Genomic DNA, 105,028 nt, shown 5'->3' with positions numbered 1-105,028 from the left:
CTGAGCCTACTAAGCGGTTCCCTATATTCTCTCATTGAGGTGTTCAACTATCTAAAGGATTGAGGGGTAGAATGGATCGTTAGATATTTCCGCACTGCCAAGTCTGGCGGATTATAGTGTTTCCGTAACAATATAACTTACCACAAATAGTATATTCCCAATTCTTAAAAGGAAGAAGTCCAATTCAAGCACTTGTTACACTTCTTCCAGATAAAGGCCCCTGGATAATGCAATATGACACTGAAAGCGGCCGGATAACTGCAGTATTTTAGCACACAAGGTCTGCCTGGAGCGCTTGCAATTGAATCCCTATATTTTACATACGGATTGCACGTATAAAACAAATCCGTTTAGAAGGCCGCTTCTTGACATTGTTGGTATGGCTTCAACAGGGCAGACTTTTATGTTGCCTTAGGTTTTACGTGCGATGAAAAAAAGAAGAGATATATTCTTTTATTTTATCCTGTTAACAGTCCTGCTATCGAGTTCTGCTTCCACTTCCTTCTGTGATTATGACAGATAAAGAAAAGGCCCTTATCAGTGTCAAGGGCTGAACCCATAGAACCTATAAGATAGTTATGTACAAGAAGGAATCGTTGAAGGGAAGTAAGGAAGAGGAAAATGAGCAGTAAACAAACAAGGTGGAAGGTCACGCGACATGGATCGAGGGCTGATGGGCCAAAGGTGCCAACAGGGCCAACAGGGACAGTAGGGACAATAGGGGCAATAGGGACAATAGGGACATTGGCCCGAGAGGTCAAATGGGCCCCAGCCCTTTACAATCAGCTCCTATTCTTTGTATCTGGCATATGAAAAAAGAGCATTATTGCAAAAGCCAAGCTCTAATCCCACGGATTATTGTGAAAATGGATCCGAAGGAGAGAAGCGAAGAAATTGGCATAATTACCAGAGATATTGAGGATAATTGGATGGAGGTTATCAACGCAGGGACTGTGGAAGGAAAGGATGAAAAATGGGAACTATTAAAAAAAAAAAAAAATACAGTATACAAATTTCCAGAGCTAATACAATATTTGGAGTAGGCTTCAGCTTATTATTGCAAAGCGTTGTTTAAGCTGCTATACTAATTGCTACTTCCATGGTGGGACTACAGTTACATCCCGGAATGAAGGCGCTCATGTTGGTATTAAAAGCGACCTGGATAGTGCTTTTGGAGATCTTTTAACTGCGGCACAATCTATGGGACGTACAGCTACATTTCGGGATGCAGAGATTACGCAGCAGGTTAATTAGGATAAGGTAAAATGGCCTACGTCACTAAATGGATTATTATATAGGGACTTGAGTTGCACAATTTCCCACTATGCAGTCCTAAAAGCTCACCAAGTTTACAAGAAATATCTCCCGCCAGGGCCTAGAAAGTTGCCAATTAATTCTTGCACTGGAGTTGTCAACAAAACACTGGGAATCCCATGTATTCACACAATACAGTGGTATTTAAGAACTCCAGGCCGCTTCAGATGGAGCACTTTCACTGTCAATTGTGGATTACAGGCCGTCAAATTGAACAATTGGACAAGCGTCTTTTAGTGCTAGAACCGTCGATTGTCCGGCCTCGCGGTGGTCAAAAACGGGAACGCCCAGGGCGAGAGCTATCATATTGGGGGCGAGTTGACCGCGCTGTCCGTATAGCTCAGTATGGCCAAACTATTCGAGAGGGGGAGGCAGCAAAGGCAGCGGTGGCTAAGCAGGCAGGTGGTGAAACAGTGGAGGGACGGGTAATAACTCAGTTGCTTGAAGCATCGAACGAGGTATCACTTTAGACATCAAATAAGGTATTAAACGAAGCATTAAGGCAACACCTCAAGCAATGTCTCAGGGACAGGCTCAAGGGTTTGGGTGTCCACGGAGCAGTTTGGAGGGTGTTGACTAATAACGGGGAGTCCAAGCTGCAATTCGGGTGTCCAAAACATGCCCCATGTTGGTTTCGGAATAGGTAGTCTTAATAAGGTTGGCATTTCCTTGATCTAGCCGCGACTCACTACAGGATTAATTCTGCTATAATATATATCCCATTAAACTAACATAATAAGGATGCGAATGAGTCCTTGGGGAGTTTCTATGCTTCTTATATGCTAAAGTGAAGATTACAGGAGATGAATATTTAAATGGGGATAAAGCATTTACTATTCTCTTCCCTCCAGGGAAGAAGGGAGAGAGAAAAGGACAGAAAAATGGATAATCTTTAACATCAAAAAGGCTTCTGTGTTTCTTCCAATAATTTTTTATACATTGACTTATAAAACTGCCCTGCCTGCCGACAAATTTTTTTGTACCGAGTATTGGACTTATTAAAGTCCAATGCCTAATTGTGGAGCCAGACGTGTCGTACTAATCAAGTGTTGGGTTTTATAATTTTTGAATGTGTACTACAAAATCATACTGTATATGCCCGGTTCCTACTCCTCGCACCTCAATGCATTGGGTCTGAAGGTCACACAGCGCTTCCTAGGGGACTTTTAAAATGCTAAGTTACTAATTTAAGACGAAAGCTTAGATAAACCAGCTAGCCCACCAAAAAAAAAAAAAAAACTAGCGAAAAAACGAACCTATGGATACGTGCCTTACGGTTATACCGGTACCACTAGCGTGTGGGCTAAAGGAGATTCGGTATGGACACATCAGTCACATATGTATCATGCCTAATCTTGCAAAACACTTGGATCAAATTCTTTTCGTATATTAGAGTTTAAATATCCAGAGGATTGTAGCCTAGACGAGAACGTGGACCTCTTAGTACCCTGGATTGGTTGTTCACATTAGGTGAGCTATTCACTGGTAAAACACTATTTGATTTTCGGTACCCTATAAAGAGCCTTGTAATGATGTACATATCCTTAGCAGCTCGATAGATCAGGGATTGCTCACAACAGCCAAGGGTAAAACAGCTAGGTATTCTACATCGCCATTCCTTGAAAAATGTGTATTCAGTACTGAGTCAAGTTATATTAAAAGCAATCACCTTCAGGGCCCCCGAAGAAGTAGCAATGGAAGTGGCGATAGCATGAACCGTATTTCATTATTCAAGACTCCTGTTAACTTTGAACACGAGTGTATTCTCCAACGTAGTGATGAAAACAAGCAGTTCCTTGATTTACTCCAGCAGATCTTTCAGTTCAATCCTACGCAGCGTATCACCGCTAGAGAGGCGCTCAAATACTTTGAAAAGCGTAACCCAAACTTCCAAATGACCACTCCTCTATCAATGGTGAAGGCGCAAGGGTTGATCTGGAAGATGAGGACGGCGAACGCCGCTCTATTGTGCTGCCTACAACGGTCACCAAGAGGCAGGGCGGCAGCTTTTGAGGATTACGGCGAAGTCAACCATAGAGACAAAAATGGCCAAACCCCACGATTCGCACTATTTTAAGAAGCATGGAGCCCAAGCTAATAGATGAAGGAAGCTCCTACTAGACAATTCCGCTGATATCTCTTTAAAAAATGTCGGTCACATACCGCTCTTTGCCGTCATTCATTCGCCAGGGAAACCAAGAAGTTACAGAATTGCTGCTGAAACATCACGCTAACACTAACGACAATGACAGATATAAAAAAAATACTCGAACTTTGTAGCAATTGAAACGGGCGAGCTACACGTAGTGCTAAAACACGGGGCAACGGTAAGTACTGGGGACGAATATGACCAACGCCGCTTCTTGTGGCAGTGAGAAAAGGGCATCAGGCTATAACAGAACTATTAAAGCATGGAGCAGACGTATATTGCCAGGATATTAACGGTCTCACCCATTGTCTGCTGCGGAGGTTGCAGGCCAGTCAGTCAAAGTTGACCTGATCCAACAGGAGATATTCAACAAGCAAAGCTCAAAATCAACATTGACAACAGAGCCAGGGCCGAAGAAGGGCGAATTCGAGGAGGAGTGGCGCTCGCTACAGTAATTGTGAGACCCATAGACATTGATGGCCATTTATTAGGTAGAAGGTGCAAATGATCATTTACTGCTAGAGATGTATGTATATCTGTCGCACCGCCTACCCCCCCACTTTTGTTTGTTTATATAAGATTGAAATCTGTGTATCGCATTTACTATGGATAATAAACAGGAACACTCACTTACCGGTTACATTAACTAGATATGTACCTATTATCCAAGGAAGTGGACTACTCCTATAGGATGCGCGGTTAGTACAGTACGTAAATGAGGTCACATTTATCACAAGCGAGTGCGGGATAAGAGAATGCTAGTAAATACTAATGTACAATAATAGGGAGTTGGAATTTCTCGCATAGCCTACGTTCAAGCTATGGAAATACGGTACGGTTGGATATTACAAAACAGTCCCTTGATACCTACTCTGCGCAGCTATTTGGGACAAAAACGGCGGTGATCTTATACGTTTGGAGTGAGATTTCGAAGTCAAAAAGGATGGTTACTGTATAATGCAAGCTCTTATCTTGCTCTATTGAATAAATTACTGCCATCGACGTGTCTGGGAACAGGGTCTTATTTTCGTGAACGGCAATGCTCGCATTCATTAAGTCAAAAAGCTTGCAAGACGCCGGTATAAAAGTAATGAAATGACCCTCATATGTATTCTCCGAATTTAAACCCGATGGATATATGTGATTTCCGCTCAAAGAAGACACGTCTCCGATGTGAATCACTACAAGGGAGCAAATTAAGAAATAGGAAAACATCTCACATACGGGAGCAGTGATTAGGACAGATAGTTGTGACCCGAAAATAATTTTGATTTGTGCTGTAGTAGCTACACGAGATTTCTCCATTGTTAACTCAACAGCAGAGGCACAGCCATCAAACCACTGGCTACTGTTCCTGCATTCATTAATACACATTTGTGGTGGGGACCAGATCCCAAATCAACAGAGCACTCATCCGACCATACAATCTTAGAACAATCACTGTCGGAATAGACTGTATACTTCATTTCCCAGTTGTATCGAATTGGAGCCATCCCAGGTGTTAATTTGCGCGCTTTTAAGCTCTCCGTTTGCCACTCCATGATGCGGTACAAAGGAGGCATTATCCGTAACAATTACAGATTTTGGCTCTGGCCATTTTCCACAATGCCGAAGCAGCTATCCAATATAGTCTTCAAAGCAGAGGTGTCTGTTGAATCTTGAAAAGCACCAGACAGAACAATCCCATCCTGAGCATAGGCAGGGAGGATCTGATACCGTAAGTCGCAATGAAATGTCACACCTAGATTCGTCTACGTAAACCAAATGATAGGAGGAAAAATCCGAAATAAATGAAAGTAAGCATCACGTAATTCTGCGTTTCGCTTTCTTGCTTTTACTTAGTGCCTTCTTCGACCAACCTGCATATTTCAGCGCACGACGAATACTGCATGCTAACAAGCACATCAAACTCGTCCCATAGAAAAATTGTCATCTTACCAAGATATAAACAAGGCCTTTCAAGCAGATGATCACAAAGTACTTTCCACGCGAGCTTATTGATCGCATAATCCGCTATCTTCCACCTCTAGCTGCGGCAAATGCTCAAGCAGCGTTTCGTGTCTCCCCTTGGGCAAGTGAAGAAGAGGTTCAAAGACTATGGTCTTTGATATTTGAGAAAGAGGACTGGCTTCACAAATTATCGGTTCTGGAATGTGAACCTGTCCTAATTGGCGCTCGCCTTAGAGACGTTGGCGGACATAGTGGAATTGCTCAAAATCATATGGTACTCCATTCGGGTTCTATGAACTATAAGGATACTGCACAACCAATCCGAAAACTCTTCCTTAATTGCTTAAAAAAGGGCTACACTCTTCGCCAAAGAAATGAGGACTATATCGAGATTAAAATCGGGTCTAACTTGACAGTGGATGTGTCCGAGCCATTGCGAGGATGCGAGTGGCTCGAAATTAAAAAAAGGCGCATCCGCCAGATATTCTCCTACAAAAACAAGAGCCTCCAATCACAGTACTGCTTCTACAATGACAACATGATCAAAGACTTAGAGCCAGAATCTATCATTCGGCAAGACAGAGTCACAGTAGCAACAAAACATGACTTTGTTCAAGGGGTGACTTTGTCCCTCTCATATGCAGAGGGGGAAATACAAATCCTTATCCTCGCAAATAAAGGTGATGCGCGGTGCCGCACGCGACGGCCCTTAAATGATTTATATTAAATGAAATTTATATGGATTTTACATACTTGTTGGTATGCCGATTTCGAGAAAGGCTGTCGCTGCTGTATACTGTATACATTGTTCTCTCTATGTACCGGATAGATATTGTGGGGGAGGGGAATGCTATGAGCAAGAACGGTCTGAGTGTGCAGTGCGAAGACCCATTGAAACGGCGTGGAGCGATATGTCATGCTTTGCTATTTCACGATATATAAATACGGTTGTTTCTTTAGACACTTTAGAGGCTCTGCCATAGCCATAGTCTACCTATAGAATTGGGGTGGGGAAAAAGAGTTATCTTCTCAATCAAGAAAATTGTCATCCTTTGTGCCTTCAAACTGTAAATTTAATAATGGAAATTAAGCGCCGGCCAACTGCGTATGCTGAGATGCAGAACGTGCCTCTTTACAACAACATTTAGCAGCCTTTCTTTCTCTTGGGTTCTATTGGCCAGATACGGTATCTTGTTTTTCCAGGTACATTTACCTCTCTTTGTCTACTAGTCGAGGCCATCATGTTTAACAGTTCTAGGCTGACCGTTGGGAAGGGAAATTCCCATGGGAAATCGGGATGGGATTCCCGTCCCATAAAAACGGGACGATTTTCTAAGATTTTATGGGAATGGGAATGGGAAGGGAATGCCAAGAGATTCCCACTGGGATTCCCCCTTCTTTCTGGATGGGAATTGGGGTAAGAAATGGGATCACACTTACTAATGGGAAGGGAATGGGAATTTGGGAAATTCCCTTGGGATTAGATGGGAACTTCCCATACTAAATCACGTGATCAATAATTACTGTATATACTGTATAGTTACTACTAAAAACTGCTACTTTAAAAATATACTAAACCTAATTAGGAAATGGGACGGGAAATGGGAAGAGTATTTTTATAATTTAGGGATGGGAATCCCTTCCCATTTTCTTGAGACGGGATTCGGGACCACCCCCAGGATCCTTACGGGAATATGGGACGGGACCAGACCTCCCACGGGATCCCGAATCCTTCCCAACGGCCAGCCTAAACAGTTCTAGCCGATACTTATAAATTCGGCAACTTGGTTTGTTAATACATTCATCAATGCGTATACAGCGCTGGCAGGTTAATAGTCTGTGAAGCGATCTCGACACGATTACTATAATTCAGGGGAACGGGGGGAAGAAGAACACTATAACAGCTACACATACGTAGCCTACTAAGGACCGTATTTGATAGTATGTACATTGCTTTAATTATGTCGACCAAAGTGGGCCAATATTACCCATTATTCAGCATCCGCTCGGTCCGACTTTATTCCTTTGTTTTTCACCTTTTTTTATCCAGCTTTCCCAGATAGTTTCAGATAGACAAGAGACCTTAGAGACCTCATTCTTCAATGCAGATCCATATTAAGCCACATCATGCAGCTCAACGCCTTGCCTACCCACAATGACTGGCTACATATTATATGGAGCGATGAATGTACTGTTGAAAAAGGTATTGGAAGAGAGATTTTGGACTTTCGTCGTCCGAGCGATCAACTTAAATACCATGATGTTCGGACTCATTCATGTGGCAAGGGAGTTAAACAGATGTTTTGGGCTGCTTTTGGAGAGAATAGAAGTACAGGTCTGTGCCTTTGGATGGAGATCCTGATGCGCCTCGTGGAGGACTAAGTGGAAGAGTTATTGAAGATCTCTATCGAGCCTTTTGACCAGAGATTGTTCGCCCAGGAGACACTTTTATGCATGATAATGCCCCAGTCCATACTGCGCGGGTTGTTCAAGAAGTGTCTGAGGACTTAATATTAAGGTTATGAGTTGGCCACCATACTCGCCTGATCCAATTGAGAATCTATGGGCGATAATGAGGCAAGAAATCTATAAGGTTTGTCCGGAGCTTATAAATGCTGCAGATACAGAAGGGTCTTTGAAGCTTTAAGAAACACTGCAAAGGAAGCATGGCATGTTATTAGCAATACTATTTTAGCGAAACTATGTGAAACAATGCCTAATCGTGTGAAGGCAGTTGTTATTGAGGCGGAAGGTGATACGAAATACTGAAAGGCTTCATTTGGAGCTTTCGACTGGTAGAATTGATTATTTAGGTAGGCGGAATAAAAAGGCAGTTTTGGGGGGTTCAAACATTTTTGTCCCACTGATACAGCGAGAGCTGTCGTCGTTGGTTCCTTGTGGGGCCTCTTCTTGATACGATTGGCTTTGTACAGACCAGAGAAAGCTTCTGATGTTAGTAATAAAACAATGGTCTTGGAATAATTACGAAAGAGGATTAGCGTATTGTTGGCAGTCTCAACTTTCAACACCTTTTTCCTGCAACTAAGGTCGGACCCCTAACTCTGAGACACCACTCGCCCACTTTGAGACACCTTGTCCGCACCCCGAATTCAACATTTCAAGCCATATTTCACCAATTATATTATATCTAACTGGAGTTCAACTACGTGATCGTCTAGGGGCTGTTTTGACATTACATCTGATGTTTTTTCCAGTTTAATTTCCCCATGCTTGCCTTGATATCTCTGTCTCTACTCCACCTCCGCTAACGCCTTCCGAATGGCCTGTATATTAGAAAACTTTGTATTTGGATCTGTAGATACCCTTTTTCTAATTTTATGACTAGGTAGTCGGTCAATTTTTGCCTTCTACTTGTAAATAGTAGTATCTTGATGTGCTTTCTCTGTCTGTAGTTGATCAATTGCCTTGCCAGCTTTATGATGAAGATCTTTTGTGAGCTCTTGCTTTTGCCTGAGGAATTTGATATTATATACACATGTTGGTCGCTTCCCGGGGGGGTATAGAGATGATGTGAATAAATTTTAGGTTGCTTGGGACTTGGTGTTTTAAGATTTGGTTGATCTGGTTGTTGTATCCAGAGCTGGGAGCATTGCAAGCCTTAAAAGGATTCCAAGGGTGTACGTCCGGTGGCTTTCCAACCACTTTTTTAATAAAGTAGTTGTAAATGAATCCATTCGGTGGCATTGCACAAATCTTTGCTTCTTGATTGGGAGTGCATCATCCAGATGGGATAGATTTTCAATCTCCTTCTGATAATGAGCCTTTATTGAAGTAAGTCCCCAAATCCAAAAGTTGAAGGTGAGAAGAATGAGGTAATAAAATAAAATAAACATTGTTTCAAATGGCAATTCGAAAGAAGACCGACATTTTCATGATTCCTATGGCCATCTAGATGCAGTAAACGCCACACGCCACCTTCTGGCTCAGTTTCTGGTAAAAGGAGGCCTGTAACCATTCCAAAGCAGTACTATCTGAAGTACATCCATTTTTTGAAGTTGTAATAAGCCAATCTGGGATATTGTTGCTGAAAAACCATGATGCTTGGGGGTCTTTTTTTCCTGCCTTTCCAAGAACCCGGGAGTTTGTACACACCATAAAGTATACCATGCTTGTCCATATTCCATATATTCTCTGTGTTGGACGTTGTATTTGCTTTGGATTGTAGAAAAAAGATTATAGATGGCCTGGATTCGTCACCTGCCACACAGACGAGCTAGAGGGGGGCGGGCGTGTGTGTGTGTATGTGTAATCATTTACCCTGACCCCTCGCCGAAGCGATATGCAGGATGCAACAACTATATCCATCCATGTACGTACATGTAGAGTGTTCCACTTCCTGATAACGAACTTAGAGCCTCGTCAAAGCCTGCCGTGGCCTAATTGCCGCTCCCATTGTTAGGCTGCCCTCGTGGTGCGCGACTTCGATACCGTTGAGACGCCTCAGCAAAGTCCAGCATGGCCTTGACCGTCCTGGCCCGCGAGACAGTGACTGGTTTACCTTTCTTACCCTCTTTTAAGCCTCCCAGCAGACCCGACACACCGTTAAACACGTCTCCAACCCCAACAAATTCCCTTCGCAATTCCATCAATCTTGGACAGTCCACCAGCACGTGGACAACTGTTTCTTGCGCGCCGCACACGCACTGATCGTCGTCACAGAAGCCACGAGTCTTACCGTAGGTGGATAACCAATGGTGGCCCGTGCGTAACTGCATCAGTAGGTACGCCCAGTTCCTGGGCAGGCTTCCATATAGCCTTCTGATGTAGGTAGCGGTAGGGTACTATCAATCTTTCGCAGGCTATCACCTTTGGTGGATGACTTCCATTCCTGCTCCCACTGAGCAAAGATGCTGCCTCGGATAAACGCTGCCTCTCTTGTGAGCAGCGGGCGAAAGGGATGGGCTTTGCCTGGGCATGCGGCTTCCTTAGCCAGCTGATCCGCTGCGTCGTTTCATGGGTTTTCACAATGTTCTGGCTCCCATTGAAGGCAGAGCGCGATTTTCCACTTGCATCTTGTCGGCTGCCTGGAGAACTGCGTGGATGATTCGTTGTCCGGATTTGTTTCTCACGCTTCGAATTGCCTGCAGGGTTGACCTGCTGTCACATAGGATCGTCGCTGTTGTTCGTCCATTCTCCACAGTTCTTGAGCGTTGGTGGGCAATCTTGAACACCGTGCTGACAGCGTGAAAGATGCGTATCAGCTCAACTACGTGGACCGACCACCTGTCCATCGGTCCCACCTGGACCTGTCGGGATTCGACTACCTCTAGGTTATCGTCGAGCGCTACGACGGCTGCGCCTAAGTGGCCCTGTCGACCAGAGGCATCCGAGTAGACGACAACGTCGGACCTAGGTTGTATAGTGTCAGTCCGTTCTCCTGCTGTTTCTCGGCTTGACCCTATCTCAATCTCCGTGAAGGGTTCGGCTCGCCATGGTGGTAGCGGTCGTGGTCGATCGTCTCCAGTTCGTTCAATCTTCCCAGGTTCATGGTACTTTAACGCTTCCGCCAGTGGGAACCGAGCGTACGACCCGACGTTGTTCCTACGTTTCTGGGCTCGTGATAGTGTACTCCAAATGGGGTGATCGCGAGGTAGACTGTGGAGTCTGGCGATACTGTTCTGGGCTCGGTGGCGGAGACGGAGGCGTGTGGGAAGGACGTGTGCTTCTACTCCAAGGTTATGGTGGCCACTGTCCTAAACGCCGACAAAATGCGAATCAGCGAGGTCCTTTGCACTGTGCTCAAGTGCCAAAGATGAATTTTGTCCCGTAGTGGGTCATGCCAGACTATCAATGCATAGTCCACCACCGGCGTGACACATGCCTGGTAGAGCTGTCGCATCTGTTCTGGACGTAGATGCCGTAGTCCACCTAGGGCGACGGCTACCTTGGTTGCGCGTTTGAGGGCCTGCTGGATGTGTTCCTTCCACCGTAGCCCCTGGTCGAAGACCACGCCCAGTAGCTTACCTGTAGGCGACTGCTTGACCGTCTTCCCGTTCATGACCACTTGACGTTGGAGCTGCTCGCCCCTTTTCCTGGTGAGATGGATGAGCTTGGTTTTTTGGGCTGCAAAGCAAGATCCCCCCGCCGTGCCCATGTTTCGATGCGGGGGATATTCTCGGACTGTATTTTGGCTAGATTCTCCTCGGCTGAGCAGCCTTCTCGCCAGCGGAAATGTCGTCAATGAAGGCTGATGCGCCGCCGAGGAAGGTGACGGGTTGGTCGACTAGGTCGGAGTTGAAGAATGCAAATAGAATGGGAGAGAGCGGTGATCCTTGTGCTAGTCCTGTATTCGCTAGCGGCGTTGTCTCTGTGCGAAAGTCATCAAACCCTAGACTCGTGTGGCGGTTGCTCATAAAGCTCGCGATTCACTTTCTTGCTACCCGGGGGATCCTTATAGCTCGCAGCGAGGCATCCAGGCTTATTTTGTTGACCCCGTTAAGGCTCCTTTCAAGTCAAATGAAATGAGGGTAACCACTTTATATTTATACCAAGCTCGATCGATCGCATGAGAGCACCATCAGAGCCTGTTCGGTGGTTCTTCCCGGCCGCCCACCGAACTGGGTGTTCGGAGCAGATTGTGCTCTTCTGCCGGATACGACAAGTCGTCTAGCCACAACTGCCTCGTGAAGCTTCCCTAGGCTCCGGGGACCGAGTAGTCCGGCTTCCCCGGGTTTCCGTAACACCACAATCTTCGCCCTCCGCCATTGTCTCGGATGATACCCTACAGATGCAATAAAAATCCCGGAAATAAAATTTATCAAATGCCTCTATAGCGGCTTCCACACGAGCATCGGGAGGTTATCCTCGCCCGGCGCGGTGGAACCCTTTGCGGCATTGAGCGATCGTTGAATCTCTAGCTTGGTGATAGGTTGCCATGGAAGTTCTAGAGGTGTCGAGGTTGGCAGACTGTTGTCGGATGTTCATTTCGGGGAAGAAAGCATTCAGGAACCACTTCCTCGCCGATCTTGTTCCAATCCGCTCGTGCTGAGTTTGGAGATTCCACTCCGAGTACGTGGCGCGGTGGTCCGATGCGTAGTTTTCGTGGTAGAGATGGCACTTGATGAGCAAGTCTGCTCGGCTCGTTACAGTCTGATCAATAGTGGAGTTTCTCCCAGGGTCGCTTGGAGACCAAAATGTCGCTGTTCCCTATGTAGGCCATTGGCTTGGAAGGTGATTAATTCACTTGCATCTTCGACAAGCTGCAGTTGGATGTGGTTGCCACCCCAGGTTGGATAGTGGCGGTTGAAATCTCCCGAAAGGACTACACTCGTGGACCGTCGATCGTCCCGCAGGGCGGCTGTGATCGTGTTCTGGATTGCTGTCAGCGCCGGTTCTGCCGACGCCTCGTCAGGCGTGTGCAATACATGGAATGTAAACAGAGAAGAGAAGGATTTGAGAGTCCGCTGTCGAGATCTTGATGGCGGTAATGTCTGGGTGATCGCACAGAATCTGCCGGTGTGAAGAAGTCGAGACTCCCCGATTAACATAGATCAGACTACGAAACCGCACTGTGTCCGCCTTAATAGCCGGTCGATATAGCCGTCAGGCACTATGGTTGACGTATGTTCGATAGGTGGTGATAGATAGTTCCTAGATTAGGACCACATCTAAATTCCAGCTTTATGATCATTGATGAGCGCCTCCATCCGTGGTCCCGATTTCATAATGTTCGACTGTAGTACCCGTAGGTTCGTCTCTAACAATGGGAAGGGTTGGACGGTCGCGGGGTTCAAGCACGGACGATCGCCGGTGGGGTGTTCACCACTACAGTCCAGGCATCGGGTTCTTACGCCCGGGGGACATCGCTGCCGCTCATGTTGGCCTGCACAATGTCCGCACCGCGGTGTTTCCTTGCACGGCCACGCCAGGTGTCCAAACCGTTGACACCGGAAGCACCTCTTTTTCTTGATCTCACGGCATTCCACGCTGCCGAAGTATCTCTGGCCGATAAGAAGGCCGTTGTTTAGGATGTATTCGGCCCCTTCCGCAGAATCGAACCAGATACCAAGCGATGCAAACTTTCCTAACATCCTGTCCTTCTTCTAGAGCCACGCCACCTCTTCCATCCGGAAACCCTTTCCAACTAGGTCATTTTCTTCCGTGATTTTCTCAATAGCTTGGGCGGTTGCGTTTTCCAAATCAAAGTCCACTGCCAGGGTGCGGTGTACGACCATGTCGAACCGTGGCTTTTATCGTGTCGTTCCCAAGTCCGTTCAACGACTGCGGCCCATGATCTGGTCGGGGTGGCCGGTGGTACGGCGTCGATTTGTGCCCGCAGAGCTGAGATTTCTTCGTGGAGCTTCTTATTCTGTTCTTGAAGAACATTCTGGTCATGTTTTGACCTCCTGTATCTCCGCATTGGTAGATTCGATGAGCACACACACCTCCATGGTGGTAACCCGGCCCGTGCCTTCCGAGGGCGTAAAACACTAGCCACTTCGCGTTCTTTGTTTGGGATGAGAGGTGTGATACCCGTCAGCCTGGGTTGAAAGTCCTCGGCCGTGAAGCTATTTGCGGTTTCTTGGGTGTTTGTGGGAAGGGGCTCGGGTAGCCCCGCGGGTGGGTCCGCCATCAAGGCTAGCCCCCGTTCGGTACACAACTCAGTTTTATCGCGATAATATCAACTACAACGTCCACGTTTGAGATCTCTTTGGTACAGAGAGGTCCCTGAGATACAGGGATTTTCCGCTTCTACCTGCCACAGAGGTATGTTGTTAACCGGCCATTAAGATACACGCCTCTGTATTGCATATAAATAGCACTTTTTATGACTTAACAACCAACAACAACACAGGGTTATAATCAAAATAGAAATATTCCTTGATATAGTTATGAATATTTCAAAATACTTACATATTCAATTTAATTAGAATTTTTAAGATTTTTTTTGACTTATAATACAAGATTATTTACAAGATTATTTTAAATTCCACTGTATTTAAATGTATTTTTTGAAATATAATGAACTGGAAATCCTACAAGGATCTAGGCTTACTAACTTACTATTTATGTATGTGCTAAAAGTAATCGGACACCGAAATCGCAAGGACACCGAGTTAGCAGCCGGTCACCGCCCCTATCCACTGAATCACAACATCTCAACATTTGAAGCCATTTTTTATTGATATCAACAAAATGAGTGCTATTTCAAAGAATGAAAGAATAAAAATGGCTGTGGGGGCTTGGAATAATGGTCAATTCTCGTCGAAATTGCCTGTGCCAAGGCATTTGACGTAAATCGACATACTTTCCATAATCGACTGCAAGGAATAACTCCCCGTGAGGAAGTTACTGCAAATGGACGAAAATTATCCAGTCTTGAAGAAAAAACAATAAAAAATGGTTTCTTGATATGGCTGAGCGTGGTCTGCCACTGGTGATCTCCCAAATTCGATATCTTGCTGGTCTTTTAATATCTGCACGTCAAAAGTGTTCGTCCTTATCTCAGACATCTATCTCAGAACTGGTCGGTAATAAATGGTTTAATCGATTTATTTCACGCCACAATTATATTAAGTCAAGATATAATCGTCGATATGACTACCAGCAGGCGAAGTGTGAAGATCCACAGGTTACTCAGGGCTGGTTTCAATTAGTTCAAAATACTATACAAAAATATGGTATTTTAGAACAAGATATCTACAACATGGATGAAACTGGCTTTCAAATGGGAATTACGTCAACTGCTAAAGTTGTCTGTGGCGCAGAAACACGCTAAATCAATCCACAGGTAATAGAGAATGGGTTACATCAATTGTACTGTAACTGTTGGAGGAAGTGGTTGGGTTTTGCCCCCTCAGATTATTTTTGCTGGAAAAAAACATCAATCTCAGTGGTATTCTGTTCTACCTAAAGATTATCGATTATGTCTTAGCGAGAATGGCTGGACTAATAGTAATCTGGGACTAGAATGGTTACAAGAACTCTTCGACAAGCATACAAGGTCCCGCACTGTTGGTCAATACCGATTGCTTATTTTAGATGGCCACGGGAGCGATGCAACTGCTGAATTTGATCGATACTGCATGAAAAATTTAATTATTCCACTTTATATGCCACCTCATTCATCTCACCTTCTTCAACCGCTTGATGTTAACTGTTTTGCGCCTTTAAATCGCTTTTATGGTCAAAAAGTGCAAGAAATGATGAATAGTGGTATAAAAACTATTGATAAGGTAGATTTTCTACATATCTATCTTTATCAGTTCACTTAAAAGCAATGTCATCAACAAACAAATACTAGCCTTATTCCGCTTAATTCTTCAACTGTGATATCAAAGTTAAAAATCAAGTTGAAAACACCAACTCCACCATCTTCTTCAGGCAGTAACCAGTCATTTTACTTGGGGAAAACACCTTATAATCTCCATCAGTTAAATCGACAAAAAGAACAACTTCTTGAGATTCAAAACCAAGGTTTTTTCCCATCGATTGCTGATAATTTGCTCGAAAAAGCTATAAAAGGCAATGGGATTTCTATGCAGCAAATGGCTTTATTAAAGGATGCACTTGATCAACGTCAGGCAGCTGATAATTACCAGGAAAATAAAAAAGAAGTGCGCAGACAGTTTATTCAGGATGGAGGCAGTCTAACTGCTAATATAGCATATCAAATAATCAGCGAGAAGGAGGCAGAGATTTAGGCCGAGGCTCAGGCACCCAGGCAGCGAAGGCCCCCACATGCAGTAATTGCAATATCCAGGGCCATAATCGATTAAAATGTCCTACTAGATAGTTCTACACTCATTTTTTAACATTACGTTTCATTTGTCTGGAGATAAGTAATTTCAAATAGTATCTAAATTAGGGGGGGAACGCCGAGCGGATGAGCGGCTGCTAACTCGGTGTCCTTGCGATTTCGGTGTCCGATTACGTTATTGAACTATTATATATAATAGATTTTAGGCCCTCTTGACTTGTTGTTAAAATATTAGGCTTATAAAAAGTGCTATTTTATATGCAATACAGAGGCGTGCAGCTTGGTGGCCGCACACGTTAACTAATTGTCGACAAGGAAAAACGAAAACGAAAAGAATAAACCAAAATAAAACTCTAGTTATACGTACCTATTAGTTCTAATATGCTGCGCAAGTCCAGTTCTCTTGATAAACTAATATGCCACCCGTTTACCGTGGCGAATTTTCCATCGACCTGCGACCTCGATGATTCTTTGGCTTAGTTGCCTACCCACGGAGTCCACGCAACTTGCAAGCCGAATCACTTCATCCTTCATTCCGTACAAGTTGAGGCTTTATTAGCTATAATATACCGGAATTTATCATTAAGCTAAGGGCGACAAACACTCATGCTATGGGGAGCATGGGCAGATTAGCCCTATACAATACATACCACGCTGGGGAGACTGTTTTCGAATCCTCCAGTACTGTATTAAACTGTATACAGCACCATAATTAGCTATTTCCCCGAATTGCATTTATCATACTCGCTCTTGTCCGGATCTGGGGGATGCTATCCCTCACATGTGAAAGGCACGAGATCCCACAGAAGGTTAGGATATTTGACTTTGTGAAGATGAAAAAAGCGATGGTCGTTCACAGACTTGGAGATAATTCGCAATGGGCCGATAGACGTCATGGTTACGGTTGGATCAGGATCCCAGTGTAGCCATAAAGAGGCCAGAACTCACAAATCATAAGGCAACCTCAACCCTCTTCTAGTGAATAAGAATATGAGTAATCTGGCACGGAGGCCTTGACAGGAAAACTACTTGATATAGTTTTATCAGTCCAATGGAGGTAATGTGATTCTTCTGCTACCCAGCTGGCTACAGTGTGGTTTGCGGACTCAACGTTTTTCTTTTTGTTTTTCTTTCTCTTTCTCTTTTTCTTTGTTCTTTCTATTCTTGCAAGCAACCCCACCCACTAGCCAGGGTGTTGAGGTGGATATGGATGGGGAGCAAAGAAAATGTTGTTGGGTGGCGGATCCATTATTTCATCCCCGGAAATTGTCCGCTGTGCTTAGCAACCACGTACTCCATATAGTGGGGCTTTTGATTGGTATGAGGCGGCTAGCGGACGGTACATAATGCTCCCGACTGTTCTCTCAGTAAGATAATCTGCCTTGATGCTACCATAGTCCCGGCAGTCTGGGTCAGGGGCGTACTAATACCCAACTAAGTAGGTGAGCTGCGCCCTGGTTCCACTCTATTTCCTTCTGGGGAAAGTTAAACTAATAGCGCGGCCGATGTGAACCAGCAGATAGCCCGTCTGGTTCCCTAAAAAGGAAGAAGAAGCGGAAAATGCAAAATATTCTTTGCTATAAAATTCTCATTACTAGGTTGACTACGTCAGGGTATGGCAAATTAAACAGCTGCGATGGTGAGCGCCGAGAACTCCGTCGGACACGGAGTACATAAGCATTACCATCTCCATAAATCTAGGCAATAAGCTGAAAGTAACCTTTTGATAGATAGATGGAAGGCCAACAACTACCTGCTTACACAAAAACTGTTTACCAGTCGTTTCCCTCGTAGTTTAGAGGTTGCTAAACACCGCTCTAATGACCTTAACCAGTATGTCCTCAGCCTGGATAACTATCTAGGAGGCAGGGTGAAAGAGATTGTATCGGAGACACGTGTAGAGATGAGTCTGGGTGTAGAGGTCATACCCATGCAAAATTCCTGATATTCTCGTATAATATGGTAAGCGTCGGTTATTCTTTGGGCAAATTAATTATATCTAAGCCCCACCAACGTGAGTCAGGTAGTTGCGGAGAATTGGTATTGAACCTAGGCTATGACTAATCCAGTATGTAGAGCATCTTAGCATCAGGAGAACGGCTAAGTGGCATATATGGTTTTCATGTATAGACAGCACGTATCTTGCGAGATCATGGTTAAGGAATGCAGTGTATCAGCAAGCTTGTCATGCGTACAGGAGAAAATAGAAAACATTCTCATAGCGGTCGTAGACCCTGAACGGGTGCCCCCAGAACCCAATGCACTAGGCCTGTTTATTGTCCACTATATTATTAGAGAAAGGAGTCGGCGGAGGCGACTAAACTTTGGCTTCGAATTTTCATTGGCAATATGATGAGGGAACTACTGATCGGTATCATCGACCCGTCTTCCCCCCGTCCGGGAGAAAGACGCCAGCACCAAACTAATTTAGATGACTACGACTTGCAAAGCCACAGCACTGACGGAAGTCCTGCCACTCTTGCTGCTCATTGTTACATCAGTCTGTTGAACGGAATAAGCTCAATTTGGGAAAGGTAACGTAACTCTAAAGGGCTAGACTAGTCTCGGCACAAAGAGATCCTCGGCGGCGAGCGATAGGTGGTGTTGCAAACATATTCCTAATTCTCTCGTGTTTTCACACATGTGTTATGTGAGCAGCTGAGCTGTGTGGTGCAAGGTATATGTCACGCTGATTTCCAATATTTCGTGGATCGCAATCCACAATGTCCAACATTCTCAGATATATTTGTACTGGATGCAGATACAGATTGATTTAACGAAAAGTAAGCCCCTTCATAGTTTGGAATCTTTTTTTTTTTTTTTATTTCATCTCTGGCCGGGAATTCGCATTTAAGTCTAATGGACTAGTTCTCTAAACGTACTTATGTAGAGGGGCTTAGTGTGAATCGGTCATTTTCGCTACATGTCGGACGCCGTGGCTATGGAGCACCGTCAGCTGGTACGGCCATGGCCATCGACCGCGGAACCAATCCCCCTGCTCAAGACCTCTGGTATTCCTGCCAATTATGCGAAATCTCCGACCGCGCCTTTCGCGAACCCGCAATCTGGTAATAAGTATGCAGCGCAGACAAACTTCGCTTAAAGAGCGTTATAACCTTAAGTACTGTACATGTATGCTGACCTCTAAAATATTTAGATATCCACCCACATCAGACGTAAATCAGAAATAAAGCAAGCATCTTCCTGTGAGGGGGCGAGACATTGGAAAAACACTACCGCAACAGCTCAGAGGGTATTGACTGATGAAAGCCGAGGTACCAAAAGAAAGAGTATGCTCAAAGATCTACATAGCTATTCCATCACTGGTGTTGAGAGTAGGTGTATCCCCCCAGGCCAACATCGTAGTATGGGCCCCCAGCCCCGTTGTAAGTGCGTTGTGATCTATTAAGGAACATTTCACTGATCATTGCCCTATATGTAGGAGACTGTAGGCGTTCCTCTATATCTCTTCCTACCCAACGCTGTTGTATGTCATTGAGCCTTTGCCGGTTAATAAGCAGGAACCGCACTTACAATGACGATCAAGTCGACCATAGAGTTGGTATAAAACCCGAGCTGATACGAAACAGGTTCTGCTTCGGACACTAGATTCGTCATGTGTGGGAGATATGGTGCTGTTGGCGGAACTTCCCCGGGTATGTTTGGCTGGCCGACGAATGGTGGCTGCGGTTGTTCGTCCGACAAATATTGCTGAGTATAGGGATAGAAATGGTTGTAGGGGTAGGGGTAGTACATGTAAGGTTGGTACGAATGATTGTTCAAGGGTATTGGACGGAGAGGATCAGAACCAGCAGATCCTGCGAGACCCGATACATGGACTCCCCCGTCCTGGGTTCTGGCATCCTCTGGGACAGAATCGCGGTCCACAACCGGTCTCTGGTCGTTGTGCCCACTCGCTGGGGGGGACGATGCTTCCTCGGGCTCTCCAGGGCAGTCAGGGCTCTCGGGGGCTCGTTGTGTTGTGGGCTTATCCACTGCAGCCGAAACCTCTGCTTGTCCCTGGCCGGTTACTGCTGTCACTGCCCTCGGGTTGACGTACGCGTTATCCATTGGCAATGGCATTGAGAAGAGAGCTTCGCAGAAACAACTGGATCGACCATAATACCTTCATAGCGCTGAGCTATATATGCCTTTACCCCTCACCCCATCGGCCGGTTCTTGTTAAAAAGAGCACCTATTGACAGGGATTACAGGTACCGACTAGTACATAAATATATTTAGAAGAGGTTGGCGACGATGTTCCTGTTTTATGAAAGGGCCTTATATCTTCGACAGGGGGTTGACTCCATATAGAACCAGACTAACGTCTAGATAGCTTCGGAACTGGTAGATTGGGATAGGCTAGAATGGTCCAACGATGCACGGTTCGTATTAGGGATATTATAGCAGCCAAGGTGGAGGTATCTAGTGCTGCACCCACAGGGGAAAGGCCACTGGCACAAGGGGATGTAGCTCTTATCTAACTTCTGCGCCCTGCATTGAGACAAATAGAGCACTGATGGGCGGATATAGCGTCTCTTTTTCATGGAACTCGTTTAGTTCAGCTTACGTGGATAACAATGTTAGGGGAGCCCATCGAATCCCTAGCCAGCATTGCTGGGGCCTGCTCAAACGATCAACGTAGCAAGTGAAGGCCTGTAAAATGGTAATACATACCTAATCATTCTTGACTCTTCGGGGCAAGCGGAAGGAAACAGCCTAGTGAATTTGACGGGAGATTTAAGTTCAGACCGCCAAGGCTAAGGCGATAGCGTAGGCTATAGAAAAAGGCCGATTGATTTGCCAGTTAAGGCAACCTTTTTGGTAGATTTTGCTTCGTATGTGAATAGAAATGATCATGGTCATATATCAAAGTCGCGAAGCAGTCGACAGGATGCAGTGTAGAGTATAGTATAGCGCATGTTTCGCTCCTCATATCGGGATTAAATGACTTCCTTGGTTTAATAGCTAGTTATTATCTGTGATATATAATATAGACTAGCCGAAGCAGGAGCATCCGGCCACAGGAATATCTGCCAGAGATAATCGGCCCGGGCATATTCCATATACCCATCTTACGTGACAGATTTTCAATCAGGTGATTAATATCATATGCAGGTAGACCCCCCAATTCGCGAATAACAAGCGTTAGGACCCTGTGACCCACCTCGCAGTCGATCATCTCTTGCGCGGAGGCACTCATCATGAGTGTGTCCCACAGTGGCAAATCTGAAAGCTAGGCTTCAATTCTAGGCACGCCTCCAACCCCCTGGCTAAGGCGAACTCTCATGTACGGCGTATGTTCGAAAACTAGTGTTAGATAGCTCTAGCTAGAAGCATAAGATCCACTGCAGCCTTGGTCGATCGGAAGAAGTGGGCCTCCTTTTATGTAAATATTGTTAGGTCTCGCTTTTGATTTTCAAAAAATGCATTTCAAATCAGATTTTCATCCTAAATACTTCCAATTCGGAGATCTCCGGACTACCGGATGAGACCAAAAGTGTGAGAATTTTAAGCCGCGGCTATTTGAGCTCCCACTCATGTGCCGCTGTGATCATGTCAGCAGACATACATTTTACGTATCGGAGTTTACTATGGAGTACCGCGGAACAATTTGGCTAAGGGCAGACCTGAGTCGGAAACACTCATACGTACGCTGTAGGAATCAATGGAACCGCTGTCGGATACCTGGAGGCTTAGGGTGGTAGCGGAATGGCTCGATTCATGCCTCTAGAATTGCTCTCTAGAGGTTGCAATATCACGATGAATGTCGGAGCAAGGTTTCTCATGCGCTCCGTGCCTAGCTATCATTCCCCCTGATTCCGTGTGCTGACACGTAACTGAACCATGGTTCAGGCCGGGCCTTATTATAACCTGACAAGTTTCCCCTTCAAATTGTACTTTGTACAGCTCTACCAAAACCAAGCCCCCATTTTAGGACTTGCGAAGAGTTCGTGCCTGTATATTGGTGGGGCCATTTCATGGGGCCATTCAATTCTTAGTCACTTCTTCTCCAGCTTTGTCAAAATTCGTAAGTTGATGTGGAGCGCCTAGCATACCAGGCTTACTGTTTTGGTGTGGTTCGACATTGGAATTGTGGTCCGACTAATGACTAATCACTGGAATCTTGACAGCGTCTGCAAGGCATATTTCGAACCAAGGTCACCCTTAGTTAGTATCGCTTAATTTTAGTTACTGCTATGGCATATAATAGGCATATGCAACGTGCCAGCTCAGTATATTCAGTTGGTAATAATATGCCACCCCACCTGCACCAGCATCCAAAAGACATCCGCGTGAGGAGTCCGCGGAGATGAGAATAGGGCATATACTGAGCATATGGAAAGCCTAAACCAGAGAGTAAAAAAGCTTGAGCAGGAGAAAGAAGAAAGGGAGATAATTGAAAAGATTAAGGCACTTGAGCATGAGCTTACCCAGCAAAGGGAAGAGAAATATACTTTACGCTACATATGCCTATAATCTGCTACTTAGTACCTAATTTAAAGTCCAATTAATCCATTCTTCGTAGGAAAACTCTTCAACCATATTGACAGTCTATTATTAGCATGTAGTCTACGTAAACATTATCCAATCGTGGTTGGACTCTACAGCGGGTAACCTGCCCTTGCCCCTGCGACGACCCCTGGTGGCCAGAGTATTGTTATCATATGCCGAGCTAATACTAACATAGAACAATTACCTCTTTCAGGCTCAGGCTCAGGAGTGCCACTAGGGCCGCGCTGTAAGGTTAGTATGGATGGATGGATGGATGGATGGATGGATTTCATTTACCCTGACCTCTCGCCAAAGCGATATGCAGGCTACCTCAACTATATATATCCCTGAATGTATATGTAGAGTGCACTATTTCCTGAAAATGAACTTAGAGCCTCGTCAAGACCTGTCGTGGCCTAATTGCCGCTCCCGTTGTTAGGCTGCCCTCGTGGCGCGCGACTTCGGAACCGCTGTGACGTCTCTGCGAAGTCTAAGACGGCCTTGACCGTCCGGGCACGCGAGACGGTATCTGGTTTACCTTTCTTACCTTCTTTTGAGCCTCCCAGTAGACTCGACATGCAATCAAACGTGCCCCCAACGTCTCTTCTTAACTCCCTTCGCATTCCTTAATTTAGGGCAGTCTACCAGCACATGGGTGACCGTTTCTTGCGCGCCGCATGCGCACTGATCGTTGTCACGAAATCGATGAGCCTTGGCGTAGGTGGACAACCAACTGTGGCCCGTGCGTAGCTGCGTTAGCAGGTAAGTGCGGTTCCTTGGTAGGTTCCCATATAGTCTTCTAGTGTAGGTGGCTGGTAGTGTGTTGTCAATTCTTCGTAGATGACTACCCTTAGTGGCAAATGTCCATTCTTGCTACCACTGAGCGAGGATCTTGCTTCGGATAAACGCCTTCTTCCTTGTGAGAAGGGGTGCGTTTTGCCTGGGTGTGCAGCGTTTTTGGCTAGCTGATCTGCTGCATCGTTCCCCATATTATCACAGTGCCCCGCTAGCCATTGCAGACGAAGCACAATACCCCGGGCTTGAACCTCTGCCGCTGCATAGAGGATCGCGTGGATAATTCGTTGGCCTGATTTGTTTCCTGCGTTTTGGATTTCTTGTAAGGCGGATTTGCTGCCACAGAGAATCGTCGCTGTTGTTGTTCCACCGCCTGTCTTAGGGCGGCTAACCATGCACACACCACCACCCTTCCAGGTGTTGGTGCTCCTGGTCTCAACAGCCCTCCGGGTCTCAACGGTCTTATTTTACGGCGGACGGATATGGCCAAAATGATCAAAACTAAATTTCTGTTCGGTATTCGGCTAATACCGAATAGGGGACTATTCTTGAAAAGGTGCTTAAAATGATTGTTTTAGATGGTTTCTTGATTATATTGATCAACATATGATCATTCTTGTGATTATTATTATGGATTATTAGGTGGCTTCTTCTGCTAGGTGTAGGGGAGTTTGTTTTACCCCTCTTTTATGACCTTGTTTACGTCACTATTACCACCAACTTATTTGACACGAAGAGATCCCAGATCACCTGATTTCCAGCCTTAGCCCTGTTCAATCACGTGATCACACATCCTACACCTCCCTCCCAGCAACACCTCTACGGATAGCTCCTCAAGTTAGTTGTTTCGAATATGAGTCGCCCTATGTTCTGAATAGATCTTGTTTCATTCAATTTAGGTTTAGGACCGTGACACAGCCCATCACGTACGGAGCACTGACTGGCTCTGTCAGGCCATTTACAGTTGGCGCATGCTCCACCGAAGGCGCCTGGTACATGGCGACATTCAGGAAATGGGTATCCACCCTGTAAGGTGCGGCAACGCGTACAAGGCTCAGCCAATATCATTCCACGTGACTGAATAAGCAGGGCATTGATGTAGGAAGGCCGGTGTTGCTTTATTTGCCGTGCTATTATACTGCCGCGTATAAAAGCCACGGGTGCACCATTATATGCCAGCAACTGCCTTCCTTCACTAGTATGTACGAACGGTGCCAGCATCTGTCCTCCCACAGGGAGGATGGGATTCTGGCCAGGGGTGTAGCTGCCAGAAGCTGGGCAAAATGCCCATCCAGCTGCTCCTCCACAGGAGCTGGAGATGGATCTAGATCGATTACAGGAGGGAGAGAAGCGTGGAGACGGCGGAGACGGTTCAGATTGCTTGTGCGCAGAGAAAATGTTAGCATGTCCTCCATAAAGCTATGCAAACTTGACTGATCCTCCTGTACGCCATGGTGGTAGTGGTGGTGGTGGTTGAAGATGAAGAGGGAGAAAAAACAAGAGGAGGCAAAAACTGTTCACCAGTGAATAAATAAAAATATAGTATACGACTAAGCAACCTCTTCTACTTTACTTTATATATATAAAGACTAACCAATGAATAAATTAACTGGCTAACTAATCAAATCTCCAAATTAAAGACTGTACGGCAAAGGACCGTGCTCCCTTATACGATCCTTGTCCTCCTCATCTAAGTCACCATTATTCCTCCGCGTACGAATACCAGGACGCTCAGGTTGGGATGTTGCTGATCGCTTTTGCTGGGACAAAGACTGCTTGGAAGGTTGTACAGAGGAACGTCCAGTGGAAGAAGGTTGCAGAGAGGAATGCCGCGTGGAAGAAGACTCTAAGTCTGCTTGTACAGCAGGCAAAGGAGAAAATAAAGAAGGAGATGGTGACATCGCTGGTACAAAGAGATCTAGGTCATCTTCAAAAGGGTCCTCCAATTCCATTTCCACTGGTTCCGTTTTCACTATAGGCCTTGGCTCATCTTGCAAGTTAGGCTGCGTACGAAGAATCACAACATACACAGTATACTCTTGCTTAGAGTCTGGAACCAACCTGCAGTAATTGCCCAATGTCTGGCCCAATCTGCACTTTTGTCAAGTAGATTGCATGCTTATTTTGAAGCCCGGTGGCTAGGTGTAAGTCATCATTGGGATCGTAAAAATATCGGGAAGAAGAATGCATCCCAGGAAGTAAATCCTCTTTAATAAACTCCTGGATGTATCTTATCCATCGATTGGGCAGCCTAGCTTTAATTGTTCTTTAAAAGTTTCTTTCTAAGCCTAAACTTTAAGATAACTTACGTAGATGCTGCCGGCTCGTACGCTGTCTTGGTTCAGGAGGATTCTCAATCACTCCAGATAAAAGCTAACAGTGGCTTTAAAATCCTTTGGCTCCAGATGTTTTCGTGTCTGTACAATTGCAAGTTGTCGGGGATCCTTATCTCCTTGTATACGGCCATAGGATTTAAATCTTGGAGCAGCTTGGGCTGTGGAGAAAGATAGAGCAGAAGAGGTAAAAGGGGGAGAATCAGTAAGATCAATAGGCTTAACTGCACCACGAGTCCTGCAATACTCTCCAGTATGAGGCTGTGGTGCCTTTGAACAAAAGGGAGTTCAGGCTACTGCCATTGTACACTTCGTACGGAGGAATTGAAGAAAAGAATAAAGAAGAAGATAGAATTCTTAAGGAGAGAAGAATGTTCAATATCAGTATGTAGTAACCGTGGGAACAAATAATTGTAAACTGGACTAAAGCGACAGTATACTACCGGACGCCACCTTTAGGATGATGGCTCCTAATTAAAGCTCCTATAGGTGGATAGCCGAAGATGTGGTTGGTAATAAGACTGCATATGTAGATGCACTCTCTCCCGAAATAACAAATAAATCGTACAAAAAGGAGTCATACTCTCAGCTGGAGGAATTGGTGGTGGCTTTTCAGGGTCAAACCCCATCCCCAACATACGACACCACTGGAGAGTCTCAGAGGGAAGATATTCGTCAAGATCTAGCCATCTATTAGTATAGTTAATAAATAGTAGTATAAGAAATACGGCATACCAAACTCCTCAACATCTTGTTTTAGCTGCTTAAATGTCTCTGTACAAGGGCCTATTCCATACTTTTCTACACCATCAGGAGGATGGTAGTAATTCATATATGGCTTCCCATATACAACCCAATGCCGTGCAGGCTGTTTCCAAATTCTATGGATATTCCAGTTATGTCTAAAAGTCAAGACCTCCTGCCGAATCTTAGGCATGTAAACTGTGTACAAGGCAATAGAATCTGGTACAGATTCCTTGGAAAAGACAGCCTCATCTAAAAGCTGTTTGAAGAACTCCTACTTTAATTACTCTCTGTACGCAGACAAAATAAAGGTCAACTTACCCGCCATTTAAAGGGTTGTGCCTTGGTAAGCTGTCCCTACCGTGATTCAATTCGCTGATTCTCAGTACTCCGCCCATAAATATAGCAGTCCTCTAGAGGTAGATCAGGCTCGTATACCTGGCGGAGTTGATAATGGGCATCCCGAAAGATAACTGTTTCTCCTCCAAGGTCTGTACGGAGCTTCCGTGGCATAATTTGCCTCTCCTCAAGAGTATTAAGATACTGCTTGAGGACGCTAACTGCTATACGAGCTGAAATACTAATATATATCCAGATAATATATTGAGAGTAGGCATCTATTGCAGCATATATCTCAATCCCGTACGGCTCCAGCTTTAGATAGCCATCTGTAGACCATAGCCAATCTGGACCAGGAACAATATAAGCACCACGGCGGCATTGGAGGTCATTAGCACGGCGATCCAGGTCTTCAGGTGCAAGCGTACGGTATATAGCCCAAAGCCGGTTACTGAAAAAAAAGGAGTAATTAGTACAAATCTCCTGGATAAAGGCATTTAAACACACCGAGCAATAGTGTAACCCCTTGTACGAAGATGCTGAAGAAGTAACTCCCTTCCATAGCCCTTAATCATAGTCTGCCCTATTTCTTGATGGAATATTTGGATGAACTCATTCTCCTGGAGTTGCTGAGCTACAGGGTCATCTGTCCGGCGTACTAATCCAAGCTCGGTACGGATTCTCCTTAATGTTCTCTCACCGATATCGGTATCCTCAGACTTTAAGACTCTAAGAATCTCCTTATCACTTAGAGCCTGCTCATAAAAGAGCTGAAGAATTTGCTGAAAAAGCCCAGACTCTTGGTCTCTTGTCGTACGTGGTCGATATTTGGTAATCTGCCAGTCTTTGAGACGTCGCCGGACTGTACACTCAGAAACACTAGTTCCATGTTGTTCATAAAGAAAAGTAGTCTAAGTAGTCTTGACCATAGACTAAGGATTATACGGTAGTAAATTGTTGCGGTATAATATACAATGTGATGTGCGACATCTATATGTGAATTATGTATGTGACTATGTATGTGACTATGTATGTGATGAGGAAGAATTAGAATAGTAAGTGGTAAAGCAGGCGGTAGAGGGTCAAGAGAAATTTAGTTTTGATCATTTGGCCATAACTATCCGTCCGCCGTACTTATTTGAAGTATTTGGTCTATTTTACAGGATCCCCGACCGCATCGTGCCAAAAAGTGGATCATCAGGATTATCTGGAGGTGAAATTTCACCTAATCTTTTTTTACAAGCTCGTCCTTATTTTTAAGTTGTTGGTTGGCCAGTTTATCAGCTTGTCTCTTCTCTCAACGGGCCTGAGTATGTCTTTCTCGAGCTGTCCTATCCTTAATTTTGCGTTTTTTACGTGACAAGATTCTAACTCACCGGTAAACGAGAGCTGCTGATTTATTTTAGATATTTATATTGCTTTTTAAAGCTAATACCTGTTTGGAGCTCGTGTTAAAGAACAGTAATAAAGTTGTACACCCAGTTTTTACCTACCCGCGTTGACTCCGCGTCGGTCGGGTTTTGCTTTAAAATCTGGTTTGCACAGTCTATAATCATACTCGTGTTGGGTAAAATAAATATAAAATCAAGCCGCCGGATCCACTGAATAACTGCAAGCTTTTATGTCTTGCTAAGTCATTTAGCTGACTGATGGCGAGCCGAACGAGATTGACGGCTATTAAAGCGAGCCCGTAGACGACATATTGGCACGTCAAAATCACAGGCTAAACACGCGAAATTTGGCATTTTTGGCCTTTGATAGAATTGTAGGCCCCAGTAAGGTGCTTTTCGACTTCTTGATTTGACTCTGCTATGGTGGTGCTCTTGTAGAGTAGAAAAGTTAAGAACAAAGGACCGTTGAGCCAGGAGCACCAACACCCGGAAGGGTGGTGGTGCGTGCACGGTTATGGGCCAAGAGACAAAACTACACAGCTAAGGCTGCCCGTGGTCTAAGCCTTAACGAGTCCTTGCAACTGTGTACGGCGGCTTCACCAGGCCCGCTTGTTCAGGCCACTGCACTGGTTTTCGGTTCACTCAACTCTCGACGAGCGACCTCCAGATATTAAGGCCCCCGGCAAAACCTCTCACCCCAGGTGTTTCCAGGTTTGCTCCTTAAGCATGCATCATCGGCATCTCAGCTAGAACGACATCACATCCATCGCCCAGCCGCAGGTTCTCAGTGCGAGTGAGATAGTGAAGAATGGTAGAACCTCCCCACTAGAACGACACCACTTTGGCTGTTAAACTTCAGGTCCTCAGTGCGAGTGAGGTACAGTAGCTGATTCCGTCTGTTTGCATACCGACACGCGCTTCTGCCCTCTCGGGCCACATAGACGGTCCCGTCAAGTCCTTATGGCTAGTCGGTCACTGCCATTAGGTTGTGCCACGCCCCACAGGGAAATAATCCCCACTTCGCGTTACGAGCCGAGATCTCTCTCTGCCAGCCGACCGTGTCTTTCAGAGGCAGCCTGGCAGTAACCCCATCTACCCTGCGGAATACCCAGACCATCCTCCACTAACCAAACTTGTGTCCCCCAGTTTCGCAGACCTCTCGAGCACCCGTAGCTGTGCCTTAACGAGTTCGTCGAGGCTCGTCCTAATTGACGCCCCTGGCGGAATAGACTGTCAGCTACTGATCAAGGCTGCCCGTAGCAGAGCCTTAACGGGGACTTGTAACCAGAATAGCTCTGTCCTCCCCCAGACTCGTACTATCCACTGCTCAACGGTTGTATCCTCCCTCGCCGCTTAACGCCAATTCAAATTATGTTCTCAACTGTTGGGCGTCGCGCAATCTCAGAGAGTTTCAAGCTCAGAGGTGTCCTGTCCTGTTTAGGCGATACCACATCCACCGGAAAGCAAGCAGCTTCGGTCTCGAGTACGAGTCGAGTAAACAGTCGTCGGATGGTTGTCATAACCCCTTTCTGATTTTCGTGGGTTAGGCGGGCTCGGCAACCACGGGAAACTATGCGGTTCGACCCGCACCACCTGGATTCTTTTCGCTTCCCCTTGTACTATATTTCTCTTGCGACGACCAGATAGGGAAGTGAGCGTGATCTACTGCTAGTTAGCATGTGCCGGAAATATGGTAGATTAATACTTACGGGATCATCGGTGGAAGCCATCTCTGAATGCCGCACGGAAGGAAGCATTAGTTACAGCTGATGCATATGCAGACGCTGCTGCACTGAAGTAATTGCTCATAGGTATCTGCATACTTATTACCCACATCTGCATAGGCTCAGTATATGTAATGTATAAGATCAATATGTACTAAAACAAACCCAGGCTCGTGGAGGTACTTGACCCTTCTCCAGCCTTTCCCCAGAACCCAGCGCCTGAAGGCACTAGCTTAGGGTTAACATATGTTATGTATAATTCCATGTTATGATTACTCACTTCTGGCCGGCCCCCAGTTCGGAGTCGTTGATGTTGACGGTATTCGGGTTGGCAGATGTATAGTATTAGTATATATCTGAATAGGCTCCAAGGTGGGACTGTCGAAGATGACGACAATTGCAGCAGATATTGTTCCATATATACATGTTGGTAGGCAAGCAACGACAATATAATGGCCGTTCAATTCACCAAGCACATATGCGTTCGGATCAGTGGGCGGTTTAGGTAAGGGATTATGGATTCTATCCAGCATGACCCTCGCTGCCGCGGCAAGGCGCATATCCACGCAATTGCGTAGTCATCATTCGTTAAAGAGGTCATGGTGGGCCAAAACAAGCAACATGATAAAACAAGTCAAGTCCAGGTATCCCGATAATGACTTTTCAAACGTGAAAATAATTTTATTGTGGGCAGGAGAATGCAAAGCACTGATTATCAGGCTGGGGAAAGAGGGGTAACAGCTACGTGTTCCTGTAAGGCTGCGTACTCAACCCACAGTCGCCTAGCTACGGGCATACACGTTATAATTAATTGGAGTTAATAGGAATCCATACCGAGAGCATATCTATATATTTTTTGGACATACAACTTTATTCAGAACTTGATTTCTTATTCCAACAAAACTTTCTTGGGGAGAATGTCCCCCCACGATAGTAGAAGAACCCAGCCTAGAAATATAATGGCACGTAGAAGGGCCCTGGGGTGCCTGACGGCCTTGTCACTCTGTGATCTGCTGGTTTCCCATTCAGATCCATCGCTTCTTCCTCACCTCTCCATGTTCAATATTCTCGTTGAAGAACTACCTAGTTCGTGGGAATAGATTCATGTTATATAAAGATATCCTGTCCTAGATTGGACTGTGATAGAGTGCTGTAGACAATTGCAGCTTGGAAGATACAGTATACTTTCGGGACGCTTGTTATGGTTCGATGCTTGGCAAGTCGAAGAGATTAAGCTCATTGTTGGTGTCCGCAATCGAATTCAGCTTCTGAATTTCTTGCATTCTTCTTATTATCAGCCATCCTGCCGATGCCGATAGCATGTTGGTCTTACAATGAACAGAGCAACTCCTTGATCTCTAGCTTGAGCTGATTGTTTTCCTTCGTAAGTGCCTCAATTGTTTTAAGGTTAGAGCTTGGTTGCTCGGATGTCTCTGAGCTCTCTAGTTGTGTCACTCGTGTCTCCAAACGCGTCAGCCTGTCAAGGGCTCTACTACCAACCTGAACAGCCTGGTTGGACGTGGGGACCCCATTGCTTGGATGCCTACGTGTATCGGAGGTAGGATGATATAGTTGCGGTACCACTGGGTAGGGGGAGTATCGTGTAGACTCGTAATTGTATTTCATTAGGATGCGTAATTGCTAAAAAAAAATAAAATAAAATAAAGCTCAGGGAGACACAGATTTTATAAATATGGCATGCATTTAGCTCCTTTTATTTATTTTTTCTATTTTTGGCTCTCTTTGTTCTATATATATATCTCTATTTCTACTTTTAGAACTATGATACACTTGTTTGAACGAATGCCATAGTATGAGTTTACGATAATGTATTCCACGTAGAAGTTACTACAGTAGATAATGATGATGATGATGATTCATACCCCGACCCCTCGCCTAAGGCGATATGCAGGGTACCCCTATCACTACTCTATATGTGCATCTATTTACAGCAAACTATTACTTCCCGACGAACTTGGAGCCTCGTTAAGGCCTGTGTTGGCCGATGCCTGGTGTTCTGTTCTGCGGCCCTTGTGGCGCGCGACTTCAAAATCTCTGAGACGCCTCTGCAAAATCCAGCACCGCATTTAAGACGCTACTGCCTTGCGTGGCATCTTTTAACCTACCCTCCCTACCTTGCCCTGCTCCTCCCAGCATATCTGAAATATTATTAAATGCTCTTCCAATCTTTCCTCGTAGTTCTTGTCGCAGCCCGCTCAGCCGCGGGCAATCAATCAGTACATGGACCACAGTTTCCGGTGCACCACATTCACACTGTCATCTCGGAAGCCATGTCGCATACCATGCCTCGCAAGCCATGAGTGGCTTGTTCGGAGTTGCGTAAGCAAATAGGCTCGATTCCGGGGGAGCGAGCCATAGAGCCGGCGAGTATGGTTTGAGCTGTCTCGGATACGCGCTTTTTCGCGTGACAAGAGGCGTTGAAAAGGATGCCTTTTATCTGGACCAACTGCTTCCTTTGCCAGGTGGTCTGCTGCATCATCTCCGGGGTTGTCACAATGTCCTGGAACCCACTGGAGCCGTAGAGGGATTCCACGTGCTTTCAGCTCTTCAGCAGACTGATGCATAGCCTTGATGATTTGCTGGCCAGACTTGTTCTATGCGTTTGCTATCACCTGTAATGCAGACATGCTATCACTAAGATTGTTGCCGGTTCCCGATTGGCTTAGGGTGTGTTGGTCTTTTGAGCCAGTTGAAACCAAGCCGATTGCATAATATATTGCCATAAGCTCGGCGGCATATACCGACCAGACTCCATTGAGCCGATGCAAACTGTCGCATCCTATGATCTGGAGACTCTGTCTAGGGCTACTGCGGCCGCTCCTAGTTGGTTATGTTGCCCTGAAGCGTCCGAGAAAACAGCAATACTACTCGTCATTTGCTTAGCTAAGGCCTTGGCCTTGGCTTTCTCTCAGTCGTGCACGATATCGATTTCGATAAAGGCCGGGGTTCGCCAGGGTGCTAGCGGTCTCGGGTAGTGTATAGATTCCACCTCTAGCGCTTGAGGTTGTCCTGAAGGCTGAGAGCACCCGGATAAGAGCGGTTCTTTGGACTGTTCCCAGAAGCCGCAGGTGCATTTTGTCCCTGAGTGGTTTGTGCCAGACTGTAGATGCGTATCTACTACTGGTGTCACCATGCTTGGTAGACTTGTCGCATTTGTTCGGCCGGAGATGTCTTAGTCCTCCCAATGCTATATTAACCTTAGTTGCTCGTTTAACTGCCTGTTGTACATGGTCTTTCCATCGCATCTCCTTGTCAAAGATAACTCCCAGGAGCTTCGCTGTATCGGCGGGTTTGATAACCTTGCCATTTATAATAATCTGTCCTACACCATGTTCTTTCTTGTTCCGGGTTAGGTGGATCAGCTCTGTCATTTCCGCAGCAAAGGAGGAGCCCGTTCGCCGGGCCCATGCTTGAATCCGGGGGATATCTTCTTCCTGGATCTTCTTTAGGTTCGCCTCTGCCGATGGGCCGGCTCGCCACCGGAAGTAGTCGTCGATAGTTACTACATACTCGAACTGGCCCTCGCCTAGAAATACGTAAATAGGAATCTGTTTTTTTGCTTGCATTTACCGAAGGTCGCCTCAATGGGTATCTATATACAGGTCTTAGTGTATCTTGTGTATTTGGTCTGATTGTAACCGAAGCCAGCTTGATCCAATATCGACATTCCAGGTTTCTAAATAAGCTACAGTAATCTTATCTTTATTATTTATAATGACGTAGAAAACAGTGATGGAAATTAAACCAAATTAACTCTATTCAGTGCCTGCAACAAGAATACTAAAGCATGGAGAGGAAAGGAAGAGGAAAGGAAGAGGATCGTGGTGAGCAATGGAGTAGATACAGTATTCTTATATACTACATACCACACTCCATCGTTCCCCTTTGACCAGACATAGCAGATAGAGCAAACAATAAGCGTCAGAAGCCGACATTGCAAACCAACACCGTGCCGGTCAGTAGAATAAGTCTACAGCTGGCTATTCGTGGAGAGGGTGAGGGTGTATTCTAATAAACCACTTATCATACTTTGCTTACTTAATTTATTCTGCTCTTGTTTAAAGACGTTAGTACATACACATCAGACGTGGTCTTGGTGGGGTCTCTCTTCACCTTGTTTAGCTGGATTGACATATGCTCGCTTTGCTGGGTAGTTTAACTTGCCTTCTGACACTAAACAGGTCTGTAATTGCGAAGGCGTTATATTTTGCCCTAGTATAAACAGAAGCTGGGAAGAGTCTAAGGCTCAACTAGACACATGTTCACCTCGGAATGAGGGAAATGGGAACCCATCTGGAGGTATGGCCACGACGGACGTGTCTGCCAAGGATATTCACGCATTTAGCCTTACTCTGTGCCTGTTTCGAGACTGGCTCCCAAGAGTTATCCTTAGTGCAAGCATCATAATCATCTTGCTATGCTGCGGAGTGTAAGTCCCCGGTCTCTTTATTACATGCCGACTGATCAAGCATAGAGTGTATGTAGGGACTTCTTGATAAGCCAGGACACAATTAATATACGGACCCTGATCGCTGCATATTGCATGGTGTACTATATCTGTTGTATGTATTGTGTTGCCTACATATACACGTTGCGCCAGAATAGTCAGATTAGCTCGGAATTGCGTCAAAAAAATGAATTGTCAGTGCCTTTCTCAGAAGTTTCGTGGATTCACTTGGTGGTGCTCTTCGGGAAAGTGGGGGGCCAAATCTCAGATATATCCAGAAACTGGTGACTGATTCATCAAGACTGCTGTGAAGCATAGTTTTTTATGAAGCGAGTGAGTGGATCCGGCAATCTCAGAAAAAATAAAAAATAAAAATAAAACACAAAAAAAAGTGGATTGATTCGACCAAAGCTCTCTCGTGTCGACCAAAATGGGTCTATATTACTGATTATTCAGCATCCTCTCGGTCCGACTTTGTTCCTTTGTTGACCATTTTTATTCAGTTCTCCCAGATAGATTCGGATAGTCAGAGACCTTACCTTTCAATATAGATGGATCCTTATTCATAGATCAGTGATACTAGCTCATACGCGTATTCAGCTGGCCGACATCAAGTTTGGCGTGATAAATTGTTGTCTGTCACAGGCTACGCCTGTATATATTGCTCGCCTTCGCCTTCTGCAATCGGCGCATATGATTGGTCCGCTTATTGCAGTCACATGACCCATCGTAGTATGATGTTCGATATTAGGCTAATACCGAATAGGAAAGTAGACACTATTCTTGAAAAGGTGCTTAAAATGATTGTTTTAGATGGTTTCTTGATTATATTGATCAACATATGATCATTCTTGTGATTATTATTATGGATTATTAGGTTGCTTCTTCTGCTAGGTGTAGGGGAGTTTGTTTTACCCCTCTTTTATGACCTTGTTTACGTCACTATTACCACCAACATATTTGACATATGAGAACGCACGTCTCTTCCCCTTTACCTTCTTCCTCTCAGCGATTCTTCTTTGTGTATATCTAGTCATTAGGTAGCAAGGCATTTCGCCCCTTTACATTGTCATCGTCATCAAGGCTATGATTAGTGGCGGTTCTATAGTGGCCCTGATAATGTAATGGTCCAATGAAGTGCAGTATTTACTCTGCTGTTCTTATGGTGAGTGGCCTATGATTACTTGTCCTTAGCGGGCTGTACTGTAACAGCTGGCGGGAGCGGCCTTTTGCATCCTACACGAACGTATTTTTTGTTGAAGGTAGTATGTGTTGATGACTCTGGCTGGGGATTTCCTAAGGACCAGAAATCTATCCATAGTAGTACATGAAACAGAGCATCGGTACTAAAAGTTATAGAGGATACGAAACATAGGGATATGGGAGTATATGAATGGTATGGGCCTGATGGTATAGTGTGATTAGTCATTTGCTTATGTTGCTCTAGACTTGTACATGTGCTGCAAGCTCTAGGATTTATATTTAATCATGAGCCTCAGAACTTGGATTGTGTACTCTATGGATCAATTGTTGTGATTTTTATTATATATCAAATCAGCTACCATCCTATATCCACGTTCCACAGCTTATCTCAGAATTGTTTTCTACTGGTGGTTCGAATGTCCTCCCCCTGGTGCTGTACCAGTCCTGTGATAGATACGGGATGTGAGCTAGCGGATTCTCACCATATTGACGAAGCTGGTTGTAGCTGCTGATTTGAATCTGCAAGAATGCATACCTGGACCACCAAGAGTCGCATCCCAGTGGCGGATGTGTTGCACTGATGATACACCATTTCCCTATACCATGATGAGGGGCCGGAGCGATCTGAAACCTGCTACCGATATCCACCCCTCCGCATCGGATCACGTATTGGAATTCCGTTATATACTTAGGGTGCATTTTTACTCGCACTTTGCATCCCCAGAACCCAAGTGTGTCATCAGAATCCCATCTATCCATCCTGGACATGTAGTCGACCTCGCTGCAGATCTGTCGCCTGTAACCCTCATCTAATAATCTGCGGGACGACCTGATTAGGACTGGAGAAGTTCCCCCTGAAGCAGATTTTAGGGTTGAGAGCGCTACCAAGATCTTTCCCATCCACTCGTAGGTGTCTGCTTCAGAGTCATGGAGAATGTGCGTAAACTCGACCCATGGCCCGGCATATAGTGGCATACAATAAGTGGAGTTCAGATCTTTCGTCTTTGATCGGTTCTGAGTCTTGACCTGGTGATGGCTTCTAGGGTCAGATACAGCTCGGTAGTGAGACAAATATCCCATGGCGTCTGGCTGAGAAGTGAATTGATGGGGTGATTACAACTATGGTGTCTTGGACTAGATACAGTACAGCCTGGGCTATACCCTTTAACTTTGAATATTTTAGCATATCTTATTTCCTGAGCGCTGAGCCGAGTATGGCCGTAAATAGAACAGTGCCATGGTCCATCCTTCCACTGGCCTATTCATAGAATAAAGTAAGCAAAAAAATACGACGATATTCCATCCGTCCAATGGAAGTTGCTATTATCTGAACTATATTGACTTAAATCTCTATAATACATACAGTTCCTACACACTTACTTCATGGATGTGCCAATATCACAACTAGTGGAGCCCAAGGGCTGTGATTTTCTGGGAACTTCCAAATATAGAATGGAAAATCAAAATGGGAAAGCGATAGAAGTAAAAGCCACAAAAATAGAATGTCGGCTCTAGCATAAGTTTAATTTTAGATTGACAAAGGATTTAAAACTAAGCCGAAACACAGTTCCCTCTAAATAGATAGCTAGATATCTTCAGCAGCTATGGGATTCAGCCTTATACAGGTGCTTAGTTACCTCTCCTCCTCCTACCTCTGTCCTCTGGTGCATTACAGCACAGGCAGAGCCCATCCAGATTTCCCGCGCAATCTGCTCGGACTGCACCTTCTCACCCATGAGATATTGGATGATCTAGCCTTGTTTTATGAGCCTGACAGTATCCAGTATCCGCTCCCTACAGAGTCATGGAGGGGGGCACCAATCGACAAACAGCGCCGGCTATTTGCCCAATTCATCGGCTTGCGCTTTGATCCCAACGATACAGCTCAACTCTCACGGGATGTGGAGCTACTGTTAGAGCAAGCTACTCTACAATATATTAAACAAGATTTTCTGCAAGAAAGCGCTGGGTTTCCAATATCTCGCCGGCAAGGCATTAAATAAAGGCCAAGTCCAGAAGGCTGGGACTATGCAAGGGGCTGGTATCACAGCCGTGAGGAAGGAGAGCAAGGTACCTCAGTGTATGACTTCTATTTCACACAGATTGCCCAGATCATCTGGCATATTCTTAATTGGCGACTTGATAAATATATTACAGTACAGTATAGTTATTTGCCTGGGATTTTCCGGTTTCTGCCAAAGTAAGCTGTCTGGTTAGGAAAGGAAAACTTACACTCTATTTTGTGACGGATATCGTGAGACTGTTTGTTTGCATTGTTTGTACTTATTTACTTCTCCGCATCGCCCAAAACAACATTCCTTTCCCCATGCCCAAAATTCATGTTAAGATAGCACCAATTTCATCAAGTTGTTCGGCCGTCACATATTTAAGGAAAAAGACAAGTAAAAAAGAAAGTAAAGGGCTCACATACAATGACAAAAGGGTAATACATAACTGTCCTGATATCTCTACTATGACTGAGCTAGTCGAGCCTTCATTGGAGCTGCTGTAAATTCCATGTAAGGAATGGCATACCTGACGTCACAGTTTTAAAGCCCGGTCAACTCTATCGCCTGCTCTTCCATTTTTCTACGTAAAATACTGCATCGGTTACATAAAGATGAAATTGGCTTTTATACTCTTAAGTCTACTGGGGTACACACTAGTGCTGGTCTCAAATTCTAAACAGACAATATAACAAGAAAAAAGAGTAGGAACAAATAAGGAAGTGAGAGAATTAATCGTGTTTAAGTAAGCGAGCTGATTTCTTTAAGTGTAACTCCCCAGCAACCTTCTTGAGGCTATGAATTTGGTTGATTAGATAGATCATCAGGAAATGCCCTGAGTATTTGGTAAACTCAGAGCTAAAGAAGCGACGTAGCATACACCAGAGATGTTGTCGCGTAGAAGGCGCTGAGACCAGGGAAAGCGTAGATGACGGTCCCTGGCCACTGTGGACTAGCTCTCGCTGAGATACAGCTTCCAGGACTGCATCTCCCCAGAGAGAATTGTATTCTGCCTCTTCCACTGTATTCTGCTCCCGCCTTTACGTCACTCTCCAGATAGCTGACATCACCGTGAGGTGTTGGGTCACGCCCACATATCTGCCGCATTGTTTCCTCCCGCAATGTGTCGACTATTTGCCGAGCAAGTATGCTGACTTGGAGGGCCCTTCCACTGCTAGCCTTGCATCGGGGTGGGTGCGGGATCAGGCCCCACAAACTGTAGGGATGTGGTTGCTGAACGAACCCGTTGTCGCAGCTCACCTCCAATTCCGAATAACAGGTTGCATGTGATGGACACATCTCACACTGAGGCTCTATCAGACTCTGCATCCACTGAGTCATGCCCGTCGCTCCTAAGAGCTCCTGGGGCTTTCCGACTCCACAGAACCCTATTTGGATATTCTCTTGGCGCCACCCCTAGCCCAAATGAACAATGCAAAGTACGTAGTATTAGTATCCATACTATGTAGTGTAACCATTTTGGACTGCCTGTTAGTTGTCCACTGGTGGGACTTTCGGGATTGATGCCAAAGACAGAGATTTTAGAGGGCTTTGATTCATCCGCGTGATATGGTTTGTACAGTATTGGTGGTTTTTCTGTCCTGTTATCCTGATTTTCAACTGGATTTTTTGTCCCATCATTCTGGTTTTCCTGCTTTCCCAGATTTCGGAATGATTTCGCTAAAACAAGACCCAGTATATTTCCTTCTTATCCAAGTCTCTTTCCTCCTTGTCCAAGTCCTCCCCCCCGGTACAACAGAGTCGGGTATGGGACCTCTCTCCTAGATCTAACCCTAGCCGACCTTCGTACGTTCCCTGTGTTTCTAGTAGTAGTTCTATTATATGTTAATAGCGCTCACTACTGCTACGTACGGTACTAGCTAGCACCCAACCCTAAAAATAGGAAATTTTTGCATTGGATATATATATATATATTTATGGAGTTGCTAGTGGAGTGTGATAATTTTAGCTCTACTATTTAAATTAGGGGTGCTCGGAATGTCGTCTTGCCCACAAGCTTTTCTGACTCAGGTGTCTTGTTTGAGCGGACTGCTATTCCTTTCTAATGTAGATGAATTCTAAAGTGTGAGTTTTGCTCACAATTAAACAACAGTAACAACAGAAGAGCTATGTAAACTACAGTAGCAGTACAGATATCTTCTATTTGCTATCAAGTGCATACAGTGTATCCTAAACCATCCTTGTCTTCAGTCACAATTTAGGCCGAATTCCTACAGCAGGCTCCAGTATTTGGCGGATCTCCTCTAATGTTATCCATCCATTGGATTTGTCCTCTAAGATTTTTAGAGAATTAACCAGCAATATATGGCAAGGACAACACAGACTGTTCATGCAGCGATCGAGGGATAAATTTTGGTCAAAATTCTTCATAATATAGTTCCCTAGTCGTACCTGAACGTTATCTCCCTTGCCTGATTTGAATAATATCTTTAGAATCTCTTTTCTGTCTCTCCAGACTAGCATATAGAGGTGGTCCTGCAAAAACACCATCGCTTTAACCCGCGGGTCATCTATGGTCTCGAGAAACCACTCGTTGGCTGCTTCTTGCCATCGCCCTGAGTGCGTTGTACTCCCGGTGATTAGCCGCTCGTATACGCATATATTGTTTAATTTGGTAGAAAGTATTTTTTCAATATCTTCTGTTGAAATAGTCTGTCTGCACTGTGCCATTATAATTCGAAACCTTTAACTGCGCAGTAGCTACTGTAACGTCGGCTAGCATGGCTTTTTAACGCTCCGGTGTTAAGAGTCAGCATGACTATATATAGTATGCTCTTATTTCAACTCATGTTTCAAAATACCCCACGGAAAGAGGGGAGTGTCAGTAGTTTCCCGCAACGGAGGTTCACACAGTGGCAAAGAAGATTCCATACTTCCTCTGTGCACATCTGAGTACAGTATGGTGTAGTCTTACAGTACTGCTGTTGCGAAAAGATTTCTATAGCAAGCTATGTGACGGACAGAGTACTAATTGAAGAACTGATAAATAAGAGGGCCACGGAAGCCTGAATTGCCATGCAGACGCATGTTTCTCATAATCGCCCACTGTTGCACCATTGTGGCTTTTAATGTATAGATTAAAATAGCTCTGTTATTGTCGTCCACAGTCATTATGATCTGGGGCCCGCTCGGAGGCTTGATTCATTCTGCCATGGCCGAAACTTCCCATTATCTACATCCGAGAAACTTTGAAAGGCTCAAGTTAGTCGGTATATACATTACTGCCATATGTATGAGCCAATCTCTGCTAACAGTCCGTAAATAGGGAGTGGCACTTACGGAGCTGTCTATATAGTCAGGCAACGATTAAATAGACATGTACGCACGAAATCCTACAGAACTGTGCAAAGTCGCTAACCTGGGTAGCTAAACGAAAAGATCCTTTGCCGGAAAGAAATTAGTCGGACAAACTATAGCCCGGAAATGCTTCACCATCTTGAATCTGAGATAGAAATCTGTGGATCACTCCGGCATCCCAATATTGTGGGATTCTATGGTTTTTTTGAAGATAGCACCACGGTATATATCTACATGGAATATTGCAGCAACGGTGATCTACAGACTCGCATTAATGACATGAGAGAACGCCGAGGTTGGTTTAACGAAACTGATATTTGGTACATCTTTTTACAACTGATCACAGCCTTGGATTACTGTCATTATGAATGTGGGATCATCCACCGGGATTTGAAACCAGAGAACATTTTTTTGGGAGACGACGGAAGTGTAAAGCTAGGTGACTTTGGGGCATCAAAAAAAATACGCAATTCTTTTGCAACGTCTTATGTTGGCACACCTTACTATATGTCCCCTGAAATCTGTGCTAGAGAGAGCTATGGGTTCCCAGCAGACATCTGGGCACTTGGCTGTACCATGTACGAACTGTGCCAGCAAGACGTTCCCTTTAACGCCCAGGCAGGCGCGTTGCTAGTTCGTGAAATACTTGATGGAAGACCCAAACCATTGCCAAAGATTTACTCTGAGACACTGAGGACACTAATTGGCGACTGCTTAAGGCGTAACCCGGCTCGGCGTCCTGATGCGCGGTCCTTACTGAACCATCCAATAATTCGACTAGCACAAAGAAGCCCTCCACTTCAGGTTGTGCAAAACCAACATACCTGTAATATAGAAGAGCACGACAGAATCCAGTCGGAGCTCGAGGAAGTCAAGAGGCAGCTGGCTGATGTTTTAAACGAAAAAGCTACTATGGCGCCTAAGGCGGAGTATTCCAGCCAGGATAAAGCAGTGCAAGCAGGCGCTTCCAGGTTCCGGTCCGTCAACAAGGGCGGTTCCGGGTCACAGAATCCGAGCTCCGGTGGTGGCCGAAAGTTCGATGCAGACGTATGGCTTAAAGAGATAGAAAATCTTTCATCTATCCTGGAGAGGTCAAAGGTGAAATAGTCGAGTAGTTACAGTAAGATGGTTCTGTTGCCACCAAGTCTATGTTAACGATGTAGCTAACTAATGTCAATGTTACCGCTTACCAAATAGGCCTAGGCGGCATAACTAGTAATCGACCTCCTATAAGGGTGAAAGCACCTTCATGTAAATTAGTCAAGAGACAATCAATTTGATCAAGGGTCCATGAAGCTGAATATCGCTCATATGTCTCGGCTCTGACAGCTAATAACTATCCCTGGGAATTGATAGGGTTACACCAGACTTTACTCACACCCCAAATTAAAGTAAAGCGAGCTTAGTTTTGTCAACGTTTTTGGTGGTGAATTGATTGAACTTGTGGCTAGTAGAGTTTCTAGGTGGGATGCATCAATAAATTACCCCTTCATCTTTCCAGTTCCCCTTCCTGATCTGGCCAATTACCAAATTCTGGTAGCTCGTATTCCTTTCTTCCGCCGCAGATCACTAGATCTGGCCCCTCGTCGTCTGGCCGGAGTGGTTTGTAAATAGCCTCCGGATTGAAGGGCTAAAGCCTATAATGCTTAAATGCATGTCGGATATTAATTCTTTGAAAGTCTGCACCCCGGACATGGTGGATAGAGCGGAGAAAATCTACTTTCTCTGTAACTAAACCGCCTAGTCATTTAGTCTGATTATTTTGAGCAGGATAATAGCACTTGTAGGCTTAGAATGGCTTTGAATTGATGTGCGAACAAAATACATAACGTCGAACTTCTTTTACGACTCATGGCCACCAAGAAAATAGAAGTCGGTAATCTGTACGACGGGGGAAGCTGGGATTTTGTATGTTCGTCAAAATGTATCAGCTATTGGTATAGACGTAACGTAGATTACCAGCTGCCGCCGGGTTTGGCCCCTCACCGCAATTTGCACCCACCAACTTCACCACTTCATATCTCATTCAATATGACTCGTCTTGAATCAGCGTTAGCAGCAATCGAATCAGCGGGCCCAGATGCATCAGTTAGTATGCAAAAACTGCGAAAGAGTTTGGTGTTGACCCAGGAACATTATCACGGCATCACCGCGGCATTCAAGGCTCTAGGACACACAATATGAGAACCAGCAGTACTAACACCGCAGGCTAAGAGCTTATAAAGTAATAAATAGTTAACAGAGAGAGGCCTGTATCCTACACATGAAATGCTTCGGAATTTTGCCAAAGAGTTACTGGGAAAAAGCCAGGAATTCAGTGGCCTGGCCGCTTTATACAGAGTCATCCTGATAGCCTTCTTTCTCGCTATACAACTGCCATTGATGCTGCACGCAAACGAGCTGATTCCTTATCAAAGTATGCCTTATACTTTGACTATCTACGTCTTAAGCTGGAGAAATGGGACGTACAGCCGGAGAATATATACAATATGGATGAGAAGGGATTTCTTATTGGAATACTCTCTAAAGGCAAAAGAATCTTTTCAAAGCAAGTATATGAGAAAGAAGGCTTCAGGCACCGCTTGCAAGATGGTAATAAAGAGTGGATAACTACAATTGCCTGTGTCTGCGCCGACGGAACTGCTCTACCACCAGGTTTAATATATCAAGCAGTATCTGGCAAAGTACAAGATACCTGGCTGCAAGACTTTAATCCAGCAATGCATGACGCTTATACTGTATTACCTCTTCTCCTTCTGGCTGGACCAACGATGAGCTAGGATTTGCATGGCTTCGGGATATTTTTGATAAAAGGACAAAGGCTAAAGCCGGGCGGGCATACAGGCTTTTAGTCCTTGATGGCCATGGATCTCATGTCACTATGTAGTTTCTTAACTACTGTGATGCTAATAGGATTCTACTGGCTACTTATCCTCCTCATTCTACGCATTCTCTACAGCCGCTTGATGTTGGGACCAGCAGTCGTTTGGAGGAATTTTTGCATCAATCTCAAGGCCTAAGCGCTATTAGCAAGCGGGACTTCTTTGCCATATTCTATCCAGCTTGGGAAAAGGCTTTATCTGCGAAAAACATCACAGGCGCTTGGAAAGCAGACCTACCTCAAGCAGTTCAGCCCACTCTGTTCTACGCGCAGAACAATGGAGAAGGATTACCGTACCCGCCCACTTTTCTGGTTCAACCACCAAGTAGAAATAAAGCTATACAGCCACAAAGAAATGATAAAATGATTAGATTTTTTGGTGGGATAGAATACTTGATATAAAGAAGCTATATAGCTATTTTTAGGTGTCACGAAATCGCTGCGGAAGCCGTATTTGCCTTCCTCGACGACTTACCATAACATGTGCCTCTTCCACCTCTTCCTTGCTTTTCTTACTAATATCTTCAATTTCTTCTGCAGTAGAAGGCTTCTTGATATTCTTCTTGTCCTGGTTGCAGATTAATTTCATTTTGAAGCTGTATAGCAGCTTCCTTTGCTGCCTTTTCCTCTCTTTCCGTGTTTCTTTTCCTCCGCTTCCTGCATCCGTCTACTCTTATAAAGCCTTGATTCCTTTCGTTCTTCAATCAAGCGTTTCTTTCTTCTTTCTCCTGCTGACGGCGTATCTTATCCTCCTCTTTTGCAGTTCTAGCAAGTCGTGCAGCTTCCTCTTCCTGGCTTGAAGATCACGGGCTTGTTGAATCTTTCTTGGGCTAAAAAAGATTGCATTACCGTCCTCCGGAGCCGAAGTTGAAGCTGTAAAGGCTTCACGCTGTCGCTTCTTCTTCTCTTTTAAGCGTTTTCAAAGCCCTTACAGCGTAGTTTAAGAGGAATATTCTCGGTAGAAAGATGCATCATCGCATTATTTAATTTCTGGACCCTTTAGTCGTAAACATCCAAAACAACTTGCTTAAGAAGCTTTTCAATGCGACGCCAGTCCTCTGCTTTCAAGGTAGACTTTGAGGGCCCGCTAGAAGAGGGTATTTCCATGTCTTTTTGGGTGAAGCGTGCTAAAACAATCTCTGGGTCCCAAGGATGCACACCAACAGATTTCCATCCACTGTTAATGTTTTTGGTTGAAAAAGCTGCATTGCAGCTTGGCCAAAACAATCTGAAGAAATCTCGCTTTGTAATATGGCTGATTCCTTGAGAATCATATATAAATTGCTCCAATCTCTCACTATACGCCTGAGATAAAGGACCAAAGAGACTGACATCAAGGGGCTGCAGAGTATGCGTTGAATGAGGCGGAAAAACACTTAAAGATTTTATTCTCCTGCAGTAATTAATAAACTGCATTGTGATGTGGGATCCGTGGCCATCAAGAATTAAAAGCCGCCAACGCCTCCGTGCTTTCTCTTTTGTCTCACGGTCAAAGATAGAGGTAAGCCACGCATATCCCAGCTTATCATTTGTCCAGCCACTAGCTGATGATGAAAAAAGCAATAATGCTCACTAGGATTAAAATCCTGAAGCCATGTATCTTGAATATCTTCAGAGGCTGCCTGGTAAATCAGACTGGTGGAAGGGCAGTCCCATCAGCGCAAATACAACCAATTGTAGTAATCCATTCTCTATTCCCATCTTGAAGTCTTGTTACCCCTCCCTGCTCATACAAGTGTCGTGAAAGATTCTTTTAACTTTACAGTACCCAATAAGAAAACCTTTCTCATCATTTGTAAAATCCCTTGATTCAATCCCATATTCCTAATCTTTCTGGCAAAAGCTCGAAGTAGAGTGCATACTTGTAGGCAGAATCAGCCTTTTTGCGTGACGAATCTATTGCACTTGTATAGCAGTAAATAAGGTCATTATGGTGTCTCTTTAGAAAGTGATTCGGCCAGCTGTTTCCGGGCTTAATTCCAGTAATTTCCTTTGCGAAATTGCGTAACATCGAACGGGATGGTGGTAAGCCACGCTCAGTGAGTTAATTAATCCATTTAATAAGCTCTTTCGGCTGCTGGTTGTTAAGAATTCGTTGATTTTCATACTGGTCGTCTCGAGAGGCCTGTAAGCCGCGATGACGTCTTGACAGTGTTGACCGGCTTATACCGTAAGTTTTTGCAAATTTCGAGTAATTGACCTTTTCCCTGGCCCCAATTCTATATCTGCAATAGCTTTTTCAATTGAGTCCATATTAATGGTGCTGTGGTCTATTAAAATCTATCTAAAAAGTCGGTGTGTAGATACAAATTGGGCGCCGGATGAATCTGGGCGTCACGTGACCGGGTACGGTATGCGCCAAGATGGAATATTCACACGACTTAATAGGGTAAACGTATTGATAGGGCTTACAGCTCGGCGTGGTTCGAAAAATACGCTAAAGTTCTGCCACCGCTCCCGAACCACGATGAGGTTTTTCCGGTGCAATATTTTCAACATTTAGTAATACAGTGGCCACTATAAACCAATACCATGTATACTGCATAGATCATCTTGCCCGTCGCTCTGGGGGGTACCCCCGCTCGTTCCACTCGCTTCTCAATCCCCTTCGGGGACATCGAGGGGACCCCACCCCCCTGCGCTCGAGGGCGCTTGAATACATAAACACTAGGGCTGGTATGGCGACCACCAGGAAGTGGTAGGGTGGTAGTGGTGGTAGGAGTGGTAGATGTAAATATGCAGATGACTTTTAGACAGGTGGGTGGAGTTGGACCACGATGACTATTTTTCCGGTTCCGATGTCGAACCACGCCGAGGTAATTTCGAACCACGCTCAGCTGGAACCCGGTATTGATATAATACAACTAAACGCAAATAACATTAGTCAGGGGAAAGTTTGGCAAACACGCAAGCTGTGACTATATTTCGTCCCACCTTAAAGATGCTGACCTACCCCTAAAAGACTGCTTTCGGCACGCTTGCCCGCAGGTTGCTTTACATATACAGATATTTTCAACAGTGTAGGCAATACATAGCGGGCTCCCATACATTCTGCTTGTAGTCGGTCAGGTCGTTCTATTGGATGCATTGTCTAGAGTAGGAAAAGCTGAAAAAAAAAAAAAAAAAAAAAAAAAAAAAAAAAACCTAATATAGAATTTTTGACATAATAAAGCCTAATCATACACATAGATTGCGATATACAATATGTGATTCAGCTCCAAGATTGTCTTCGGAATCAAGAATATGCTATTGGGAGTGTGCTTTGGTACTGCTTTATAAACACCAAAGTACGGAAGGGTCAGCTACAGTACAGAGTCAGATCGCTTTGTACCTTTGTACTATCTACATAGAGGCTGCCTAGGTAAGATTCAAATCTGTACTGCAAGAACGGTAGTACAGTAATGAAAGGCGCTAGAGATTAGGAGTTGATGGCACTACCCTCCAAATCCCTCGCTCGCAGATTGCTATTCTCCAGCCCCTGTATGCGTTTGATATTCTGCCCGACCGCATTTGGCCCCATGTCTTGACCGAGGCCCCGTCGTAAGGCGTTGGTACTTCGTTTCACAGATCGATAGATGCTAAGGACGCTGCTGTTTAAGAGGGAGAAGAGATAATCCCCTTCCGGGCGAAACGAATTTTTCATTCCATGGAAAAGGCAGTGGAATTGATTCCAGTGGCTGGAATATATGAGGCGAATCTTCTTTTCTCTGAAGGCCAAGGTGGCTTTTGTGGACACACTTAGATACCTCCAACTCTCGGCCCTAAGTTGCTTCAGGGTTTGGTCCATATGTTCTGGTATCCTGAGAAGTTGGGGTGCAGTCCGTACAGTATGAAGTATTCCCTTCAGCCGGTTCCACGTGACGAGGAGGCTGGCGGAGAACACGAAAAAAGGCACCTGGCGGCTAGGAGCAAACAGTGTGCTGTTGGTCAGCGCATTCTGGCAGAGGACGATTTCTCGAAGAACCTTCCCATGATTGGGAGACAAATCCCCTCCCTGAAGGGTTCCAATGGCGTATTGTGCCAGCCGTCCTTGGGCTCCGCTACCAGAGTGAGCCTGCTCAAATCGGTCGTCCGCCTCCGTTCCAGCGACTTCAACCAAGGCCTTGATGCCTCCAGGATGTACGTCACCGAACTGTGTAACATCGTAGACTATTCCGTTAAGTGCAATCCAGAGACTAGAGATTTCATTGTGCTGAGACAAGTCCAGAAAAGTGAAGCGCTGCTTCGGTTCGACGGGCATGGCCCGACTGTGGCATTCTTCATGATATCGACTCTCGTCCAGCGGGTAAAGGGTGAATAAAACTGACCGAATGGAGCAGCCAAAATCCAGACCGCCGCATACATAGGCATGTCCATTTCCTTTAAGCAATGCCTTAATTTCTTGCCGCAGTGTAAGTATCAGGTCTTGTGCTTTCATGATCTCTGGACGTTGCGTCATATTGCCGCGTTCCAGAAATTGGCATTTGCCGCAGGACAGAGCCAGGTAAGCTGTTAGCGGAAGTGTTTTGGAGAGGGCCTTTAGCTCTGGGAGGTACGGAACGTCGTCAATTGTTCGTGCACTGAGGATAAGAATTACCCGTCCTGCGTCCGGGCTCGCTCGCTGTTGCCTCCCGTTCAAAAACCCAAGAAACGGGCCAACCCCGGCACCTTGGGCCAGAAGCAGAAGAGGGACCTCCGACTCTGCTGGAGCCCAGAAATGAGGCGCTGGGCTTACTCTCATTTTAATCATTTGTCCAATTTGGCTGTCGCGCAGAAACCTGACACACTGCCCCCCGGGGACTGCTACACTGAGAGTAATCTGCTGTGCGAGTTCGCTTTCTCCCTTGTCGACCATGGATACTGAATAATGGCGGGGATGGACCGACGGCATATCAGAAGGTAGGGTTGAGGGGGTGGAGGTGGAGTTGCAGGTAATAGACTGAAGCATGTTTTTATCCGATGAGCACTGATTCTGTCCACACGAGAACCTGTCCCCGGTAGGCCAGATCTGAATCCGATCTCCCGGCCGAATAGGGAGCAAGCACGGAAGACGCAGCGTAACCATCATAGCTCTCCTCCCGGTCGGTTTCCGTGATATCAATGCAGATACGAGTGTTCGCGGTCTGGTGCCCAGACGGGCTTCTATAGCCTGTTTCATTTGTCTGCTGAGATGTTCGCCGAGGGTTAGACCCGACGTCTCTTGCCGGGTGCCACCGGCAGTTTCCACTCGGCCAGCCGCAGACGCGGTGCTTACGGTTCCAATGGCTCTTATCCGATGCTTTTCGAGTAGCCAGGCATATGACTGTATCAAGGCGTCGAAAGCCGCTGCGGCTCGTGGCACATCACGATCGTTCACATACGACCGGACGCTATGTCGCGGATCCCCTAGAGCTTCAATGAACCGCTGGATAGGGGCCGGCAGCATTTTAGTGCGGCGGATCTTTTGCTGTTGGAAGAGATCGTTTCCTAGCCCATCATCAGACGTACCAATAAAGGCGTCCAATGCATGAAAGAGAGGGGCGTTCACCCCACTGTTCGTGAGGCCATTTGGCATCACAGGCCGCCCGGCCTCGGGATATGACTTTCCCCATATAACGGGATCGAACTCTTCCAGGTTCTGAAACGGGACGCTCAGGAAATGGGCACCACAACGAACCACGCACTCGGAAACGCCTGAAATGGCATTGGCAATTGCCAACTCATTATAAGCGTGAAGGAGCTTTTGGGCGTTTACCATCAACTCCAAGGCTGGCACAAACGCCTGTTCCATCCTCAGTTGTATACCTGCGGTCAGCCGCTCTTCGGGAAGGTCAAAGTACTCAATCGCCAGTGTGGCTTGTCCGTCCCGATATCGAACATTGTTAAGTATATCATCGGCGACCGTCCGCATTGGCACGGGTCTGTTCAAACGGAAGCATATAGCGCCCCAAGCTTGGGCTAGATTGGACGGAAGACACACGTCACGCCGGCTGTATCCCAGGTTTTGCAGGTCAAATGCAAATGCGTGAAGGAGTGAACTGACAATAATGGCTGACCGCTGCAGAAACTGGTCCGGAAGATTAGCCAGTGTTTCCAGGTCAACCCAAAGTGATGCAATCACTCTGTGAGCTATGCCCCCTCGCAATAGCGCTGGTAGATTGGCAATAGTTTTCTCCCAGTCTTTGTATTCAACGGGTAGTTTCTCTTCCAAGTCAACGGGTGAAAGGAATCCAGTTAGTCCGCTAAATGCGCCATCTCGCCAAGTCCCCATGGTGAAATTTCCAAATTCAGCGAATTTGAGATCTGTGGTGGACAGGGCGAAACTAGGTGGATGCCAAAGGCCGCGCGCAGATATCAGACTTGCTTGTGCGAGGAGCCACGCGCTTTCTGGAAAGATAATGTTTTTTCCCATTGAATAAGACTTACGTCTTTGTGCTTTGAAGCCAATTTATCACCGATAGGGTGCAGATACTCTTGAAACCGCCAACAGCCAAAGTGTATCGTCTGTGAAGGGCTGTCTGGGAGGGATAGAGTGAGATTGGTGCTAGTATCTATGCGAACTATATATGAACTACTACATGGCGGTGGTACTTCAGGATCATGGAAACTGCTGACTGTTAGAAAGGAGCGTTGGCATACAGATTCCAATAAGTAGCGCTGGATGAGCATGCATTGTTTATGCCTAGAACGCATCACCCCTGTGTGCGCTTACGATAGTGCTATAGACTGTAGAAAATAAAGTACATAAAATGACATTTCCATTATGCAACTAGGGGAGTCCATGGACAGTCTTCCCATAGCAGATGGTATACGGTGGGGCTACGACGGAATGTTTGAAGTGGTATTACAGTATCAGACCTCTGTTCTGCTTGCTACTCCATGATTTATCTTTATTATCTCCGCCATATACATATATCCCTCTCAATAAGATACAATGCGTGGAACTAGAGTCTTATGCAGATAGTGGCAAAGAATACATTCAAATGTAGCCGCTTTAGAGGGAAAATACTCTTTTATTGCTAAATAATAGCTAACTGGCTTAAATATAGACCTTCTGGAGGATCACTGCTAAATAAGCATAGGCATGCTGTTCATTTAATCGACTAATCTAGGTTTCTTTCGCTTATCTGGCGTTACATCTTTAAAATGAACGCAAGAGGATGTACGCGATAAGCTAATATTGCAACAACTGTAATCGCTGTCTGTTTTTAGCTGCACAGGAAGCGATCAGAATACTATTTAGCTGTAATTTTCGTCCCTCACTAGATTTGCTCAAGGCTTCCTCACTTTGAGTCTGCATGATGAAACCAATTTCATTTGCCATTATCCTTACCGGTCTTATTGGCTATTCTGGAGCTGATAGTACGAATTGTGCCGCTGCTGGCCTTGAACTGATCTTCACTCCAGGCCAGATGACACAGATAGGGGGGGTCCCATTGGATACGAACCTATCCTATGCCACCCTTACGTTCGATGACTTGCCGCGAATTATTAACTTCCCACCCTTCCACTTGGCCAACTGCTCTGCGGGAGAGGACTTGATTCAGCAGGTCTCCCTCAGCCCATACGTTCCCTCCGGTTCGGGTAAACTTACCTTTACCAGTAGCAATGTGACGTGTTACAGCGTTCTTGTCGTCCCCCCTGCTCTGTCCCAGCGGAGGGTCAGGCCGCGTGTGACTGAGAACCAAATTGCTTCAGTCTGCAGCAAGAATAACTACAGGAATCAATCAGACGCTTCGGGATTTTCGACTGCTGTTGCTGCTTCAACATGGACTTCGGCCCGCATTACCAGTGCCAGGCAGAGCAACATGGCTTCAGCATCTTCTAGATCGATAGACGAGGGATCGAGGCCATTGCCCATGAGCAGTAAACTCTCTATAGGCTCTAGTATACCATTAGCACCTCCAGCCGCGTCAATTACATCTACAACTGATGGAAGCCGCGACAAAACCAAAGATGCTTCCCCTACGAACCTTCCTGCCCCAATTGCAAGTACAGTCGATTCGATATCTAGCGATAGTAGCTCTGCACCTATGACGTGTCACTGCCCTGATTCATGACATTGTGACGTAGACCCATGTTGATCTTACCAACGAAGGAGGCGGTTTGTAATCACTGTCAATTAATGTGGGGCTGTTGCGATACAACATCACTTCTGTCTTTGATTAGCACTAATAAGAGCAGGGGTCTTCTAGAATATTCAATGTTGGATTGGGAACGTGCCATCTTTGCGTTTATAAAAATATATGGCCTTGTTGTCTAAACGTTGCTTAACTAAATATGATCCAAGTTCTCATCATGATAGCTATTTGTATATATATACCGCATGGCAGACTGTCAACAATTAAAATAACTAAGTTATTGCAAATTAGATTAGTCAGGCACTTAGCGCTAAGTAGTTAGGTGTGAGCGCATATTACCACCTTCACGCATTCCTAGAGGCCAGCGATTAGCTCTATACTGTAATATAGGCAATCCTACGTTTCCATTTCCATTTTTATATACCACACTATACTGCATCTTAGCGGTTTTATCGGCTTATTACTGACCCCTATGCTTAATATTTTACCCCAGTTCTCCAGGGTTCTGAGACTTCGAATGGCAAGGAGCCCACCCTTACAGATTAAGATGTTAAACGCGTGGCTGTAGTTAACGGCACTAACTATCATATCTTTATCATCACCCTCCCAAATTGGCTCAATTGGAGATTTCTGGTTATAAAAATTTTGAAGTTCCTGGTTCAAGACCTTCTCAGAAGAACCAATTGACTTCAGTTCATTGTAGCCGTGTTGCAAAATCTGTTGTTCAAGAGAATTAATCAGGCGGGATTGATAATGTCTCCAGGTGGAGAGAATAGTATCCTAATTAATAGTGAGTATTATATCTTAATCTGTTACAGTACCAAGGTTTGTTACCTTTGGTGCGGATATACTGGTTGGCTTATTCGAGATGTCCGCTGAAATTTTAATTGCTGCTTTATGCTCCTTTGTAGCTGTCACTGCTTCTTTCTGAGCCTCCAAGTTCAAGCTGCTTTTCATACCACTCTTTTGACTTCTTAGTATTAAATCTCTCTTGCTGTTAACTGTGTGATCGCATTACAGTATCCTCAAGTTGTTGTTTCAGTGAGTCAGGCGCAGCTTTCCTATACCGTTATTAGATTATCAAGCTGTTACTAAAAGTTGTTACTCATATACGAGATTCCATGTGAGCTTTTTAAGACAGTCAAATTTAGCCTTGCGGTCTGCATCATGTCTCCTCTGCAACTCCTTTTCAGGGCCAGTCTTTGCCTGATGACGTTCCCTTGCCTTGACTACTCGTTCGATGGTAGATATCTTGCGTGGCATTGCATAAAGGATTGCTGGTAACAAGTATTAAGAGAAGGGGTTAGAAATACAAGCAAGAAAATACTGTAAAGCAGAGTACTGTACAGTAACCACTAGGAGGAGTAGAGAAGACAAAATACGAATTAAAGGTAAGTGGAGAAGGGAAAAGATAAAAAAAAAGATAAGCACTTATATAAAATGATTGATTGTTTTTGAATAGTTAATAAATATTATTCACTAATTTACTAATTCTTATACTTTTTCTTTCTTCTATTCTCTTTTTCTTCTTTACTTCCCCCATCTTGACTTACTGTATTTCCCCCCTTTCTTAAATCTTTTCACATTCATTCGGTATTTCCTTGTTCCTTCAGCCTGCTACAAGCGAACACTGTCAGTATAATGACACCGAAGGGAAGAAAACATGCTGGCGGGAAGAGATTGCCTGGTCAAGCTGCTGAAACATCTCAGCAAAAGGCCAGAATAGCTACCTCAGAGAAGCCCAAGCGTACCTCTCATGTTCAAGGCAAGTAAATCTTACCCATCTTTGGTAACAGAATAAAGTAACAGTTCTTTAGTCTTTGAAAGAAATAAGGATAATCTAAATACAGCGTTTGTTGACAAGGCGTGGAATGCTCGTGCCGCTGCATGGGCTCTTAAAAAATGGTCGCACTATGCAAAACGATGCCTCAATTGAACCAGCTCCTGCCCCTGATCTTGACATTCTTCCAAGTAAGTATTCACAAACCTATTGAGCAATAATTTTTAATAATAACCTTTTTAGAATCCGAGCGTGAGATTTATTACTACTCAACTAATCCTGGGCTATTTATTCCTAAAACCGCATTTACACGCCTTGTCCGTCAAGCTGTTAAGAAGATTTAAGCCTGAGTTTCGCATGACCCACCAGGCAGTTGATACTCTGAAGGAGGTTGCAGAAATGAGCCTGACGCACTTATTTGCCTGTAAGTAACAGCTTCTAGTAACAGTAATAGAGAGCTAATAACCAACAGGCTCGACTACACTTACATGTCATGGAAAACGTGCGACTCTTATGGTTGAGGATATGCGCCTTGTTCTTGAGATTTTCCAGGAATTTCACAAATGATTGGCTTGGAGCCTCAGGGCCCTTCCAGGATCCCGAAGAAACTTACCGAGAAGAAGAGAGACGCGATTAAAACCATTAGAAACAAGCTACATGACACTGCGCTTTCCTTCAAGATGTTGCTACTGGTGGCCACGAAGAACGTACCCGCCCACGCCCATTAACTACATCGGGAGTTTTTCAACTTGAGGAGGACAATTATCGCCAAGCTCCTGCTCCCCAGAATGCAACTCAGGAGGATTCTGACCAACGTGATTCTGATCAGGGGGATACTGTTACTGTATCCCGTTAGGACCCGATCATATTATGGTTGAGGATTCTGAGATTGATTCGGACGAGTATCCAGAGTTCGACGGAGAAATGAATGTTGATGGATCAGAGTCAGAGTCAGGCTCTGATTCGGCAACTAAATCTGGCATTCAGGATGATGATGAGCAGGATGATGATGAACAGCATAGTGATGAACAGGATAATTATGACGAGGATAATGATGAGGACGATGACGAGTAGGATAATAGTGAGGAGGGTGATGATCAATATGTGTTAGACTAGTTAAGAGGCTACATTATGAGGTTTATGATAACTCAGATTTATGGAGATAAACAAATCATTTAATGTATATTAGAAATAAAGTAACAGTCATGGGAAACTTCTATCCCTTGCCAAGACTTTCGGGAAGGGATTCCCATTAGAAGAGATTCGAGATGGGATATTCCCTTTCCCGAATTTTTCAAAAACATTGTCCCGATTTTACGGAAAGGGAATCCCACCCCGATTTCCCATGGGAAAATCCCTTCCCAACGGTCAGCCACCGTGGAGGCTTCTTCTTGCCTCCATTCTGTAGCTGTATGTGGGGGACCGCCCAGCTCGGTGGCCGATTACTTTAACTAACGTAACTAAGTTAATCGGTAAACGAGTCGGACACGTAACGTTGCCGCCCATCTGCCGCCCGTTCCCGCCTGCCGCCCGATTGCTGTTACTCACCGACTTTTAGACTTTATGTTTTCAACACCTCATATCTCAACGAATATGGATCCAATTAAAGCAGCGATAGAAGCAATCAATTCGCTGGAAATTGGCGAATCGATCAATTATACTAAAGTTGCGAAAGAGTTTGATGTTGACCGACATACACTGCGAAGACGTCATCAAGGAAAACAGCAGTCAAGGAAGCAGCAATAGAGGACAGCAACTACTCAACAACCAGCAGGCCAAAACTCTTATCAAATACATCAATGAATTGACAGATCGAGGTCTTTATATCTCACATGAAATGCTGCGGAATTTCGCAAAGGATATTACAGGAAAGAAGCCGGGAAACCACTGGCCGGAGCGATTTTTAAAGCGAATAAAATGATATTGACAGCAATATAACATCAAGTATGGACAAGGCACGCCTCCGCGCCGATTCTACAGCTAAGTATAACAAATACTTCAAGATGCTAGCTCAAAAGATTGCACAGTATGAAATTCAGCCGGAGAATATGTACAATATGGATGAAAAAGGCTTTCTTATCGGAATCTTGTAGAAAGGCAAAAGAATCTTTTCACGCCGCCAATTTGAGCTAGATGGCTCCAAGAGACGCCTACAAGATGGCTCTAGGGAGTGGAGTACTTGTATAGCCTGTATTTGCGCTGACAAGACCTCACTAACCCCGGATTGATATATCAAGCTGCTTCGGGCAATATTCAATATTCCTGGGTGCAAGACTTCGATCCAGAGAAACACCACTGCTTTTTGCATCATCACCATCTGGTTGGACAAATGACGATCTAGGATACGCATGGCTTACAAATATCTTTAATAGAGAGACTAAAAGTAAAGCACGGCGGCGCTGGAGGCTTTTAGTACTTGATGGCCATCGTTCTCATATCAATACACGCTTTCTTAATTACTGTATAGACAACAAGATCTTTGTAATAACCTATCCACCTCATTCTACGCATACTCTGCAGCCTTTTGATGTTAGTATCTTTGCACCGCTTGCCCGGGCGTACAGTGACAATCTGGAGGCATTTTTATATGAATCTCAAGGCTTCTGCAGCCTAAGCAAGCGGGATTTCTTCCGCCTGTTCTTTCCCAGTTGGGAAAGAGCTTTGTCACCAAAAAATATTGAATCTGCATGGAAATCTTGCGGCTTAGAACCATGGAACCCGGAGATTGTTTTAAAGCGATTTTACAAGAAAGAGGAAGTAAGGCCATCCACCAGCTCTTCAACCCGCTTTATCTTAGCTGCGAATGACTGGCAACGCATTGAAACGAAGCTAGAGCAAGCTGTTGCTAATGTACTTGATAAAACACCCAGAAGCTTATTGCTACAATGCACAACCTCTGTACAGAGAATATCTTGCTTAAGAATAAATGCAGCGGCCTCGAGAACGCCTTGGTCAATAAAACAAAGAAGCGGCAGCGAGGAAAGCCTTTACTCTCTGAGCTTCGCGCTCCTGAAGATGGATATGCAGTATTTTACTCGCCTAATAAAGTTCAGCAAGCGCTGGAACTTCAGGCAGCCAAGGATCGTGAGATAGAGCTTGCTAAAGCTTCAAAAGAGCAAGACAAGCTTCGCCGTCAGCAGGAAAAGGAGGAGAAACAGCGCTTAGTTCAAGAAAGGAAGCGAAATCGAGAAATTCAGCGGTCAAAAAAGCAGCAAGAGATAGAGGCGAAGCAGCGGGAGAAAGAGGAAGCGCGGATCGCTAAGGAGGCCTCTATACAGCTTCAAAATAACTTCAAATCTATTAAAAAAAGCAAGCCTAAGGCACCTAAGCGTTCTGCAGTTCAAAATACTACAGATATCGCTCCTACGCCGCTTGATGAAGTTGTACAGACCCCTACGCCTACAAACCGTCGAGGCCGGCAGATCCGCCTCCCACAACGCTTTCGTGATGCTTAAAATTTGTATATAGCAACATTAGGACCTCAAGAACACTACACCAAGATATCTATTTAATATACTAATTCTATGTGGCTCAAAAGCTTCATTTTTGTTGGTGGTGCAGAACGTTGAAATCGGGCGGCAGGCGGGAACGGGCGGCAGATAGGCGGCAACGTTACCGGTAACGTACTTTACCGCCCGACGATCTACACCGCCTGACGATCCAGTTTTCGATCGAAATCTACCACAGAAATGAAGCTACAACACCACGTACAAATAAAATCATACTTAGTTTTTTTGGTGTATTAAAGGTGAGGTCCTGGTAAAGCTACATACAAAATTTAAGCATCCCGGAAGCGGTGTGGGAGGCGTACCAACCTCCTACTACGGCTTGTTACTGTAGAGGCCTCCAACGACTTTAGCAGCCTCACCACTAGTATCTTCCTGGATTTAAGGATTTAAAGCGGTATTTCGCTTCTTCCGACCCTTCTTAACCTTTTTAATATCATTTTGAAGCCGCTGCTCCGCCTTCTTAGCCAGGCAAGCCTTTTTTTTTTCTCACGCTTTTCCCGCTCCTCCTTCTCCAGGCGCTATTGCCTCTCGAATATCTTTATTCTCTTGTTCTCTTCCTTCTGGCGCTGTTTCTTTTTTTTGGCCTGTTGTCGAAGAAGTTTTGCCTGCTCTTTTAAAGCTTTATTAGCTGCCTCAGCTGCCTCCTTCTCTGCCTGGAGGTCTCGAGACCTCTGGATTTTTGTTGGAGAGTAGAATATAGCACCACCATCCTCTAAAGAGAATAAGTCGTTTAATTGCATGCCTTTTCCACGCTGACGCTTCTTTTTCTCATTTACCAAGGTATCTTCAAGGCCCTGGGCATGGATTTTAAGCAAGGAGTTCTCTGTGGTGAGCTGCTGAAGGTATCCAAGAATAATTCTGGTTCTCCTGTTATAAATATCAGCAACTACAGTTTTAAAAAGCCTCTCTATCCGTTGCCAATCTCTAGGCGCCAGTACAGAGTGTGTAGAGCCACTAGATAAAGGCCTAGAGCTAACCTCGCATGTAAAGCGCTTTTTAAAACCTGTGCTAGATCCCATGGCTATATACCAACGCTCCTCCATGCCGATTCGATATTTTGCTTAGATAAAGTGGTCCCCAGGCATTCCAAAAAGCGGAAGAAATCCCTCTTTGTAATAGAGGTCAGGCCCTGCGCGGCAAACAAATACTCGTCCAGTTTGTTGCTATATGCCTTGGCCAACGGTCCAAAGATACTAATGTCAAGCGACTGTAGAGAATGCATTGAATAAGGAGGATATATTACTACAAGGGTTTTATTAGCTTTACAAAAATCAAGAAACCTTGTGACATGAGATCCGTGGCCATTAAGCAGGAGAAGCCTCCAAGATCTCCCTGCTTTGGCCTTGGTTTTAGGATTAAAAATATCTCGAAGCCATGCAAAACCCACGTCGTTGTTAGTCCAACCAGTTGGTGAAGAGGTAAAAAACAATCCTGCTTGCGAGGATCATAATCTTGAAGCCATGAGTCCTGTAAATCTCCCGAAACGGCTTGATATATTAGACCTGGAGGCAGGGAGGTCTAATCAGCGCAAATACAGGCGATCACGGTAATCCAGTCCCTGTTCCCATCCTGGATACGTTGTACGGAGCGATCTCTTTTATATTTTGGCTTTGAAAAGATTCTCTTGCTTTTAGAAACGATTCGAATAAGAAATCCTTTCTCATCCATATTATACATATTTTCTGGTTGGATCTTGTACTCCTCTATCATTCTGGCCAATTTTTGGAAGTACAGCGTGTATTTCCATGCCGAATCTGCTGCCTTGCGGTCGCGGTCGATACCGGTTGTATAGCGACAGGTAAGCTCTTTCTCATAAGCGCGAATAAAGCAGCTAGGCCACTGGTATCCTGGCCTTGTTCCACAGATCTCCTGGGTAAAATTGCGAAGCATCTTATGCGTAAGATAAAGGCCACGTTTTAACAGTTTATTAATATATTTTATAAGCTCTTTGGCCTGCTTGTTGGAGAGCAGTTACTGGCTTTCATATTAGTCCGCTTTTGTGCCTTGAATCCCTTGGTGTCTTCTTGCGAGAGTTATACGGTCAACACCAAACTCTTTGGCAATATTGCGGTAAGAGAACAATTCTCCAGGCTTCCTAGATTCGATCTCTGCTATCGCTGCCTCGATAGAATCCATATTGGTGGTGTTGTGGTGGTTTGAAGACGTTGAGTAAATGTCGGTGTGGATCGTCAGGCGGTAAAGTACGTTAAGCGAGTCGGACACCTCTCCCGCTTTTGCTTTACTCAAAATAACCAATCAATTCAACCACCTACCATGCCTCCAAAAGCGCGTCAAAATTCCAAAAATTAGCTGAGCAGGAGGACAGGATCCTACGAGCAATATCTGCTTTAAAAAATTAATAAATTAGCAATATTCGTGAAGCTGCACGGGTATATAATATACCCCGCTCAACATTGCATAACCGATTCAAGGGCATGACATTTCGCCATGAATTACGCGCAAATAACCATAAAATGACCCAGAATGAAGAGGAATCACTTGTACAATGGATATTATCATTAGATCGACGTGGAGCTCCTCCCCGACCGTCTCATGTGCAAGAAATGGCCAATATTCTTCTTGTAAAACGTGGTACCACACCCATTCAGACAGTTGGTGATAAATGGGTATACAACTTTGTCAAACGGCGTGATGAGCTTAAATCAAGATATTTTCGACGATTCAATCACCAGCGTGCTAAATGTGAGGATCCAAAGCTTAGTTAGGGAGTGGTTTAATCGTGTATAAATCGCTATAATGCAACATGGAATTGCACAAGAAGATATCTATGAAACTGGCTTTGCAATGGGCCTGGTAGCTACTGCTAAAATAGTTACTAGAGCTAATATACATGGAAAGCCATTTTTAGTGCAGCCAGGCAATCGAGAATGGGTTACCTTTATTGAGTGTGTTAACTCTACCGGATGGGCACTTCCACCTTATATTATCTTCAAGGGAAAGGTCCATATAGAGGGTTGGTATAAGAACTTACCAAGTAACTGGAGAATTGAAGTTAGTGAGAATGGATGGACACGTAAGCGAGTCGGATACCTCTCCCGATCGGTGAAAAGAAAGCTATTCAAAACACCCAAAAATCTGCATTTCTATATAAAAATTAATTACTATTGCGATTAGGACATGAATTGATTTTATGGCCCTGAATACCAGAGCCAGAACACTTTGGTGGCGCTCGTGCGCGTTGCTGAACTGTAGATAACCCTCTATCCACTGGTATAGCATCTTGAGCTTCTTGGGCCTTATGTCGATGCTGTATATACTCCTCGGCCTCTTCTGTAGAAAAGCCCTCTGCTGTAGCTACCTGTCGCTTAGATTCCTTTTTATTTTGACCATTTGTTTCATTTGCGGCTCGTAAATCCCCTGCTTCTTGACGTGCAAGAATAACTTCATTTAGAGCCATTTCATGCCCTTTGATAATCTTGTCTAATCGCGTCTCTAAAGAAGACTGGGGGCTTTGTGTATGCGCTTTAAGACGCCTTTTTATTACAGATGCTTGCTTCTTTAATTGCTGAGAATTATAAGGTGTTTTGGGTGCTGAATTGGTTGATCGACTGCCTGGTGATGTAGGAGTTTTCAGTTGAATATTAAGCTGTTTTAAAGCTCTTTCTGGGTTAAATGGAACCAAGCCAGTTCCTAAAAAGCCGCTTTTAATATTATCCTCCTTTAAAGCCTCTGTACGGGCTTTGGGATAGGCTTCAAGAAACTCAAGTTCGTTAATATGGTTAAAACCAAGCCGTGGCTTGTTCTCAAGCAGACGTCCATACGCGCGCTTTAATGGCCCAAAGTGTCATGGGCTGAACCCATAGAACCTACAAGATAGGTTATGTACAAGAAGGAATCGTTGAAGAAGGGAAGAAAGGAAGAAAGGAAGAGGAGACAAGCGGTAAACAAACAAGGTGGGAAGTCACGTGACATCGATCGAGGGCCAATGGGCCAAAAGGGTCAGTAGGGTCAGTAGGGACAGTAGGGACAGTAGGGACAATAGGGACAATAGGGACAATAGGGACAACGGGGACAGTAGGGACAATAGGGACAACGGGGACAGTAGGGGCAACAGGGATAATAGGGACATTGGCCCGAGAGGTCAAACGGCTCTAGCCCTTTACACAAAGCAACCAACATCAAGCGGTTGAAGAAGATGTGATGAGTGTGCTGGCATGCAGATTAGTATAATATTATTCTCACTGCAGATCTGATCAAATTGAGGAGTTAAATGGCTTCCATGGCCATTAAGAACCAGCAAGCGATATTGTCCAGTTGTACGGCCTGTTGTAGCAGGAATAAAAAGCTTTTGAAGCCAGCGCACTCCATTTTCATCAGTAGTCCGACTCGTTTACCGATTACGTTAACGTGATCGATCACCGAGCTGCGCGGTCCCCACCAAACTGCGCGCTTACCACGTAGATTTTCAAATTAAAGGTCATAATAGACTCAAGTTCCCTAGTAAATAATGCTGTCTTAATTATATAATAAAATCGCTTTACTTAGTTGAGATATTAGTCAATTTATAGGGCTGCTTTGTGTGGGTGCGCAGCTCGGTGATCCGCGCAGCTCGGTGATCGGTCACCGTTATCTAGATGGGTGATATCCGATATTCGGCTAATACCGAATAGGAAAGTAGACACTATTCTTGAAAGGTGCTTAAAATGATTGTTTTAGATGGTTTCTTGATTATATTGATCAACATATGATCATTCTTGTGATTATTATTGATTATTAGGTTGCTTCTTCTGCTAGGTGTAGGGGAGTTCGTTTTACCCCTCTTTTATGACCTTGTTTACGTCACTATTACCACCAACTTATCTGACAGGTGACAAGGGGCGCCACTATTTGCACAGGTCAAAATTCTGCCTGCACAGGTCACTAAACCTAAATAGGTATAGCTTATATTCTACCAAGGGGTGGATTTTATTTACACAGGTCCCCCAGTCATATCCCAATTAGGAAATATGTACTTATCTTAAAGTGTTGAAACCAGGGATAAAAGTAAATATAATACTACTATTACAAACAAAATGGATCATTTCCCATATAATAATACTCCTTCTCAAATACCTTCTCCTGAATCCGGCACACAATTCAATACTGCTTTAGAGGCAGAAAAGGCCGCAAAAACACATGCTCTACAATATGGCTATGCAGTAGTAGTTGTTCGACGCAACAAGAACCGCAATGGTATTATTGAAGCAGTCTATCTTGGCTGTGATCAAGGTCAAAAGCGTGCTTCAACATCCACTGGCCAGCGCGAGGCCAAATCTCGAAAAATTGGCTGTCCTTTTAGCATTCGAATTAGCTACTCAAAACATACAGCTAGATGGACCTTAGTTGTACGGAATAAAGATCATAATCATGAGGCATCATCAGCCATTGCACATCCTTCAGTTCGGAGAGAGGAGATCAAGCAAAAAGGGGATCAAATTAAGGCCTTAATTAAAGTTGGTATACCAACGAGAGAGATTATTCGAATACTCCGTCAAGAAGATCAAAATACTCTTATCCAACGCCATGACATATACAACCTCCGGGCTGCAATATATAAGCAATTTCTTGCAGGACGAAGCCCAATGCAGGCCTTAATTTCTATTTTACCTGATAAAGGAAGTTGGATAATGCAGCATGCTACTCAAAATGGTCGAGTTTCTGCGCTATTTCTTACTCATAAAGTGTGCCTTCAGCAACTAAAGAAGAATCCATATATTCTTTGTATGGATTGCACTTATAAAACCAACCGGTTTAGGATGCCTCTTCTTAATATTGTTGGTGTATCAGCTACTGGAAGCACATTTTACATTGCATTTGGCTTTTAAGTGATGAACAAGAGGAGACCTATTCTTTTATTCTAGCTTTAATGCGAAGAGTATACCGGGTTCTCCAGCTTCCACTTCCTCTTGCTATTCTTACAGATAAAGAGAAGGCTTTAATAAATGCAGTTATGCATCTCTTTCCAGAAAGCAGCCATCTTCTCTGTATCTGGCATATTCTTAAGAATATTTCAGCAAAAAAGCAAAGCCTATGATCGCTCGTACAGTTCAAATTCAAGATACAAAAAAAAATTGAAGAGATTGATAGGCAGACTCAAAGCCTAGAAAGAAAATGGACACAAGTTATCTTTGCAACAACAATTGAGGAGAAGAATTAGAGATGGGAAGAATTTAAACAGATATATAGCTCTTTTCCGGAGTTAATACACTATCTGGAGTGGGAATGGCTTCAATATTTTACTGCAAGGAAATTCCTCCATTGCTATACCAATTCCTATACTCATTTTGGAAATACTGCAACATCTCGAAATGAAGGCGCGCATCATAATATTAAAAAGGGATCTAAACACCTCAATAGGAGACCTTTTAACAGTGACACGGTCTCTTGAACGAACAGTGCTTGATAGAGATGCAGAGATAAAGAGGCAGATTACAGAGAACAAGATAAGATGGCCTATATCTCTTGATATGCCTCTTTATCGGGATGTGAAGTTTAAAATATCCCAATTTGCACTCTTTAAAGTTCATAAAAATTTATAAGGACTACCTTCCGAAAAGGCCCCTGGCAAGAGGCTAATTAAGCCTTGTACTAAATCAGTACAGGTAATACTTGGAATTCCATGCATTCATATCATTCAGGAATATGTCGATGCCCAGAGGCCATTAAATATGGACCACTTTCATCGCCAGTGGTGGATTACAGGCTATTTAATAGAGCCACTTGATCCTTGACTTCTAGTAATGGATCCACTTATACAGCCTTCCTTCGGCGGCCGTTTAAACAAGCGAGGATTGTCATTATATGAGCGAGTGGACCGGGAGGTACGGATTGCTCAGAAAGGTGAGGCACTTAAAGCAATCGTCAGCAGCGGCTATATCTGTGGAGGCAAGACCTGAAGAAGCAGCAAACAAGGCACCGCTTGAAGCATTGAATGAAGCATCAAGGCAAGGAATATCTCCGGCGATGCCTCGGGGACAGGGTAGAGGGAGGGGCAAGCGGGCAGGCGATCTGGGGATCTAACATGGGTGTCAGTGGAATTTTGATATCTGCATTCTGATTGGCTGGTCAAACTGTATTCTGAATTGGTATATTAATGTCTAATAATTGCGTCATGCTATGTTGCACTTTTATATGGAGAATCGAATAAAAAGCATTTCCATTAATACTATGACGCCTTCAAGGTGTCAGAATAAAGCTAGTCCATATTGGGACATCATGTGAATATATATACCCAATACTCCTCATAGAGGGGTTGGGCAGAGAATCCTTCTGAATACAACAACTTCATACCCCCATATAATCTAACAATTAAGAGTCTCATTTGTTAAAAGAGCACTCATATATAGATAGATATATATCTATATCTATATTAACCCTATTTCGCTATGTCAACCATTCAAGACAGCACCATTCGCCTCAACACACAGGAGGACTGGATGCAGTGGCAGACGCAGTTTGAAGGCCTAGCTAGAGGCAAGGATATTTGGGATATTATTACAGGTGACGGAGAGGATCTTCCAAAGCCTAGAATGCCTAACGAAGAGGATTATCTTCCTCCACCTGCTAATAGCACCCGAAATGCCTCCACAGGGTCCCATGCGGAATATCAGTTGGCTTGGACAATTTTATCGAACCAAACTGGAGGAGTACAACAAACAGAAAGCGGAGTTAAATAAGATCAGAGAATGGATTCAAAAGACTGTATCACCACAAGTCTATGAATTCTGCTGCATTCCTTCTGATTCCTTGAACGACTGGTATGACAACCTAAAGAAGAATGTTGGAGTTGATGAGTTTAGAGTTAAAGACTGGCTCGAGAAGCTTATCAAAAGGCCATCAAGACTCCAAAGCCCAGGGACATCAACACCTGGATAAACAATTGGGAGTTAGCCATGCAGAAGGGGATAAAGGCAAAGATTGCAGTTGCTACTTCCTTAACTGATTGGATTAAAGACTTTCTAAATGCAGTGCGATCTTTGAATCCTCACTGGGTAGAATCTTATTGGATAAATAAGAAGCAAGACATTCAAGAAGAAAGCCTCTCCTTTAGAATGGTCGCGCAGGACTTCCGTGATAGCATGAATCGAATGGGATTACCTCAAGGCAAGATTGCCAAGGGATCATTCGGTCCTACCTTTGGAACTCAAGACGAAGGTAGTGATGCCTCTATCTCTGGAACTCATGGCAGAGATAGTGACGAAGATAAGGCACCCGCACCAGATACTAGGAGGTCCCGAAAGCGGAAGCAGAGGACCGAAAGCCGTGGATCACCGAAGGAGTTCAAGAGGAACAATCCGGGATCATCAAGACCGTGCAAAGGCCTGCAGAGCTTGCGGACAATGGCATAATTGGAAGGATTGCTTTTATTTATTCCCTAGGAAGGCCCCAGAAGGATATCAGGAGCGTTCTGAAGTTAGAAGGTTGGTAAATCTGTCACTAAAGGATGATCAAAGCTTTGCCAAGCAGGTGGAAGAAGAAATAAAGCAAAAGGCTCAAGAATGACTAGAAAAGGAACCAGCATCTCCTTCCTTTCTAGATAAAGAAGTAGGGAGAATACCTACTTCTTTTATCTTGCTTCCGTCCACATATCCTCTCAAGAACTCTGCAATCCTTGACTCCGGCACGACTATCCATATATTCAACCAGTTCTCTCGATTCGATCGATACCAGCCAGCGGCACCCGGAGATTTTGTATGGGCAGGAGATTCAAAAGTCTCTATTAAAGGATACGGCAATGTCAGCATTAATATTAACTCGAAGGAACGTGAAAACAAAACTACGCCTGTATGATGTTGCTTACTGTCCTAATATGGCGTGTAACCTAGTGTCTTTGAGGCAACTCCATCGAATGAATCTATGGTGGGACAATCAACCTGGTCAGAATGTTATTCGCACTATAAAGGGGTTTCCAATCGCTTACCTGGAGGATCGACATGATCAATTTGTCCTTGAATATATCCCGGTATCAACACATGCAACATTCGCTACCAGATCTTCACATCAGAGTTCGAAGTCAGTGCGAGCAGATGCTAAGAAATGGCATCTCCGCCTGGGGCACCCAGGACCGCAAGCAATAGAGCACCTAGTTAATGCTTCAAAAGGTGCTAGGATCCGGGGTCCGACGACAGTAGAATGTGATGCTTGCGGAATAGACCAAAATAAAGACGTCAGATTCAACGTTTTCCCCGAGGAATAAAAGAAGGACCTGGATTGCAACTGGCAATTGACTTTCATGACTTTGAACAAGGATATCAAGACTTTAAAAGCCTTATGTTGGTGACAGATAGATGGTCTGGCATTATCTGGGACTATTATTTTCAAAATCGCACCGCGGAGGCAATTATCAAGGCATTAGAGGACCTATTTAGGACTCTAAAACATCAGTACAACATCATGCCTAAGGTAATTGAGTGTGATAATGAGATAGTTACCAGAAAACTCCAAGTCTACCACTATATCCTTTCGAAAGGCATCAAGGTTGAGCCTTCTGCGCCTAATACGCAACACAAAATGGAGGTGCAGAACGCTCAGGGGTGTAATAAAGGATAAGGCTAGAGCTATGCGGGAAGGTGCTAAATTGCCTGCGTTTCTATGGCCAGAAGTGGTACGAGCAGCAGTTTACCTATTCAACCGAACACCTTATTATCAAGCCAATTGGAAAACTCCTGTTGATAGGTTCCATACCTATATTGCACACAGCGAAGGTGTTGTGGTGGAGGATAGAAACCTCAGCAAGCACACCTAAAAGTTTATGGGTGCAAGGCCTTTGCAATGACTCCTGAAGCTCAGAAAAAGGAGAAAAGACTGCAGAGATTTAATCCAAAGGCATGGATAGGATATCTAGTTGGATATGACTCCACTAATATCTATCGAATCTGGTTGCCTCGGTTGAATAAGGTTATTCGGACAAGGGATGTAATTTTCAATGAAGAAGAACAATTCTCTGGTGACATAGCTAAGACCTTAGCCACCATGCAGGATGAATTTCGACAAGTTCCCTTAAAAGGAGTTTAATCAAATGGTGGAGAATATTGAGCTTCAAAGCTTGCCAATGGAGATGGCAGAGGATTCTTTGTCTAATGGACACTTTGATTCAATTGATTATCTTGCAGATATTCCAGAATCAAACCAGCAAGAAAAGGAGCAAGATACTTATCCAACACCTCCGGAAACACCAGAAGCTTCATTCAATCCAGCGTCATTATTTGCATCGGCATTTTGCAGTGAATCCACTAGCCCACCAGCAACTCCGAAATTATCAAGACATCTGCGGACGTGGAAGGCAACATTCCTAGCAGGACGACTTATTCAACCTGTTCGAAGACATAAAGAAAAGACGATCAGCAAAGCAACATTGGAACGACTCCAGAGATGCCCAGGTGGCCTATCCAAAATACACCGTCGGAATTTGCCTCCAGAACCAGTATGGCATAGAGACCTGGAAGATCATCCACTAGGATCTCTGTTTAAACAAGCAGAAGAGGATCATCTCAAAGGTCATAGAGATATGAGGACCTGGGAAGAGATACGAAGATCCACCTGCTTAGGCAAACAAGTCCTAGATTGCAAATGGGTGTATGTGTATAAATTCGACAAGCACGGCAGATTTCAAAAGTGCAAGGCTCGACTAGTTGTCCGTGGAGATAACAAAAGGACCGTACAGATATCTATATGCAGCGACGTTAGCTATTCGATCATTCAGGACTTTGATGTCTCTTGCGGCCCGGTTTGATCTTGAATTAATTCAATATGATATCACAAATGCATTTGTTAATGCAGATGTGGATGAGGATGTCTTTATGCGGATGCCTCCTGGTTATAGAGTGCCTGGAAGACTGCTAAAGCTAAAGAAAGCCCTCTTTGGACTAAAGCAGTCCCCAGTTCTGTGGCAAAGATTGTTCACAAAAAGCCTTTAAGATCTAGGATTTAAATCTATCCCACATGAGCCATGTTGCCTAGCCAAAGGAGATATCCTTATATTCTTCTATGTGGATGATATTGTCTGCGCTTTTAGAAAGGAAAGCAAGAAGAAAATGGAAGAAATTATCCAAAGGCTTCAAAACCAGTATAAGATGACTGGAGGCGATAAACTGAAATGGTTTCTAGGGATAGAAATAATCCGGGATAGAAAGAGGCATCTAATATGGCTAAGTCAGTCCTCATATATAGATAAGATTGCTAACCTTTCAGAGTCAGAGCCAAAAGGTTATATCCTTATTCCAATGACTCAAGAGAAGTTATCTCTATATTCGAGTGCAGCAAGCTATCAAAGCATCCACCGATATCAACGAAAGATTGGTTCCTTAATGTATGCTGCAGTTGTGACTCGTCCAGATATAGCTTTTGCAGTATCAAAGCTATCCCAATTCCTCACCAACCCAAGTCCGGAACACCACAAAGCAGCAGATCAGGTGCTTAAGTACCTAAAAAGGACTCAAGATCTAGCTCTGCAGCTGGGGGGTGGAGATAATTATATCCTATATAGTGATGCATCCTTCGCAGACAACAAGGACAGAAGAAGTTCGCAAGGGTATATTATTCAACTATTCGGAGGGACCGTGGGATGGAGAGCGAATAAGCAGGCAACTGTGACAACATGTCAACTGAAGCAGAGCTATTAGCATTATCGCAAGCAGCGAGGGAAGGGATGTTTATGGAGAGACTTCTAAGGGATCTGCAACTTCACCTGGATTCATCAAGTTCAATTCATGTGATAATATGCAGACAATCCGACTTGTTAATGAGAATAACCGACTGCAAACACGGCTTCGTCATGTGGACATCCATAATCACTGGCTAAGGCAAGAGGCAGAGTCAGGAAGGATCCAAATTGAATATTGCCCCACCAACAAGATGTTGGCAGATGGACTCACCAAGGCGCTTCCAAGGGAGAAATTCGAGCTATTTGTGAAGCAGCTTGGTCTAGTTGACATATCTAGGCAGAGGACAAAAGGGGAGGATGAAAATCATCGACATTTTGATGAATTTGATGATATTCTGTGTGGAGAATGAATATGGGAATAGCTTCAAGTTCAGGTTCAAAGGATGTTTTGGAACCTGAGGGGGTGTGTCAGAATAAAGCTAGTCCATATTGGGACATCATGTGAATATATATACCCAATACTCCTCATAGAGGGGTTGGGCAGAGAATCCTTCTGAATACAACAACTTCATACCCCCCATATAATCTAACACAAGGTTGTGGGTCACATGATACGTCCCAATGTAGTATAGTCTTGACCTGTGCAAATAGATGTTTCCTAATCGGGTTAGTGACCTGTGCAGGCAGAATTTTGACCTGTGCAAATAGTGGCGCCCGTGACAAGAGATGACACGTGACCATACTGAATGCGGTAGGCCCCCATCCTATTTGGTACTTAGCCTATCATATAGGTTCTACAGGTTCAGCCCCTGACACGACGCCTCCTAGCTTTGATATTTATTTCCGGGTCAAATGTCTGCTGAAGCCATGCTAACCCTAGCTCGCTCATCTTTAGCTCAGCCAGATGGTGAAGATGCAAAGAAAAATTGCTGCGTTCGCTGTATCAAAGTCTTGAAGCCAGGAGTCTTGTAGATACCGCTTGGTATGTCAAATCAGGAGAAAGACGTTTGGTCTGCGCAGATGCATATTAATCCACTCCCGATTACCATTCTGTAGGCATTGTTAGAGACCTCCTTGCTTATATAATCGTCTGGTAGATCCTCTTGTCCTTAGGGGGTATGCCAATGAGAAATCCTTCCTAGTCCATGTTGTACATATTCTCTTGCTGTATATAGTATTTCTTGATCTTCCGGTCCAAGAATTCAAAATATAGAGTGTATTTTAATGCAGAATCAGCATGCTTGCGTGCAGAATTGATACCAGTTCTTTTTGATGCTGCGCGGCCAGGCCACTTCTTTCCTGGCTTAGTTCCAGTAATATCCTTAGCAAAATTCCGTAGCATCTTCTACGTACAATATACACCCCATTTGACTTATTTATACAAGATACAAGCGTTTTGGCTTGCTCATTGTTGAGGAATCGCTGGTCTTCATTCCGCAGTGATGCCTTTACAGGGTTGATTGGTCAACACCAAACCATTTTGCAATTTGAGTATAGTTAATTCATTCTCCTGGCTCTAAAAAATCGATTGCAGCTCACCCGGCTTCTGTAAAGCTATATTGAATGATTTATTTTTGGTTTAAATTTGATGTGGCTAGATGTTTAAAATACTTAGACGAGGTGTGATATGTATAAACCTTATAATGGTCTGTGGTGTACTGTACCTACCACCTACAGCCCGAATTCATCACTTACCGACTAAACGTAGATTTTTAAACTACCATATCTCATAGGCAAGAAAATAAATAACGAAATAACCGTAACAGCTTAAATGGTACTAATCCGAGAATAATAATCGGAGGGAAACATACATATTGCAAAGATAAACAGTTCTGTCAAATACCCAGCTACATATCTACTCCACCATAGGTGTTAAAAGTAGTCGTATCTAACCGTAGTATGGGGCCTCAGTTCCACTATGAAGAGGCTGTGAGCCATTAACGAATGTATTCGTAATCGATGCCAGATACGCTTGGGATCCCAGACGCTCCTTCAGCCCTCTTACTATGAGGCCCTAATATGCGTCAGTGAGCCTGTTCTGGTCAACAATCCGAAACTGCACTTACAGTGAAGATTGTGTCGCACATGGAACTCGTTTGAGCCATGAGTAGATACGAAACAGACTCCGCTTCAGGATCTAGATTCATTCCGCCTGAGAGATATCGTGCAGTTGCTGGTGGAATTTCCCAGGGTGTCTCTGGCTGTCCAACGGATGGTGGTTGCGATTGTTCATCCGGCCAATTTTGCTGGGGATTGGATGGGTAGAAATGGTAGTAGGGGTCGTACACGTAAGGTTGGTGCAAATGATTGTTTGGAGGTATTGCATCGAATAGATCAGACCCCGCAGATCCTGCGATACCCGATACATGGACTGACCTGACCTGAGACCTGGTGTCTTCCGAGTCAGAATCACGGTTTAGAGCCTGCCCATTTGTTGAAGGAGATGGTAATTTCTCAGAATCTCTAGGGCAGTCGAGGCTATCGCGGGCTCGTTGTGTTGTGGGCTCCTCCACTGGAGCGGAAACCTCCGCCTGTCCCTGACCGACTGGTGCTGTTAATGATCTCGGATCGATGTAGCTGTTCTCCATTGGTGACTACTTTGGATAGGGAGCTTGACGGAGATATCTGTATCGGATATTTTCATATCGCCTAGCTATATATGCCTTTACCCCTCATTCCCTTAGCCGGTTCTTGACCAAAGGCTCACTTACGGATAGGGTTTATGGGTACCGGCTACTGCATAAATATATTTAGTAGTAGCTTGCGACAACATTCTTAGGTGCTATGATGGAGCCTTTTCTTAAAATATATCAAAAATTGGGGCCAGTTCCACATAGAGCAGACCAAATTTAGATATCCTAGTTGATTGGCAAATGGGATGCGTTGGAAATGAAGCACGATCTATATTAGGGATACTACTAGCTGAGGCGGCGATGTTTAGTCCGCTGCCTACGATGAAAGGGCCACTGGAATGTAGATCTATTGGCCAGCTGAATACGCGTATGAGCTAGTATCTCCGATCTATTGATAAAAATCCATCTATATTGAAAAGTGAGGTCCCTTAACTATCTGAAGTCGGACCGAGTGGGTGCTGAATAATAAGTGATATTGGGTCACGAACACCAATGATGTGCGTCAAATCCCTAGCCAGAACTATTGGGGCTTGCTAAAACAATCTAGTAGGCAATTTCCTAACACGCAAGTTGTACACAAATGAAGAATTGCCAATTAGCAACTGTGGAAATAGCGGTGCGAAGCACTCCTTGTGGTTTGTGGATTCAACCCCTGAATCCTTTAGTTAGTGGAGCACCTTTGACGTTGCGTACCGAGCACCCTAGATAGGAATGTTAAGAAAGTTGGTTGAGATACTGTGATTCGTGGTGCTGCCACAGATGAAATTACTTCTTAATTGAGCTAATTTGGCCTGTAGCTAATCTACACCGTTAGCTCCCTCCGCATCACTTCCCCTGAATTCCACAACAGCAACAGATATCCTTAGTTGTAGGAGAACAACAGCTAATGCGATGGTGTAAACTAGATTCCAGAGACTATTTATTTTGGCCGTACTGTAAGGCGGCAGTTCTATCGATCTTTGTTTTGTATACTAATGAAATAGCCATAATCGACTAAGTCCAGTTTAGAGTGGTGTGTAGGGCGCCTTGTACCTTATAACAAGCTGGTTATTTTCGGCGGTACACGGCTATAAGCACACCTACATAAACAGGATCATCCGGTTACGAGATAATCAATCTGAGCAAAATGGAGAGCATAAATCTATCCTTACATGACTGTAATTTAGTTAGGTGGTCAATATTACCTGTAGGTAGAACCTCCTTTCGCACCCTGTATTCGGATCATCGGTTGTCAAGGCCAGACTTCAGCCGGGAATCTTAACCAGGGCTGGTGCCACACTAACATAAAATTAATGCCAGAATAGTTACAGTAGCATTATAACGAAAATGCTGTACCGATCACCGATGCAAGATTACCGTAGTAAACCCGCTTTGGGAACACATTTCATTATATGTATCACCCAAACCGATTGACCGTGAATAACTCTCTGTTTTCGAAATTATTGTCTGTATGATGTTGGGCTTAAAAAGCTTCAAAGTGGATTAAGAAGCAAATAGGTTGCTTGGACATTACGTTATCGGTTCAAGGCAGTAATGGTCGACTTGTCAGTATCGTGCAGTATTGTGCTTTCAGCTTCAAATTCTAGCATACAGGGCACCAGTCTTTGAGGCTCTTTGTTCTGGGCAAGACGGACAGCATGGCGGTTGGATCCTTTACTCTCATTCGAATTGGAGGAAAAATCAAATAGCATATGTTTGGCAAACAGCTCCATGAAGCCAGTGTTCTATGTATGTCCAGCGCTGTCTTTGCCCTCAGCAGTTCATAAAGGAATCCCATTAATAAATTCTGTAGACTGTAGCTCAACACTTCTTCATTATTTGTTTTTTTGAAGGGATTTACCCGACTGCAAAAAAAAAAAAAAAAAAAAAAAAAAAAAAAATTTTAAAAAAAAAAAAAGGGGAATTTTCCCCCCCAAAAAAAAAAAAAAAAAAAAAAAAAAAAAAATTCTCAACAGAAACCCAAAATCTGCAAGCTTAATTGTGTGAGCGCCACCCCAAAAAAGGTCGATTCAGCGACAGTTAGGCATGCTCAAAATAAATAAAGGAGGAAATAGATCGGATGACGTCGCAAATAAGCAAAGCTTTATACATAAGGCGATTAGGAGATGCACCAGTCTTTGCCCTGTGTCACGGCGTGAGCATGGCGGAACAACTGGATTCTATTTTGACGAAGGCATCGCTTGAAGAACTCGTAAACAGAGCGGCGCGAGGTCAGAACTAAACTATCTACAGGCGGTGAAGGGAGGCAGAACCCGAATCCTGACACCCTGGCTGTTTTTGTTAGATAGCAAAAACGCCTCGAAAGTCGAGCAGAGTACGAAGCAAGTTTAAATTCTTAGTTATCGAATATCTAAGAGGGTCTCGGGAAGGTGAATGAGCCGGAAGTTACACTGAAGAATATTTCCTTTTGGAGCTGAATGTGGTAAATTAATACCTGGGACTGGCGAAAAAGCAAAGCTTAGACTTCTGCAAGCTTTGTAGAAATAACTACGTCTGTACAGTAATAACGTCTGTCACCACCCAACGCCCGCCACCAACCAACGCCCCGCTCCGAAGCCAGCGAACGAGGCAACAAATGAAACTATTCAGCCATGTACAACTTATATTTTGAAGAGATTTTTTGATGTATTGTTCTTGAGCTTCTAAAGTATTTATATACAAATTTTAAGCGTCACGAAAGCGGTGGGGGAGGCGTATTTGCCTGTCGCGACGACTTTGCGGTACAGAGGCCTCAGGAGACTCTTCAGGCGCTATAGAAGTAATATCTGTAGTATTTTGACCAGTATTTGTTGTAGATTGCTTCTTTTGACCACTCTTTGGTGTTTTGAAGCCATTTTGAAGCTGCCGATCTGCCTCTTTATCAACTCGCTCTGCCTCCTTTTGACGCTTTTTTTCCTCTGCCTGGCGCTCGCGAAGAACTTTATCAGCAGCTCGCTTTTCCTTTCTTTCTTAAAGTGATCGCTGTTTCTCTTTTTTGCCTGCTGTCGACGAAGCCTATCTTGCTCTTTTGAAGCTTTTGCGAGCTTTACTTCTCGGTCTTTCGCTGCATGAAACTCGCGCGCTTGCTGTATTTTCTTAGGCGAGTAAAAAATCGCACCACCGCTGTCTGGCTCTTGTAGTTAAAATACCAGAGGCTTAGCACGTTGCCGCTTCATTTTCTTATTAGATAAAGCTGTTCTGAGGCCAGTATTCTCTAGTCTTAGCAGAGCATTTTCTATGGCAAGCTAGTATATTATAGAAGAAAGCTTTTTTGCACTTTTATTATAGTAATTAACAACAGCAGCTCTGATCATTTGCTGGATAAAACGCCAGTTATCACCATTAACAACTGACTTGGAGGAGAGATAAGAACTACTAGATGTTAGCCGTTGGTCTCCGGGGCGCAGGAAACGTTGCAGAACTGCTTCAGGATTAAATAGCCATATACCAGTACTTCTGAAGTCAGATTGAAAGTTTTTGGGTGTCAAAGCCTTTTGCCATGCTGGCCAAAACATTCTGAAGAAGTCCCGCTTTGTAATACTGCAGAGGCCTTGAGATTGATGCAGAAATTGCTCCAGTTTTTCTAAATAGGCTTTAGCAAGCGGAGAGAAGACACTGACATCAAGCAGCTGCAGAGAATGCGTTGAATAACACGGATAAGTTATTGTATTAATCTATTTGCTTCACAGAAATCTAAAAACATTGTGACGTGGGATCGGTGGCCATCAAGAAATAAAGTCTCCAGCTCCGCTTTGCCTTTGGCTTCGTTTCTCGTTCAAAAACCGTAGTAAGCCATTGATATCCGAGCTCATCATTTGTCCATCCAGATTCTGAAGAGGCAAGGAAGCAATTATGAAGTTTTTCATCAAAATTTTGAAGCCAGGAATCTTGTATTTTGCCAGAGGATGCTTGATAGATCAGACCAGGCGCTATTGCTGTTCCGTCGGCGCAAATACATGCAATTGTCGTTATCTACTCTTTATTACCATCTTGCAAGCGTTGTAGAGAGCTGTCCCTCTCATATTTTGCTTTAGAAAAGATCCTGCGGCCTTTAGGTAGTATTCCGATAAGAAATCCCTTCTCGTCCATGTTGTAGATATTCTGCGGTTCTATATTATATTCGTCCAATTTAGCAGCTGCGTAATTAAAGTATAAAGAGTATTTATATACTGAATCTGACCGTTTTCTTGATTAATCGATTGCTCCGGTATATCGCGAGATAATATTATTTTGATGGCGCTTTAAGAAGCGCGCTGGCCACTGCTTTCCTGGCTTTTTTTCCACAGATTGTTTTAGCAAAATTCCGAAGCATCTCATGCGTAGGATACAGGCCTCTCTGCGACTGCTTATTTATATACTTTATAAGCATTTTGGACTGCGCGTTGTTGAGTAATTGCTGGCTTTTGTCCCTGACATCTCTTGGCGCCTGTTTTCCTTGATGGCGCCTCGCAAGCGTGGATCGATCAACACCAAACTGTTTCGCAATTTTAGTATATGAAAATGTTTCTCCTGGCTCCAATAAAGCGACTGCTTCCAGCGCTTCATCAATCGGAGCCATATTGACTGAGATATGTGGTGTTGAAGTTGCTGGGTTGAACAGTCGGTGAGCAAAATGCGGGGCGTTGGTTGGTGGCGGGCGTTGGGCGGTGACAGACGCTATCCTCTCCCTAGAATGCCCTTTTAAAATTGACACTAAAAGCACTTGCAGGCCTTGTCAACTAGGTTCGTAGGGTTTAAATGATTGTCTCTATAGTATGTCGTGATATCCTCACGGACTACGATCTCTCTCACTGCTATAATTCGTATGTAACAGCGAGCGACCAGGAGGAACGAGTTCCGCGTTGGGATGGCAGTCACGATTGAGAAATCTGGCCGGCCCCATCAGAGAATAAGTAACATTTCTCATTGCGAAATACACGACGCTAGTGTCAAGCCCAGCTCGTTCCAGCTCATCGTCAGATATACGGACTAAACTACTGATCAATATTCAATCGGGCTGCCTTTTTGGATTTCTCTTCTGGCACGTACTGTGGTTTGTGTTTATTGTAGAGTCTAGTTTCTATAAATTTAGTTTGGAGCATGGCCAATTTGTGCTGTAGAAGATGATTATCATATCCCTAAAGGAGCGTTAACACTTAATGGCACTTATTAACAGTATCGCGGCAAATTTCACAGTTTGATAATTGTGTAGGAGTTTGATCCCTCTTGCGGAAGCCTATTCTACATGATGGAGTAGAGTCTTATCCGGTTCCCCCCTTTTCTTACCCTACACCATCTCTTCCCCTCCCCATCTATTTTTCCTCTTTCCTGATTCCTAAAAGCTTCTGGTCCCATGTAGGCACTACCAGTTTCGTTTATGATTTAGGCTGTATAAATAAGGCATCTGCTTCAACCGCATTAATCATCGAGCCAGTACTCTCATCTCGCATACATATGCACCCCTTCATGTATTTTTTCCGCCCGTCGGTTTTGGCCTGCCAAACGCGAATTGTGATGGGAACTTCCGGTGGAATTGACCGGTAATATTTCACACTAAGCTGGGCTGTTACTGCAGGATTGCAGCAGTTTGCAAACATGTGGTCGAGCAGCAAAGCGGAAACACCCCCATGGAGCTTTCCAGGATAAAAGCAGACGCGCTGATCAGGGGTTAATCGCACGGTAGTTTCCGTTATCTGACCTAAAGGGCTAGGTACCGCGATAGCCTCTGGCTTCTGCGAAGGTAGGATGCGGCCAATTCGTCCTAGAGCGCTCATGAGCTCCGTATGCGAATTCATCTTGGACGGTTAGTATTCTCAGGACCTTTTTTTGAGAAGATGGACACTACCTTAGAGACTGCTGGGTGGCCTAAAAAGGCTGAAATAGAGCTGAATGGCCTACACAGTCTCCGAAGATTGAATTGATACATTGTACGAGTCATGACTGCCCAGATGTTGCGAATCATGATTGCTTGGAGTATCGAAGAGGAAGCTCACAACAATGTCTTCTGCCCGAAGCTGGATATGGCTATGCTGCAGAAGGGTTTTAAACCTGCTTAGTTGAGACTGATTGAGACCAGTGCGACTAATGTGAAATTCATCAAGCAGACATCGTTAATTTACGTGAGTTAACATAACGTTTCATATAATCTGGTTCTGTAAACTGGTGCTTCTTCTCCGGAATGACGATCTTGGGCTCTGTGACTGAACCTGGTTTTTTGTTTTCTTTTTTTAATATACTGTATTGCAACTGTTCTACGTACAGTATGTATGAATAACTAAAATGGTTCATATATTCCATGTTCTAGTATTCCATGTTCTAAGTTTGTGGACGGTGTACTGCTGCTTTTCCTTCCTAAACCAAATCATTTCGTCTGTAACTAAATAGTAACCTAGGTGCCCATAATATAATAGTATTGCGGAAAAGGACCGTAGAAAGGTTGCCCATCTAGCACAGATGTCCATCAAGGCGGCCCCAATGAGAGAACCATATTGATAGAAATATAGCAGCGGATGCCTGAAAAGCTTCAAAGTAGTGAGGAAAAGGACGATTGCTACGTGACAGCACAAGAATCTAAGCTCTTTATTTATATAAGCATCCCTGTAGTGTCAGGCCACGAACTACAGCATATTATGTGCATTCACTCTGTAATTTTTTTCACAAAGATATCACCAGTATTCTATTAGGTCACTATCTTAAAGTCAAATAAATTACCCCTGTGTTTCAGTGGTCCTAAAGGAATATTATTTTACGACTGGGACACCCCTGTCGAGCAGGGTGGCTCAAGTGAGATCAAAGTAAAACAACTCGGACGATATACGCTCGGAGGCTTTATTGGGAACAAACAGGACAGGCCGAAGCAATGCTGCTGTATGCCTTGGAATGCAATCTGCTCTGAAAAGAAAGTTTCAGGTACATTGTATCAATTATTACAGATTCGATTTTACGTGTTCTTACATAGCTGACTTACTCGAAGGCGAATGCTGACATTACCGAACAATAGGGAGATCTATTTTAATCCGATGACTGGAACCTACGACTCTTATAGCTTCCATAAACAATCGTGGCCGCGATAAGCAAGAGCATCACGGACATATGAAACTTCACCGTCAACCATTATCTGGAGCAAGGTACGTTGAACTGTCCTCACCATGTCTCCATTTATTAACCATGGCGACATGCGGGACCTGGCATTAGTTCCGAACGAGCCTACAACCACAAGGTAAAATAGGCACACGGTGGTAGAGCTGCCGTGGCTCGTCGTGAGGCGTCTGAACACTTCCCAGAAATGCGTTCTGCTGTGGCATCCACTCATTTCGTGAAGTAAGTCTCTACTCTACCCCAATCCGAATGGGAAAGCTACGAAAGTTATATGTAATACTAAATACACTGCAGGTTCCATCCCTTCCAGCAAAAGAGGAATCAGCTTGATGCTGATGCCAAGATCGCCCTCCGGAATGACATCTGGGAGACACTCAACAGTGGCCCCTCAGATTCTTCTGCCGGTGAAGGTGTTGACAATCTCACATCGGCGCCGACTGTCGCAGCGGTGCATGAAGATGACACAGGAGGCAAAGTTGAACCATATGATGTGGCCGGGCAAATGATCCTGCCAGTTGCCGTTAATAAGGCTGTTGAGAGGTTCGAGATGCAGGAGGCAGAGAAGCTTGTCAAAGAATATGAGATGGTGCCATACGAACAAAAGGCTGCTCCAGGCTATTTGGCCGATGATGATTTTGAGCTAGTTGATCATGGTTGGCTGTAGTTCCTTACGATCTATCTCTATTTACTGGTCTGTTCCTGTTCCTGGGAAGGCTAGGATGCGGTTAAATAGAGATTCTGCGGGTTTTGAGATATTCTGATGGTGCGTTATTGTTGCTATTAATCACATTCCCGAATAACATTTTTTTGCTTTAGACCAGCTGCTTCATAACTATTATATCATCCAAATCGTATTATAATCAAGAGAAGCTTATCAACTTATCAGCTCGTTTTAGTGCCAGAAATTGTACGTAAGACGATTTTAAGACCCCCTCTTCATCACCTGACTCTTGTCATCATTATTTGGTCCAGGCTTGGCAATGATTTGGTTACCATTGTATCTGACAAGGGCTAGAATACTCATACATGACAACCGGATTCGGGTGCGTGCAATTAGGGGTCCCAGACAAATCGCGCACCTGAGCCTAGTATGGACATAGATGCGGCTGCTGATGACATCTGTGAGCCAATGACGATGACCAAGTTCTATGCCTTTGCTTGATGAGTTTGCGTTCGCATATTCGTGACCGGGCATGGCGGAACGAGACGCGAGCTTAATTACTAATCTAGAAGACCAGTTTCGACCACATACGTACATACTCAAGCCCCAGCAACTGAATTACGACAGAAGCCCTCGACTTGCAAGGTGGACTGGGCAAGCAACGCCACGAAAACATATATGCACATACGAATGCCTTATTTAACCGTTGCCAAAGAGCTTAAAGGCATTTAGGCGGTTGCAATGCGTCTCAGGCCCCCCCCCAAAAAAAAAAAAAGCCGTGTTTCGGCCGTCCTTGGACGCAGTTATCGATCTCGTCAAAACATTCCAGGAGGCTCGGTCCATTATATGAAAAGAACGTGTCTTAAAGTCAAGATCTTGATAACTTTGATTAAATTGTTCAAGACCTATGCAAGTTCGCTCGGCCTGCAAGCTAAGATAAATATAAAAATTATAATTCTAAGTCTCCATATAATATTTGTACGAGTGCTCTTACATGGTGGTCTCAAGGTCAACAATAAAAGTGCTAGCCAAGGCTTTCTTACATAGCAATTAATATCCTATCAATTCCAGCAATAAGTGATGAACCTGAGCGTGTCTTTTTAGGAGCACGTCGTATAATCTCATGGGAAAGGGCGCAGCTATCAGCTCAGAATATTAAGTGGACAGAATGACTAAAATACTGGCAAACAAGTGGTGTTTTAGAAGTTTAAAAGATATTTTAGGTTGATTTGGCTTTATTTCTATCTCCTTTTCGTAGACCGTAACAGTTAAATACTTGCTGTATTTTTGTATGACAGCGCCAAGAAATTATTGGTGATAATCGACTGTCAATAATCGATTATCAATCGGCGGCGATTCGATTAATCGTTGCCCACCCTGAGTGAGTTAACCGTGTTAGGTCCTCCACGATCCTAGCTCGAGGCTGCTCGCCGCGGTACGGCTCTAGGAAACTACAACGTCTAGATCATATGTATCTATCTGGTTGGGCGCTGCTCAAACAAATGGATCAGCAGTCCCCAGCTCGGTAACGAGGACATCTGTGTCCCCAGCGTGGGCGCTGCCGTAGGACCACGCTCGCCGTGGTCAACCCCTTCCGACATAAGTACGAGAAACTCGTCAATGAAGTCAACCGAAAATCGCCGACAGCGGCGACGTGATCCTCACCGTCGGCAACATGAGGACGCCGAATTATTGCAACAAACCACGCCTCCATGGCAGACAGTCCTAGGTGCGAGTGCGCGCTTAAGCGCCGTGGATACCCAGTGTCTCTCCATCAGGTAGACGTTAAGATCATTGGAAGGACTCCTACGACCCCGAATTCAACGTGATCGGTATCAGCACATCTTAAAGTCCCTTAGCAAGCCTAGTGATGCAAAGCCAGAAAGACCTTTGCACACACACTGGGCTAGTATATAGATTTCAAAAAGTATATATTCAGCATTCATCTGATAACTCTGCAACTTCAACGAGGCATGCGTGGTCACTGTACACTGTGAGTTCCTTCCGCTAAAAAAAGCACAGATCGGTTACAAAAATAGGCCAAAGACGCATTAGCAAACTAGAGTAGCGGCAGATCTGGCGTTGAGAATATATATAAAGAGAGCCCTCCTTCAAGTAAAACGTTCATACTCCCACTCAATATCGTATGGGGCCAAAAAACCCATATTTGGAAAATCTCATCCAACTAACTGTTAAGGAATGCTGTTCGTCTTTACTCCCCTGCTATTTTGCTAACCGACGCTAGACTGCCTACGTGATCTGCTACCGCAAAGCCGCCAGCGTGCACTCGTTTGATTCTCCCATAGTCCTGTTTCCGAAAGCTCCACAGGCTTTGCACCAACTACACGAGAAGTTATACAACCTCGCCTATGGAGCTCGTTTGAGCCGGAATACCATTACCTTAGGGCTGCTGTTTTTACACCGACTCAGAATCTCTCTGGGCCAATCTGGCATTCGCTGGCGTTTAAACCAGGCATTGGTATTAGCAGTAGTTTTGGCACACAAAGGTACCCTCTTTCGCCATAACTCTCATTGGATACTTTATACACTGCCCACTGACCGAGTTTAGCATCCAACGACTGTACGTTTAGGAATCGTGACTGGGCCTTTTTCACGGAAGTCGAGCTGCCTTTCTTTAATCAACAGGAAAAAAAATTTCTTCGTGACATACAATGGAACGTCATAGTGTCCCCGGCCCAGTGGTCATCATGGATGGTCCTCCAGACCCGCATACAGCTCGAAATAGGTGGCCAAAGTCGCCATCTACAGATTACTTCCAAGAAAAGTGAGATAACCAGATCTCTAGCCTTACGTGAGCACCATCCCCCCACAAAGCGCTTTCTACGGGCACAGAGCGCCTATCCGCCGTCCACGTCCACGGCTAGCACTCCAAATTCCCTGGAACACATGGAGAGTGATAATACTGTTCAGAGGTACATCTCTACGCTAGCCAGCAGCGCCATCCTCGCGATACCTAAACCATGCTGCGGTTGCACAACATGATAAATTATATGATATTAGGAATAAGATAAGACTAGAGTGTAGGCTATAATGATCGGTAGGCCTTATTGGCTGTACTCTAGTCACATTGACTTTATGAAATACGGAGTATGTCTTCGGAGAACTGCCCCTCGAAAACTATAATAATATACATACATGCATGTGTATGATGATTGGACTACTATACATCCTTTTCTGCGTCTTTTCTTGGCTGTTTAGCTCTTTACTAATTGCTGCCTTTTATTGACTTCCTATCTCTGTCCATAGCATCCGTCTTAAACGGGCCAAATTATGACCTCCAATGAAGTGAAATGTATAGCTGGAAAACATCACTTCTACTTACATAAGAGGATCCGAAAGAAGAGAGAGATGCAGAAAGGAAATTTTAACAGGCCTTTAATGCGCTTTCTCGTCTAGATCCTGAAGCTGATGGAGTTTGCTGACCAACGCAGTGGTCATCTTCTGGGTCCCATTGGTTGTGTCTTGTAGTTGTTTCAGATCTCTTTCTTGAATCACTTCCTGCTTCATGTCTCGAATGTCTGTAGCGAGGGACTAGATCAAGTCTCTCCGATCCCCTAATGTCTCCTTTTGCCGCGCACGACGGAAGTCTTAGAGTTCCCGGTTCGGAAGCTCCATTATCAATTATGTAAAAGGCGAATAAACGTTTAAAATGTGGTGTAAAAGGTCACGGCCCAATCTAGGACAGGAAAGAAATGAATCAATTCCCACTAACTAGGTAGATCTTCAATGTGAATATTGAACATGAAGAGGAGAGGAAGAGAGGATAGACGTCGAGGCTAATATTACTCATTATTCAGCATCTGCTCGGTCCGACTCAGCTCTCCCAGATAGATTTCAGATAGCTAAAGACCTTAACCTTTTCAATGCAGGTCCATTATTATTCACAAGATTGGTGATACTAGCTCATACGCCTTCCCCTGATACCTACACACAGGTTTTCAACACTCACCTTGAAATAATTCATCCTTTCTATGGCGACGCCCAACATGGTTTCTCTGTGTTCGCTTATATACTCTATTTTATCTAATACAGGAAACTTCCGCCTCCAACGGTCTATTTTCGAAATAGAGGTCTATTGATGCTCTTTCGATTCAGGGAAGATGGGTGGTTTTTGGCCACAAATATATCTAGTTTATTGTGAACAGCTATTTTAGGCTTAGATCTTATGCTCTGTTTATATACTTATTTATATATATACATGCGTTTATTTGCCTTTTTTTTACTAGTACCCTAGCTTCACTGATGGATCGCACTTTTTCACGATTATTAAGCTTACTATGGCAAGTTAATATATTCTTTCTAATTGTGACTGCATTACATGCGCATACTAGCACCAGATCATACTCACACGGCTCGCATGGCAGCCACTAAGCGTGTGGTGGGTACTATGCTGACTGGGTAAGCTGTTTATACTGGATCTATTCCATACCGTCCTAACAGTAATTGCTAATATTCTAAAGACTGTTTACCAGAATTTCACCCCTACAGATCTGGATGCAGGGCTATTCACACATATTAACTACGCCTTCGCGGATATTATCCCAACGGAACAGTCTACCTCTTTGACCCTTGGGCCGCCACCCAGATGAAGTTTCCAGGTGACCGAAAATCGGAATCAGGCGACAATATCTACGGCTGTGTGAAGCAGCTATTCCTTGTTAAGAAAAAGTACCGGAATCTAAAGTTAATGCTGTCCATCGGTGGGTATTCCCTGTCGGGAAACTTTACTACTCCAGCTAGCACGAAACAGGGAAGAAAGGAGTTTGCCGCCTCCACAGTGAAACTGGTGCAGGATCTAGGGTTTGATGGCATTGATATTGATTAGGAGGTAAGGATTTCCTCCACGACGCTCGGCAGTTATTGACCTATAATCCAGTATCCGACGGAGAATATGCAGCCCGATGACATGGTGCAGCTCCTTGCGGAGACCCGGTCGGTAAGTTAAGTGATCTAGCCCAGAACATGTGTATTAATTCTAACAGTTGTAACTAGGCTCTAGACGCTTACAGTAAGAAGCATGCTCAAAACAAACACTTCGAGCTGACTGTCGCCTCCCCAGCAGGTAAGACAACACACAACAGATCTGGTCTATGGCTGACCTTATTTCTTTTTTCTCCTCTTCCATAGGTCCCTCCCGCTACGCGAAAATGAAATTGCACGAGATGGACCGTACCTTGACTTCGGAACCTCATGGCATACGACTATTCAGGCTCATGGGATCAAATTGCTCGGCATCAGGCCAATATCTACCCCTCCATTTGCGATCCCAATGCCACCCAGTACGACATTGACAGCGCCATTAAGTATTACAGGTCTCAGGGGGTTGCCCCGGAAAAACTCGTTCTCGGAATGCCCTTGTACGCCCGTCGATTCAACAACACTCTCGGACTCGGGAGGGCATTCACGCACAGTGGCCAGACCGACGCCGTCCCCTACAAGGATCTGCCTGTCAGTGGAAACAATGTCTACAATCTTCAGCAGCCGGTGGCTAGTTACCTGTACAATATCACGAGTGGCTCCTTGTTCAGTTATGACACCCCAGAAATTATCAGCATGAAAGCCCGGTACATCATGCAGGAGAGACTCGGCGGCGCATGTTCTGGGAAGCAAGTGGTGACCGAAAGGGTCCCGGCAGTTTGGTGCGCAATACAGTGAACGGTTTTGTGGTATAAGTAGCCTCGTCCAAAGTGAAAATATGCTTAACTACCCTGCCTCTAAGTATAAAAATGTCAAACAGCAGTTCCGGCAGGCGCAAGAATGCGATTTAAACTATTTAGATAATGCAACTCTAACAACTATGGATATAACAAACTCACCAAGTAGCTTATTTATATTGTTTATATCTAGCTTTGTTTAAATTGCTTATCTCCCCGCATAGTCCCCTCACCACTTTTCTTCCTCCTCCCCACGCTTGAAATTCTTGTTAAGATAGCACCAATTCCATAAAGTTGCTCGGCCGTCACAATGGAAACCGGGTAAATGTAGACATCTGGTGGGGGCTAATTATTTGTTTCTAACACTGTAGCATATTCCTGCACCTTCGCAATAGTAATAGTACGGGCCTCGTCGATCCGTAGCATGTTGGGAGTATAGCAGTAGAAAAGCTGACATAGACCCCCAGCATTCTACAAAAGACAAAGCAAGACAGCAGTTGGCAGACGGCAGATTTCTTTCAATTAACTCATGTATTGCCTGTTTTGGTAAGATATATCCCATTTGGCTAGCTACAATCTACCGGAGAGTTTTGCTGCAAAATAACATCACAAGGTGACTTATTTATTGATAAAGATTTATATAAAAGTATATATAATACTATGAATGTATCAGAGGCTATTAATTTTACAGAATATTTTATCTGCTTAGTTTATCCTAGAGTATTGCACAATATCCACAAATGTGGAAAGGTTTACGAGTAAGCTCTAGTTGAGAGTGCCTTGGAGGTTTATATTTGCCTACTTTTTTACTATCCCAATGCTATCGGGAATTTCTCTTCTTGGTATCCTGAAAAGGAAAATCTAAAGAGTTATTCGATCCACCACTCCACACCGAAGAGACGTCCCTCGGAGAAAGGAGCTAGTTCCCCGAAGAGGTGACGTGACAGGTCAAGGGATGTACCATCACAGCCATTGCATTTATCGACGACCCTTCCAGTCGCCAGGATCCTGCCGTAGCGGATGATCACGGTACGACCGCAGTTATTATCCCCCATGAAGCCCGCGGGTAGAGCCACAACATTCTCGGTAGAGCCATCATTGGTCCACTCACAGCTGCTCGGGGCGCTGGCAGAGGTGGCAGTATCGTAGTAGGTGGCCTCCCCCTTGCATGTGGAACTCTTGGAGCAGGGACCAATGTATCCGCCACCGTTGGTGGTCGACTGAGGGAAACCCGGAGAACTGGACGGGAGAGCCTTAACTGTGCTGCCGCCAGCTCGAGATGGAGAGAGACAGGCTACAGAGGTCGTAGCCGCCGCCCCCGCCGCCGCAGAAGAAGCTTGCCTAGCAGGCACACTGCAACATATTGAAACAGACGATCCAGTGAGAGCTAGGATTATAACTGCAAGGATCAAGAGCATTGTATGGAATTATCCTCTACGCATACCCTAGGGGAGAAGCGGCTGGATACATATATTTCTACTGTGAGGTATTATTAGACAATTGGAGCTATATATTTCAGGAGTCATATGACACATGCACTATGCCACAATAGAGCTGGAACATCGCAATAATGTCCATAGATTTCTGCCTCGGCGACAATAACGTAGAATCTCCATCGGGTACTACAAAAACCCGTCCCTAATCAACCACTAGGTTATGTTGTGGGAAGTGATGCGTAGGGAGCTATTCTATCAGCTACAGGCCAATCTTTAGCCTAAATAGGAAGTAGATGTCATTCGGTGGAAACACTAGGAATCATCGTATCTCAACCAACTGAGTCCCTTGCATTCCTACAGTATCTGGGTGCTCAACTCACTAAAGGATTGAGGGGTAGTTGGATTGTCAGTTACTTCCGCACCGTCAGGTCGAGCGGATTATTTATAGTGTTTCCGTAACAACAATAGACCTAATATATTGTGGCCAGAAAGCACCTATTTCCCCTAAATCGAAAGAACATCAATAGACCTCTATTTTGGAAATAGGTCCATTGGACGTGGAAGCTTCCTCGTCGCGCATCAGATAAAATAGTGTATATGTATTAGCGAACTGTTCGAGCTTCCTCCCGGGGAGGGGTGTAGATCACATTCCTAAACTTACACTATCAATGTATACGGTCAGCGTATTGATGCAGTATTATGCAGTATTGTGTACATTGGTATCAAAACAAGTACTATTGTTCTCGAACGGCAGAAACCTAGACTAATAACTTAGAATTATGGTATACATTCTCTTATTGAGCTTTGATTATCTTAGCTATTCAATGTGGAGAAGGGGAAAAGAGAGAAAAAGAAGAGTAAGAACGTACTGTAAATGCGTGACATATATCTTAAAAAGTTTCAGTTATAGTGTTACGTCTAGATCGGCCTTTTGCGTAAGTTTACGGGAGCCTATATATGCACGCAATAGGGATCCTAAACTTAGTTTAACATACATGCTGCCGTCGTCACAAACATATATTAGATACTTTCTATGAAAAAGCTAACTGCCAGACTATAGCGTGCCCATACCCACAATGCGACACATGGCCGTGCTATGAGCACTCGCCCTCAACAACAAAAAACATGTATGAACCCGGCAACTAAGAATGAGCTCTATCGTAAATCGTACGAGTTTTATACATCACACAGTTTGCGGACGCAACGAAAAGCATATGTGCTTGATCTACTCGATAAGGAACACCATAATTTGGGTGCTGCTTTTGGCAGGTTACTTGCAGTTCCTGCCCTCTGGGGTGAAAATGTGTTTTGCTTGCGCATTTTAGAAAAACTTCTTGACGGGCGCTGTGATCAGGTTCGTGGCCAGAAAAACGCTCTGCAAGCATCGCTGACTGTATGTCATATAGGAACTTATCCACTACCTGACTGTAATTTGGCGCTTCTGGGGATGGCTTGTAACTTTCCAGAAGCAAAATGACTTTCGGGAGTGCCTAGAACAAGTGGACGACGGATTTGACCGGCAATCGATGGCGAGGATCGACAAAGACACCGTTAGACAGCTCGAATTTACCATTCCTGGCTTGGATCCGAGAGTAACCAAGAAAGCTTCTTCGCAATCATTTCTCGGCTTTACTGTCGAAGAACGGGATCGTATACTTGGTAAGCTCAAAGCCTACACCGATGTAGTCCCTTCCTTAGCAACATTCTTTTATTATTCAACCACAGTTTTCTATCCGTGTGCCGAAGCCCTCGGGACATTTCTTGGTCAGCCCAAAGAAGATCTGAGAAACGCAACACGGAATGCCCTTGTTAGGAACAGAAGGCGGCGGTGCTTCATCCAAACCAATCAAAGGGGGGATGAAGTGGAAGGGGAGGAATGTACCACTCCCAGCACGAAGCAGGTTCTCGATTTGATCTACCGCCAGCTATGGCTCTGCGCAATGCGCCACTGGTACGCTTGGAAACGTGGAACTGAGGACGATAAGGAGCACGCCCATGGTGAGCTGGCATGCCTTGCTGGAGTATTGTCATCCAATACGTACCCTGCTGCTCAACATGTTGACTATCACGCCACCCAACCAACCTGCCCACCCCTCAAGAGAACACGGGGCAAAATCACAGAGAAGGTATTGGAAAAATACATACAAGGGGCGGGTCTCCTCTTCCTACGAAATGTTCATACCAGCCACGAGGCCAAAGTTCCAGTTACTGCATTTATTGTTCTCAAGCACATCTACTTAGCTTATCTTGGGAAGGTAGCCGTCCCTCCAGCCCGAAGAGTCCTGTCCAATGTGCCTAGGCCACGGAAACTTGGAACTGAAAACATTTCCGACAGTTGGACAGGGACTAGACGACGAGGATCGTTTTCTACGCATATAGCTTTGGACCACTCGCCGACGGCAACTATGGAGGCTCGAGCACAAACCTTTTGGAATGTACAGCCCGGACAATGTGCTCCGTGCCCTCAATGTAGCAGGCATATACCGGTAGCGGAAGGGGCACCACGGTCTTGCTTGCAGCCTACCATGCTGCCCGAAAGAGTGGACGACCATGAATTGCATAGTAGAATATCGGCTGGGCACGGGCCTTCAAAGCGCGTTGGATTCTCTCCAGAAACGCTCTTAAGGCAGAAACAAGATATCTATCGTCCGTCCGAGGAAGCATCCTACCCTTCATTACATCATTCGAATCTGCCTAGAATGGTGCCGGTCGGTTATCCCACAATCACAGTGGCGCCCGGGCCACCGACACAAACGTCACCATTTCTGCTAAATATCAGCATCACACGGCCAATAGATACTAGAACTAGCTCTAGAGATTCCCAACAAATTGCAACCAATCAACCAGCCCACTCTTCTGTTTCCAACCAAGGTGGCAGTTCCCCTGAGAGTAGTCGAGTACAGGGCCTCAGCAGAGAACCCGGTGGGTCGGGATTAGAAACTACTGTAAAAGAACTAATTTCCAAGCAAAGTCAAGGGTTCCATGACCTTATCCAACAACTAGAATCCCTGCAAGCAAAAAGAGATCAAAATGCGGAGCTATATTCCGGAGTTGCCGCTCGAAACCACACACTAGAGCTTGAGCTGGCTAGAACAGAGGAACGAGTAACCACTAGAGTTAACATAGTCGAGGAGAAAATGCGTTCGATAGCTCGAGCCTTGGAAAAAGCAAACACTGACGTGAGCAAGCTTCATAGAAAGGATCATGCGGCAGGTTTCCAAGAAGAACGGCTAGAGAAGACATTCTCCCTAATCCAACCTCTTGCAGCAGAGCTAGCCACAGTCCGATTGGAATCAGAGAGACGCCAAGAGGAAATATATACGGCCAAGCGACAGCATACAAAGAACCAGGAGGAGCTGAAGGCGTTACAGAAGCAGTTAAATGAAGAAAGGCTCGTCAAGGTGAAGGCGATCACGAGAATGAACGATCTGCGGGCCGATTTAGAACAAATCCAGGGCCAGATAGACGCCGAGAGGGCCACCCTCAGTGGTATGATTGCCGCGATCAAGGAGGCTTTAACCACCCAGAAACAGCAGTTCCATAAGGAAGTTGCCGAACACAATGTAAATGTGCAGAGACTACAAAGTAATCTCGATAGTGCATTGAAAAATATCGCAAGACTTGTTCAGGAACAAGAGTCCGCCACTCAAAAATTAACGCTCGCTGAAACAAGATATAAAAAAGCTGAGGCTGAGACAGAAACATTCCAAAGTCAACTTACAAATGAGATTGTTGCAAAAAGGAAGGCTGAAACCATGGTCAGAGAGCTGGAAACCAAACTCTCGGAGATGCAGGAACGTGATGGGAAGGCCAATGAGGAAATGTCGCTCCTGATTAAGGAACTAGATAACCTCCAGCACCATCTGCAGAAGTTAGAAAAGAGCACTAATCCACCTGACAACACAGAAGGAGCTAAGTCAAAAACCGTAGAGAACAGAACGCCAACGCCCCAGTGGGCTGGAAGTCCAACTGTCCGACCACCACTAGCAGCCTCCAGATCTGGACAACACCCCGCCCATCAACCTGCACACCTACAGAAGCAGAATTGTCAAGACAACACTCAAGCTCCAGTTATACATCCTCAAACGCTCCAAAAAGTGCCCCCAGAAGGTGAGGCGTGGAAAGAGCAATGGCAGTTCGTGAGAGCAATGGCACATAGTCAGCGTGAACGTTGTGGCACCATACGCCATGCGGTGGCTGGTCAGGTTACGCAACTCCAAAAGCTCATCGAATGGCATCGATGTGAAGACTCACGTGCCCGTGAGTTTCGCAGTGCCCTGACTAGTGAGGACGCAGGGTTGGAACTCTACCTCAGTAATCTCAGAGGTCTGGATGCATATGCTGCTCAGCAGTCTAAGAGCTGGTGTGAAAATGTGACGCCACTGTCGGCAGAGTATAGGGCTGCCTATAATGCAGCGGGGCAGTTCCTGGCACATGGCAGTGCATTGCTTGACGAGGTGGAGAAGCAGATTGCCGCACAGAAAAACCTCCTAGACATGGCAAAAGGTAAACTAGACATTAAAAGCCAACAACGCCTTCTCGAAATTCATGCCATGATTAATCCCCGCTGGGAGCAGCCCAATGAGAACCAGCTCAAGTCAATACTTACAGGCTTCCAGGAATTCGTAGTCCGTCAATTCCATTGGCTCGCCGGATCCCCTACCGAGAAATACGTCTTGGCACTACGGAATAGCCTCCAGCAGCAGCTTAATGAACAAACCATAAATATTAGAGACGAAATTCAAAAATGTATTACTCAATTAGAAAGCCAAAAAAACATGCATGAGGAATTTATAAAACTAAATAGAGAGTTTATCTCCATCTCATCCTTCTCTGGCCAGAGCCTCGACGGACAACTAAAATTGCTTTGCAGTGCAAAGCGGAATTTAGCTGCCTTTCATGAACGCCAAAGGTATCGGGAACAATATGCAAAAGAATGGGAAATAGGAAATAAAGAACAGGCCCTACAACCTCTAGAGACATTACAAATTGAGATTCAAGAACTACAAACTCAGTGGGCCCAGTCAGAACAAGACTTGGTAAACCTGCGACAGATGCTAAGAGAGAAAGAAGAAGAGAATGAAAAATTAACAGAAGAGGTTGTGCAATTGAAACAATCTCTGCAATTATATCATACTGAAATACTTCAAAATACGAAAATAACACAACTGCAACAACAGACGTACAATTGCCGAAATCAGATGGAAGAGATTCAACACCAGGATCCCTCAACGGGTCATCCAGAGTGCCAGAATCCCTCAGAGTACCAGGTTCCGGTTCATCCAGATCACCAGAATCCTTCGGACATTCAGGATCACACAATGGTTCATCTAGAGCACCAGAATCCCTTGGAGATTCAGGATCACACAATGGTTCTTCCAGAGCTATCAGAATCCCTTGGAGATTCAGGATCACACAATGGTTCTTCCAGAGCACCAGAATCCCTTGGAGTACCAGGTTCCGGTTCATCCAGAGCACCAGAATCCCTTGGAGTACCAGGTTCCGGTTCATCCAGATCACCAGAATCCTTCGGAGATTCAGGATCCCACAATGGTTCTCCCAGAGTATCAGAATCCCTTGGAGATTCAGGATCACACAATGGTTCTTCCAGAGCACCAGAATCCCTTGGAGTATCAGGTTCCGGTTCATCCAGATCACCAGACTCCCTTGGAGTACCAGGTTCCGGTTCATCCAGATCACCAGAATCCCTTGGAGATTCAGGATCACACAATGGTTCATCTAGAGCACCAGAATCCCTTGGAGTACCAGGTTCCGGTTCTTCCAGAGCACCAGAATCCCTTGGAGATTCAGGATCCCACAATGGTTCTCCCAGAGTATCAGAATCCCTCAGAGTACCAGGTTCCGGTTCATCCAGATCACCAGAATCCTTCGGAGATTCAGGATCCCACAATGGTTCTCCCAGAGTATCAGAATCCCTTGGAGATTCAGGATCACACAATGGTTCATCTAGAGCACCAGAATCCCTTAGAGATTCAGGATCACACAATGGTTCTTCCAGAGTATCAGAATCCCTCAGAGTACCAGGTTCCGGTTCTCCCAGAGTATCAGAATCCCTCAGAGTACCAGGTTCCGGTTCTTCCAGATCACCAGAATCCTTCGGAGATTCAGGATCCCACAATGGTTCTCCCAGAGTATCAGAATCCCTTGGAGTACCAGGTTCCGGTTCATCCAGATCACCAGAATCCCTCGGAGTACCAGGTTCCGGTTCATCCAGAGCACCAGAATCCCTCGGAGATTCAGGATCACACAATGGTTCATCTAGAGCACCAGAATCCCTTGGAGTATCAGGTTCCGGTTCTTCCAGAGCACCAGAATCCCTCGGAGATTCAGGATCCCACAATGGTTCTTCCAGAGCATCAGAACCCCTCAGAGTACCAGGTTCCGGTTCTTCCAGAGTATCAGAATCCCTCGGAGTACCAGGTTCCGGTTCATCCAGAGCACCAGAATCCCTTGGAGATTCAGGATCACACAATGGTTCTTCCAGAACACCAGAATCCCTCGGAGATTCAGGATCCCACAATGGTTCTCCCAGAGTATCAGAATCCCTTGGAGTACCAGGTTCCGGTTCATCCAGATCACCAGAATCCTTCGGAGATTCAGGATCACACAATGGTTCATCTAGAGCACCAGAATCCCTCAGAGTACCAGGTTCCGGTTCATCCAGATCACCAGAATCCTTCGGAGATTCAGGATCCCACAATGGTTCTCCCAGAGTATCAGAATCCCTTGGAGATTCAGGATCACACAATGGTTCATCTAGAGCACCAGAATCCCTTAGAGATTCAGGATCACACAATGGTTCTTCCAGAGTATCAGAATCCCTCAGAGTACCAGGTTCCGGTTCTCCCAGAGTATCAGAATCCCTCGGAGTACCAGGTTCCGGTTCATCCAGATCACCAGAATCCCTCGGAGATTCAGGATCACACAATGGTTCATCTAGAGCACCAGAATCCCTTGGAGTATCAGGTTCCGGTTCATCCAGATCACCAGAATCCTTCGGAGATTCAGGATCCCACAATGGTTCTCTAGAGCACCAGAATCCCTCAGAGTACCAGGTTCCGGTTCTTCCAGATCACCAGAATCCTTCGGAGATTCAGGATCACACAATGGTTCTTCCAGAGCACCAGGTTCCCTCGGAGATTCAGGATCCCACAATGGTTCTCCCAGAGTATCAGAATCCCTCAGAGTACCAGGTTCCGGTTCTTCCAGAACACCAGAATCCCTCGGAGATTCAGGATCCCACAATGGTTCTCCCAGAGTATCAGAATCCCTTGGAGTACCAGGTTCCGGTTCATCCAGATCACCAGAATCCTTCGGAGATTCAGGATCACACAATGGTTCATCTAGAGCACCAGAATCCCTCAGAGTACCAGGTTCCGGTTCATCCAGATCACCAGAATCCTTCGGAGATTCAGGATCACACAATGGTTCTTCCAGAGCACCAGGTTCCCTCGGAGATTCAGGATCACACAATGGTTCATCTAGAGCACCAGAATCCCTTAGAGATTCAGGATCACACAATGGTTCTTCCAGAGTATCAGAATCCCTCAGAGTACCAGGTTCCGGTTCTCCCAGAGTATCAGAATCCCTCGGAGTACCAGGTTCCGGTTCATCCAGATCACCAGAATCCCTCGGAGATTCAGGATCACACAATGGTTCATCTAGAGCACCAGAATCCCTTGGAGTATCAGGTTCCGGTTCTTCCAGAGCACCAGAATCCCTCGGAGATTCAGGATCCCACAATGGTTCTCCCAGAGTATCAGAATCCCTTGGAGTACCAGGTTCCGGTTCATCTAGAGCACCAGAATCCCTTGGAGATTCAGGATCACACAATGGTTCTTCCAGAGCTATCAGAATCCCTTGGAGATTCAGGATCACACAATGGTTCTTCCAGAGCACCAGAATCCCTTGGAGTACCAGGTTCCGGTTCATCCAGATCACCAGAATCCTTCGGAGATTCAGGATCCCACAATGGTTCTCCCAGAGTATCAGAATCCCTCGGAGATTCAGGATCACACAATGGTTCTTCCAGAGCACCAGGTTCCCTCGGAGATTCAGGATCCCACAATGGTTCTCCCAGAGTATCAGAATCCCTCAGAGTACCAGGTTCCGGTTCTTCCAGAGTATCAGAATCCCTCGGAGTACCAGGTTCCGGTTCATCCAGAGCACCAGAATCCCTTGGAGATTCAGGATCACACAATGGTTCTTCCAGAACACCAGAATCCCTCGGAGATTCAGGATCCCACAATGGTTCTCCCAGAGTATACAGAATCCCTCAGAGTACCAGGTTCCGGTTCTTCCAGATCACCAGAATCCTTCGGAGATTCAGGATCCCACAATGGTTCTCCCAGAGTATCAGAATCCCTTGGAGTACCAGGTTCCGGTTCATCCAGATCACCAGAATCCTTCGGAGATTCAGGATCACACAATGGTTCATCTAGAGCACCAGAATCCCTCAGAGTACCAGGTTCCGGTTCATCCAGATCACCAGAATCCTTCGGAGATTCAGGATCACACAATGGTTCTTCCAGAGCACCAGAATCCCTCAGAGTACCAGGTTCCGGTTCTTCCAGATCACCAGAATCCTTCGGAGATTCAGGATCCCACAATGGTTCTCCCAGAGTATCAGAATCCCTCAGAGTACCAGGTTCCGGTTCATCCAGATACCAGAATCCTTCGGAGATTCAGGATCACACAATGGTTCTTCCAGAGCACCTGAATCCCTCAGAGTATCAGGTTCTGGTTCATCCAGAGTACCGGAATCCCTCAGTGGTTCATCATACGCAGTGTCGGGACCCATCAGAGATTCCTGCAGAGCAAATGAACCTACCCCGTTCTCAACCGGAGTCTGCTCTCGATTATACAGTATTTCCCCCCTGCCTGAGTGGAAGCGGATCAAGTGTCTATAAGAAGCAGACTGCTGAGCTGATAAGTGCGGAAGGTGGTAGTGTGAAAGGCCGGGAGTTGGCTGTTGCTGAGAATAAGAGGGTACAATCCAATATTGTCGTTCCACCTATGGAACATCAAAGCAACAGTGGTATAGATTCTGGTGTACTACGTAGTATCAACAAAACAATGGAGGCTATTCCCACAGACCACAGTCTAGCTTTACGAATGGAAGCTAATAGTGTATTCACCGATTATGGAAGCGGCAAATACAGAGAAACTGCAGGCCAACCTACAATATCCAGCAATGCAGCCAACGCCAATTCATCAGCACTGCAACTTGATTTTGACTTTGCTTGCACGCTACCACGGCAAGAGAGGAAGCTCAGCGGAAATTCTCTGTCGGGGGTAACAGTAGTGCGGTATGATCTGCGACCCAGATTGAAATATACGACGCCCGATAATCCAACCAACTGTAATTCCTCGGCACTAGAAAATATCTTTACTCCTACTGACAAGCAGGGTGTTAAAAAACCCAACGCGAAAAAGAGGCCTAAGAGGGCCCGGCCTCGGCCTACATTGCCGTATAAAGCGCCGAGACAAATTTCCTACGCAAGAAACCGAAAACGTGCACCTACTAATTCAGCCAACACCAAATTATCTTCACCATGGGAAAAGCCTTTGACAGGCGACAATCAACCAAACCGCAAGCCACCAGAAAATGCGGATAAATTTATAGCAAACAAATTCGATGAAGTTGTTCTGCACTCGTGTCGGTGGTTAAGAAGTGGGAAGAAGAGGGCTAAGTCTCCACAGAACGATATAAGAAAGAAGAGGACTAAGTTCGAATCCTAGTCTTTTGCTCCTGGCGCAGTGGTTTTCTCAGTCGAAATGTTCCCCATTGGGTGTATTGTGACATAAGAAAGAACTGCAATGATATAAGAAAGAAGAGGACTAAGCTTCCACTGAACGGTATGAGAAAGAACAGAAATGCTGTTCCCAGGACCCAACCAGAGAATTACACATGCATCAGTCACTGAAGAATCAAAGTGTCTTCCCTAGGGAGTCGACAGGTTGTTGGAAGATATCGTTTGTCGGTTTATGGTCATGGATCCTCTACGGCCTAGCTTAGAGAAGATGGTGAAGTCAAGATTCTCGGAAAATTGGATTTACCATTATGTCGACCAAAGTGGGCCATTACATTATTCAGCATCCGCTTGGTCCGACTTTGTTCCCTTGTTTTCACCTTTTATATTCAGTTCTCCCAGATAGATTCAGATAGTTAGAGACCTTACTGTATACTTTTCAATGCAGATCCATTATTATTCATATGATTGGCGATACTTGCTCATATGTACGTAGTTCCGCGTTGTTAGCCCGAGAGCATGATATGATACTAGGAGAGTCATGGTTTAATGGTCCAGATGACTCGCAGATCGAATTCGAAAATAGCCCACCGCCTTCGGGATGGGGGTCCACTACACTGGTAGAACAATTCACACTCTGATAGAACTGTTGTGAAATTCAGGGGAGATGCGCAGGGAGCTATTCTATCAGCTACAGGCCAACTAGGCCTAATTAGGAAGTAGATGTCATTCAGTGGAAACACCAGGAATCGCAGTATCTTAACCAACTGAGCCTACTAAGCGGTTCCCTATATTCTCATTGAGGTGTTTAGTATCTAAATGATTCAGGGGTTTTGAACGGCTTCGTATACCCGCACCGCCAAGTCGGTACGGTACGGATCATAGTATTTCCGTAACACGTATTATAATAGGTAGATAGGGTGGAAAATAGCCCGACATCCAGTGGTTAAAGATGATAAGTCGAGTGTGGTGGCAACACTGCAAAAAGAATTTGATTCCGATCAGCGTAGTCAATAAATGTAAGATTAATGGCCGTCTAAACTAAAAGCCGGTCGCCTCGTCCAGCCTTTTGCTTGGTATACCGGTTAAATACTCGTTGAAGCCAGTGTAAACCCAGTGCATCGCAACTCTAGCCGTTTTCAGTACTGGCAAAGAAAGCTATTTCGCTCGAATGGTTAAAATCCTTAAGCTAGGACTCCTACAGGTTATTTGATTCCCCTTTGTAGATAAGGGCTAGTGGAAGGTGGGAGTAGTCAGCACAGATTGCAGTAGTTAACATAATTAGAGTAATAAACTCCCGGTTCTCATCTTGACTTGCTCCGAGAAGTTTCCCACGTCTAAGGGCATCTCGGGGGACTACTCGCTTGGTAAAGTGAGAGAGGCCGATTTGGAATCCATTCTCGTCAAAATTATAAACATTTGAGAGGTGGATGTTGTATTTTCCGATTTTCTCGTGGAGCTAGTTAAATCCTGTCAGCAAATAATAACCCAACAGCGTATATTCGCGTATTGTAGTTTAAAGCCACGGAAAAAAAAAAAAAAAAAAAAACGCAGTAAAAAGCAATCTTACTAAATTGAAGTGAAAATACCTGGAATTATCAGCGACCTTCCGCTGATAGTCTATGGTCCGCAAATACAAGCTGTGAAGACGGCCGTAGTGTCGCTTCCGGATGCAGCTCATCTAGTTGACACACAGCGTGGTCCCTGCAATTTCCTCGGCGATGTTTTTCAACATTTGAGGGCTATGTGGGATACCACGGTTGGATAATTTATTAACATGCTCAATAAGAACTTCTGAGTTAGAGTTCGCGTCCTGTATTGAGGCTTGGAAGCGGCGCCATGACTTGGACTTGTGGATATTATATTTTCTCGCAGTTTCTGCATATTTAGGGTGTTCCTGCTATTGCAATTCTAAAATCGCTTTTGCAATATGAGCGTTGTGGTCCATTTCATGCTTGGTTGAAAAAGACACGTCGTGATCTACGTTATTATGAAAGCACGGATTCCTTGTGCTTTTTGTGCTTTTTCTCGAATACATGGGACGGCCATGCGAAAGAAAACTTCCACTGGATACTCAGAAGTGAAGTGCTGTGATCCAACTCTAGATCAGGGAATTGACATTAAATAGAGAGAACTAAGCCACTGACTTTTATGAGCGTACGGAGTATATCGTTGGTATACAGGGCACATATAAGTGAGGACTTCGCGGATCTTTTGGATAATCCCTTGGGCCGATCCTATATTCATAACTGGGGGAATTGATTTTATGATTATGATCATGGTTTTTAAGTTTCTAACTATGTTCAAGGACGTGATACCAGTTGCGATGTCACTGAATAATGGCCGGATCAACCCATTAAAAATTCGGTACTTTGGCACGCCTGCCGATAGAAATAGTCGGTATCAAGACAAGCCTAGGAAAGTATCGTTAATCCAGAGATACTGTGTCTTCATTTAAGGACTTTAAAATCTCCCTGGATAACCCCAACAAGTGATAGCCAGATAAAATGTAAGCCCAGATGACTGATTTTGGTTTAGTTTATTTCCCACTGTTTAAGATTGAACCTGCATACTATCGGTGGGTGCAAATCTAGATATCATTTAGACTAAAATTGCTGAATATATTGATTCGCGTATGTTCAATTCCAATGTAGAGATAACATGTGTATTGCTGGTCGAAAGGTGAGTTGGGCAGGTATATGGAGGCCATGAGTTTCCTAAAATAGCATGGGCATAATTTATCTCTATACTCCCGGAATAGATAGTCTGGCTTTCTTCTTTTATAGCATAAAAAGGTACCATCTCCTCCGTGACCATGTATTCTTGTTAATTTCTGAATTAAAATGCACGGTCGTCAGTTCACTCCCATTAAAAAAAACATCGAGGCTTATCCCTTACGAACAAGCGGCAAGGGCGGGAAGGGGCTTGGTCGGGGAGGTGACAAGCGCCACCACAAGATCTTGCGTGACAATATCCAGAGTATCAATAAGCCCACCATCCGTCGCCTCGCCCGTCGTGGGGGTGTCAAACGTATATCCGCTGCGGTGTACGAAGAAACACGGAGCGTTCTTAAGGTTTTTCTCGAGAGTGTAATCCGTGATGCTGTTACCTACACCGAGTACGCTCATAGAAAAACTGTTACTCCCCTCGACATCGTGCATGCTCTCAAACTTCAAGGGCGTAAGTTTTTAATACATACAGTATCTTTTTACCCATCCTTATATATTCTTTGCAGGTACAATTTATGGCTTCGAAAAACCCCCCACTCAGTGCTCGCAGAGGCAGCCGAAAAAAAACCGACGCCGCCCACTTCCGCAGCTCTCAGATAATCTCAAGTTACCTCTGATAATATTAGATTCTGAAACGGATGATAACGAGGAACTGGCCTCCAGGAGTACTACAAGTAGTAAAACAGTGTGGTATAATTCCCTCTCAAACTGTTTCTTTCGAGATATGAACATTGACAGTATAGCAGGCAGCTGTCGTATCCCCCGAGCGGAAAAAACATGCTCACGATATACGAGAGAGATCTTTCCCAGCTTGATCCTCACAGTTGGCTAGGCGATAATCTTATTGGGTTTTATATCCGTTTCCTGGAAGATCATCTTGAACGACGTGACTTAAGCTTAGCAAAACAAATACATTTCTTCGACCCTCTGTTCTTTAGCATCCTGACGGAGGGCACGGCGGAGGGGATCAACTACGCACGCATTGAAAAATGGACCAAAAACAAAGACATATTCCAGCTTTCACATATTATAGTGCCCATCCATGAAGGCGGCCATTGGTACGCTGCGATCATCAATCGGCCATCCTCGCTGTTGGATAAGCAAGGCCAATGCACCATCATTATGCTTGATTCCTTGAATATAGACCACGGTGTGACTATTATGAAGCTCCAGAAATACCTCGCTAAAGAGTTGTGGTCCAAGCAAAGGCAGACGGTTGATCTAAATCTTTTCAATACAGTAGAAGCGAAAAACATTCCTCAGCAGGAAGACAATAATAGCTGCGGCCTCTTTCTTCTGGCTTACTTAGAGAAGATTACTCAAGACCCCGGGCATATGATCGGTCAACTCGTAGAACCCGCATCGGACAATATTGACTGGGCCGGGCTCGTACCGAACAGCCTTCGTAGTCGCATGCACGCTTTTCTGATGGAATTGCACGAGGAAAACAAGCAACTCAGTCATGAAGAGACAAAAAATCAAAAACGCATGGTGGATAGGACCCCGATATCCTATCTCCTCGGGACACCTGCGCAACTCTGAGCTACATATGGGAATTTAAGGTACCCTTATAACACTATTAACTGGTGTTTTGGAATCTTCCCAAGTTGAACTATGGCAGTAGCCGATCGCTCTTGTCGTTCTGGATACTATCGGCTTCCCATAGAATATGTTACTGGCAAGCCACGCTGCGGCTGTTGAGTGTAGCCGATGTTAAATAACTCTAGTGCAGTGACCAACAAATTACTTAATTAAAAGCAAATGCTCCTTACCACGAGTGTGGGGCTTCTGGCACTTCTGAAGCAGAGGAATAAGCAAACTACATTTAGCTTACTTGAGGTACGACGGATAAAACAGATACTAAAAGGCGAACTGTCCTATTATTATATATAATATTTCTACATTGCGAACGAAGATCTGTGATATAAAGATGAACTGCAGAGAGATACTTCCAGATCCGTGGCCATAGGCAGGCATGAGTGGCATAATTGTTATGCGGTTTGCTGTAAGTATGGCTTGTATTTACTGCAGGAGAACAGACAAGGGTACAACAGTTGGTTGTCGAGGTACCAATTAGCTGCTGATTCGACGTTTGGAAAGGGACAGATAGCTATACCCCACTGTTGAAAGATACTTATTGATATTGAGAGATCATACAGTAGTAGATTCCGTCAGTTGTAGTTTCTGGTGTATTCTATCTGTCACGTTGAGGGGACTTGGCTTGATTAACAATTTGACAGAGATACCACCACTATCTGCCTTGTGCAGTAATTCTCAGTATATAATTTCGCTGGGGCAAGCGAATACATCGGGTCTTTAGTGTCAGCCACAGACCAAAGGAATACATTAACATTGCATTGATTATATATAAAAAGTTCTCCCGTTGGGATGCAATTGGAGGGATGTGCAGGGGCATTTAATAGACTGGCAGCATGGATATCAAGTAGAAGGGGAATATATACAGCACTCTATTCAGCAGTATTATTTAAATGGATGCTGGTGTTGGTATGTCTAGTTAGATTCATACCAAAGAACAAAAATGGATAAAAAATTCGAGACACTATTTGGGCTATGTGTAATATCTCTTACAGGAAATCCAGGGAACCAACTTAAAGGTAGACATGGCCTAATTTCTGCATGCGGTGCTATTTTTATACCAATGCCAAGGTGTGGAGCATATACTATCAATTACAGAGGTGCTTCCATAGGTTGTGTAATGTAGATTTAAGCTGGAATCAACTAAATAGTCGACCGCCATACCCGCATGGTGATTAAAGAGGTAGGTACTGTAACAGGTCAAATGAGTTGCCATAGAGATGGTCTAAAAGGTAGCCTGCCTGTGCAGTCAACTAAAAAGTATGAAAAGCCACTACCCCCGCTACCAGGAGCCCAGGTTCCACTCGTTCCAGCCCCTTTAAATGTATCCAAACCGCCGTCGGCAGTCGTTTGTCGCCCATTTACCTATGCGTCTATAACCGCCAGGACACCCACGGACCCTGGCGGAGATGCGTGGCGGTCCTGGTGCTAATGTGGGCGCCGACACAGGGACACTCCCGAGAGGGCCACTTTCGAAGGAGCGCATTGGAGGATGTCTTGGCATATATACCTATGCTAGGCGGAGGCGAATTACTCCAAAAAGCTGCAGAGCACGTTCTGGCTCATGTGCCCGATCTGGAGGCTCTCGGGAGTCAGAGCTCAGTGCTTGAGGCTGTCTTCGGCCGGAGCGGGCTACCCTTTTCCCGGAGTGCTCTGCTGCGTGTATCACCAGCCTTTTGGGAGCTTCGCGAAACGGGATTCCAGCAGGAGCAGCACGACAGGGTGCGCAACACATCCTATCTCAGCAGCCTTAAAGACGAAATGTCCATCGTAGAACAGCTCCGGAATCATCTCCTCATGCCGACCCGGCCTTGACGGGGGCCGATGTGGATACGCTGTTGCTCGAATTTGGACCTTTTCTCTCATTTTCGCTGTGGGAATGTCCAGCAAGAAGTACAGCTCTGGCTGGCGGGTAAATCCAAGGCGCTTCCAAACACTCGTCCAGAAGCCTCCTAGACCAACACTTCGGCTGGGCAATGCAGGCGGTTTGCACCTGCATGAGCTGGAACTGCTGCTCCGGGTTATAGTGATCTAGAGCAAGAGATCTGGAAACTTCTGGGCACATATTCATTGGACAGTACCTTTTCTGGGATAGATGGTAGGTTATCGTATATTGCTCCCTTCCGGCCATCGATTCCTCCAACTAATCTATCAGCTACAGACAATGGGTTACATCCATCCTCTCCTCCGGAATACCGACTATACAAGATCTATTGACATCAAGCAACCCGTGGAATAAGGCTCCTCGGCGGCACCATACCATTCAGGAACCACTGTGGCCTGGTGTTCTGCGGGGTCCTGCCGGCATCGTATAAAGCTGCTCCTGCAGCGTGGCTTACCAAAGCAACAAGCCTACTGCCAAGCCGCCAAAGTGTTTTAATATTCCTATGTTCCCTTACAAGCAAATGGAAATGTGTTATTGTTATATTACTATTATGTTTCCGCTCATCTACTATAGCAAAGACATGCCAGTGGAATGAGCACTGACAAAGTCACAAATTAAAACTAAATCTTTAGTATTATTTGTTTTTCTCAAGACTGAGTGCTAGGAGGGCGCTTAGTAAGAAACCTAGCAACAATTCAGTTGGCAGGAGAGTTGTTGTAGTACCCCCGTAGTTTAGATTTGGGGTCGTGGTAGGTACGGTGGGTGCCCGAGATACGCTAGTCCTTTCAATAGAGGTGTTTCCGGAGGATGGAATCGTTAATCGTGATGTTGTGTGCGATAGAGTCTGATTGTCTTGTAGAGTTGTGGTGGCTCCGTGAAACGGGGTTCCGGCTGTTGAAGATATTGGGCTTTTTGACTTATTAATATTAATGTCAGCCATTGAGAGTGATGTACTGTAACGCTAACCACTGGCTCTGTGGTGGTTGCTCCTACTGCTGTCGATGGAGTGGCGAGGGAGAGACTGTCCGGGAGTGTGTCGCAGTAGAGTAAGAACTGCTGGAATTCTGGGAGGTGTGACGGCGTGTTGGGTATTATTAGCCACTGCTTGGCAGACCTTACAGTTGCAAAAGTCGCTGGAACGGTGATCCCGTTGCACAGCTGGGTGTTTTCCCCTCTGACTCAGCTTCTAACATGGCATCATTACACTCGTCAAAACACTGACCCGGCACCGTACTGGCCTTTCCCGGGTGATCTGGTGGCCGAAAGGAAAGCGGAAAATCCCATACGTTAAGCCGAATGCAAAGGGATTAAGATTAAAATATCCGGCGAGACGTCAAATGTCCGATCTATCTGATGTCACTGGGGGCCCCAATATTGCGTATAGAAGCGGCGGCCGGGGATGCATTCTTCGGGGCGGCATACATATATATCGGCGGGAGGCCCCGCTTCGAAGTTGCAGTCCCCATCGAGCGCTGACTTCTGTGGATGGCAGAGATAACCTGGAGGGCACCCCCAGGTGTAGTCTGTAGGCAGAGGCGTTGGTGGGGTATAGGTAGGATTCGTAATACGGGTAGGGCAAATTGATAATTCTGCGATGGTTTCTCTATACATGGCTCATTAGCCCTGTCTAACATAGTTATTCTCAAATCCAGAGGGATCAATACCGGTGGTGGCTGTGGCCGGCAAGCCCAACGAGGGCAACACAGTCGATGTAACTTCTAGTGTAGTCTCCCAAACAAGGCCTGCATCTGTGTTACCCGATGTCGTATCTGGTGCAGTAGGGGTATTTTTAGGCAAGGGCTCATCTGTAAAACGGCCGTCCCCTGTCCTGATATTGTTCTCATTATTGGAACAGTGACTGTTATTGTCGAGTGGGATAGTAGTAGTGATGGTAACTGTCTCCTGTCTTGATATTGTTTTGGTTACTGGGATAGAGATTGTCGTACCGTCAGCTGGAATAGTTGTGGTGATAGAGTCAGTTACTGTGTTGGTAGCCGTTTTCGAAAATGTCCCTGTAACAGGCGCTGTAAGCGTTGTGGCCTTTGTAAGAGAGACAGTACTCAAGTAGGTCGCAGTCTCCGTGGTTGTCGTGTTAACTGTTCTAGTCTCCCACTCTGTCGATGTGATAGTAGTACCAACCACTGAGGTGGAGAGCCGTGTGGAAGTTTCCGTCGAATTCCTCCAGACAGTGGACGTAGCCGGAGCTACTGGAGTCGTAGAAGTTGTGATGGTTGGGTTCTCAGAACTAGTAGATTTGGCAGTCGTAGTGCTTGGGAGTGTGGAAGGTGACACGGTAGCTGTGCTTAGCCAGGTCGTGCTTTCAGTGCAACCGCAGTCAGTTGTGTCTGTAGATGTGGAGGAGATGGTAATGGTCGTAATTAATCGTTTTTGTACAAGGGTCAAATCTGGATGGAATGAGAGACTTGTGGTATTCAAGCTGCTTCCAACCTTGGTGGCAGGAGAAGATTTACTCATCAACGATGGATTTTTGTTGAGGGCAGCTTGTGTTAGACCTCCGAACATTAGAGGCAGAAGACGAGCTAACAGGTAAAAGTATGCAAAGTAGCGCGTTCTTATCATTGTGGGTGGAAAATAATATATAATATGAGACTATACTGCTAGTACCATAGGACTGAAACATATCACTAGAAAAATAAGCTGCCACGTATCTTGATATTTATGTCTAAACGAAATATCATGACGACAGAGCAAACTGGCGGGTCGGTCATAGGTTTGTTTCTACTGTATCTAACCTAACCAACCCATTTAACTAACTTAGTAGTGCGTGACATAACACCCTGAACATAAATAATACATATGCGTC

The 105,028-nt window shown here is 44.9% G+C and overlaps 21 protein-coding genes across 21 annotated transcripts; 10 read left to right on the top strand and 11 right to left on the bottom strand.

Annotated features, from left to right (window-relative positions):
* Positions 1-3,025: 3,025 nt before the first annotated feature.
* Positions 3,026-3,391, top strand: ATNIH1004_011698 (uncharacterized protein; the record flags this gene model as incomplete). Its single annotated transcript, XM_033576260.1, has 1 exon — positions 3,026-3,391. One exon carries the CDS (start codon positions 3,026-3,028, stop codon positions 3,389-3,391), a length of 366 nt encoding a protein of 121 aa, XP_033420924.1.
* A 9,708-nt stretch (positions 3,392-13,099) lies between these two features.
* ATNIH1004_011697 (uncharacterized protein) lies at positions 13,100-13,401 on the top strand (the record flags this gene model as incomplete). Its single annotated transcript, XM_033576259.1, has 2 exons — positions 13,100-13,118; positions 13,145-13,401. The coding sequence occupies 2 exons, from the start codon at positions 13,100-13,102 to the stop codon at positions 13,399-13,401; spliced, it is 276 nt and encodes a 91-aa protein (XP_033420923.1).
* A 116-nt stretch (positions 13,402-13,517) lies between these two features.
* On the bottom strand, positions 13,518-14,006 carry ATNIH1004_011696 (uncharacterized protein; the record flags this gene model as incomplete). The annotated part of the gene is made up of 1 exon (XM_033576258.1): positions 13,518-14,006. The coding sequence occupies one exon, from the start codon at positions 14,004-14,006 to the stop codon at positions 13,518-13,520; it is 489 nt and encodes a 162-aa protein (XP_033420922.1).
* Positions 14,007-19,453: 5,447 nt separating this feature from the next.
* Positions 19,454-20,216, bottom strand: ATNIH1004_011695 (uncharacterized protein; the record flags this gene model as incomplete). Its single annotated transcript, XM_033576257.1, has 2 exons — positions 19,454-19,615; positions 19,668-20,216. 2 exons carry the CDS (start codon positions 20,214-20,216, stop codon positions 19,454-19,456), a joined length of 711 nt encoding a protein of 236 aa, XP_033420921.1.
* Positions 20,217-29,594: 9,378 nt separating this feature from the next.
* Positions 29,595-29,960, bottom strand: ATNIH1004_011694 (uncharacterized protein; the record flags this gene model as incomplete). The annotated part of the gene is made up of 3 exons (XM_033576256.1): positions 29,595-29,759; positions 29,821-29,892; positions 29,940-29,960. The coding sequence occupies 3 exons, from the start codon at positions 29,958-29,960 to the stop codon at positions 29,595-29,597; spliced, it is 258 nt and encodes an 85-aa protein (XP_033420920.1).
* Positions 29,961-31,283: 1,323 nt separating this feature from the next.
* Positions 31,284-32,602, bottom strand: ATNIH1004_011693 (uncharacterized protein; the record flags this gene model as incomplete). The annotated part of the gene is made up of 5 exons (XM_033576255.1): positions 31,284-31,408; positions 31,930-32,020; positions 32,081-32,113; positions 32,257-32,511; positions 32,588-32,602. 5 exons carry the CDS (start codon positions 32,600-32,602, stop codon positions 31,284-31,286), a joined length of 519 nt encoding a protein of 172 aa, XP_033420919.1.
* Positions 32,603-41,456: 8,854 nt separating this feature from the next.
* On the top strand, positions 41,457-42,152 carry KIN3_2 (G2-specific serine/threonine protein kinase; the record flags this gene model as incomplete). The annotated part of the gene is made up of 2 exons (XM_033576254.1): positions 41,457-42,047; positions 42,147-42,152. 2 exons carry the CDS (start codon positions 41,457-41,459, stop codon positions 42,150-42,152), a joined length of 597 nt encoding a protein of 198 aa, XP_033420918.1.
* Positions 42,153-43,902: 1,750 nt separating this feature from the next.
* On the bottom strand, positions 43,903-44,419 carry ATNIH1004_011691 (uncharacterized protein; the record flags this gene model as incomplete). The annotated part of the gene is made up of 2 exons (XM_033576253.1): positions 43,903-43,965; positions 44,306-44,419. 2 exons carry the CDS (start codon positions 44,417-44,419, stop codon positions 43,903-43,905), a joined length of 177 nt encoding a protein of 58 aa, XP_033420917.1.
* A 2,829-nt stretch (positions 44,420-47,248) lies between these two features.
* Positions 47,249-50,059, bottom strand: ATNIH1004_011690 (uncharacterized protein; the record flags this gene model as incomplete). The annotated part of the gene is made up of 1 exon (XM_033576252.1): positions 47,249-50,059. One exon carries the CDS (start codon positions 50,057-50,059, stop codon positions 47,249-47,251), a length of 2,811 nt encoding a protein of 936 aa, XP_033420916.1.
* A 1,030-nt stretch (positions 50,060-51,089) lies between these two features.
* On the top strand, positions 51,090-51,848 carry ATNIH1004_011689 (uncharacterized protein; the record flags this gene model as incomplete). The annotated part of the gene is made up of 1 exon (XM_033576251.1): positions 51,090-51,848. One exon carries the CDS (start codon positions 51,090-51,092, stop codon positions 51,846-51,848), a length of 759 nt encoding a protein of 252 aa, XP_033420915.1.
* A 1,934-nt stretch (positions 51,849-53,782) lies between these two features.
* ATNIH1004_011688 (uncharacterized protein) lies at positions 53,783-54,216 on the top strand (the record flags this gene model as incomplete). Its single annotated transcript, XM_033576250.1, has 4 exons — positions 53,783-53,840; positions 53,893-53,970; positions 54,023-54,073; positions 54,122-54,216. The coding sequence occupies 4 exons, from the start codon at positions 53,783-53,785 to the stop codon at positions 54,214-54,216; spliced, it is 282 nt and encodes a 93-aa protein (XP_033420914.1).
* Positions 54,217-64,543: 10,327 nt separating this feature from the next.
* ATNIH1004_011687 (uncharacterized protein) lies at positions 64,544-65,506 on the top strand (the record flags this gene model as incomplete). Its single annotated transcript, XM_033576249.1, has 2 exons — positions 64,544-64,767; positions 64,966-65,506. The coding sequence occupies 2 exons, from the start codon at positions 64,544-64,546 to the stop codon at positions 65,504-65,506; spliced, it is 765 nt and encodes a 254-aa protein (XP_033420913.1).
* Positions 65,507-70,648: 5,142 nt separating this feature from the next.
* ATNIH1004_011686 (uncharacterized protein) lies at positions 70,649-71,348 on the bottom strand (the record flags this gene model as incomplete). Its single annotated transcript, XM_033576248.1, has 2 exons — positions 70,649-70,774; positions 70,827-71,348. The coding sequence occupies 2 exons, from the start codon at positions 71,346-71,348 to the stop codon at positions 70,649-70,651; spliced, it is 648 nt and encodes a 215-aa protein (XP_033420912.1).
* A 5,378-nt stretch (positions 71,349-76,726) lies between these two features.
* ATNIH1004_011685 (PaaI family thioesterase) lies at positions 76,727-77,146 on the bottom strand (the record flags this gene model as incomplete). The annotated part of the gene is made up of 1 exon (XM_033576247.1): positions 76,727-77,146. The coding sequence occupies one exon, from the start codon at positions 77,144-77,146 to the stop codon at positions 76,727-76,729; it is 420 nt and encodes a 139-aa protein (XP_033420911.1).
* A 1,353-nt stretch (positions 77,147-78,499) lies between these two features.
* ATNIH1004_011684 (uncharacterized protein) lies at positions 78,500-79,113 on the top strand (the record flags this gene model as incomplete). Its single annotated transcript, XM_033576246.1, has 3 exons — positions 78,500-78,570; positions 78,594-78,671; positions 78,744-79,113. The coding sequence occupies 3 exons, from the start codon at positions 78,500-78,502 to the stop codon at positions 79,111-79,113; spliced, it is 519 nt and encodes a 172-aa protein (XP_033420910.1).
* Positions 79,114-83,716: 4,603 nt separating this feature from the next.
* Positions 83,717-84,786, top strand: ATNIH1004_011683 (uncharacterized protein; the record flags this gene model as incomplete). The annotated part of the gene is made up of 4 exons (XM_033576245.1): positions 83,717-83,917; positions 84,008-84,067; positions 84,124-84,193; positions 84,341-84,786. The coding sequence occupies 4 exons, from the start codon at positions 83,717-83,719 to the stop codon at positions 84,784-84,786; spliced, it is 777 nt and encodes a 258-aa protein (XP_033420909.1).
* Positions 84,787-85,654: 868 nt separating this feature from the next.
* On the bottom strand, positions 85,655-86,203 carry ATNIH1004_011682 (RlpA-like double-psi beta-barrel domain-containing protein; the record flags this gene model as incomplete). The annotated part of the gene is made up of 1 exon (XM_033576244.1): positions 85,655-86,203. One exon carries the CDS (start codon positions 86,201-86,203, stop codon positions 85,655-85,657), a length of 549 nt encoding a protein of 182 aa, XP_033420908.1.
* Positions 86,204-86,889: 686 nt separating this feature from the next.
* ATNIH1004_011681 (uncharacterized protein) lies at positions 86,890-91,111 on the top strand (the record flags this gene model as incomplete). The annotated part of the gene is made up of 4 exons (XM_033576243.1): positions 86,890-86,898; positions 87,282-87,575; positions 87,628-90,970; positions 91,095-91,111. The coding sequence occupies 4 exons, from the start codon at positions 86,890-86,892 to the stop codon at positions 91,109-91,111; spliced, it is 3,663 nt and encodes a 1,220-aa protein (XP_033420907.1).
* A 472-nt stretch (positions 91,112-91,583) lies between these two features.
* ATNIH1004_011680 (uncharacterized protein) lies at positions 91,584-95,042 on the bottom strand (the record flags this gene model as incomplete). The annotated part of the gene is made up of 5 exons (XM_033576242.1): positions 91,584-93,265; positions 93,319-94,101; positions 94,160-94,447; positions 94,527-94,827; positions 94,887-95,042. The coding sequence occupies 5 exons, from the start codon at positions 95,040-95,042 to the stop codon at positions 91,584-91,586; spliced, it is 3,210 nt and encodes a 1,069-aa protein (XP_033420906.1).
* A 6,445-nt stretch (positions 95,043-101,487) lies between these two features.
* Positions 101,488-102,134, top strand: ATNIH1004_011679 (uncharacterized protein; the record flags this gene model as incomplete). The annotated part of the gene is made up of 2 exons (XM_033576241.1): positions 101,488-101,502; positions 101,769-102,134. 2 exons carry the CDS (start codon positions 101,488-101,490, stop codon positions 102,132-102,134), a joined length of 381 nt encoding a protein of 126 aa, XP_033420905.1.
* A 1,416-nt stretch (positions 102,135-103,550) lies between these two features.
* Positions 103,551-104,784, bottom strand: ATNIH1004_011678 (uncharacterized protein; the record flags this gene model as incomplete). Its single annotated transcript, XM_033576240.1, has 2 exons — positions 103,551-103,807; positions 103,869-104,784. The coding sequence occupies 2 exons, from the start codon at positions 104,782-104,784 to the stop codon at positions 103,551-103,553; spliced, it is 1,173 nt and encodes a 390-aa protein (XP_033420904.1).
* Between the last annotated feature and the right edge of the window lie 244 nt (positions 104,785-105,028).

This window comes from Aspergillus tanneri (assembly GCF_003426965.1).
Source record: "Aspergillus tanneri strain NIH1004 chromosome Unknown AapTan_9_pilon_pilon_pilon, whole genome shotgun sequence".
NCBI lineage: Eukaryota > Fungi > Ascomycota > Eurotiomycetes > Eurotiales > Aspergillaceae > Aspergillus > Aspergillus tanneri.
Note: the sequence above shows the minus strand (reverse complement) of the source record. Positions and strands in the feature narration are given on the sequence as shown.